Here is a 119,200-nt window from a genome sequence, read left to right on the forward strand (position 1 = left end):
ATGCATAAAATCATACAAAAAAACAAGAAACAATAAATAAATGGAATAAATGAATAAATATATGGAATAAATGAAATAAATTAACATTGAACGAAAAAGTTAAGGAACAATGTTTTGCGGGTCTGCACTGGGTGAGAGCTACGCATTAACTGAGCCTCTCACACAGTAAAACCTTTGTCTGGGCAAGCGTCATGCACGCTGGCCATACGCGTCTCAGCCGTACAGGCTCTTTCAAGTCGCGATTGCCCGTTCGACCTCCTAATTTCGTTCGGTTTCTGGGGCAAAAAATGTTCGTGAATATCGTTCGAACACCGATTTGTTCGAGTTCTGAGGTTTTACTGTACAAATGATCATGGCAACATCCACAATCTAAGCACTGGAACTTGGTCGATTACGTCATTGTTCGTGCCCGGGATCGTAGAGATGTATGCATCGCCCAGGCTGTGATAGAAGCTGATGATTGCTGGACTGATCATCCACTCATTTGCTCAATAATGTTCATAAATTGGCGACCAAGCGACGGCTGCAGCGGAAGAGATGCCGATGGAAGGTCAACTTCGAAGGTCTCAAGGACTCGATTAAGCAAGACCTCTTCCGCAAATGCCTCAATGCAGAACTGTCAAACTTCAATCAACTACAGTGGGCGAGTGTGGACAGTGCTTGGGGTGTCCTTAAGAACACCATCATGAACACCTGTAAAGAAACTTTGGGAGTTCCTACCAAAAAACATCAAGACTGGTTTTATGAGAATGATCAGGAGATCCAAAAGTACGTGGCAAAATTATACTAAATCCAACCAAGAGATGTCGAATTGCCAACAAGCTAAAAAGATGGTGGGAAGATAAGGTGACAGAGATCCAGCATCTTGCCGACATCCATAATATGCACGGCTTTTTCAGTGCCACCAGAACCGGCTATGGTCCGAGCACTCGGGGACCAGTTCCCCGAAGGCCTAAAAATGGAGGAGATCTGATCAAGGAGAGGGAAGCTGTCAACACTCGTTGGAAGGAGCATTACGAAGATCTTCTCAATCGTGACTCGTTCGTCGATGACAGTGGTTCCGCTCCATCCCACAGCACCCAATAAAAAATTAGCTTGGAAACCCCCCAACCCTTGATGAAGTGAGGAAAGCCATCAAGCAGATGAAAAACAATACGGCATCTGCAGCCGATGGAATCCCTGCTGAAATCTTCAAACAAGGGGGAGAGGATTCCACACCATGGCTCCCAACAGCTAATCTTGAAGATTTGGAAACACGAGGAAATCTGAAAGCTATCTCAGGGATGCCATGATTGTGAGAATTTATTAGAAAGGAGATAAATACAATTGTGGAAATTACAGGTGGGACGCTTTGCTGTCCACTGGAGGAAAGATCATCGCACTAACCCTCCTGAACCGTCTTCTACCACTTCCTGATAAACTCCTCTGAGAATCCCCAGTGTGGGTTCAGGCTATCGAGAGGCACAACTGACACGATCTTTACTGCCCGTCAACTGCAGGAAAAATGTCAGGAACAACACAGACCTCTCTACATGGCCTTCTTTGACCTCACGAATGCCTGTGATTCTGTCAACCGAGAAGCACTGTGGAGGATCCTTCAAAAGTATGCATGTCCACCGAAATTTGTCACCATTCTTTGCCTGCTGCATGATGGTATGCAAGCAGTGATTCTTAGTAATGGATCCATCTCGGACCACTTTGAAGTTAAGACTGGAGTCAAACGAGGCTGTGTCATCGCCCCAACATTCTTTTCAATATTCCTTGCCGCGATCCTACAGCTAAGTACTGGCCAGCTTTGAACAGGAATGGAGCTAAAGTACCTAATGGATGGTAAGCTGTTCAACATCAACCAACTTCGATCTAAAACTAAGACCATCTCGTCAGCAGTTGTTGAGCCCCAGTATGTTGAAAATGCTGTAATGTGTGCCCATTCAGAAGCGGATCTTCAGGCAATCGTCAAAACTTTTCCTGAGGCATATGAGAAAATGTGACTGACGCTTATTATTTTAAAGACTAAGGTCCTCCATTAACCGGTTATCAATCAGCAGTCCTCAGCTCCAACAATCTAAATCCATGGTGAGACTCCGGAAAATATTTATATTTTCCATACCTCGGAAGAATGCTAATATCGACAAAGACATCCAAAATCTCCTGAAATGTGCAAGTGCAGCTTTCGGTCGGCCAAGAAAAAGGGTATTTGAGGAACCTGACATAAGGTCCAAAACCAAGGTAATGGTTTATCAAGCAGTCGTAATCTCTACCCTACAGTACGGAACTGAGACGTGGATAACATTATAGGAGCCATGTCAAAGCGCTAGAGAAGTACCATAAACGCTGCCTGCGGAAGATCCTTAAAAATCAGGTGGGAAAACACACTAACGTCAGCGTCCTCTCGCAAACAAACACCACGAGCATTGAGGCCATGGTCATTCTACATCAGCTTGGCTGAGCCGGCCACAATGTCCGTATGCCCAACTCCAGACCCCCAAAGCAAGTATTCTACTCCCAGGTTAGTCAGGGTGTCCGTTCAAGAGGAGGGCAGTGAAAGCTCTTCAAGGATGTGCTCAAGGCCAACAAGAAGAAGTGCACCATCGACACCAACTCATAGGAGATTATTGTCCGGGATATCCTCCCATAGAGATGGAGTCTATTTCAAGGATCCAACCATTTTAAAACTAAATGGTGGAAACATGAAGAAGAAAACGGGAATGGTGGAAACGGCAACGCTGCAGCCCCACTTACTAACCCAGTTCCAACCACCACTATTTCCGGACACATGTGCCCGAGCTGCAGCAGAATTTGTCAATCCCAGATCAGTCTCTTCATTCATCTTCGGACCCACAGATAATACAACTTTTCTATGGAAGACAATCATCCTCGATTGCGAGGGATAGCCTATAATATGTTGATGATGATTCTAATGGTGCTGTAGGTGATGGTGGTGGCGATGATCATGATGTCGATGATGGTGTTGATGATAATGATGGTGGTGTTGATAATGATGACGTTCATGGTGCTACAGGTGGGTTCTTTGCTGGGCAAGATCCTGGGGCTGGTTCGTGACTTCACTGTGGGGCTCACCGTGGCCAGGCTCCTCAAGCTCATCACCACGCTCTGCAGCCTGATCATCATGGTGACTCGCTCATTCACTTGCTTACCCACTCGCTCACCCACTTACCCACTCACACACTCACTCAGCCACTCACTCAGCCACTCACTCAGCCACTCGCCTACTCACTTACCCACTCACTCCACCACTCACTAACTCAGCCACTCGTCCACTCACATACTCACCCACTCAATCAATAACTTACCCACTCGCTTACCCACTCATTCACTCACTCACCCGCTCCCTCAACCACTCACTCGCTCACCCACTCACTCAACTACTTACCCACTCAGCCACTCACTCATTCACCCAATCTCACTCACCCGATAACTCACCCAATCGCTCATCCACTCACTCACCCACTCGTTCACCCACTCGTTCACCCACTCGCTCACTCAATCACTCACCCACTCACCCAGCCACTCACTCAGCCACTCATTCAGCCACTCACTCAGCCACTCACTCGCTCACCCACTCACTCAGCCACTCACTCAGCCACTCACTCAGCCACTCAGCCACTCACTCAGCCACTCACTCACCCACCCACCCACTAACCCCTCTTTTCTTCCACAAAGGCGGTGGGTGGCTCCTTGCTGGCTCTGGGCCTGTGGAAGGGCCACGCCATGCTGGCTCGCTCGCTCTTCCCCTCGCTTTCCGCTGTCTCGACCACGGCGCTGCCCACCGCCTGCGTGGCCGTAGGTGCTGCGGCTCTGCTGCTGGGCGCACTGGGGCTGCTCGGCGTCTACCGGGAGGGCAAGTGGCTGCTGGCCGTGGTGAGCGGGACGGAGAAGCGGGAGAGAGATTGTGAGAGTTTTAAATCAACTTCATTTGCTGCCAGCAGCAAAAGCGTTTAGCACGGCGTCAGGTGCGCTGCACGTCACAAACGCTACCCGTGGCACGCACGACAAATAAAGCGCGCATCAAACACAATCGCCACTCCATCGAGGCTGTCCTCAGCATGGCTGAAGAAGGCCTGGCCACTTAGAAGGTTCTGGCGTGGGGCCTTCAGAGTGGTATCAAGGTGGGTTTCCTGGAGGAGAGTCACGTCTGCCTTCTGTTCTTTAAGAAAGCGACAGATCTGGCCCCACCTTTTGTCGCTACGAGCACCGTTGCAGTTCAGGCTGGTTACCTTAATACCTGAAGTCATGAGAGTGAACAGTAGCTTTAGCTGAGGCAGCGGTCGCAACCAGGTACCCGATACTCATACCCTACCCGATACCCGGCTACCCACCCGGCCGGGTACGGGTAGCCGTTTGCGACCCTGGTGCGGCCGGGTACGGGTAAGGAATCAAAACCCGTTTGCGACCTCTGAGCTGAGGGGAATCATTTCTGAATTGAAGGATTCCTCCTCTTCACATTTTGCACGAAAGATTTCAGGTGGTAGCATTCCTGCTAGCTGAACCCAAAAGTGTGTGGATGCCGATAAATTATCTGGGAGGTCTTAAGGAAGCCCATCACATCGGTGGCGAGTGAGAGAGTGAGAGCAAGTGAGAGAGAGTGACACGGTGGATGGTCAACGGTGAACGATCACCGCCACATTGACTCCTCCCCTCTCTCCGTGTGTCTCTCTCTCCCCATGTCTCTCCTCGTGTCTCTCTCTCCCCATGTCTCTCTCTCCTTGTCTCTCACTCCCCGTGTCTCTCCCCGTGTCTCTCTTTCTCACTCCCCGTGTCTTTCCCTGTGTTTCTCTTTTTCACTCCCCGTGTCTCTCCCTGTGTCTCTCTTTCTCACTCCCCGTGTCTCTCGCTGTGTCTCTCTTTCTCACACCCCGTGTCTCTCCCCGTGTCTCTCACTCCCCGTGTCTCTCCTCGTGTCTCTCTCCCCTCATTTCTCTCTCTCCTTGTCTCTCACTCCCCGTGCCTCTCCCCGTGTGTTTCTTTCTCACTCCCCGTGTCTTTCCCCGTGTCTCTTTCACTCCCCGTGTCTCTCCCCGTGTCTCTCTTTCCCAGTGTGTCTCCCTGTTTCTCTCGCTCACTCCCTGTGTCTCACCATCTCTCTCTCCCTCTGTCTTTCTCCCTCTGTCTCTCTCCCTCTCCCCTGTGTGTCACTCTCTCACGCCCCGTGTCTCTCTGCGTCTCTCTCTAGTACTGTGTGCTCGTCCCTATGACCGGGCTCATCGCGTACAGCATGGGAGGAATGCTCGCTCTCCAGATCTCAGACAAGGTGAGTTGGCTCCCACCACCGCCACTGAAGGTCAAGAGACGGGTCCACGTCTCCGACACTCACGCGTAAACCAATAACAAAAACTAAACCATTTGTATTAGTGTAGTGTATAGTAGTGTAGTGTATAGTAGTGTAGTATAGTGTAAAATAGTGTAGTGTATAGTAGTGTAGTGTATAGTGTATAGTAGTGTAGTGTATAGTAGTGTAGTGTATAATAGCGTAGTGTATAGTAGCGTAGTGTACAGTGTAGTGTATAGTAGTGTAGTGTATAGTAGCGTAGTGTATAGTAGTGTAGTGTATCGTGTAGTGTATAGTAGTGTAGTTTATAGTGTAGTGTATAGTGTAGTGTATAGTAGTGTAGTGTATAGTAGTGTAGTGGATAATAGTGTAGTGCATAGTGTAGTGTATTGCAGTATAAATGTTTCTACGGAAAGGCAGTCGTACAAACATTTGAAACAAATTCAACGTGGCGCTCTGCATGCGTGTGTGATGTAATTTACTTGCGCTCGCCGGCTAGTCCAGGGAAACACATTGTTTACGATCGATGAGTTTAGAAAAGTCTTGAAAACGAAACTGTAGACTAACTTTAATTTTATTTTACCAGGTAGTAAGGCCCCCACTAAGCTATGTCATGACTCTTTTGTTAGAAGCGACCTGGCCATCACAAATGATAGCAGCTCCACCAAGTGGCAGATATCATCATCACGTGGAAATTCATAGCAGCACCCGTCTACTCTTAAACACGTGGTGGCGTCAATCCGAAATGTCGACAGGAAAACACCAGAGGACCCGGAGAAAAATCTACGCAGTGACCACCACAGGGATAGAAACTCAGAGTACGATTATACATTGTCAGGGTCTGGAATTTAAACCATGACCTCCTGTATACCCAGTGAGAGAGAGAAAACATCTCCTAGCCACCGCGACACCCCCAAATCAACTGAACATTCTCTCTCCCTGTGTCTCTCTCTCCCCATGTCTCTTTCTCTCTGTGTCTCTCTCCCCGTGTGTCTTGCCCATGTGTCTCCCTCTCCCCGTGTCTCTCTCTCTCTCTCCCCGTGTCTCTCTTTCCCCGTGTCTCTCTCCCCATGTCTCTCCGTGTCTCTCGCTTTTCCTGTCTCTCTCCTCGTGTCTCTCTCCCCATGTCTCTCTCTCCCCATGTCTCTCTTTCCCCGTGTCTCTCTGCAGGTGGAGCAGGTGGCTAGAGCGGAGGGAGTACACGTTCTGCAGACCGAATATGGAGTGGACTCCAAAGTCACTGAGGAGTGGAACTCAGCCATGAGCATCGTGAGCCACTCAGCATTCACTAACCCACTCACTCACCCACCACTCACTCACTCAACCAATCACCGACTCATCCACCCACTCACTCTTGCACCCACCCACTCATTCACCCTCTCACCGACCGACCAACCGACCGACCCACTCACTCACCACCCACGCACCCACTCACTCACCCACCCACTCACTCACCCACCCACTCACCCAAACACTAAACCACTCACTAACCCACTCACTCACCCACTCACTAATCCACTCACCCACTCACTCACCCAACCACTAACACATTCACTCACCCACTCACTCACCCACTCACTCACCCACTCACTCACCCACCACCCACTCACTCACCCACTCACTCACCCACGAACTCACCCACCCACTCACTCACACACGAACTCACCCACCACCCACTCACTCACCCACCACCCACTCACTCACCCATGAACTCACCCATGAACTCACCCACCCACTCACTCACCCACGAACTCACCCACCCACCACCCACTCACTCACCCACCACCCACTCACTCACCCACTCACCCACCCATCCACCCACTCACTAACCCACCCATCCACCGACCAACCAACCCACCCACCTACCGACCCACCCAACTACCCATCCACCCACTCACTCACCCGCCCACTAACCTACTCACTCACCCACCCACTCACTCACTCACCCACCCACACACCCACTAACCCACCCATAAATCACCCACTCGCTCACCAACCCACTCACTCACCTACTCACTCACCCAATCACTAACCCACCCACTACCCCACCCACTCACTCACCCACCCACACACCCACTAACCCACGCATTAACTCACCCACTCGCTCACCAACCCACTCACTCACCTACTCACTCACTAACCCACTCACTCACCCAATCACTAACCCAACCACTCACCCAACCACCCACCCTCTCTGTCTCTCTCCCAGCTCTCCTGTTGTGGTATGAACAATGCAAGCGACTTCTTGGGCGGTCCACCCCAAGCCTGCTGCTCTGATGGTGAAGCTGCCCCATCCTGCTCCGTCTACCCACAGGTGCCCACAAATATGACAAAGATAAATATCTCCCATGTAGCCTCTATCAGGGCTGTCGGGGGCAAGTGCTGTTAGTAGTAGCGTGGAGAATTCACACACCCACTTAAGTGGGTGAGAGGGTGAGTGAGTTAGTGACTGGATGAGTGGGTGAGGTGAGTGACTGAGTGAGTGTGTGGGTGGGTGAGTGAGTGGGTGAGTTAGTGGATTAGTGAGTTAGTGGGTGAGTGAGTGAGTGGGTGAGTTAGTGGATTAGTGGGTGAGTGGGTGAGTGAGTTGGTGAGTAGGTGGGTGGGTGAGTGGGTGGGTGGGTGGGTGGGTGAGTGAGTGCGTGAGTGAGTGAGTGGGGGAGTTAGGGACTGGATGAGTGGATGAGGTGAGTGACTGAGTGAGTGTGTGGGTGGGTGAGTTTGTGGGTAAGTAAGTTGGTGCCGGGCGGCAATGCTGTGGTTGGCAGTGCCGTGGGGAGAGGGCCATTTAAATTGGCCTTTCCCCTCATGGCGTTTTTAACCACCACAGCGGCCAAATGGGGGCTCTGGACAGGTGCGAGAGGCTGCTAACCCCTCCACCTTCAATTAATTACCACTAAACCACGACGGAAATTTTTTATAAATAAGCTTGTGCCGGAGGCTCCAGGGGGACAGGCGTCTATGACGTTTCCTGGCCAAACCCCATTTGGCAGAGCCAGAAGACTGAATCCTTACCCTCGGGGCTCCTCCAGAAACAACAAAAAACCACTACGTGTGGCCACGTGGAATGTTCGAACGTTCAGTGCGGAGGAGAGGCTGCCAATCCTCTGTCGGGAGCTGGACCGGTACCGCCTGGATCTCTGTGGTATTCAGGAGGTCCGGTGGACCAGCTCTGGCTCCTGCCACCATGAGGGGTGGACAGTCTTCTTCTCGGGGCAGGAGACTACCAAACAACAGGGAGTGGCTCTTATTCTGAACAAAATAATGAAGGGGGCGTGGGAGCGTGGCGGTGAGGTGTGGGAAGCTGTAAGCCCAGGCTACTTTGGGCTCGCCTTCTTATCAACCAGAGGCGAGGAATGGTGGTAATGGTTACTTATTCCCCCACTGAAGAAGAAAATCTGTGGAGGGATGCAGGCAAGGCTGATGAGTCAGATGCCTTCTCTGACCTCCTGTCACAAGTCATCTTGTTGGGTGACTTCAATGCCCGAGTTGGTCATGATGCTGGCACCTGGTCTGGAGTGATTGGAAGGCATGGGCCAGATCAGCTCAATAACAATGGCAGGAGGCAGCTAGGTTTTTGTGCAGCCCATGGGCTTGTAATTACCAACACGCTGTTCCGGTATCGGCGCATCCACACCACATCATGGATGCATGCCGGGTCCAAGCAAGAACATCTGCTGGACTACATAGTGACAGAACAGCGGATGCGGGCCCATGTCCTTGACACCAGGACCTACCGTGATGCTGATCTGCCAACTCACCATCGACTTGTCATCTGTAAGATGCGCCTGCCATTCTTTCACTCCGGTGGTGGGTGTACACCCAGGACCCCATTCAAACCCTTAGTGGCCTGGTCTCAGCTAGCTGATGAAAGTTTCAAGCGAGAATTTCATCATCGCTTGCGGCTGGGTTTGGCATCGTCCCATGGGCGAGGTTTAGGACTGTGGCTCATGCAGCTGCAATGGCTGCTTTGGGTACACGGTCCAGACGTCTCCAGAGACCCTGGCTGATAGAGGAGGTGTTCAAGCTGGCTGGGAAAAAGTGACAGGCCCACTCATCGGCTACAGCATCCCACGTCGGAGAATGAGGAGGCTTACCGCAGCCTTCGCTGGGAGGTTCGGCGAGCTGTGAGGCGCTGCAAGGATGGGTGGTGGTCGCGGGTTGCTGAGGAGATGGTCTGCCTCATTGGCCTGTGATCACAAATGCCTCTTTAATTCCATCAAAAAAGTAACCTGCAGTGCTATACCAATTACCATGAGCATTTCTGTGAGCCTGAAAAACATGGGACAAAGTGGGGATGACCCTGCCGAGGCTGCGGTGTCTCAAATATTGGAAGAAGTAGTCACCCCCTGTGAGTGGTTGGCTGAGGTGCCATCTGTTGAAGAAGTACTGAAGGCGATCCAGAACCTGAGACCAGGAAAGGCACCAAGCAGAGATGATCTCCCAAGCGAAATGCTGACGAAGGGTGGTATTTGTGCACAGACTGCCCTACATGACATCATAACAACAGTCTGGACCACTGGAGGGGTTCCGCAGGATTGGAAGGATGCCCTGGTGGTCCCCCTCTTTAAGAAGGGGGACCGCACACACTGTAACAACTACAGGTGCATCTCACTCATCAGTGTGCCGGGAAAGGTCATGGCAAGGATTATTCAACATCGCGTTGATAGGCACGCTGAAGAGAGGCTTGCGGAGCCCCAATGCGGTTTTAGGAAAGGGCGGTCCTGCACAGATGCAATATTTTCTGTCCGTCTGCTACAGCAGAGGTGTAGGGAATTCCAACAAGACCTACACCTCTGCTTTATTGACCTGGTCAAAGCCTATTATACCATCAGTAGGCCTGGGCTCTGGATTGTTCTTCGTGCTTTCGGAGTCCCTGATCCTCTGCTCACGATCATTAAGGACCTTCATGATGGCGAGCAGGCCCGGATAAAACTACGTGGCCGGGAGTCGGAGCCATTCCCTGTACACCTTGGGGTGCGACAGAGATGTCCTCTGGCTCCCACATTATTTAACATCTATTTCGACCACGTAGTTTGTGAAGCTTTCAATAGCTGTACCGGAGGAATTTCCATCTGGTACAGATACAATGGGAGGATGATCGATGCGCGGGTGCGGTCAAGGGATGGCTCCCTATTGCTCAACCATGTTATATATGCCTGTTAATTGCTCCTCACTCAGAAGAGGAGTTGGAGGCGCTGTTGCAGTTGGAGGCAGTCGCCCTCCAACAACAACGGAGGGCGGAGGAGCGATGCTCACAACAATGAGCGGAGTGCCAGGTGGCTAAAACACAGCAAGTTGGCACAATAGGGAGCACAGGTGGTACATCAGCCAGTCGTCTCAGTCAGTCGACCTGTGGCATCTGGGTCTGCCACGTGACCTCCTGCCAGCGGGGCGTTCGACACTTCACGTGGCCTCAAGGTGCACATAGACTGGCACAAGCGTCGTGGTGATGTCACCGCCACTTAGTGGTGAATGGCGGTTGTTGTTGTTGAGTGAGTTGGTGAGTGAGTGGGTGAGTGAGTGGGGAAGTGTGTGACTGGGTGAGGTGAGTGACTGGGTGACTGGGTGAGTGGGTAAGTAGGTGAGTGGGTGGGTGAGTGAGTGGGTGAGTTAGTGGATGAGTGAGTTAGTGGGTGAGTGATTTAGTGGGTGAGCAAGTGGGTGGGTGGGTGGGTGTAGTGGGTGAGTAGGTGGGTGGATGAATAGGTGGATGAATGGGTGGGTGTGTGAGTGAGTAGGTGGATGGGTGATTGGGTGAGTGAGTGGATGAGTGATTGAATGGTGAGTGAGTGGGTGAGTGAGTGGGTGGGTGTAGTGGGTGAGTGGGTAGGTGAGTGAGTAGATGGGTGGATGAATGGGTCAGTGAGTGAGTAAGTAGGTGGATGGGTGATTGGGTGAGTGAGTGGATGAGTGATTGAGTGGTGAGTGAGTGGGTGAGTGAGTAGGTGGATGGGTGATTGGGTGAGTGAGTGGATGAGTGATTGAGTGGTGAGTGAGTGGGTGAGTGAGTAGGTGGATGGGTGATTGGGTGAGTGAGTGGGTGAGTGATTGAGTGGTGAGTGAGTGGGTGAGTGAGTAGGTGGATGGGTGATTGGGTGAGTGATTGAGTGGTGAGTGAGTGGGTGAGTGAGTGGGTGAGTGACTCTCTCCGTCTCTCAGGGCTGTATGGATGCTCTCATCGTGCTGGTTGAATCTCACCGCTCCCTCGTGCTGGGACTCCTCATTGCGGTGCTCGTCGCCCTGGTAACCGCACTCACTCACTCAACCACTCACCCACTCTCCCACCCATCCATTCACCCACCCACTCACTCACCTACCCACTCATTCACCCACTCACTCACCTACTAACTTACTCACTACCCACTCACTCGCCCACCCACCCACTCACCCACCCACTCACCCACCCACTCATCCACCCACTCACCCCACCCACTCACCCACCCACTTACCCACCCACCCACTCACCCACCCACTCACCCCACCCACTCACCCACCCACTCATTCACCCACTTTCCCACCCATCCATTCACCCACTCACTCACCTAATGATTCATTCACTCACTCACCCACTAACTTACTACCCACTCACTCGCCCACCCACTTATTTACTCACTCACCCACGCATTCACCCACTCATTTATCCACCCACTCACTCAACGGCTCACTGACCCAGCGGGGTGGGTCATGTCAGCCTTCTCGTGGCCCACCCTGTTATGTGAACAAAGCCTACAACGAAATTCGTAATGAACAACATCGCCACGGAAGCCGTATGTCGCCAGTCAACCTCTGGGTTACAGCAGTTCGTCCATGCCAGGTAAATGTTGAGGGCCTATCCCGAGCGAAGATGAGTGTCCTCGCGAATATTTTTCAGCAAGAAAACATCGCCATCCTTACTATCCAAGAGACACGCGTGGAGGAAAGCAGCTCTCTACTGTTGAACATTCCAGGGTACATCCTCGCTGCTTCTAAGGACCACGCTAATCACGATCTGGCTACTTCTGTCGCGCATCGCATCAAAGATGCAGCGGAAGTTATTCAGATGGACAAAGACTTCACAATTGGGATAATAATCGCCGGTCTCATCGTGTACAATGTCTACAAGCCGCCAGCAACAACCTGGCACCTATCACCATTGCCAGCGGTGCAACATCCCCTGATCTACATAGGCGACTTCAACAGCCATCAGACGGGTAACTCCAGAAGCTCAGTGGAGCGGCACCCTCAGAATACCGGACTGCTAAGGCAACTGCTGATGGGATAGCGGTGCAGCTTCTTTGCAATACAGAAACAAGAAAAAGTTGAAAACAAAAATGCACAGCAAAACAAGCCACAAAAGATACATTCTCCACCTGTGACAAAAAATCACCTATGTCTGCAGCTGTTCTTCCAGAAGAAATAGATGCCGCACTGGCGGTAACAAAGGCAGGTAAAGCCGCAGGAATAGATGGGATTTACCTGGAATTCCAAAAACACATTGACAGCAAAGGAGGAATCTGGCTGGAGAAACTTTTTTTCAAATATCATCGCCACCAGCAAGCTACCAACACTTTGGAGAAAGTTGAAAACATTGCTCTCCGCAAGCCAGAAAACCCTGCTGATAACCCACACAGCTACAGACCAATCTCTCTTCTTTGTACAATGTACAGTCTACAAGCTACTGGATCGAGTAATGGTAGCTCTCCTCTCTTGGAAGCCACCATACCACCTGATCAGGCAGGTTTTCGGCCACAACGAAGCTGTTGTGACCAGGTCCTCGCCTTTACATCACACATCGAAGCCAGCTTTGAGCATAAACAGAAAACAGCGGCTACTTTTATAGACTTGTCATCTGCATACGACATGGTCTGGCGCCAAGGACTCCTCTTTAAACTACCCAACACCATAAAGTGTGAAAAAAACGGTTTACCTCATCGCCAGTATGCGAAGCAGCTGACAATTTCGCGTCCATCTCGGTAACCAGGTCAGCCACCCACGAACTCTACAAAATGGCCTACCGCAGGGGTCAGTATTAGCACCAGCCCTGTTTAATCTGTACATCAGCAACATGCGGGTCACATTAATCAGCAAGTTAATCTACGCAGACGATCTAGCGCTGGTCAGCCTCGCAGCGACACTCAGCACAGCTCAAGACATCTTGAACACCGACCTAAAAGAAATTGGAAGATTATTTTTCATTCCTGGCGACTTAAGTCAAATCCAACCAAGACTGTGTCCTCAGCATTCCATCTCAACAACGCGGAAGTAAAAAGAACCCTGAATGTCGAGTTTTGTGGTAAAACCATAACCCACGACCCACTCCCAAAATACATTGGAGTACTGCTCATAAGACAGTCTCACTCTCAGGCAACAAGATACAAACCCGCGTGAACATCATCCATAAACTGGCGGGAACTAGTTGGGGCTGTGATGCTCGAACACTACGGACTGAAACGCTCGACCTCGTGTATTCGACGGGAGAGTATTGCTCACCTGTTATGGTACGCAGCGCTCACACTCGAGTTATGGACACACAGCTGAACATTGCAATTCGTGCCATCAAAGGTAAACTGAAGTTGACACTGACCCGGTGGCTCCCAGTGCTCACCCACATCGTTCCGCCGCAAATCCGTCGTAAAACGGCGGCCGTCGGGGAGTACCAAAAAATAGTCGTCAACCCGCACCTTCCGATACATCGGGGCATAAACCCAGTGCCGCCTGTTTGCCTAAATCATACCACCACTTCTGGATCACAGCAGCCTCACGCCACGCCACAAATATCAATGAAGGCGAGAGATGGAAGAAAGTCTGGACTGCGGCCGACGTCAAAACTAAGCATCTCTTTATCCTACCATCGAACCTCCCGGTTTCAACCTTCCACGCCGCCAATGGTCGACCATCAACTGAATTAGGACCGGGCATGGCTGATGCGGCTACCTGATGTACAAATGGCGCATCAAAGATTCGGCGTCCTGCGAGTGTGGCCACCAATTCCAAATCATCGACCACATTGTAAACATTTTGCCGCTGCTGCTGCTACTGTCTTCACTCGTTTAAAGTGGGAATGGACGAGATCCACTCCGTGTCTGAACAGACAATTGAGTGGATCTTAATTCTAGATTTGAAGCTTTCGTGACTGCAAGGATTCATACTCTTAGGTATTTTTCGGTAAAGTCACATAGGCAAAAATAATTAATTAATAAATCATATACATCGCATGATAAAGTACATTTTATCTGTGACTCTCCCACCTGATGACGGAGACTTGTGTTGCCTCCGAAACGTCGTGATTTATTTTATTTCTATTGTTATTTCTTTTATTTTATTATTTATTTTCCCCTACATGGCTTTACCGAAAAAACCTAAGAGTATGAGTAGATCTTGACTTAAAGCTTTCATGACAGCAGGAATTAATATTGTTTGGATCTTTCGGTAAAGTTACGTAGATAGGTTCAAAGAAAATAACAAAAAACTACGACGTTTCGATCGCAACACAAGCAATCGTCATCAGGATAGGGAAAACAAATTGAAGTTTTCTGTTATTTTCTTAGAACCTATCTACGTGACTTTGCCGAAAGACCCAAAGAATAATAATTGAGTGGATAACAACATTCTAAAAGTACGTATTTAATTTGCTGCTATTCATCCATACAAAAGAAGAAGACTCACCCACCCACTCACTCACCCGCTTACTCACTACCCACCCATCCAGCCACTCACCCACCGACTCACACACCGACTCGCCCACCGACTCGCCCACCGACTCGCCCACCGACTCGCCCACCCACTCACCCACCCACTCACCCACCCACTCACCCACCCACCCTATTTGAGAAGAGCTGGTTTTCTGGAAGGCTTAAGTGCCATGTGACCTGATTCTGCCCCGCCATCGGAATGTGGAATTTCTCCCGCAGCCTCTGTCGGCCCTCACCTCTGGCCTCCTGGCCCGCCACCTCCACGTGCGGGATAAGAAGATCCGCGCCCTGGACGGAGACGGCTTCCCAGCTCCACGCACGGCTCCCATCTAGAGAGAGAGACAGGGGCCATGTGACTCCCTTTGCACTCTCTACACTCTCTACACTCTCCTGACACTCTCCCCACACTCCTCATTCTCCCCACACCAGAGGTCGCAAAAGGGTTTTGATTCCTTACCCGTACCCGTACCCGGCCGCACCAGGGTCGCAAATGGGTACCCGTACCCGTACCCGGCCGGGTACCCGTACCCTACCCGAAATGAGTGACAAACGGGTACTCACCAGTGACTCACGGACTACCCGTACCCGTACCCGGCCGCACCAGGGTCGCAAACGGGTACCCGTACCTGGCCGGGTACGGGTAGCCGGGTATTGGGTAGGGTACGGGTATCGGGTACCCGGTTGCGACCTCTGCCCCACACTCTCCCTTGCTCCATTTTCTCCCTCTCCCGACGCCAGCTTATCTACAGTGCACTTACCAACCACTAGAGGCCGCTGATACACCCCCGGTGTCTATCACCCACCGACCACTAGAGGCCGCTGATACACACTCGGTTTCTTTGACCCACCAACCACTCGAAGCCGCGATAACGCTGCAGTGCACTGTGGGCTCAAGCTCGTTAGCACGAGAAGAGGTTTCTTATTTTTAACCGCTTTTGTGATTTGGTTGCATTTTAAATCGGGTTTATTTTTTGGTTTGCTTAAAAAAATGTAATTTACCGTATAATCATGTGACTATCTGGTGACTTTCCTGGTGACCTCGGGGGTGGAGCTGGGCCAAAGGGGAACGCAGAAGCAGAATCTGTATTTATACTGCAAAAGGAATCCGATGAGCTATACAGCTCTTTGTAACGTTCAGAAGGGGCACGAGGTAAATTGTTGATTCACTCTTCAACACACCGGTGGGCTAAAGTAGTGAATTATTTGTCTTTTGTAAACGTGACACATTTTTACTGTTTGGCCGTGTCGGGTGGTGGAGGGTTGGTTACGACACATTTATAAATTACGCGATCTAACCCAAAAACTTTTATTATGATTAATATTGGTCGCGAAAGCCTACATGTTAAACTGAGGTAAGAACGTTACAACAACAAACAGTACAAAAACATGATAGTCGTGAAAGTCCCTGGAAAGTCCTTGGAAAGTCCCTTTTTAAGTAATAGTTGTTTTCTTCTCTGGGGCTGTGTAAATCTTAATGCAATATCGAGGCCTTCACGGGAACCACAGCAGGGCAGCCTTCTTCAACCATGGATCGAGATCTGTTGCCAAAGCTTTGTGGTTAAGGGCCGCCACCACCACCCGGCGCAGGATGAGAGAGACAGGAAGACGCACAGGGAGAGACAGAGCGAGAAATACAAGACAGAGATACAAATAAAGAGAGGCACATTGGGAGAGATAGAGCGAGAGATGGAGACACACAGGGAAAGAGTGACAGAGAGAGAGAGAGAGATACAGAGAGACAGAAAGTAAGACAGATATACAGACAGAGAGAGAGTGTGACAGAGGAAAGATTTATTTTTAAATCCGGAAGTGGTGGTTGAATTGAGGATATGAATCATCGGCTCAGCAGTAAATCCTCGGCAAACAAAAATGTTTGAAATATATTGTTTTTTCTGTCAAGATGTCTCGTTGAACTCTCCCAAAGTTTGCCAGACGTCTGCCCCGTGCATGTGGTCTGTCTGCCTGTGTCTATAACCCAAAACAAACTTTTAAAAAATATGATTGATGTGATGAGTCCGTGTGCTATGTTTTATAATCGAGATACTAGCATGCAATCGACGTGTACGTATCATGGGATACATTTCGCCAGTGTAGTGTTGTGGATTCGTGAGACGTCGGATACGAGTCTTGGAGGCAACACTTTATTCAACACAATGTTCGGCAGTACAACCCGGCACCCTCAGGGCAACGGCCCTACTATAACTCTTGCCTAGGAAGGTACTGCCTTGGGGCTAACATGCCCTATACGGGACTGCTACTCTAGGTCATCCGGCTATGGATGCCTAGGGGAGGCTAATCGAACCCGATCTAGCCAGGGGTGCGGGTTCCAACCACTGGCCCACTCAGACCCGGCCCTTACAAGGACATCGGGCCGGGGGTTCCCAGGGTCTCACCACCGAGCCACACAGAGTCCCGGCCCTGACAAGGGCAGTGGGGCTGGGGGTCCCAGGGTCCTATCTGTCCAGTCTTCCTGATTCTGTCTTCAACTGGCCCCGAGCCTGTAGAGAGGTCCCGCTTATATACACACCTCCCAACTCAGGGGTGGGGTCCTGAGGGAGGGGCCCCGGGGGATCCCAGGACACCCCACAGGCCCCTCCTGCTCCGGGGCTAGGGATATGTGACCGCCCCTGCTGGACTGTGTCATCCTCTACAGGTGAATGTACACAGTCCGTATGTGTCGCTACGCGTAGCCCATACACGCCCCTACACCAGTATCACAGTATAAAGGAGCTCCGACGAGTTACATGGGTCTTCTTGGTTATTTCGGTAAAGTCACGTAGAAGGGAAATAATAAATAATAAAACATAACGCAAGCAGCAGGTCGGCTGCTTGCGTTGTGGCCAAAACGTCGTGAGAATTGTATTTTATTATGTTTTTATTTTATTATTTCCCTTCTACGTGACGTTACCGAAAGAACCAAGAAGATGAATCCCTGCAGTCACGAAAGCTTTAAATCGAGAGTTACATGGGGTTTTCACAACTCGTAACGGGTAACAGCTTCAGCGGCGCTATACAACTCTTGGTCTTCGTCCCGGCTAAGTGTGCCTCCTGCCCGCGACGCTTCCCTTTTATTATATCTCCCTCTCGGTCCTTAATTCATAACCACCTGTGTTATCTAGCTACGCCATCCTCTCACTAATTATCCCTTCACCACGTGTCTACTCTAGCTACACCACCCTCTCATTATCCCTTCATCACCTGTTTCTATATTTTAAAAATCTTTAGTAGCTAGCTCTATGTAACGTTTCTAAATTTAGTATGAAAACGTATTTTCATCTTTCTGGCAATAAAACAGGTGTTAAAATGTTCACACACGAACTAGATTACTTTACCTATTTCAAGGAATCAAGTGACTGCATTAATCACCCACGGTACTTGTGGTGAACATGAAAACTAAACATGCTCTGATAATATATCCGCATTATCTTTGGTATCTATGTTGGTGTTTTAACATTTTAACACCTGTTTTATTGCCAGAAAGAGTAAAACATTTTTTTTCAGACTTATACGTTTCAAACTTGATTTGGAGCTTTCGTGATTGCAGGAATTGCTCTTTGGTTCTTTCGGTAAAGTCACGTAGAAAGAAAATAAATTAAATAATAGCATACGACGTTTCGATTGCAACACAAGCAATCATCATCAGGTACAAATGAAAGAGAAAACAAACCTAGTAAACTTAGAAATGTAATGCAATACAACACAGAGAGTCGGCTAACATAACAGTCAAAACCCTACCAGGTTGATTATGTTCTTCCAAAGATTGCAAAATTTGAGAGAGAGACAAAACACAGTCACGGAGAGGCTGCTGGTTGTAATCACCCACTCACCCAAACACTCAATCGCCCACTCACCCGCCTACTCACCCACCCACCTACTCAACCACCCACCTACTCAACCACCCATCTATTCACCAGTATTGGCAGAGTAGCCTCTGATGCTGGGTGCCAGTCTCTCTACACCGCCGCATAATATTGGTCGCGAAAGCCTCCTCCTGCTACGACTGACACTACTATCACTAACCACCTATTGAAGTGGATCACGATGTGTGAGGAGCTCACACATCCTCGATGGATCTGGACACAAGGTGCGCTCCAGCCTGAAAGGGTTAAAGGCTGCTGTGGGTATGGCCTGCCTTCTGGAGCCTGTGTCTTGTCATTGCTAAGGGCCCCCAGTGAGGCCACTGGCGGTCCCCTGTTGGGCCTTAGGGCAGTCACAAACCCGACAATACACAAATCCCATTGCCAACCACGGTTTGTTTGACCGACCGTGGTTTCCAGTATGCCCGCTGAAATAAATAAGTCCCATCATTTGACGAATCTAAAACCTTGGTTGTTGAAAAGGTGTGAGAAGATTGTATTATTCATAATAAAGGTGTTTTGGTTAGATCGCGTTATTTATAAATGTGGCGTAACCCTCCACCACCCGACACGACCAAACAGTAAATGTAATGATGTTGATTCACTCTTCAACACACCGGTGGGCTAAAGTAGTGAACGATTTGTCCTTTGTAAACGTGACACATTTTTTTTACTTTCATCTTCTTGGTTCTTTCGGTAAAGTCACGTAGAAGGGAAATAATAAAATAATAAAAATAAAACAAAATACAATTCTCACAAATACAGAATTGTATTTTATTATGTTTTATTTTTATTCTTTTATTATTTCCCTTCTACGTGACTTTACCGAAAGAACCAAGAAGATGAATCCCTGCAGTCACGAAAGCTTTAAATCGAAACTTGTTTTATTGACTGGCCGTGTTGGGTGGTGGAGGGTTACGACACATTTATAAATAACGCGATCTAACCCAAAAACCTTTATTTTGAATAATCTTGGTCGTGAAAGCCTACATGTTAAACAGATTGTATTATCTTCTGCAGCGTGCGTTTGTGTCAACTTCCACCCAGTGCCGGATTAAGCTAGCGTGGGGCCTGTAGCCAATCTTATAAAGGGACTCTAAATTAATGTCAAAAACACTTACATATTAAAACACTCATTTTTAACTTGCCTAGTAAAGTAATTGTCTATTTTCATTTGCTATACAGCCAGATAATACGACAAATCGCTAACCTTAAACACCCAGTCCTTCGTAAAAGTCGAATGTGGTATAGTACTATAGTAATAGGGGGCTGTCCATAAATGACATCACGCACCTAGGGGGGAGGGGGGGTCAGACATTTGTGACGATGTGTGACAAGGGGGGGGGGGGTTGAGAACTGTGACGTCACATCAAAATGCACAACTTTGAATAAATATAAACAACACGTTCTACTGAATTAAATAGACTTTTTAATAAATGTTTTCTCCTATAACATCAGAGTGCAGCGCCACATTAAATACGCACTACAATGACAATAGTTTAAAGCGATTTGAAAGCATGTTTCAATTTCAAAATGGAAGTATGATTTGGGGGGGGGGGGGGTGGGGCAGAGCTTTGTGACGTCATATTTGAGGGGGGGGGGGGGGAGTCTGACTTTTTGTGACGTCGTGTGACGAAGGGGCGGGGGGGGGGTCAAAAATCGTCCAAAATCGCATAGATGTCATTTATGGACAGCCCCAAGAGCAAGTGCAGAATCACTGATTCGGAATTGATAGCTTGAAAGCATTTAGCGTGGGGGCCCTTGAAAGTGTGGCGCCCGTAGCATTAGTAGCTACTTTTGCTCCTGAGATCATCTGCTTCCACCACCATGAAAAGTCCCCGGATCCTCCCACAATCCTCTCCTCCCTCTCTCTTTCCCGCTCTTTTTCTCTCCATCCAATCGCTTCTCTCCTCCCGTCCCTCGTCACGCCCCCTTATGACGTCACTCGTCTCCCTTCCACCAATGGCGTGGGAGCTTATTCGTAGGTGCGCTCGTTTCGGCCAATAGGGAGCCACGTTGCTCGTCGGCGCCGGTGGTCCACACAATGCGACGTATCCGTGTGCGCAGGTAGGTGCCGGATGGAGCTAAGTGCGGGGCCTGTAGGGAATGTTATGAAGGGGCCCTAAATTAATTATTAAACATAAATATTAAAACACACATTTTTTACTTGCATAGCAAAGTAATTGTATTTTTTCATTTCTGTACAGCCAGATAATACGACAAATCGCTAACCTTAAATACCCAGTCCTTCATAAAAGTTGAAGGCGGTATAGTACTATAGTAATAGAGCAAGTGCAGAATCGCTGAAGCAGAATTGATAGCTTGAAAGCACCATGGGAACCTCATTTGCCAGTAAAAATATGATAATAGTTTTTTTACCCTTCTATCTGGCAATAAAACTGACACCTTTTAACAAGGAGTTATGTTTGCATAGACCGCAATACCTGCAGTCATAATGCAAACAAAAAACATAACTGATAATGTATGCACTGTCCTTGAAGTTGATTGGTCCACACCCGAGACAGCTTTCCTTAGAGCCTAGTCTCACATGGGTTGGACCAGATGGCGCCTTTTGGCGCCTTTTGGCGTCATCTGGTCCAACACCATGTGAGACTGGGCTCTAAGGAAAGCTGTCTCGGGTGTGGACCAATCAACTTCAAGGACAGTGCATACATTATCAGAGTTATGTTTTTTGTTTGCATTATGACTGCAGGTATTGTGGTCTATGCAAACATGACTCCTTGTAAAAAGGTGTCAGTTTTGTTGCCAGATAGAAGGGTAAAAAACCAATTATCAGCTTGAAAGCATTTAGCGTGGGGCCCTTGAAAGTGCGGGGCCCGTAGTATATGTCGCTACTTTTGCTGCTAGGGGCCGTCCATTTTGGACGATTTTTGACCCCCCCCCCCCCTCGTCACACGGCGTCACAAAAGTCAGACCCCCCCCCTCAAATATGACGTCACAAAGCTCTGCCCCCCCCCCCCAAAAAAAAAACATTTCCATTTTGAAAATAAACATACTTCAAATCACTTTAAACTATTGTCATTGTAGTGCGTATTTAATGTGGCGCTGCACTCTGATGTTGTAGGAGAAAACACGCATTAAAAAGGCGTTGGAAAGCTGAAATTTAGCATTAAATTCACTTGAAAATATTCAACGTCTAACTAAAACTGCAGATGTTCAGAATATTATTTAGAAATTCTCTTAAAATTATAAAATATTGAAAGTAATTATAACTATAAAAAAATACTTGAAACTTTGTAGTAGAACGAAGCAAAATGGAGAGTAGAATTATAACAATCACATTCATTTTTCGATTTAAAGCTTTCCTGACTGCAGGGATTCATCTTCTTGGTTCTTTTGGTAAAGTCACATCGAAGGGAAGTAATAAAATAATAAAAATAAAACATAATAAAACAATTCTCACGACGTTTCGGCCACAACGCAAGCAGCCGTCCTCATGTGAAACCAGGTCTGTCGAGGCGGCAGCGTCTGAATGAAACAGCACACGTGCTTGGAGCATATATATAAGCTGGGTTGGAAGGGGGGAAAAGAGCGCCTTGACAAAAGAATATGCATATCTAGAGGCATTTAGCATATTTATGGGAAATGCAGGTATGTGATTAATACTACTTCCCTTCTACGTGACTTTACCGAAAGAACCAAGAAGATGAATCACATTCATTCCACAGAATGAAAAGCCCTGGTAGAATCATTAGAATCAAAATGTTTAATAACAGTCATTCAAAAATTTTACAAAATGTATGCTTCTCCATTCTCCCAAGAAGAAGCAAAATGCTCCTTCATGGAATAAATCAAAGGTGAACTTAGTAAATTTAAATAATCAAATAGTTAATAATGAAAATTAATCAAAATTAGTGTTGTTATAACAACTCTATTTAATTCATATTTATTTAAAGTTAAGTCACGGAGGTACCTATGTGACTTAACCGAAAAAAAACAGTCACGAAAACTTCAAATCTAGAATTAAAGTTGCGCATTTTGATGTGACGTCACATTTCTCAAACCCCCCTCGTCACACATCGTCACAAATGCATGACCCCCCTCCCCCCCCCCCCTTTGGTGCGTGACGTCATTTATGGACGGCTCCTGGGCGTCACAAACATGTTATTGGAATCATGAGTTTTGCCTGCATGGTATATGTATGTGCATGTACGTTGAACTTCTTTCGTACCGTAAGTAGCCAACCGTGCGAATCGTATCTTTTGTATAGTATAGTGTATAGTAGTTTGTATTGTACAGTGAAGTGTTTAATAGTGTGTATTGTATAGTTTAGTGTACAGTAGTGTGTATTGTACAGTGTAGTGTATAGTGTGTATTGTACAGTGTAGTGTATTGTGTAGTGTAGTATATAGTAGTCTGTATAGTAGTGTATTGTACAGTGTATAGTGGTGTGTATTGTACAGTGTAGTGTTTAATAGTGTGTATTGTATAGTTTAGTGTACAGTAGTGTGTATTGTACAGTGTAGTGTTAGTAATTTTTGTATTGTGTCGTGTAGTATATAGTAGTCTGTAGTGTAGTGTATTGTACAGTGTAGTGTATAGTGTGTATTGTACGGTGTAGTGTATTGTGTAGTGCAGTATATAGTAGTCTGTATTGTAGTGTATTGTACAGTGTATCTATGTATGTTGAATCTCCGGCACCGTACATAGCCAACCATGCTAATCAAGAGGTGCATATCCATGCCGCAGGCTGCTAAGAATCTCAAGAGAGCTAAGAGAGATGCACACACATATATAAAGATAAAGATCCCCCGTATAGCCTGAACAGACTGTAGGGGCAAGTGCTGTTAGCGAGCACCTATGAAGGCCGGAACGGTACACGAGGGGGTGGGTGGCCAGCACCACGCCCGACCGCCTTTGTCTCCCTAGTGGCGATGTTTACACACTGCACCAGGTACTCATTTAAGGCTGAGTCGACCTAGGGGAGGCCCAGGACCGGTTCAGATAATCGACACTGGTGTTAGCCGTGAGCGGGAATCGAACCCGGGTCGCCAGGTTCATAGCGCAGCGCGCTAACCGCTACACTACCGCTCCCCACACACATATATGCACACGCACGCACACGCACGTGGGATATATTATCAAACACGGGGCCTCTTAATTCACGGGGAATATAAACAAGCTAAGATGGAACAGATGGTGTGTGTGTGTGCATCTCTCATACACGCACAGACAGGAACAAATACATTAGACTCGATTATCTGCGTGCGGTTTTTCCGATTTGCGGATTAACCATGCACCTGAGATTTTGACATGTATATAATTCATGGATGTTCCCTTAAGCCATAATTAATAGTATAAAAACAGTTACACATTGTTGTTCTTGGAAATGTTTATTACAAGTCACATGCTTAAACCGAACAAATGTGTGTCTCTGGTTAATCAGAAATCCACGTGATCGTCTCTACAATTCAGTCATTGCAATATCTTTACAACAGTGGGCGAAGTTTCATTGATTTTGATTGGCATGTCTCTGCTGTCCACTGAGTGGGCAGGATTCTTCACTGAGAATGCACCTCATCGATTGGTCGATCGTTAGTATTCGTTCTAAATCAAAAGAGTATCACTCGAAATCGTTAGTTGTGCTTAATTTTTCGTGATTTATCCTTCATCTTTATTTAGTTAGATTTTTCATTTACGACACTGTGCGATGGCAGAGAAACGGAAGTGCTGTTGTTTTAACTTGAAATCAGATGGCAGTTCTGTGAAACAAAATCAATACATTCTTTACCACAAATACGTCTTTTGTTAATGAACAAACAAAATTTTCCTCACTTAAACATAATTCATACCTATTTTAGTGGTTTTTGGCATAGAGAGACCTGCGGAAAATGGTTATATTCTTGGATTATCCCTGACGTTTGAATTGTCCGCGGCCATCCGACACCGTCATTAGCGCGGATAATCGAGAGTCCGACTGTATATGAGAACGTTTCTAGACAACTCATTGACCACACACAGGCTGAATACCTGCTACATAAGCAGCAACATTGGTTCAGCACAAGCAACAACACTGTGGACCGGGTTTCGACATTCAGTCTCTCGTCATCAGCAGCAGCAGCAGCAGAGTCAGCCTTTGCTTGAACAAATGTTGGTGAACTGCCCAGATGTTTATAGGCAAGGGCCGGTTTCAACATTCAGTGTCTCATCAGCAGCAGACTCATGATTTAGCTTGAACAAATGCTAGTGAACTGCCCAGATGTTGTATAGGCAAGATGTGTTTGGTGGGTGAGTCCACAATGGCCGTGTCAGTGGGTGGGTTCACGATGGCCATATTGGTGGGTGGGTTTTACGATGGCCGTGTTGGTAGATGGGGTTCACGATGGCCATGTCGGTGGGTGGGTTTTTCCATGGCTGTGTCGTTGGGCGGGTTCACGATGGTTGTATCGATGGGTGGGGTTCACGATGGCCGTGTTGGTGGGTGGGGTTCACGATGGTTGTATCGATGGGTGGGGTTCACGATGGCCATGTCACTGGGTGGGGTTCACGATGGCCGTGTTGGTGGGTGGGGTTCACAATGGCCGTGTCACTGAGTGAGGTTCACGATGGCCGTGTTGGTGGGTGGGTTCACGATGGCCGTGTCACTGGGTGGGGTTCACAATGGCCGTGTCGGTGGGTGGGTTCACGATGGCCATGTCGGCTGGTGGGATCGCAATGGCTGAAAATGTAATTTTCTGACAGAGTTCCCACGACGTAGAGAAAAACGTCAGACATCAGAGAGAGGCAGCCAAGGCAACTACATCGCCAGGTGTGCAGAATGTCATGGGTTCGATCCCCATCCTGACGCCTACTGTATATTTGGAGTTTGTATGTTCGCCCCATGGTCACAGGGATTTTTCTCCGGGTCCTTCGGTACTTCTGTAATTAAGGACTTCGCCACGCACTGCTTGGTCTCCGTCACTCTTTATTCGGGTCAACACCCGCACCCCGCTGGTCCCGACACCAGACCAGCTGCTCCTCGCGACGCGCTCTGCACGTGTTCTTCCGTCAGTCTTTCGCGCTCCCGCCCGCTCCGCACACCGCTGGCCGACGGTGTGCCGAAGCTCCTGCAGCCACGTGGCTGATGGCGCGGATCCCCTCCGGCCACCCAACGTGGTCCCGCTTCTTCACTCCAACAACTGACCCGGAGCCCTTCCGGGCTCCCACCTATATCCCCTTCACCACGTGACCCTGTCTCCTCCCTCACACCACGCCCTTCCGAACCTTCCAGATCTGGCCTCCCCATCGTGCCCTGCTGGCTCCGCCCCTAGGTTCCGCCCCCACTCACCTCGCTTCCGATTGGACCCGAGGTGAGCGGGGACCTTCACATACACCCCCATACTGGCTCCGCCCCCCAATACCCTGGGCCGTATGATTGGCCCAAAGGCTATCCGCGAACCCCGCTTACGCTCGCATTACACTTCCTTCGACGTTTATAATCAACATCACGCGTTTAGAATTTCCACACCATGATGACGATAAGCCACTTTGTTGAGCTATCATTTATGATGGCTAAGTCGCTTCTGAACAAGAGCTACATAGCCTGGTAAAATACAAAGTTAAGTTTAGTTTGGGTGTGACTCGATACACCCCCAGTGCCCTGGGGTGCACACTCATAAAGCTATGTAGCCGAGTGTGGGCCTTACTACCTGGTAAAATAAAAATAAATTAGCCAGAAAGTGGCTCCCCTCCCCTCCCCCCACCATCTCAGCACAGTTACTTGAGGTTGGAGCCGCCATTCCATCCTCCTGCTCCCCCTCCTCCCTCCATCTCCTCTTCCTACTTCCATTCTCCTCCCCCACCCCCTCCCCCATCCCCCACCTTCCCCAACCACATCTCAGCACAGGTACTCGAGGTTGGAACTGTCACTCCTCGCGCTGAGCCCCGAGGTGACGCTCGTGCAGGTGCTCAGCAGCCGGCTCCTCTCCCCCGCCCCTCCGCTGCCTTCCCTCCCATCCCTCCTCCCCCCCCGCCGCCCACCCCCGACGGCCCTGTGCTCCCGTCTGGCAGGCCGCAGGGACTCAAAGCGCACGTACGACTCCTTGGTAAGCTCCTCCTGGCGGCCACAGGACGCCGACGGGCCACCGCGCTCCCAGCACAGCCGGAATGACGAGGGACGGCCTCCTCCGGCTCCTCCAGCTCCTCCACCTACTCCACCACCTCCTCCTTGGCGTGAGGAGGAGGAGGACAATGACGAGGAGGAGGAAGAGGAGGAGAAGAAGAGGAAGGAGGAGGAGCGGCGGTTGAGGCGAGCACAGGCCACGGCCGCGGCCGCCAGGAGGGCGGCGGCGACCAGGAGGGTGGCGCACGCGGCCAACGTGGCCCACGCCGACTCGTCGCCACCACCGCCGCGAGGGCCCTCCTCAGGGAGGTTATCGTCACCACCACTGGGGCCCTCCGGCTGCTGCTGTCCGGGGTCTCCTTTGGGTGGCCTCCGTTGATCGTCGCCACCGCCGCCTCCACCCTGGCTCCTCCCCTCCGTCATCGCTGGCTTCCCATCGTTTAATTCTTCTTCGTTGTTGTCACTATTGTTATTGGGAGGAGTGCTGATACCACCACCGCTACCAACAGTGCTACCACCACGACCACCGCCACCACCGGGCACCTCCTCCTGCCCCCGACTTGCATCTGCCTCCCCGCGATTTCCCACCGTTTCCTCCGGACTCCTCTCTCCTCGCTCGTCCCGCTCCATTCCAGTCCTTCCTCCTTCCTTCTCTCCATCCCCAACTCCCGGTCTTACACCCTTGGTACCATTCCCCTTGCTACCAATCCCCATGCTACTGATCTCCTTGCTACCAATCCCCGTGCTATTGATCCCCTTGTTGCCACCGATGATCCCCGTCTCCTCTCCTGCCAGAAAGGCGACGCACGAAGAATCTCCTCCACGCACCCTCTCGGTCCCCTCGTTCTCCCCACCCGGGGGGCTCCAGGGCCTGACGCAGGCCTCGTAGGCCTCGCCCGGGGCCAGGCCTCGGAGGAGCAGGCGGGAAACCTCCTCAGGGTCACCGCCAGAGGAGGAAGGGCCGGGGAGCCAGGCGACATCCCGGGGTGCCGAGTCGCCCCAGCTCAGCGACACTGCCCAACCAAGGCGGTTGGACCAGGAGCGGGCCGATGGAGCGGCTTGGCGGGAGCCCGCCGTCAGGAAGTCGCCGACGTTCACTTCCTGCGTGGTGACAGCAGAGCGGGGCAGGGGGGGGTCATGGAGTTGGTGGTAGTGGTAGAGATGGTGGAGGTAGGGATGGTGGTATGGTGAGGGAGGTAGTCATGGAGGTGGTGGTGCAGGAGGTGGTGGAGGTGGTGGTAGTGATGGTAGTGGTAGTGAGGGTGGTGGAGGTAGTGATGGTGGTGGTAGAGGTAGTGATGGTGATGGTGGAGTTAGTGATCGAGGTGGTCGTGATGGTGATGGTGATAGTGGTGGAGGTGGTAGAGGTGGTGGTGGTGTCCGGAAAATAGAACCCCCTACCTCCTCGGTAGTGCTGCACAGTAACGCTGTGGTGGATGCGAGTAATGCCATGGGAGGAACGGCCATTTCCAATCTGCTTTTCGCCTCATGGTGCTCGTAGCCACCACAGCGGCCAATGGGGGCTCTGGATGGGTGCAAGGGGCTATTAACCCCTCCACCTTCAACCTAAGTACCACTAAACTATGTCTAACATATCTAACCAAGCTTGTACTAAAGGCACCAGGGGGACAGGCGTTTGTGAGGTCTCCTGGCCAAACCCCATTAAGCGCAGCCAGGAGACTGAACCCGCACCCCCGGGGTTCCTCCAGAAACGGAAAAAGCAACTCCGAATGTTCACTGTGGAGGGGAGGCTGCCAATCCTCTGTCGCCTGGATCTCTGAGGCATTCAGGAGGTCCGGTGGACTGGCTCTGGCTCCAGCCACCATGAGGCGTGGACAGTCCTCTACTCGGGGAAGGCAACTGCCACACAACAGGAAGTGACTCTTCTTCTGAACAAAATAATGAAGGGGACGTGGGAGCGTGGTGGTGAGGTGTGGGAAGCTGTAAGCCCCGGGCTACTGTGGGCTCACCTCCCCATCAAAAAGAGGTGAGGAATGGTGGTGGTTGCTTATGTTCCCACTGAAGATCAACATCAGTGCATGGGAGCATATAAGGCCGATGAGTCAGACACCTATAACCTCCTGTCACAGGTGCTAGTTAATGTGGCCCCTCGGGATCGAGTCATCCTGTTAGGTGACTTTAATGTCTGAGTAGGTCATGACGCAGGCACCTGGGCTGAAATGATTGGAAGACATGGCCAGATCAGCTAGACTTCTGTGCAGTGCATGGGCTTGTAATGATCAAGATGCTATTCCAGCATCGACACATCTACACAACATCATGGATACATTCCGGGTCCAAGCAAGAACATCTACTCGACTATATAGTGGCGGAACAGCGGATGCAGGCCCATGTATTTGAAAACAGGACCTACCGTGTAGCTGATCTGCTGCCCACTGACCATTGCCTTGTCATCTGTAAGATGCGCCTGCCATTATTTCACTCCGGTGGTGGGTGTCCCTCTAGGACCCCAATCAAACCCACAGTGGCCTCCTCTCAGCTAGCTGAGGATAGTTGCAAGCAGGAATTTCAACATTGCTTGCGGCTGGGGTTGGCATCGTCCACCCCCCCTTTTGATGCCGAGTGGAAATGAGTGAGGTTCAGGACTGTGGATCGTGCAGCTGTAATGGCTGCATTTGGGTATGCGATCAAGACCTCCCCATAGACCCTGGTTGAGGGAGCAGATTTTCTGGTGGGTCGTCTACAAATCCAACATAGGAGAATGAGGAGGCTTACCCAAGCATTTGCTCAGAGATTCGGAGAGCCGTGCGGAACTGGAAGGATGAGTAGTGGGCACGGGTTGCTGAGGAGATTGAATCTGTCTCAGTAGCCCGCAATCACAAATCACGATTTTATTCCATCTAAAGTAGCTTGGATCTCCTCACCTTTCACCATCCTTAAGGGAAAGAATGGCAATACGATCTCCAACCCCCAGGAGCATTTCCATGAGTTCTTGGGAGGAGGATAAATCCCTCAACCAAAATAACATCATCAGGCAAGATGGGAATAACCCTGCTGGGGCTGCCGTGCCTCAAATATTGGAAGAAGTAGTCACCCCCTGTGAGTGGTGACGTCACGGCAAACGGCGGATGTTGTTGGTGGTGGTGATGATAATGGTGGTGATGGTGATGGTGGTAGAGCAGAGGAGGCACTGAAGCATGTGGAGGGGAGTAGAGTGAGATGAAAGGGGAGAGTGTGAAGAGAGTAGAGTGAGATGAGAAGGTAGGAGAGTGTGTGGAGTGGAGTGAGAGGCGAGAGAGAGAGAGAGGGGAGTAGAGTCAGATGAGAGTAGAGAGTTAGAAGGGAAGTTCAGTGAGATGAGAGGAGAGAGGGAGGAGAGAGCGTGGAGGGGAGTGAGTGTGGAGAAGCCACTTGCCTCCTCTCTCCGTCTCCCCACGCCCCCCACATCTGCCCTGCCCCCTACTCCCCGCTCGTCCCCGTCGGTCGCCCAGTCCAGGAGCACGCTGAAGGGGTCCCCCCTGGGCACCCCCCCGGCGTCCATCCCCTCGGACTCCCTGAGCAGACGCAGCAGCGGTGGCCGGCTGAACCGCCCGGGGCTTCCCTCACCCCGAGAGGCATCCCCACGAGTCCCTTCTCTGGACCCAGCTCCCTCTGACATCCCAACGGTCCCCGTGTCTGTGGAGGGGATGCAGTTGGGGGGTTCAGTCAGGGAGTCTGGGATACTGGGGATCTAGCGGCCTCCGAAGAGGGACCACGTCCTGGAAAAGGGAGACCCCACTAGCTGAGCTATCCCCTTCCTTTTGGGGGTCCCTTCTCACCCAATTAATCACCGACTTATTTCACTCACCTAGCCACGCATGCACTGACTCATCTACTCACCTAGCCAATCACCCAGCAACTCACTCACTGACTCATCTACTCAACTAGTCACTCACCCACCTACTCATCCACTCACCTAGCTACTCACCCACCTACTCATCCACTCACCTAGCTACTCACCCACTGACTCATCCACTCACCGACACCTACCACCCCTCCTCACTACCACCCCTCCACACTACCACTCCTCCCCACTACCCACTACCACCCCTCCCCACTACCACCCACTACCACCCTTCCCCACTGCCACCCCTCTCCACTACCACCCCGTTCCACTACCACCCCTCCCCACTACCACCCCTCCCCACTACCACCCAATACCACCCCTCCCCACTACCATTCACTACCACCCCTCCTAACTACCGCCCATTACCTCGCCACTACCACCCCTCCCCACTCCCCACACCCACCCCTCCCCACTACCATCCACTACCACCCCTCCTCACTACCATTACCCACCCTCCCCACTACCACTACCCACCCTCCCAACTACTACCCCTCCCCACTACCATCCACTACCACCGCTTCCCAATACCATCCACTACCACCCATCCCCACTACCACACCTCCCCCCACCATAGCTGCGAGGAGGAGGAGGAGGTGGAGGAGGTGAGGCAGTGGTGGTGAGGACTCCGACCACGCGGAGTGAGATCATGGCGTCTTCCGTCCCGGCCATGTTGCGCGCACGGCACAGGTAGACGCCCGCATCGCCGTAGGAGACCACGGGCAGAGAGAGCACAGACCAGCGGGAGCCGCTATCCGGAGACTCCTGGATCACTGAGAGAGCCAGAGTGAGAGAGTTGGTTTAGAGAGAGAGATGGTTCAGAGAGAGAGAGAGAGACTTTGGACTTTTAAACCACTTTTCTTGCTGCCAGCAGCAATAGCTCTGGAGCCGCTTTCGATACGGGATCACCAACATCGAGTACAGCACATCACAATTGCAACCCGCGGCACATGCGCCACACCGCCACGTGCAATGCAAGCACTGCATCATCACGCACGTAGCCTGCGAAAGTTAACTAGTTAAAACGTAAAAATCAGTGAACCGTTTGTGTTGGTTCAGAGGGCTTGACCAGGCCCCCACCATACAAGGAATACACGCGCTTCCCGGCATAGGAATGGTACGTGCGCTCTAGCCTGAGCCGTGCCTTGAGCAGACCCCTCAACATCTCCACCAACGAGCAGCCATCGTCCGTGTCACCTCGCAGTTTTTTTTTGTCAGGTCTTGTAAACTGCCATCTTTGCTTGGGTGCAGACGAAGTTTACGATATTGTGGCGCTTATTTGCCAGGTAAGGCACCCCATATGTGAACCAGCTCTTGTTAAAAGGCACCTCTAGCTTTCTAAAGATGGATCCCAAACTCCAGAACATTGGGTTGAACCGTGGATACCCCAAGTACTGGTGGGCCAGATCCTCCTTCGCACCACAGAACGCACAAAAATCTAATGACCCTGGGCCTATTCTGCTGAGCCACACTGCCGAAGGCAGCGTCCCAGTGTGCCAACCTCTACTGGAGGTCCCCGCAGCATTTGGCTATGGGGCTTGTACAGGTTCTTTCACTGGGGGGCGGCCTCGATCAGGGGAGAGAAATTGCCTCTCCATTTCATGTCTGGTAGGATGGCCAGGTTCTTGAAAATGTAGTGTCTTGACACAGCACATATAGAGCGCTTTCTTTGGGGCGCTCTTGAGGGCCACGTCCTTGCAGTCTTCAAGCTTGAGCAGCTTTCCTGAGTCACAGCGCCCGGGAGGCTAGGTGCTGGAAAAGTACAACTCCGAGCGCCTCCAGCTTAAGCCTCAGCTCCCACATTGCTGCAAGCACTTCCCGCAACAGCTTCTCTCCAGCGAGCATGGAGCGGAGCCCCGCAGTGCTACTGATCTCGGCCATGGTCTTCCACTTGCAATGGTGGTTGTGGCTCTTCCCGAGGTCGCTGACCATCCGCACCCCTGGCGAGGTGAAACGGAGGGCTAGAGTTCTCTCCCCTCTGATTCCTTTGAAGAGGCAATTGCAAAACAAGTGTTTGTGCAGGAAATGTCGGAGGGCACAGTGCGGACACGCCCTGCTCCATTCAAGGCTCCGCCATTAATTAAAAAGGCTCTGGTAATACCCTTGCAGCCTCGTGTAGTCGACCAGGGCCACGTCCAACAGGAAGAGCTCCCTCCCGTACCCCAGGCACCCCCCCGCTCCCCGCGTCTCTCAGCAGGCTGAGGGCCGGGGACTTCCAGGGTAGCTCCTCCCGTTCATAGAGCAGCCACCTCACAGTCTGAAGCTCATCACTCTGGCAGAGACATCCACCAGGCCCTGTCCGCCCTTGCCCACACAAAGTGGGTGAGTGACCGGTTTGCTCTCGTGAATAGCCAGTCCGGGGGCTGGAGGGCTTTGGCCTTATGCCACAGCACAGAAGCTGCCAGCTTATTCGGTATGAGCACTCGCCCGCTTAAGGATATCAGTGGAGCGAGGCATGCCCAAGACAGCAATTTAGCCTCAATTGTGTTTACCAATTCGGTCCAATTATTTTGGGAGACGTGGTTTCCCCTGTTAAATTCCTAGGTATTTGATCCCTTTGGCCTGCCAATTGACTCCTCCTGGGAAGAGCACATAATGCACGGCACACTGTGACCCTAAACACAGAGAGCCTCACACTTCGGCCAGTTAACCTTGGCACTAGAAGCCTTCTCGTAGACTGTCACTGCCCGGCAGAATGCGGTGACGTCCTGCGAGTCCTTTCATAGTGGCGTGGAGCTCCTTGGGGGTGACAAGGCTTTCCAGACGCTCACTCTCAGGGTCCCCTTGGTTAGGGCCTCGTCTAGCAGTTCCTGGACAGCCTCGTCATGTATGCCTTCGGTAGTGAATAAAAAAATATAATTCTCTCGCAATCTTAGCGATGTTCCCCTCAGCTGCGGCTGTTTCTCCCTTTGGGGTTTGTAAGCTTAAAATGTTGTTGTGCACAGGTTTGTTTTGTAATCGAAAGAAATATTTGGAAGGAGAGGTCATGTATGACAAGTTTGTGTTCTGGGATGAGCTCAGCTCCACCCCGAGCAGAGGCAAGCTCGCTCTGTAGGTGCTGTACCACCTCCTTCTTGGTGGTGGCGTGCTGGCTCAGAGAGCCCCTGACCTGTGCCTTTTTGTTTTACCACCATTGCTGGCTAGAGCTGAAGCTGCTTTTGTTGGACACCCAGTGAGCCCAACAGGAAAGTTACGTCTGCCCTCTGCTCGTCGAGAAAGCGACAGACCCAGTGCCACCTTTTGTCGCTGCGAGCACTGTTGCAGTTCAGACTGGCTATCTTGACACCCGAAGCCATGGCAGTAGGTGTTGGCAGTGGCTGCGGGCGATCATTTCGGTAGGGAAGAGCTCTTCCTCTTCTTTTTTTGCACCAACGCACGTCGCCGGCATTGGAGTGGCGCAGCGTGCTCCAGTCGAAGCCGCCCCTTGCCCAGGCCACTGAAATATCGGCACCACAGAGCAGCCGTCAGTGTCGCCTCGCGGCATCTTTTTTCCTGGTCTTGTAAACCGCCATCTTTGGCTTGGGAAACAGATGAAGTTTGCAACATCGTGGTGCTTATTAGCCAGGTAAGGCACTCCCAACCCCACGTATATGAAACTGCTCTTGTAAAAATGCACCTTCAGCCTCCTCAAAAATGGACCCCAAAAGACGGAACATTGGGGTTGAGCCGCGCGCAAGTACTGGCTGGGCTAGACCTTCCCTGGCACCGCAGAACGCACGCACAGAGTCTGGTGCCCCTCGGGAGATTCGGCTGAGCCACACGGCCGATGGCACCGTCCGAGACAGCGAGAGGTGGGTTAGAGAGAAAGAGACAGTGAGGGAAGGGTTAGAGAGATATACAGTGAGCGAGAGAGATGGGTTACAGAGAGAACCAACCAGCGGTGTATAGCATAGTGTGTAACGTAGTGTATAGTGTATTGTAGTGCATAGTGTAGTGTATTGTAGTGTACAGCGTAGTGTATAATGTATTGTAGTATATAGCGTAGTGTATAATATATTGTAGTGTATAGCGTAGTGTAAAATGTAATGTATAGCGTATATATTATATTGTTTATAGCATAGTGTATTGCCTAGTGTATAATGTAATGTAGTGCATAGTGTAGAGTCTTGTGTAGTGTATAGTGTAATGTATAGCGTAGTGTATAATATATTGTAGTGGTGTTGGCGCTCCGCTGGCAGTGATTACTGGTCGTGAGTAGTGAGTGACAGCGAGTGGTGATAGTGAAAGTGAGTAGTAGTGATAGCGAGTGGTGCAGTGAGTGGTAGTGAGTGGTGATAGTGATAGTGAGTGGCAATGAGTATTGCTAGTAAGTGGTGTAGTGAGCAGTGATAGTAAGCATTAGTAAGTGGTGTGTAGTAGGGTACTGGTCACTACGTGCTCACTGCAGCATCGGCATTGGCACTCCACTGGTAGTGAGTGGCAGTAGTAGTAGTACTGATTGTGAGTGGTGATAGTGAGTGATGGTGAGTGGTAATGAGTATTGCTAGTAAGTGGTGTAGTGAGCAGTGATAGTAAGCAGTCGTAAGTGGTGTGTAGTAGAGTACTGGTCACTACGTGCCCACTGCAGCATCGGCATTGGCACTCCACTGGTAGTGAGCAGTGATAGTAAGCAGTAGTAAATGGTGTGTAGTAGAGTACTGGTCACTACGTGCCCACTGCAGCATCGGCATTGGCACTCCACTAGTAGTGAGTGGCAGTAGTAGTAGTGATAGTGGTCGCGAGTAGTAGTGATAGTGCAGGGGTCGGGAACCTTTTTGACTGGGAGAGCCATACAAGCCAAATATTTCTAAATATATTTCATTGAGAGCCATATAGTATTTTTAACGTATAATAAATTAAATACGTCTTACTTTTAATGCGACTTCTGGTGCTGCATGGTTTTGCTGATGGCCTTGTAGTCTGGTTCATACGTGGTGAGGTTGAGCTTCATGCAGGCGTGACCCGTGAAATTTATCTTCAAAACTAATTTCTGTTTACTTTAAAATGACACAGTATTATTAAGCAATATCACAAGTATTTTAAAATCAGTTCCAAACTGATTTTTTTATTATTATTTTTTCAACTCAAAATTGTCTGGGAGCCATATGCCGTCACTGGAAGAGCCATATATGGCTCGTGAGCCATAGGTTCCCGACCGCTGTGCTAGTGAGTAGTAGTAGTGGGTGTACCGGTAGCGTTGAGTGACCGCCCGTCACCCCGCGCCCACTCCAGCGTAGGCGTTGGAGTTCCACTGGCGTCACAGCGCAGCAGGAGGCTGGAGCCCAGCGCAGAGGTGAGGCGCGAGGCAGAGACCTGCACACGAGGGGGGCGGCACCCGCCAGGGGGAGACGGGGTCTAGGGGGGGAGGGAGATTACGGGGCAGGGGCATTGGGAGAGTGAAACAAGTAAACCCGTAAAAACAAAGTTTTTCACTATAAATCCTTTATATGCGTGGCGGCTAGAGTCCTCTCGTCCTCTGGCTTTAGATGGCTGTCACCTATGGGTCAGATGATTGCATTGCACCATTAAGCAATTGGTAATTAAATATAATATTTTTGTCCTAAAAAGTGTAACATTTTGGAAAAAAAATTATCACGAACATTAATTGTTACGCACAACGAGTCTGTGTGGAAAATGTCAGCTCGATTGGATCACGGGAAGTGGGTTAAAAAACGACCGAAAGATTTGCACGGTCGTAAGCAAGCAAGCAAGTGAACTTAATATAAAGGATTTTAAAAGCAGAGGAGGGTGGGGGGAGAGGTGGAAGAGAAGGAGGCGGGGGGCGAGATTTAGGGACGGGGGGGGGGGATTTAGGGACAAACAGGAGGAGGAGGAGCAGGAGGAGGATGGAGAGGGAGAAGGGAAAGGGGGCGAGTGGAAAGAGGAGGGGGAGGAGATGGGGAGGGGTTGGAGGAAGAGGGGAGGGATGGAGAGGAGGGGAAGGTGGAGGAGGAGAGAGGGGGGAGATTGAGAGAAGAGAAAGGGAGAGGCGTGAGGCGGTTGATGAGAGACGTATGCCTGGATCCGGCGCACAAACACCGCCACCGACTTTGCGCATTCAGTGTCTCATCAGCAAGCAGCTGGCTCAAGGTCACAGTGGGGCTGGGGGTTCCTACCGCGATGCCGGCCAGTCTCATGGGAACTCCCGCGAGGTCCCCGGGGCCCCCGCAGGCCGTGTCAGGGTCCATCAGGATGACCCTAGGGGGAGCCGGGCACGCTTGACCCTGACCTTGACCCTGACCTCCGGTGCCCCCAATAGCGCTCCGAGCCAGGAGGAGAAGGCGGGAGAGGGAGCAGTCACAGAGCCACGGGTTCTCCTGCAGGGCTGTAGGAGAGAGAGACAGATGGAGATACACGGGGAGAGAGACGAGGAGAAAGAGAAACGGGGACAGAGAGATGTGATCCGCACCCACTGTGCCTCGGTTCTTCCTGGCAGTGATCGTCCTCTTGGGCACACAATAATGAACAATATAACAACCGATGGTTCTCCGGCGTGATCTTCTTGCTCTCACGCTTGGACACAAGGAATCCAGAGTCCTTATGTGCTGTGCAGTACATCAATGCACGTGTGCACACCAGCATGCGATAACTGAGTTGGGCCTGTGGATGGCTGGCAGGGTTATTGATTAACCGGACTTGTACACCAGTCACGTGGTTAATGGCGACTCGTGGAGGTTTGCTGTGTGACGCACGTGCTTTTGTGTACTGCACAGCACATAAGGACTTTCACAAACACCATTGGAACCTCATTTGCCAGTAAAAAAATATGATAATTGTTTTTTTACCCTGTTATCTGGCAACAAAACTGACACCTTTTTTTACAAGGAGTCATATTTGCATAGACCACAATACCTGCAGTCATAATGCAAACAAAAAACATAACTCTGATAATGCATGCACTGTCCTTGAAGTTGATTGGTCCACACCCGAGACAGCTTTCCTTAGAGCCTAGTCTCAAATGGGTTGGACCAGATGTGGTCTATGCAAACATGACTCCTTGTAAAAAAAGGTGTCAGTTTTGTTGCCAGATAAAAGACTTTCACAAAACCACACTTTAATCCTCCCTTGCTGCACAAGGAAATAATTAAAATAGTGGTCCATTCCTAATGTGCCACACTTGGCTCCCCGTCGGGGAATTGAACTCCGGTCTCCCACGTGACAGGCAGGGATCAAGGATGCCACTGGGCATTGATGGATTCATAGCTCAGTGCACTGAAAAAGTCAGCCCAGATGTGATTAGTGCCACAATGCAGGGAGTCACCATTCAGCATGAGGAATCAGCAGCCTGGTCCAGATTGATAACACTCCATGCTATTTAAATACAGGAGGATTGTGACTCACTAGCTTTCTCGGTGCAACTGATCCCAAGGGGTAAACTCAGATAAGCCAAGCAAAGAGACCCAGTAATTGACAAAGTATTGGAGTACAAAGGCAAAAATCAAAGGCCCACAGTAAAAGCAAGCCAGACAGAAAACCGAGACGTGGGGGCATTATTAAAAGAATGGGCAAAGCTTCACATAAGGGATCAGAATACACTGAGACCGTTTTGGATATAAATAATTGGGGGAGCAGTTGAGTCCAGCAAGTGAATCTGCAAAGGACTTGGAACAGAGTAATGAAGAGGATGAGAGTAGTCATCACAACAGGAGACGCCACCCTCAAAAAGAGAGGAGAGGAGACAGCCAAAGACACTCACTTAGGACAATTTGGGCGAACCTACCATCGTGAGAAGGAGCCCGATAGCACAAGGGATAGCTGGTGGTTGCTACTGGAGACCATGGTGAAATAAGTGACTTTTGACTACAAAATGGGTGATCAAGACAAACTATAAGCTGTGGTCATATGGTTGTTAAGTTGTTTAAGATGTTTTTTTTTAAGTGTTGTGTTTAAAATGTTAAGAATGGGTTATTGCTTAAGATGAAAAAAATGGTGTGGAAAAGTTTTCCAGTATGTTGGTAGGCCGATAAGTAAATACCTAAGAGCTAAATTCCACAGGGCCTTAACAACCTGCAAAGGATTTAATCTTGACAGGTATTGGGAAAATAATCCTAACCATTTCTGGTCAGTAAAATGTGAAGCATGGTTTAATAATACCAGAGTGTCTGGTAATTCCAAAAGCATAATACAATGTTTGGGCTCCTGTCTCTCCGTGCACAAAGAGTTGGAGCACACCCAAAATAGAGCGCTTATGGAGTGGCTCTATCTTGGAAGGGATATCATCCCTAGAGAAATTGTTATCACGATTTAATAAACTCCTTTCATGACCAGTTTAAGGAAAAAGACTGCAAAAGGTTTGCAAGGGGAAAAATGGAGTGTCGAGACGACACTCATTCTGTGGGGGAGAGTGTAGGAATAGACCACTCTTTTAATTATTTCCTCGTGCAGCAAGGGAGTAAAGTGTGGTTTTGTGAAAGTCATTATGTGATGTGCAGTACATCAATGCACGTGTGTACACCAGCTTGCGATAACTGAGTTGGGCCTGTGGGTGGCTGGCAGGGTTCTTGATTAACCGGACTTGTACACCAGTCACGTGGTTAATGGCGACTCGGTTGAGGATTGCTGTGTGTGACACACGTGCTGTTGCATTTTACAGGTAAAGCACCCAAAGGTTGTTTTTGATCATTATAGAAATGTTCTAGACTTGTTCTAGACTTCAAGCTTGGCTTTGAATTGTTATACTCTTAGTTCTTTCGGTAAAGCCACGTAGGTAAAAAATGAAATTAAACTTAATACAAATAAAATAATAAAATCACGACGTTTCGGAGGCAATACAAGTCTCCGTCATCAGGTGGGACCGTCACAGCCAGATTTGCTGCATCAAGTGAGGCAGGGATTCAAGATGCAAGCTCTTAAATACAAGTTGAGGGGGAGGAGAGGGGGGGAGGAGCTTATCAGAATGTGGTAGCCAATGAATGTAACGTATCGGGAGGGGGGCGGGGCTAAAAGAGAGCACGAGGTGCTCGTAGGTGTCGATGTGGACGTGTTTGTGCGCATGTCCCTGTTGGTGCACTGATAACGTATTGGAAGGGGGGGGGCTAAAGAACTAAGAGTATGAATCCTTGCAGTCACGAAAGCTTCAAATCTAGAATTTGAATTGTTAGTTTGTGATATATTCACTAGGAGGGGGTTTAGCACTGTGCACTGTAAAGGATGACGTTCTCTCGTTAATACTTGTAATTATCTAACCCTAACACTGTTTATTCTATAACCATGCCCATGCACCCAGAGTATGACTACTTGCAATGCTTTTGAGAATAGAACACATGTATAGGAATAAGTTGTAAAATGGTGTGAAGTACAGTACTACACTGTACACATACAGTACAGATAATGGTGTAAGATACCGATATAAGTCGATGGTATCGATAGACATACAGCTTAGGATTAAAGTTATATTCGAATAGTGAAGTGCAAAGGTTACTGTCAAAGACAAAGATGGTTTTTCAATAGTAGAATTGGGTTTAAGAGAAAATGGAAACTCGGTTGAGGTTTGCTGTGTGTGACACATATTCTTAGGTGTTTTCGGTAAAGTCACGTAGGTAAAACATCAAAATTAATAAAATAATAAAATAAAATAAAGATCACGACGTTTCGGAGGCAACACAAGTCTCCGTCATCAGGTGGGACAGTCACAGCCGGATTAGCTGCATCAAGTGAGGCAATGATTCAAGATGTAATCCCTTAAAAGCGAGTTGAGGGGGGAGGAGAGGGGGGGGGCTCATCAGAATGTGGTAGCCAATGAATGGAAAGTATCGGGAGAGAGGGGCCAAAAAAGGGTGGGCGACGGCGTGGAAGCTATTGTGCGCAAGCGACACACTGCTGCCCACGCCAACGCATTGGACAGAGAGGGGGGGAGGGGGAGGTCTGATACACATGATAGAAAAGAAAAGAAAATGCGTATGTTTATACCAATGCTGGCTGAACAATGAAGAGATTACTGTTAAACACTGGGGATGTTAACACTCGGTAAAGTAAAGTAAACTAGTGCCTGTCAGATAAGATGGTCAAAAAAGTGTAATTAAGTCTTTTTTGCGTGGTTAATAACATCTTTCCAATGATTACTAAGTTTGTACCCATCATCACGGTTGAAATTATGTCTGTGTTTGTATATTTGTATGGCTTCGTGTACAAACCTTTGATGGGAGCCAGGAGGTTTGCAGAGAACCTTGGTCTAGGAAAAGACAATTTCATGAGAGCCCACTGAGTTGTAGCAATGATCGGCAACGGCCGAAGAATCAGTTCTGCCGTGTTTCAGATCTGACTTGTGCTCGCGGACACGATCAGCAACATGACGTTTCGTTTCTCCAATGTAGCAATCACCACAAATGCAACTCAATTTGTAGACTCCAGGATACTGTAAGTCAGGAACGACATCCTTCACAGATGGAATCAGATCACGGATTTTATGCACTGTACTGAATCGGACTTGGATCTTATGTTTGTTTAGAATTTTGGAGATCTTTTTGGTCACGCCTGCTATGTATGGTAACGTGATAGTTTTGGTCGGAGTTTCATGTGGCTGTTCCTGTGTGGTGGGAGAGACAGCTTGGCGGATAGTACGGTCAGAGTATCCGTTCATCCTGAGGGTCCGATGTACATGTCTTAATTCACCGGTCAGGTGGTGTTGGTCAGAAATGCCATGGGCTCTGTGGTATAGCGTTTTGATGAGAGAATTCTTTTGAGATGGGTGGTGGTGGGAATCCGGTTTCAAGTAGGAATCTGTGTGGGTGGCTTTCCTGTAAACAGAATGTCCCAAGGATCCGTCAGGCCTCCTCTCAAACAGAATATCCAAGAATGGTAGTTTACCGTCTTTCTCCACTTCCATGGTGAATCTGATGGATGGGTGTCTAGAATTGATGTGGTCCAAGAAGTGGTTCAGTGCTGGGAGGCCATGTGGCCAGATGACGAAAGTGTGTGTGACACGTTTTACATATTTTTTACAGATTTACGACAATAAATATCTTCTTGGTTCTTTCGGTAAAGTCACGTAGAATGGAAATAATAAAACAATAAAAATAAAACATATTAAAATAATATAATATAATTCTTTTTTATTGTTTTATTATTTCCATTCTACGTGACTTTACCGAAAAAACCAAGAAGATGAATCCCTGCAGTCACGAAAGCTTTAAATCGAGACAATAAATATGTTTGCACTCGATTTGGAGCACCGGTCCAGGTCCTTCATTTCGAGTGTGCAACACGGGAGGAGACTCCGCTCACACACGGTGGGTTTATTGAACCAACCTCTCCAGCACACGAGCATGTCGGACCATCTGAAACGACCAAATGTGCTGTCAACTTCACGCCACCCGCGCCTCACTGATCAAATCCCTGCGCCACGCCGAGCGGATTCTAAAATCCACAACTACATGCGAATCTGTACGTTTTAACTCGGAAGCCGCCGAGTGTCCATTTTGAGCCCTCCGCTTGACCACTTAATAATATAATTGAAAGATACAAACTTAATGCAACTTAAATTTCGACTTAAAGCTTTCGTGACTGCAGGGATTCATCTTGGTTTTTTCGGTAAAGTCACGTAGAAGGGAAGTAATAAAATAATAAAAATAAAACATAATAAAATAATATAATATTTTATTTTTATTATTTTATTTCTTCCCTTCTACGTGACTTTACCGAAAAAACCAAGAAGATTAATGCAACTTATCACAATAATAGGGTTTTTCCCATTTTTTCTGGCAACAAAACTGAAACCCTTTACAAGGATTCATGTCTGCATTAACCACAATACTTGCAGTCAAAATGCAAACAAAAAACATACTATGATAATATAAGCATTGTCCTTGAAACTGATTGGTCCACACCAAGGGACGGCTTTCTTTTGAGCCTCGACCCAATTGGTGCTCAACCAGAGGACGCCAAAAGGCGTACAGCTCAAAAAAGGTTTCAGTTTTGTTGCCAGAAAAAAGGGGAAAAACACAACTTATCACAAAATAACAATTTTTGTTTCATCACCAGTATTCCAGTCATCCATCGATTGTTACAATAGATGACTCCCCTGCGCATTCAAACATGCTACATTTACTCGTAAAAATAATATAATATGCCTCATGCGAGTAACGCCCTCCCATCAGGTTTCCCGTGCGCCCGTTAACACATTATTCAAAAGAAAGTAATCTTATACCTGAAACGACCAAATGTGCTGTCAACTTCACGCCCTACACCTCACTGATCAATCCCTGCGCATATGGGATTAATTGCAGGTTTAGAATTATTCGTACTTTACTAATATTTACTTTTTTAAACTCTCACAACAAAATTTAATCTCCAAAACCTTCATTGTAAAGGTTTCCAGGTAGTACGCACTTAGTACTTATTCTTAGGTTTTTTCGGTAAAGTCACATAGGTAAAAAATTAAAATTAAAATTAATTAAAGTAAAATAAAAACAAAATAAAAATAACGACGTTTCGGAGGCAACACAGGCTTCCATCTTCAGGTGGAACCGTCACAGCACGACAGCTGTATTAATTTTAAATTTTTACCTACGTGACTTTACCGAAAAAACCCAAGAATATGAATCCTTGCAGTCACGAAAGCTTCAAATCTAGAAGTACAAATTATTACTTTATCCTCATCAATTACTTTAGATTCAAGTGTTAATTTTGCGGTTACAAGTGAAATGTTTACGGAGCTCCCTCATTCAGCGTCTCACCTGAGCCACGCCGAGCCGATTCTAAAATCGGTGACGTAACATGCCTACTCAATCACACCGAATCGATCACACCGAATGGAATCGATCAGTGATCGTGTTCACGTGAAGTCTCTCCATCACACTGGTCATCACCTCAGCACTTTATAAAAAAATATGTTCAAAGAAAATAAAGAGGTTCTAATAATACTGAAGTGCGAAAATATGCACAATTTAACAAGTACATAACCACCCAGGTTACAGAGACAGTGAGAGAGAGACACGGGGAGAGAGATACACGGGGAGAGAGGGGCCGTCCATAAATGAAGTTACGCAATTTTGGACGATTTTTGACCCCCCCCCCCCCATCGTCACACGGCGTCACAAAAAGTCAGACCCCCCCCTCAAATATGACGTCACTCTCTCAAAAAAAACATGCTTCAAATCGCTTTAAACGATTGTCATTGTAGTGCGTATTTAATGTGGCGCTGCACTCTGATGTTGTAAGAGAAAACATTAAAAGTCTATTTAATTAAGTAGAACGTGTTGTCTATATTTATTTAAATTTGCGCATTTTGACGTGACGTCACATTTCTCAACCCTCTCCCCCCCTCGTCACACATCGTCACAAATTTCTGACCCCCCCCCCCCCCCCCCCAGGTGCGTGAGAGAGAAGGATAGAGATACGGGGAGGAGATCAGGTTAAGACCCTAATCTTCGGTCGCCGCTGGGTGTTCACCCAAATGGCCATCGTGAACTCACCCACACGGCCATCGTGAACCCACCCACCCATATGGCCATTGTGAACTCACCGACCCACACGGCCATTGTGAACCCACCCACCCACATGGCCATCGTGAACTCACCCACCCACATGGCCATTGTGAACCCACCCACCCACATGGCCATTGTGAACTCACCAACCCACACGGCCATTGTGAACCCACCCACCCATATGGCCATCGTGAACTCACCCACCCACATGGCCATTGTGAACCCACCCACCCACATGGCCATTGTGAACTCACCGACCCACACGGCCATTGTGAACTCACCAACCCATATGGCCATTGTGAACCCACCCACCCATATGGCCATTGTGAACTCACCGACCCACATGGCCATCGTGAACTCACCCACCCACATGGCCATTGTGAACTCACCCACCCACACGGCCATCGTGAACTCACCCACCCACACGGCCATCGTGAACTCACCCACCCACACGGCCATTGTGAACTCACCCACCCACATGGCCGTCGTGAACCCACCCACCTACATGGCCGTCGTGAACCCACCCACCCACACGGCCATTGTGAACTCACCCACCCACCTACATGGCCATCGTGAACCCACCCACCCATATGGCCATTGTGAACCCACCCACCCACATGGCCATCGTGAACCCACCCACCCACATGGCCATCGTGAACCCACCCACCCACACGGCCATCGTGAACTCACCCACCCACACGGCCATCGTGAACTCACCCACCCACACGGCCATCGTGAACCCACCCACCCACACGGCCATCGTGAACTCACCCACCCACATGGCCATTGTGAACTCACCCACCTACATGGCCATCGTGAACTCACCCACCTACATGGCCATCGTGAACTCACCCACCCACATGGCCATCGTGAACTCACCCACCCACATGGCCATCGTGAACCCACCCACCCACACGGCCATCGTGAACCCACCCACCCACACGGCCATCGTGAACCCACCCACCCACATGGCCATTGTGAACCCACCCACCCACACGGCCATCGTGAACCCACCCACCCACATGGCCATTGTGAACCCACCCACCCACACGGCCATCGTGAACCCACCCACCCACATGGCCATTGTGAACCCACCCACCCACACGGCCATCGTGAACCCACCCACCCACATGGCCATTGTGAACCCACCCACCCACACGACCATCATGAACCCACCCACCCACATGGCCATCGTGAACCCACCCACCCACATGGCCATCGTGAACCCACCCACCCACATGGCCATTGTGAACCCACCCACCCACATGGCCATCGTGAACCCACTCACCCACATGGCCATCGTGAACCCACCCACCCACATGGCCATCGTGAACTCACCCACCCACATGGCCATCGTGAACCCACTCACCCACATGGCCATCGTGAACTCACCCACCCACATGGCCATCGTGAACCCACTCACCCACACGGCCATCGTGAACTCACCCACCTACATGGCCATTGTGAACTCACCCACCTACATGGCCATCGTGAACTCACCCACCTACATGGCCATCGTGAACTCACCCACCCACATGGCCATCGGTAACTTACCCACTGACATGGCCATTATGAACCCCATTGACATGGCCATCGTGACCCCCCCCGCCCCACCGACACGGCCATCGTACCTAGGATGAGCCGCACAGGTGTCCGAGAAATGGGGGTCACGGGTCCTCGGTCCGGGTCCCCGTCTCCCTCCAGCCCCTCGCCTACTACGGGGGTCACAGGGGTAGAGGGTGGGGTTAGTGTGTCTCACTCTCTCCCTGTTTCTCACTCTGCCCGTGTCTCTCTCTGACCTCGTGAAGGCAAGTCCCCGTGTTCCGATGATCCGGTAACTCTCTGACCCGGTGGCACTGCGACCTGTCCCTCATTGCGCACATGACTGTGTGACCTCGTAAGCCTGTGAATCTCTGACCCCGTGACCCCGTGTATATCTGACCCCATGTGACCCTGTGTGACCCTTACCCTGTGCCTGTGTAGGCGCTGACAATGTCCACAGCTCGAGGAGGTCAGAGGGCAGCGTCACAAGGCGGTTACCAGACAGGTCAAAGGTCGAGAGGTCAGACACGAACCTGCAACATCATCATTAACATCATCATCATCAACAACATCAATATCAGCAACATAATCATCATCAACATCATCAACAACATCAATATCAGCAACATCATCATTAACAACATCAACATCACACCCTGTGTGTCTATTTCTCTCGCCATGTCTCTCTCTGCCTCCCCGTATCTCTCTCCACGTCTCTCTCTCCCTGTGTCTCTTCCTCCCCCTGTGTCGCTCTCTCCCACCATGTCTGTCTCCCTTTCCATGTGTCTCTCTCTTTCCTTCCCTCCTCGTGTCTCTCCCTCGTATATATATTGTATGTATGTTGAACTTCTTTCGCACCGTACGCAGCCAACCGTGCTAATTGGAGGTGTGGGGGAAAGACAAAAATGTACACACAACAATCAATTCTAAAGAAATACATTTTCAATGTAGTATATTGGTGTAGTGTAGGGCATAGTAGTGTAGGGTAGAGTTGTGTAGCGTATACTAATGTAGTGTATAGTAGTGGTGTATAGTAGTGTATACTGGTGTAGTATATAGTAGTGAATGCATGTATGTATGTTGAACATCTTTCGCACCGTACGTCGAACAACAAACTAAACACAACAACAAGAAGCAGCAGCAGTTGTAAATAAATTAGTTTGTTTTCCCCAATAATCAATCCGTGATTATGTCAGTCACCGAGCTGACTCGGCAGGCAGGGAGCTGATTCGGTTCCCGTTGAGGTCGAGGAGACGCAGAGACGGAGTCTCCTGGAGACTCTCCCACGGGAAAGACGTGAGGACATTCCCTGAGAGAGAGGCGAGGGGGGGAGAGACACGGGGAGACAGATCGACAGAGACAGGGAGAGAGAGAGAGAGACAGGGAGAAAGATATACATATGGGGGGAGAAAGACACGGGGAGAGAGAGACGGGGAGAGAGACACAGGGAGAGAGAGAGACACGGGGAGAGAGAGTAACGGGGAAAAGAGTGAAATCTTTCATTTCAAAAGGGGGGAGGGGGTTAACATAAAGCAAAATATTAAAAAAACGAAATGATGAACGAAGCAAAGTGCCGACTACACCGATCATCTTCTTGTTTCCTCTGATCGTAAAAAAGAGAGAAATGGGGGTGGGGGGGGGGGGAGAAAGACAGAGAGATAGAGAGAGACATTAGAAAGAGAGAGACAAACGGGGGGAGAGAGACACGGAGAGAGACACGGGCAGAGAGAGATCGAAAGAGAGACACGGGGAGCGAGAGACACAAGGAGAAAAGACACGGGGAGAGAGATAAACGGGAAGAGAGATACACGAGGAGAGCGACACGGGGAGAGAGACACGGAGAGAGAGAGACACGGGGAGAGACAGGGTATGTGACATGTGTCTCTCTCCTCGAGCGCTCCGTGTCTTCGCGTCTCCATGTCTCCGTGTCTCCGTGTATCTACATCTCCGTGTCTCTGCATCTCCACGTCTGCGTGTCTCCGTGTCTTGTCTCCATGTCTCCGTGTATCTACATCTCCGTGTCTCCGCATCTCCACGTCTGCGTGTCTCCGTGTCTTGTCTCTGTGTCTCCGTGTATCTGCATCTCCGTGTTTTCGCGTCTCCATGTCTCAGTGTCTCCGTGTCTCGCATATCTGCGTCTCGTCTCCATCTCATCCCCCTGTCTCCGTCTCATCTCCATATCGTCCCCGTGTGTCCGTCTCTCCATGTCTCAACTCCATCTCGTCTCGGTGTCTCTGCGTCTCGCGTCTCTGTGTCTCGTCTCTGTGTCTCGTCTCCATCTCGTCTCCGTGTCTCCGTCTCTCTGTGTCTCAACACCGTCTCAACTCCGTCTCGTCTCGGTGTCTTGTCTCCGTTTCGTCTCTGTGTCTCCGTCTCTCCATGTCTCAACTCCATCTCGTCTCTATGTCTCGTCTCCGTGTCTCGTCTCCGTGTCTCGTCTCCGTATCGTCTCTGTGTCTCCATCTCTCCATGTCTCCGTCTCGTCTCCGTGTCTCCATCTTGTCTCTGCATCTCGTCTTCATCTCGTCTCATCTCCATGCCTTTCCATGTCATCGTACCCGGCAGGCGAAGCTCCCGGAGCAGCTTGAGGTTGAAGAAGGCGCCGTGGGAGATGCTTGACAGGCGGTTGCATGACAGCGTGAGCGAGCGCAGCTCCGGCAGGTAGTAGAACGACTCGGATGGCACCCGGCGGACAAGCGTACGGGACACCAGCAGGCGGACAGAGTCGCCCGGCACGTCCCAAGGTAGGGTGGACATGTCCGGGTCCGTGCACAGCACAGAGCTAGAGAGACACAGAGACAGGGAGTAAGGGATGGACAGGGGGAGAGACAGGGATAGAGAGATGAGGACAGAAAGAGAGAGAAAAGGAGAGACATGGGGAGAGAAAGAGAGGGGGAGAGAAAAAGAGACAGGGAGAGAGGGACAGGGAGACAGAGACAGATAGACAGAGAGATGAATCTCCATCTGTTCCATCTCACAGAGCTAGAGAGGCCAGGGGAGAGAGAGAGAAAGAAAGGGAGAGAGATAGGGTGAGAGAAAGACACGGGGAGAGAGGCAGGTAGGAGAACAACCCGGACGTAACCCGGCAGACAAGTGTGTGGGACATCAGCAGGCGGACAGAGTCGCCCGGCACAACCCACGGCTAGGTGGACATGTCCGGGTCTGTGCATAGGACATAGCTAGAGAGACGGGGAGAGAGATTGGGAGATGGGGAGAGAGAGATGAATGTGGGCGACAGAGGACATCCCTGTCGCATGCCAAGGTGAACAGGGAATGGCTCTGACTCCCAGCCACGTATCTTTACCCGCGCCTGCCCACCATCATGAAGGTCCTTAATGAATGTGAGCAGAGAGTCAGGAAGCACTAAGAACAAACCAGAGCCCTGGCCTATTGATGGTATCATAGGACTTGACCAGCTCAATAAAGCAGAGATGTAGGTCCTGTTAGAATTCCATACACGTGTAGTGAGTCGCAGACGTTATTCTTTAGAGGCAACACATTTATTTAACATCAACACGTTAACACGAACGGGTAACTGCCCCTTTACCAGATACAGCCTAGGGTGTTGACCACCCAGCTAACTACACTATACGTAGGAGTTACATCTATGAAGGTACGGACCTTCACTCGTGTCCCCGACCACGTGTTGATGCCTCATAGGACGTAGAACTTTCAGCTTGTAGACGTGGAGCTTCCAGCTTGTAGAACGAAGCGACCCCGGTCCCTCTCAGGGACCCACCTTATATCCTCCCGGGTCGGGGCTGGCTCCGCCCTCGGCCCCGCCCGCTTTCTCGAGCGTTCTAGCTTCCTTCTCGATCCCCCTCGAGAGCTCTTCCTGGACAGGTGATCACCCCCTAGCCCCCCCCCCCAACCTGGGGTCTTCTCTGTGGATACTCCGCATCACGTGTCTACAGGGTCAACCAGAGTGCCATGGTCCTGGGCAACCCTGCTCCTGGGCTGACACTCTCCCACTCCCCCTTGTGCACTACACGCTATGCGTGGTGCCGGCGCTATTCCAGCGCTAACCAAGCCCTGCTAGGGGTGGTACTACACCCACCTACAGGGTGTACGCGATGACGGTGCATCACACGCCTTGCTATGCTAGAACCGGCATCACACGGCAACCCACCCGGCGCTGTCGGTGATGTAAGGACATCGCACGCCACGTCCCTCCCGGGCCAGGCACCATGCAGTGACATCCTCGATGTCACTACACACCTTTGCTGTAGCAGATGGAGAGAAAATCTGGCATCTGTGCAGGACCACCCTGGCCTGGAATCACATTGGGGCTCTGCAAACCTCTCCTCAGCTTGCCTGGAAAGGCGATGTTGAATAATTATTGCCAGGACCTTTCCTGCCGCACTGAGGATGGAGATTCCTCGGTAGTTGTTACAGTCTGTGCAGGTCCCCTTCTTAAAAAGGGGGGCCACCAGGGCATCCTTCTAATCCTACGGAATCCGTCCAGTGGTCCAGACTTATAATGATGTCATGTAGGGCAGTCTGCACAGAAACACCATCCTCCCTTAGCAGTTTGCTTGGGAGATCATCTCTGTCCGGCGCTTTTCCTGGTTTCAGACACTGGATTGCCAGTGTCTGATGGACGCTTCCCAATTCTCACTGGCAACTTTCATCAGCTATCTGAGACCAGGCCACTGTGGGATTGAATTGGGTCTTAGATGGACACCCATTACCAGAGTGGAATAATGGTAGGCGCATCTTACAGATGACAAGCCGATGGTGAGTGGGCAGATCAGCTCCACGGTATGTCCTGGCGCCAAGGAAATGGGCCCACGTCCACTGTTCCATCACTAAATAGTCCAGCAGATATTCTTGCTTGGACCTGGCATGCATCCATGATGTTGTGTGCTGGTAATGACAAGCCCATAGGCTGCACAGAAGTCTAGTAGTCTCCTACCGTCGTTATTGAGCTGATTTGGCCCATGCCTTCCAATCACTCCAGCCCAGATGCCAGTGTCATGACCTACTTGGGCATTAAAGTCACCCAACAGGATGACTTTAGCTAACACTTGTGACAGGAGGTCATAGAAGGCATATAAATCATCAGTCTTGCCTGCATCCTTCTACTCATGTTCATCTTTTGTCGGGGCATAAGCAACCACCACCACCACCATTCCTTGATTCACGTTGATGGGGAGGCAAGCCCACAGTACCCTGGGGCTTACAGATTCCTACACCTCACTGTCACTCTCCCACACTCCCTTCATTCTTTTGTTCAAAAGAAGAGCCACTCCCTATTGTTTGGCAGTTTTTGCCCCAAGTAGAGGACTGTCCACTCCTCATGGTGCCTGGAGCTAAAGCCAGTCCACCGGACCTCCTGAATACCACAGAGATCCAGGCAATACTGGTCCAGCTCACGACAGAGGAGTGGCAGCCTCTCCTCTGGAGTGAGCATTCAAACATTCCCATTTAGCCACTCGCAGTGGCTTTTTTGCCATTTCCCGAGGAACCCCGAGGGTGCAGTTTTGGTCTCCTGGCTCCGCCAAATGGGGTTTGGCCAGGAGACGTCATAGACGCCTATCCCCCTGGTGCCTTCAGTACAAGCTTAGTTACATTTGTTCCACATAGTTTAGTGATGCTTAGGTTGAACGTGGGCCAGCCCCTGACGCCTTTCCAGATCCCCCATTGGCCACTGTGTTGGCTACAAACGCCACTAGGAGAATAGCCAATTGAATTTGGCTTCCCCCGCCCCCGACCTCCCATGGTATTGTTCATCACAGAGTTACCGTCCGGCACCACCAAGGAGGTCGGGGGTTGTTTTGCCGGACTGCTTTCTATACGCACCAAAACTACCTCCACCAGCACGGAACCCCCACTCATTCACCAAGTCTTCCATCCTCTCATCACCACCACAAAGGCCCCCCCCCCAATCTTACCGGGTCCCCCTCTCGCCCCCGCGACCCGTGTAGACGCAGCTGCACTGGGCTGGGCACGCCGCTCCCGCACCACCCACCACCACCAGCAGCAACAGCAGGGGCAGGATCAAGAGGAAGAGCAGCAGAGAGGTCTGGGGGGACCGCCCGGGGGCCCAGAGAAGCCGTGGGGGGCTCCTGCCCGAGGTCGAGGAGAAGATGGTGGAGGTGGTGGTGGTGGTGGTGGAGGATGAGGTGGAGGGAGGGGAAGAGGTGGAGGTGGTGGAGGATGAGGTGGAGGGGGTGGAAGTGTGGGAGGAAGGGGAGGAAAAAGTGGAGATGGGGGAGGTGTTGGAGGAGGAGGTGTGGGAAGGGGGAGAGGTGGAGGGGGTGGTGGAGGAAGAGGTGGAGGAAGGGGTAGAGGTGGAGGTGAGGGAGAAAGGGGAGGAAGAGGTGGCGAAGGTGGAGGTGGTGGAGGAGGAGGTCGAGGAAGGTGAAGAGGTGGAGGAAGAGGTGGAAGTGTGGGAGAAAGGGGAGGAAGAGGTGGCGAAGGTGGAGGTGGTGGAGGAGGAGGTCGAGGAAGGTGAAGAGGTGGAGGAAGAGGTGGAAGTGTGGGAGAAAGGGGAGGAAGAGGTGGCGAAGGTGGAGGTGGTGGAGGATGAGGTGGAGGGAGGGGAAGAGGTGGAGGGGGTGGAGGATGAGGTGGAGGGGGTGGAAGTGTGGGAGGAAGGGGAGGAAAAAGTGGAGATGGAGGAGGTGTTGGAGGAGGAGGTGTGGGAAGGGGGAGAGGTGGAGAGGGTGGTGGAGGAAGAGGTGGAGGAAGGGGTAGAGGTGGAGGTGAGGGAGAAAGGGGAGGAAGAGGTGGAGGTGAGGGAGGTGGTGGAGGAGGAGGTGGATGGGGTGGGGAAGGAGCAGATGGGGGTGAAGGAGGTGGAGGTCACCATCCCTGCACGAAACAACCAGAAATGGAGGTTGATCAGTCAACTGTGGTGGTGGTGGTGATGGTGCCGATAATGGGCGCTCGCTAACTACACCGCACGGATGTCGCGTCTCTCTGTCTCAGTCTATCTGTGTTTCTGTCTGTCTGTGTTCCTCTCTCTGTGTCTCCGTGTTTCACTGTCTTGTCTCTCTGTTTCGCTATCTGTGCCTCTTTGTCTCTCTGTTTCTTTGTCGCAGTCTGTCTCAGTCTGTCTGTCTCTCTACGTCTCTGTGGCTCACCTTCTCTATCTGTGTGTCTCTGTGTTTCACTGTGTCTTGTCTCTCTCTGTCTCTCTATGTATGTCTCTCTCTGTCTGTGTGTCCCTGTGTGTCCCTCTCTGTCTCTATGTCACTCTCTGTCACCTTGTATCTCTCTCCCTGTATGCCGCTCTATCTCTCACTTACCTTGTCTCTCTATATATCGTTCTTTCTCACACCTTGTGTGTGTCTCTCTCTCCCCGTGTCTCCCCCCACCCCGTCTCTCCGTCTCGCTTTGTCTCTCTGTGTGTATTTCCCTCGCCGTGTCTCTCTGTTCCTCTATGCCTCTCCCAGTGTCCCTCTCTCTCCGTGTCTCTCTCACGCTCACCTTGTCTTTCTCCCCGGATCTCTCACTCGCACTCACCTTTCTCTCTCTATCTGCGTCTCTCTTCCCGTGTCTATCTCCCTGTATCGCTCACCTCGTCTCTCTCTCTCTAACACTCATATTGTCTGTGTTTCACTCACATTGTCTCTCTCTCTCTGTGTGTCTCACACTCACCTTCTCTCTGTGCGTCTCTCTTCCCGTGTCTCTCTTTGTATTGCTCACATTGTCTCTCTCTCTCCGTCTCTCTAACACTCACCTTGTCTCTCTGTGTGTTTCTCTCCCCGTGTATTCCTCTCTAATCGGATGATGATGGTGATGGTGGTGGCGACACAGAGAGAGGGCGAGAGAGATTAACCAGTCTCATCCTCTCTATAAATAGACTCGTAGCTTCGAGCCACCGTGCATACGCTAGTTTGGGGCTACTCTGCCTCCTCGTGGAGTCTGGAGTGCCCCATCTGTTGTACTGCACCTCCTATGCCCCCCCCCCACCTCCACCAAACTCACCACAATCACCTGGCGTGGAGAAGGTCGCTTAAGGCATTAGACCTTCCTCCCCACCAACTCCGCCATTCAGCAGCGAATCGAGCGTGACTCTGACTCCTCTGTGTAGTCGTAACAGAATGTTGGGGGCAAGTGCTCCAATATTTGAGGCACCGCAGCCTCACCTTGCCCTATGCTATTATCTGGGCCGAGGGGTTTCCCCTCCACAAAGACCTCGCAGAAATGCTCAGAAAATCTGCAGAAGTTGTTCCTGGTGGTCGGAGGTCACCGTTCTTTCCCTTAACGGTGGTTTTAGGTATGGTGGTGCAAGTTACTTTTTTGATGGTGATTAAAGAGTGATTTGTTAATACTGGTAGGAACCACCTGGTTCCACCAGCCCACAGGGGATTATTGTGTCCGTCCGTCCGTCGTGCATCCAAAAATGGGAGGGGTTGGGCTGGGTGGAGAGGGGAGGGTGGGGAGGGGCTGGGTGGGGAGGGTGGGGAGGGTGGGGAGGGGCTGGGTGGGGAGGGGAGGGGCTGGGTGGGGAGAGTGGGGCTGGGTGGGGGGTGGGAGGGGTGGGGCTGGGTGGGGAGGGGCTGGGTGGGGAGGGGCTGGTCACCCCGTGGTGCCCTTATAAAACTCAACGTTTAACCTACTCACGCCGGTTTGTGCCCGCCCTCACAGTCGGCCATATTTGCGGAATACACCACGCCGCCGTTGACCCTGGCCATTGAACGAGCAACCCAACGTTCCTACCAGCTCCCTCCGCAGGAATGTGTTGCGAGCAATTGAGGCAGATTTTATTTCCTCAGCAACCCGCGACCACCACCCATCCTTGCAGCGCTGCACGGCTCTCTGAACCTCCGAGCGAAGGCTGCGGTAAGCCTCCGAATTCTCCAACTTGGGATGCTGTAGACGGTGGGAGAGAGCCTGTCGCTTTCTCTCAGTCAGCCGGAACACCACCTCCGTCAGCCAGGGTTTCAGGGGAGGTTTGGACTGCGTACCCAACGCAGCCATAGCAGCTCTGCATGAGCCACAGTCCTGACACTCGCCCATTGTCAGGAGGAGGGGGAGGGACGACGGGACGATGCCAACCCCAGCTGCAAACAATAATGAAATTCCCGCTTGCAACTTTCATCGGCAGTGAGCCGAGACCAGGACACTGTGGGTTTGAATGGTGTCTTAGATGGACGCTTCCCACCACCACAGTCAGTGCCGGATTATCGTCGTAGCAAAAGTAGCTACATAATGCTACGGGCACCGCACTTTCAAGGGCTCCGGGCTAAATACTTTAAAGCTATCAATTCCGGTTCAGTGATTCTGCACTTGCTCTATTACTATAGTACTATACCGCCTTCCACTTTTATGAAAGACTGGGTGTTTAAGGTTAGCGATTTGTCGTAGTATCTGGCTGTTTAGCAAATGAAAAAATACAATAACTTTACTATGCAAGTGTGTTTTAATATTTACGATTTTTTTTATTTAGGGCCCGTTTATAACATATGCTACAGGCCCTGCTATTGCTTAATCCGGCACTGATCACAGTGAAAGTACGAGCCGGCCTTGACTTGCGGGTACAATTAGTTGCTGAGACCCCGTTCGTAAATCGGACGGTTCATAACTCACACACTCATGTATTTAAACGCCCATTCGGGTCAGTGTTATAAATTGCGCTATGATTGAACAAACAGGGAAGCATTGTTAAACTCATGAATAAGAAGTCATATTGTATACTAGCATTACTACCCGGCTTCGCCCGGGACTTGGATTCACCACGCCCGTCCGCCTTTGTCTCCCCAGTGGCGATGTTCACACACCACACCAGTTAGTCGTTTGAGGCTGAGTCGACCTAGGGGAGGCCCAGGACCGGCCGTGAGCGGGAATCGAACTCGGGTCGCCGGGTTCGTAGCGCAGCACGCGAAACGCTACGCAGTCGCCGCCCCCCCACACACACACGGAATAAAGACAAAGATCCCCCGTGTAGCCTGTGAGACTGTAGGGGGCAAGTGCTGTTAGCGAGCACCTATGAAGGCCGGCACGGCACACGAGGGGCTGGGTGGCCAGCACCACGCCCGGCCGCCTTTGTCTCCCCAGTGGCGATGTTCACACACCACACCACTTACTCGTTTGAGGCTGAGTCGACCTAGGGGAGGCCCAGGACCGGTTCAAATAATCGTCACCAAAAAAATACAAAAGTTATTTTTTCTAATTTTTGCATGGTGTACATTCTGGAAAGTACCCACATGGCAAATTTCAAGTTTGTTGCATGCCGAGAATTACGCTAAACATTTTGAACAGACACACATTCACAAATTTCCCTTTTATATATAGAGATATTCGCATGTGACACTGTGCAAAAAATACTATCGTTAATAAAAAGTAAAGTAACATAAATACGAAAAAATCCGTTTAATTTCCACGTACCTTGAGTTCTGATGCTGGCTTGCATGTCGGAAGGGGCGGAACGAGTCACAACAATTGCACACACACACAGACACACAGGGCACACGCACACACACGGGGCACGCACACACAACAACAACCGCCATTCACTAAGTGGCGGTGACGTCACCACGACGCTTGTGCCAGGCCATGTGCACCTTGAGGCCACGTGAAGTGTCGAACGCCCGCTGGCAGGAGGTCACGGGGCACACCGAGGTGCCACGGGTCAACTGACAGATGACCGAGATGACTGGCTGATGCACCACCTGTGCCCCCTACTGTGCCAACTTGCTGTGCTTTAGCCACCCGGCGCTCTGCTCGTTGTTGTGAGCGTCGCTCCTCCGCCCTCCGTTGTTGTTGGAGGGCAACTGCCTCCAACTGCCCAGTAGCGTCCATCACGAGCCTCCTCCACTGAGGCCGATCTTGACACCGCTGGTACCAGTCATCGGCAAGTCCACTCAGCTCCATGTCCTCCTGTACCACATCACTCTCTTCTCTAGCCCGTGCTGCGTCCCTTTTAGCTCCCTCGATCCGGCCGAACAAAAGCTGTTTAGGTATGCGGTGGCTGGGTATGCGGGCTACAAGACCCAGCCAACGCAGCCTTGCCTGTTGGAGGAGCTCACTGATGGGACTTTGCCCAGATCATTCAAGGATTTGTGAGCTCCTCACACAATCCAGCCTACTAAAACCCAGGATGGATCGTAGGCAGGCCAGCCTAAATGTTTCTAACCGGCGAAGATGTTCCATTTGGGGGGGTCCACATTTCGCAAGCATAGAGAAGGGAGGGAATGACTGTGGCCGAGAAGACCTGAAGCTTTGTGTGGAGCGACAGACCAGGTGTGATGCCGCCGCCGCGAAGCCGTTCGGCAGGCGCCAAATCCCCGACCTCGCCACCACCAAGCAACGGAGCCGACCCCGCGTCCCCCTCACCTCACCTCACACGAACACACCCGCACGCATTTCCCCCCCCCCCCCCCATAGAGCTCCGAGGGGAGGTCACCTGGCCGACCGGTTTTTATCCGAGAAACCCTTATCGGGGTTAACTCTCACGGTTTCCGGCGATCAGGGAATTGGACGACCTCCCCCATGCTACGTTGCGCCGCGGCGCTGCGACCAGCCTTAATATGGTGTGGTCGCGGCATGGGGCATTCGGCCACCGCGGTTGAGGCGCATTTCCCCCCACACACACCCCCACGGGTCGACGGGGCAAGCAGGGGAGGGACGGGACAGCATGAATAGCGGGACCGCAGGAGCTGTTGCGCATAGTCATGGAGGGTTGGGATAATTACGCTTGAGCGCGCAGGCCCCATTGTTAGGAAGGGTAAGGGAGTAATTAGGATGTACGCCGCCAACGCAGCTCACTGATTAGCAGATCAAAAGCGCCCGGAACCGCCGTGCGGGGGCTCGAGGTGCACGAGCCCATTGTTCAGCGCAGCATCCCCTTTGAGGTAGGGAGGATAAATAGAGGGGCGCAGAGGGGAAATCGCTCTCTTCTCTCCAGGCCAGCGGACCCGCCGCAACTCCAGCCAGCGACCCGGACGTCCGTGCGACGCATCGAGGTGCGCTGTTAGCACAGGGAGCAGCGAACCACCGCGGGCACCAAACAGTGAGTGGGGAGGTGAAGTAGGGTATCGTAAGCCGATAAACAGGGAATAGGTACAGGTTTAGTGGAATAGGCCAGCCTCGTCGACTCATTGATTCAACATCAATTCGCAGGTAGCATATAATAAATCATTAATAGCGAAGCGTGGTCTTGCGTGATCTTGTCGTGCAGAGTGTCCCGTGGGGAGCTGCGTGTGTGTGCGTGCGTCCACCCCGGGTGCGATACAGGTGCGCGGTCATAACGCGAGTAGTCAGGGGTGAGTGTAGTGCTGCGGCTCGCCTCGGGGGAGCGCTGCGCAGAGCGGCGCGAGAGTGGGTGTCGCGTGTGTTCACTCCGTGTGTGATACAGGTGCGCGATCATAACGTGAGTGGAGTTGGAGTGCGTGGAGCGGCGTGTGTGTGGGAGTGCGCATACGTTCGCTACGTGTCGGATACGGATGCGCATTGGTAACGTGCCGCACAGGGCTATAGGCGGGCACACGCTCGCAGTATACGAGAGCTGTACGTAGCGGTGTAAAGAGGGGAAGTGTGGCGTTTGATTGATGATGATGTGCGCACGTATGCTCGCAGCGTGGGAGCGCGGCGCGAGGCTGTAACAGTAGGGGCGTCGCGTTCGAATGCCGGCGAAACCGTAGCGGGTAATAAGGAGATGGGGTAACGTAAACGGAATAGGGGATGCAGGCGGGAGGGACCCCGGGGGCCAACGGCCCCCACAAATTGGTGTCAGAAGCGGTACGGACCCCCGCGTTACCTCACGCTAAAATAAGACTAATATTTACCGGCCGGGGGGCCCCTTCGTGGAAGGCATTCGCCCACAATCTCTTAGGGGCCAAGGAAATTAATGGATGGACGGACGCGCAGGCAGTACGTCAACTTAATATGAATCTTGATGGGCGGGCAGCCGATTTTGTAGAAGCGTTACCCGCGAGCGCACAGACACAGCTAGAGGAGCTGATGCGCCGACTCGATCAGCGTTTTGGCACGCGTGACGAGGAGGAAGCAAAATCGGCCTTAGAGGCGCGCCGTCGCCAACCTGGCGAAGATCTACATGAATACGCCGAGGATGTGCGCGAGTTAACAAACATCGCACGCCTGGGGTACGCAACTGATGTTATTGAGGAACTGGCCGCCGAGAAAATCCAGCGGTACCTGTCTCGCACGGCGTGGTGGCAGCCAGACATGAGCTGCCCACGTCTTCCCTTTAACGCCCTTGTCGAGCGCGCACGTAAGTGTGAAAGAATTCACAGCGAACGTGCGCAGCTCCGGGGGCTGGGACGAGAGCGCGCCATTGCGAGCCTGCTCTCGGAAGACGAGGAGGAGGAACAGGAGCTCGCGAGGACGGTAAGGGGCCGGGAAAGAGAGCCTCCAGTGTCCCGCGAGACAACCCCGGGATGGGTTGCCGGTATACAAACGGGTATAAATGATGTCTCCGGCAAGGTAACCCAGATAGACAACAAGGTAACCCAGGTAGGCGACAGGATAACCCAGGTAGGTGACAGGGTAACCCAAGTAGACAACAAGGTAACCCAAGTACGGGCACACATGACTGCGCTGGAGACAATGGTAGAGACGGTCCAGGCCGAGGTAGGAGGATTAACTGGGAGAGTGGCTCGACTAGAGGCAGAGTCAGGGCAGCGGCGTGCCGGAGGGGGGATAGGGAACGGACGGGGGGGCTCCTACGGGACGGCCCCCCATGCGTGTTACCTGTGTGACCGGCGAGGGCATCTCGTGAGAGACTGTCCGCAGATCGCCCGCGCTAGAAACGCGCTGAGGGCAAACACTAAGGCCCCCCTAGAGAGGGGACCACCGGGGGGTGAAATCGACGTGGCCCCGACACAAACAAGCTGTGAGAATAATGGCGAGCGAGTGATCTCCACACAGGTTCTAGCAACAACGCCCACAGAAACGGTGACTCCTGGCGACTGGCTACGGGAGCTGGTGGCGGGGATCACAGGGGCCACGTCGCTGGTGGAAGGAGAGGTAAACGGAGTTATGTATCCTGCTGGACACGGGGGCGGTGGCCTCGCTCGTGAGCGCAGCGCACTGCAGCGCGATCGGGGTCGACGTGCGTCACCTGCAGGCACCGGACCGCGCGCTGCACACGGCGAGCGGAGCCGGAATGGGGCTGCTGGGGAGAGCCACCCTAGAGGTCCGCATAGGCAGTCAGGTGTGCACCCAGGAGTTCTACGTGTCGAGTGCGTTGTGTCACGATTGTATCGCAGGTACCGACCTCTTAGAACGGCTGGGACTCAACGTGCAACCCCGCCAGCGATGCGCCACCATGGAGAGCAACGGCGAGCGGATTCCGTTCTTGGGACGAGAACCGACGCGCCCCCGCTTCGCACCTGTGGCCGCTATCCTGGCGACGGCAGTCACCATCGGCCCGCTCACCGAGATGCTGGTGCCGGTGGCAACATCCCCGACCGACCCCGCGCTCCGACCATCAGGAGAGGTAATGCTAACTCCTCACCCGGAGTTGGCAAAACGGTATGGGATAGTGGGATCCGCCACGTTGGTAAACGCAGATGGGGACCGATTGTTTATGCGGATGTTTAACCCCCACAATACCCCAGCGACACTGCGACGGCGCACCCCGATAGCCACCGTACACCCCCTGCACGCACGCCACTCTAACGACTCGGTGTTCGCACTCTGGGCTGAAGACCCCGGTTGTCCTGAGGGTGACCAGGACCTGGCCTGGCGAGTCGGCCCGACTCCCCGAGCCGAGGTCGTTCCCCTGCTCGACGCGTTACATGTACCATGGGCGGATTTACCTAAGGGAGAGGGCGATCGGCTGCGCGAGTTACTGCGGGAGTATGCCGACGTATTCAGTGAACACGACTCGGACGTGGGTCGGACCGATCTTGTTAAGCACCAAATTGACACCGGTGCAGCCCGACCCATCAAACTCCCTGCGTACCGAGTGGGCGCACCCGAACGCGCCCAAATCAAAGAGGCAGTTGGGGACATGCTTCGCGATAACATAATTCAGCCCTCGGCGAGCCCCTGGTCAGCCCCAGTGGTACTAGTAACGAAAAAGGATGGGTCAACCCGGTTCTGCGTCGATTACCGTAAACTAAATGCAGTCACGCTCGGCGATGCCTTCCCCATACCCCGCATCGACGACACCTTCGACAGCCTCGCCGGAGCGCGATATTTTTCCACCCTCGATCTCGCGTCCGGGTACTGGCAGGTGAAGATGGCGGAGGAGGATCGGCCGAAAACTGCATTCACCACCCCGATGGGGCTATTCGAGTTTCGAGTACTCCCGTTCGGACTCACCAATGCGCCTGCGACGTTCCAGCGGCTGATGGAGTTGGTGATGCGGGGCTTGCAATGGGAACAGTGCCTGATTTACTTGGACGATGTGATAGTGTTCAGTAGATCTTTGTCTGAGCATTGGTCCAGGCTTCGAGAGGTGTTCCAGCGACTGCGAGCGGCTCATCTCAAGCTCAAGCCACGTAAGTGTTACATCGCACAACGCGAGGTGGGGTACCTCGGGCATCACGTCAGCGAGGCAGGCGTGCACACCGATCCGGAGAAGGTACGCGCCGTAGTGGAGTGGCCACGGCCAAGGAATCTGACGGAGATCAGATCATTTTTGGGGCTCGCCACCTATTATCGTCGATTTGTAAAGGGATTCAGCGAGATTGCACGCCCTCTCACCCAACTCACCTCCCCTAAGCACCCCTACCAGTGGACGGGGGCCTGCCAGACGGCCTTCACCACTCTCAAAGATCACCTCACCCACGCCCCCACCCTCGCTTTCCACGATTTTACCACCGATTTTTTTTTGGACACCGACGCCTGCAGCAGCGGGCTGGGCGCGGTGTTGTCACAGGTACAGGATGGGACGGAACGAGTCATCGCGTACGCCAGCCGGACCTTGAGTGGGGCCGAGCTGAACTATTGCGTGACCCGCCAAGAGTTGTACGCCGTGATTTTCGCATGCAAACAGTTCCGGCCGTATTTGTACGGCAGGAGATGTCGCGTACGCACTGACCATTATGCTCTGCAGTTTCTTCTTACATTCAAAGAGCCGCGGGGGCAGATGGCCCGGTGGTTGGCGCAGTTGCAGGAGTACAACCTGCAAATCGATTATCGGGCTGGCCGGACGCATGCAAACGCGGACGCCTTGTCGAGGCGACCCACGGTGTACGCCGAGACGAGGGCGGAGGAGGCCTGCCCGTGTTTCACGGGGGGACGCTGCCGGCAGGCAACGAACCCCCGAGAGGCCGCGGCCACTGACCCCCCCCCAGCGAGAGAGAGTGCAGTGTGCGCCACAGAGACCCTCACAGGTGGCACTGAGGATCCCGTCGACCGCCCGGCAAGCGCGGGACCCGCGGCTCGGGACCCGATCGGACGGATCCAGGAGGACGTCGGCTGCGCCTTCCCGCGCCTAAACGACGAGCAGCTGAGACAGACCCAGCAGCGAGATCCGGATCTGGCGGCAGTGGAGGCGGCACTGCGGGAGGAAAAGAGCGCCCTACCAGGACCCTGGAGCGGTTTGTATGCCCGGTTGTGTGTGCAGAACGGAGTGGTACGGGAGTTAACCGAGGCCGGCCAGCCGGGGTGCATCTGTGTTCCTGCCCAGGTGCGACCCCAGCTGCTACGGCTGGTGCATGACCACCCACTCGGGGGCCACGATGGGGAACGACGTACTCGAGAGACCCTGCGTCGCCAGTATCTCTGGCCCAAATTGGCACAAGACGTGGCGGCCTGGGTACAGGGCTGCCGCGCCTGTCAGCAGTGCGGGCCGAAACCGGCACGATACCAGGTACCCCTAAGGCCGTTCCGCGTCAGCCGCACGAATCAGCTGGTCGGGATCAACCTACAGGGGCCATTCCCGCGATCCCATCGAGGCAACCAATATATCCTAGTCGCAGTAGAGTATTTCACCCGCTACCCCGTGGCAGTGGCCATCCCTGATAAAACGGCCTTGGTGGTGGCCCGGGCATTTGTGGAACACTACGTACTTAAGCACGGGATCCCAGAACGAGTCCTCACTGACCAGGGTAGCGAGTTCGAGGCCGAGTTGTTCCAGGCACTGTGCCGAGAGTTCGGAATCCAGAAGGACCGAACCACAGCGTACCACCCCCAGGCGAACGGTATGGTGAAGCGCATGAATCAGACCTTAGCGGGGAAACTCAAACGTATGGCGGCCGCAAATCAACGGGATTGGGATGAACACCTCCCCTACGCCCTTTTCGCCTATGCCACCACCGTACACACGTCGACGGGACAAACCCCGTTTTTAATGATGTTCGGCCGCGAGTCTCGTTTACCCGCAGATCTGCTATTCGGCGTCCCTTCCCCCCAGCCGGAGGAGGGAAGCCGCCCCGTGGAACACCTGTTGGAGACCCTGCGAGAAGCCCGAGGCCGAGCATACCCGCAAGGGGAAGCCGCGCATCGGCGGCAGGAACAGGGAACCCGACCCCGCATGGAACCCCCCTTATTCCTGACAGGTGCTAAGGTGTGGCTACACACCCCTCGCGTTGGGGCCGGGCAGGTGGGGAAACTGACGACCTACTGGCGGGGACCCTGGACCGTGGTGCGGCAGATATCCCCCTGGACGGTACTAATTTATGGCGGGGAGGGGGGTCGAGAGACGGTGGTCAATGTCCGCCGCTTAAAACCATGGAAAGCGGCCCCGGCGAGAGAGAACCCCGTCACCCGAAGGCCCCGAAATCCCGGAGTACCCGCACCCCTCGTGTTGGGGGGCCTCGCACACTACATGGGCCCCGCCGGGCCCCCGAGACGCCCCGATCCAGTCCGGAGACGGCGCGGACGACGGCCGCTAAACCCTTCCGCTGCTGAGTTTGTGCCCCAGCCCACAGGTGCCGGAGGACGGGGAGAGCCGCTGGAGTGGAGGAGGAGACCGCCGCAGGAGCCACAGAGGACGGAACCACCCGCCCCGAGGCCAGCCACCAGGTCCGGACGGATCCCCCGGACCCCGCAACGTTTCCTCGTGGGTGCGGCCCAAGCGAGGTGCTCCAGTCAACCCGGGACGGGGACTGGCACCTCGGGGGGCTATGTGATGCCGCCGCCGCCGCGAAGCCGTTCGGTAGGCGCCAAATCCCCGACCTCGCCACCACCAAGCAACGGAGCCGACCCCGCGTCCCCCTCACCTCACCTCACACGAACACACCCGCACGCATCCCCCCCCCCCCCCATAGAGCTCCGAGGGGAGGTCACCTGGCCAACCGGTTTTTATCCGAGAAACCCTTATCGGGGTTAACTCTCACGGTTTCCGGCGATCAGGGAATTGGACGACCTCCCCCGTGCTACGTTGCGCCGCGGCGCTGCGACCAGCCTTAATATGGTGTGGTCGCGGCATGGGGCATTCGGCCACCGCGGTTGAGGCGCATTTCCCCCCACACACACCCCCACGGGTCGACGGGGCAAGCAGGGGAGGGACGGGACAGCATGAATAGCGGGACCGCAGGAGCTGTTGCGCATAGTCATGGAGGGTTGGGATAATTACGCTTGAGCGCGCAGGCCCCATTGTTAGGAAGGGTAAGGGAGTAATTAGGATGTACGCCGCCAACGCAGCTCACTGATTAGCAGATCAAAAGCGCCCGGAACCGCCGTGCGGGGGCTCGAGGTGCACGAGCCCATTGTTCAGCGCAGCATCCCCTTTGAGGTAGGGAGGATAAATAGAGGGGCGCAGAGGGGAAATCGCTCTCTTCTCTCCAGGCCAGCGGACCCGCCGCAACTCCAGCCAGCGACCCGGACGTCCGTGCGACGCATCGAGGTGCGCTGTTAGCACAGGGAGCAGCGAACCACCGCGGGCACCAAACAGTGAGTGGGGAGGTGAAGTAGGGTATCGTAAGCCGATAAACAGGGAATAGGTACAGGTTTAGTGGAATAGGCCAGCCTCGTCGACTCATTGATTCAACATCAATTCGCAGGTAGCATATAATAAATCATTAATAGCGAAGCGTGGTCCCGCGTGATCTTGTCGTGCAGAGTGTCCCGTGGGGAGCTGCGTGTGTGTGCGTGCGTCCACCCCGGGTGCGATACAGGTGCGCGGTCATAACGCGAGTAGCCAGGGGTGAGTGTAGTGCTGCGGCTCGCCTCGGGGGAGCGCTGCGCAGAGCGGCGCGAGAGTGGGTGTCGCGTGTGTTCACTCCGTGTGTGATACAGGTGCGCGATCATAACGTGAGTGGAGTTGGAGTGCGTGGAGCGGCGTGTGTGTGGGAGTGCGCATACGTTCGTTACGTGTCGGATACGGATGCGCATTGGTAACGTGCCGCACAGGGCTATAGGCGGGCACATGCTTGCAGTATACGAGAGCTGTACGTAGCGGTGTAAAGAGGGGGAGTGTGGCGTTTGATTGATGATGAGGTGCGCACGTATGCTCGCAGCGTGGGAGCGCGGCGCGAGGCTGTAACAGTAGGGGCGTCGCGTTCGAATGCCGGCGAAACCGTAGCGGGTAAGAAGGAGGTGGGGTAACGTAAACGGAATAGGGGATGCAGGCGGGAGGGACCCCGGGGGCCAACGGCCCCCACACAGGCAGCTTCCACACAGCGTTACGCAACCGATGAAAATATATTGCCGCTCAATTAATTCGGAATGAGACCTCCGCTGCCAAACCAGAGCCGGTTATGAGCACACTGCCCAGGTATGGGAAACTCTCCACTCTCTACACAACTGCCCCATCACCGATTGGCAGTTGGGGGGGTGGAGTGTCCGATGGTACGAAATACCCAGGCAGGTGCTTAGTTTTGGTGGGGCTGATGGTTAGGCCCCACCTCTTAGTGGCACACTCCAGTTTCAGCAGAAGCGTCTCTAACTCCTCCTCTGAATGAGCAGCAATTACCAAATCATCGGCATACATAACGTGGTTGACCAAGAGGGAGCCATCCCTTGACCGCACCCGGGCATCGATCAGCCTCCCATTATATCTGTACCAAATGGAAATTCCCCCGGTACAGCTATTGAAGGCTTCACGAACTACGTGGTCAAAATAGATGTTAAATAATGTGGGAGCCAGAGGACATCCCTGTCGCACCCCAAGGTGTACAGGGAATGGCTCTGACTCCCGGCCACGTAGTTTTACCCGGGCCCGCTCACCATCATGAAGGTCCTTAATGATCGTGAGCAGAGGGTCAGGGACTCAGAAAGCACGAAGAACAACCCAGAGCCCAGGCCTACTGATGGTATCATAGGCCTTGACCAGGTCAATAAAGCAGAGATGTAGGTCTGGTTGGAATTGCCTACACCTCTGCTGTAGCAGACGGACAGAAAATATGGCATCTGTGCAAGACCGCCCTTTCCTGAAACCGCATTGGAGCTCCGCAAGCCTCTCCTCAGCATGCCTAGCAAGGCGATGTTGAATAATCCTTGCCAGGACCTTTCCCCGCACACTGGGGAGTGAGATGCCCCTGTAGTTGTTACAGTCTGTGCGTTCCCACTTCTTAAAGAGGGGGACCACCAGGGCATCCTTCCAATCCTGCGGAACCCGTCCAGTGGTCCAGACTGTTGTTATGATGTCATGTAGGGCGGCCTGTGCACGAACGCCACCTTCCCTCAGCATTTCGCTTGGGAAATCAAGTTTCAAGTTTCATTTATTAGGTATAGCCCTGTGATCCATTCGGCTCTTGAATCGGGTGCAACCGCAACAAACAAAAAACAAAAAACATGAACATCTCTGCCCAGTGCCTTTCCTGGTCTCAGACTCTGGATCGCCTTCAGTACTTCCTGAACAGATGGCACCTCAGCCTTCCACTCACAGGGGGTGACTTCTTTTTCCAATATTTTAGGCACCGCAGCTTCAACAGGGTCATCCCCACTGTGTGCAATGATGTTTTCCTGGCTGAGGGATTTCTTCTACTACATGACCTCACAGAAATGATCAGCAAATATGCAAACCTGTTCCTGGGGGTCGGAGATTGGATCACCGTGTTTTCCCCTAATGATGGTAATAGGTGTGGCGCTGCAGGTAACTTTTTTGATGGAGTTAAATAGGGATTTGTGATCGTGGGCCACTGAGGCAGACTCCATCTCCTCAGCAACCCGCGATTACCACCCATCCTTGCAGCGCCTCATGGCTCTCCAAACCTCCGAGCAAAGGCTGCGATAAGCCTCCTCATTCTCTGCCGTGGGATGCTGTAGACGATTAGAGTGGGCCTGTCGCTTTTTCTCAACCATCCTGAACACCTCCTCTGTCAGCCAGGGTCTCTGGGGAAGTCTGGACCGCGTACCCAAAGCAGCCATTGCAGCTGCATGAGTCACAGTCCTAATCCTCGCCCATTTACCCTCGATATCAGGAGGAGTGGGGGACGATGCCAACCCCAGCCGCAAGCGATGAGGATATTCTCGCTTGCAAATTTCATCAGCTAACTGAGACCAGGCCACCTTAGGCTGGAAATGGGGTCTTGGGTGTGTACCCACCACCGGAGTGGAAGAATGGCAGGCGCATCTTACAGATGACTAGTCAATGGTCAGAGGGCAGATCAGCTCCACGGTAGGTCCTGGTGTCAAGGACATGGGCTCGCATCCACTGATCCGTCACTATGTAGTCCAGCAGATGTTCTTTCTTGGACCCGGCATGCATCCATGATGTTCTGTGGATGCACTGATGCCGGAACAGCGTGTTGGTAATTACAAGCCCATGGGCTGCACAAAAATCTAGCAGCCTCCTACCGTTGTTATTGAGCTGATCTGGCCCATGCTTCCCAATCACGCCAGACCAGGTGCCCGCATCATGACCAACTCGGGCATTAAAGTCACCCAACACGATGACTTTATCCCGAGGGGCCACTTTAGCCAGCACTTGTGACAGGGGGTCATAGAAGGCATCTGACTCATCGGCCTTGCCTGCATCCCTCCACAGATGTTCGTCTTCGGTGGGGGCATAAGTAACCACGACCCACGACAGCGTTGCCCGTCCGGCACTGCGAGGAGGTAGGGGGTTGTTTTTGCCACACACACACATACACACACACAGACACACACGTGGGGCACACACAGACAGACACGGGGCACGCACACACACAGACACACACACATGGGGAACGTGCACACACACACATACACACAGTCACTCCCAGCGCGAGGCTGACTCGTAACATCTCGCGGGGGATCGCTCCGCTGTACAAAATAATTATCCGCAGTAAGTGCGAGTTCGCGTTTTAAGATGATATTAGAAAACATCGACATTTCATGGAAGCTGGTTCGTAAGTGCAGGAGTTCGTAAGTCGAGTGTTCGTAAGTCGATGACTGCCTGTATGTCAGGCGCATCTTACAGATGACACGTCGATGGTCAATGGGCAGATCAGCTCCACGGTAGGTCCTCGTGTCTAAGACATAGGCCCGCTTCCGCTGTTTCGTCGCTCTATAGTCCCACTCATTCACCCACTCGCCCACCCACCCATTCAGCCACTCGTCCACTCACTCGCTCGCTCACTCACCCACCAAACCACTCATTAACTCACTCAACCGCCGACTCATTCACCTACTCACTTACCCACCTACTCACTCACCCACCCACTCACCCACTCATCCACCCACTCATCCACCCACTCACTCATTCACCCATTCACGCACTCATCCACCCACTCACTCACCCACTCACCCATCCACCAACTCATTCATCCACTCACTCATTCACCCACTCACGCACTCACCCATCCACTCACCCACTCACCCACCCACTCACCCGTCCACCCACCCACTCACCCACTCACCCATCCACTCACTCATTCACCCACTCACGCACTCACCCACCCACTCACCCATCCACTCACTCATTCACCCACTTACGCACTCACCCACCCACCCACTCACCCACCCACTCACCCATCCACTCACTCATTCACCCACTCACGCACTCACCCACCCACCCACTCACCCACCCACTCACCCATCCACTCACTCATTCACCCACTCACGCACTCACCCATCCATTCACCCACTCACCCACTCACCCACCCACCCACTCACCCATCCACTCACTCATTCACCCACTCACGCACTCACCCATCCATTCACCCACTCACCCACTCACACACTCACCCACCCACCCACGCACTCTCCCCTCTCCCCTCACCATCTAGCTCCCTCTCTCCCTCCCCCTCTCTCTCCCCCTCTCTCTGCAGAGATTATCTCTTTCACGCGGGACAGATTTTCTGGACTCTGAGTCCCGCGTGACAGCAGCATCAGCAACATCATCACCAGCAGCAACATAAACATAATCATTAGCAACAACAGCATCATAAGCATTAAACTCATCATCAGCAACATCATCAGCAGCAGCAGAAACATAATCATCTGCAACAACAGCATCATGAGCGTGAAACTCATCAGCAACATCACCATCACCATAATCAATATCAGTAACATCAACATCATCATCAGCGACATCATCATCAGCAACAGCATTGAGCCGTGCCGACTTTCATATGAGCTCGCTGACAACACTGTGTAGGCTACACGGAATATTTTTTTAATTTGTGTCAGTTAGAGACTAAGTGTATGATTTCGTGGGTGAGTGGGTAAGTGAATGGGTGAGTAAGTGAGTGAGTGAGCAATGAGTGGGTGAGTGGGTGGGTGCATGAATGGGTGAGTGGGGGAGTGAGTGAGGGAGTGAATGACTGCATAAGTGAGTGAGTTGGTTGATAAGTAGATGGGTGAGTGGATTAGTGGATGGGTGAGTGAATAGGTTAGTGTGTGGGTGGTTGACTGAGTGAATAAGTGGGTGAGTGAGTGAGTGGATGAGTGAGTGATTTAATTGGTGAGTGAGTGGGCGAGTGAGTGAGTGTATGAGTGCGTGGGTGAGTGAGTGGATGATTGATTGATTGGCTGAGTGTAGTGGCTGAGTGAGTGGCTGAGTGAGTGGCTGAGTGAGAGGATGAGTGAGTGAGTGGCTGAGTGAGTGAGTGGCTGAGTGAGTGGGGGGCTGAGTGAGTGATGGGCTGAGTGAGTGGATGGATGATTGAGTGGCTGAGTGAGTGGATGAGTGAGTGGATGAGTGAGTGGTTGAGTTAGTGGCTGAGTGAGTGGATGAGTGAGTGGCTGAGTGAGTGAGTGGCTGAGTGAGTGAGTGGCTGAGTGAGTGCGTAGCTGAGTGAGTGCGTAGCTGAGTGAATAATTGGGCGAGCGTTGCGCCTCTAACCCGCCAGGGACCCGAGTTCTATTCCCCACTCACGGCCACCAACACCCAGCGAACATCTGCACCCAGTCCTGGTGACCCGTCCCCCTAGGGCGACTCAGCTTTATATCGCCATTTCCTCGGATCCAATTTCGTCGGACACACTGGCAGGGGAGGGGGGGGGTCGAGCCCACGGCCTTCCTGTATACCAGGCGAGGTAGTTAACATCTCGCAAGGTCCGGGATGGAACCCACGACCTTCCTGTATACCAGGCGAGGTAGTTAACATCTCGCAAGGATCCAGGATGGAACCCACGTCCTCCTGTATACCAGGCGAGGTAGTTAACATTTCGCAAGGTCCGGGATGGAACCCACGTCTTCTGTATACCAGGCGAGGTAGTTAACATCTTGCAAGGTCCTGGATGGAACCCACGGCCTTCCTGTATACCAGGCGAGGTAGTAAACATTTCACAGGATCCATGATGGAACCCACGGCCTCCTGTATACCAGGCGAGGTAGTTAACATCTCACAAGGTCCGGGATGGAACCCACGGCCTTCCTGTATACCAGGCGAGGTAGTTAACATCTCGCAGGGTTCGGGATGGAACCCACGGCCTTCCTGTATACCAGGCGAGGTAGCTAACATCTCGCAGGATCCGGGATGGAACTCACGTCCTCCTGTATACCAGGCAAGGTAGTTAACATCTCGCAAGGTCCGGGATGGGACCTACAGCCTTCTGTATACCAGGCGAGGTAGTTTCAGTTTTCAGTTGCATTTATTTGGTGTAGCCCTGTGAGCCATTCGGCTCTTGAATCGGGTGCAACCGCAACAAACTAAAAACAAAAACATGAACAAGAAAACATCTTCAAGTGACTATGTGCAAACAGAAAACCCACGTCCTTCTGTATACCAGGTAGTTAACAAAGGCGGCCGGGGATGAAAAAAAACAAGACTGTGTTCGCTATCCACAAACCCCTGGGAGCATTTGGCTAATCAGGGATCGAGCGGGGGGGGGGGGGGTGCTTCGTCTTTAACTTTGTCCACTTCGCTGCCCATTAAATATTTGGTGCCAATTAGTTTCGCGAGACACAGAGGGGGCAGTGTTAGTGGGAGTAAGGGGGGGGGGGGTAGTGGGGAGAATGGGGAGAATGGGGAGAGAGAATCAATAGGATTAGATTAGAGCTCTTTCTTTCTCTCGCTCGCTCTCTCTCTCTGAACTCTCCCTTGGGTCTGTCTAAACTCTCACTCTCTCCCACGGGCGCTCTCTCTCTCTTTAAATTATTTCTAAACTCTGTCTAACTCTCTCTAACTCTCTCTAAAATCTCTAAACTCTCTCTCTAAACTCTCTCTAAACTCTCTATAACTCCCTCTAACTCTCTCTAAACTTTATGAGACCTCCTTTACCAGTGGCGAAATATAGTAATAGGTTTTTACCCTTTCAACTGGTACAAAAACTGACACCTTTATACAAGGCATCATGTTTGCAATAACCACAACACAAGCAGTCAAAATGCAAACAAAAATAAACAACTCTGATGATGATAATGATATGCACTGTCCTTGAAGTTGATTGGTCCACACTCCTTTTCTCTCTAAAATCTCTCTAACTCTCTCTAAACTCTCTATAAACTCTCTCTAACTCGCTATGATGATGCTGATGATGTTATGATCACCTGCTGCTGATGATGAGGCAAATGATGATCATTTAGAATCTCTATTTCGACTGGATCAATCCCATAAACTATAAAGCTCCTTTTCTCATATTCTGCTGATAATAATGATGATGCTGATGATAATGATTCTACTGATGATGCTGTTGATGATTCTGCTGATGATGCTGCTGATTATTTTGATTCACCTGCTGCTGATGATGCTGATTCTGCTAACGATAATGATGATGCTGACGATCACGATGCTGATATTGATTCTCCTGCTGCTGCAGATGATGTTGCTGCTGATGATATTACTGATGAAAATGCTGCTGATATTGATTCCTTTGCTGCTGCAAATTATTCTGTTGATGATGATGCCGATGATACTGCTGATGATCACGATGTTGATGATGTCGCCGCTGATGATATTGATTCTCCGGCTGCTGCTGCTGCTAATGTTGCTACTAATATTGCTGCTGATGATGATGCTGCTGATTATATTGATATTGCATACCGGTCAACTCCTTATCAGTGTCCTACCTTATTACAGACCAATTCAGACCTTATTGGCCACCCCGTGTCCTTATAAATCTCAAAGTTCATCCTACAAAGTCCCATCACAAGGGAGAAACACAAACAAATAGACAATCACCACTCGTACACTCACCACTACAATCACCACTAGTACACTCACCACTCGTACACTCACCACTCGTACACTCATCACTAGTACACTCACCACTACACTCACCACTAGTACACTCATCACTACAATCACCACTAGTACACTCATCATTAGTATACTCATCACTACAATCACCACTCGTACACTCACCACTCGTACACTCACCACTAGTACACTCACCACTACACTCACCACTAGTACACTCACCACTAGTACACTCACCACTACACTCACCACTAGTACACTCACCACTAGTACAATCACCACTCGTACACTCACCACTCGTACACTCACCACTAGTACACTCATCACTACAATCACCACTAGTACACTCACCACTAGTACACTCACCACTACACTCACCACTAGTACACTCACCTCTCGTACACTCACCACTCGTACACTCACCACTAGTACACTCACCACTACACTCATCACTAGTACACTCACCACTACACTCAACACTCGTACACTCACCACTAGTACACTCATCACTACACTCACCACTAGTACACTCACCACTACACTCACCACTAGTACACTCATCACTACAATCACCACTCGTACACTCACCACTAGTACACTCACCACTCGTACAATCACCACTACACTCAACACTCGTACACTCACCACTCGTACAATCACCACTAGTACACTCACCACTACACTCAACACTCGTACACTCACCACTAGTACACTCATCACTACAATCACCACTAGTACACTCACCACTAGTACACTCATCACTACACTCACCACTAGTACACTCACCTCTCGTACACTCACCACTCGTACACTCAGCACTAGTACACTCACTAGTACACTCACCACTAGTACACTCACCACTAGTACACTCAATCACTACAATCACCACCAGTACACGCACCACTAGTACACTCACCACTAGTACACTCACCACTAGTACACTCACCACTCGTACACTCACAACTAGTACACTCCCTATACACTCACCACTAGTACACTCACCACTAGTACACTCATCACTACAATCACCACTAGTCCACTCATCACTAGTACACTCACCACTAGTACACTCACCACTACACTCACCACTCGTACACTCACCACTCGTACACTCACAACTAGTACACTCCCTATACACTCACCACTAGTACACTCACCACTAGTACACTCACCACTAGTACACTCACCGCTACATACCTGTCAACCCCTGATCAGTATGGACCTGAAAACTGACTTTCCCTGTTCAAGAATACGGGGTAAACCGTATGGGTTGACAGCTATGATATTGATTCGCTTCCCGCTGATGATATTACCAATCAAGATGTCATTGCATCAAACTCGGAGGAATTAGAGGGGGCGGGGCTAGGAGGGCGAGGAGGGGGGGCGGAGCTTACCCGGGGGAATGGGCGGAACCTCAGAGGCTGAATCCCCCTCCGTCGACTTGAATGGGGGTGGGCCGGCTCCTATGCAGATGCATCGGGGCCATAGCCTTCGCTGATTGGTCACCGTAACGGTGGTGGGTGGGTGGGTGGGGGGTGGTGCCCACGTGACCGCGGTCTTTATAAGAGCGCGCGCCACGACGGTTGTGGTTTTTTTTCTTCTCCTCCACTTGAAGTCACGTGACGGCGGTGTCTCGCCTGGGGTTGTCATTTGTATCGTTAATAATTTTCATTTTTTTATAGATTTTTCCGTTACAAATCCATTGATTTCGTCTCTAAAAAAATTCTATTAACGACGTGGCGGGAAGGTTTTAAATCGCGCTTCGTTGTGATCGCGTTCTTTGTTTTTTTTACAAAAACAATTCATTCCTTACCGATGTTGTTGGTGGTTACTGGGGCGCTATAAATGGCATAACAGGCAGCTCGGAAACTGCTGACGGATTTTTTTCGTAACTTAACCCTTTGGAAGGATACTCTCCTCCAGTTTACAAAAACTTTTAATTTTTTCCTCGAAGTAAAAATCCTAAAATTAATCATCTCTGGCCATTGTATTGTTTTTGCCCGTTCCTGATTGGTTGTCTCTTCTCACCAACGCTGATGCTTGCGCTCTGATTGGCTGTGGCTGATTCACTCATCACTTGCTTTTGATTGGCTGCCTCTGATCTTCTCTCTGATTGGCTCTTTCTATGTCGAACTGATCTCTGCTGTTTGGTTGGCTAATTACTCGTCAACGATTGGCTGTTCTCTCTGAATCCTCACCTCCCATTGGCTGTGGCTACCTAATTGACTCCTCTTTCATTGGCCCTACCTCATTTCCCCACTTCTTATCGCAAAACTAATTTCTGATCTCTAATTAGCTCTACACTGATCGCTGATCTCTCATTCGCCTTACAGCCGATCTCTGATTAGCTCTACACTGATCGCTAATCTCTCATTCGCCGTATAGCCGATCTCTGATTAGCTCTACATTGATCGCTGATCCCTGATTAGCCCTATAACCGATAACTGATTTCCTCTAAACTGATTGCCGATTTCCGATTGGCCGAATCAGCCGACCCCTGATTGGTTCAACGCCTACTTGCCGGTCCCTGACACCGCCGGTCTCCGATTGGCCGTGTCCGCTGATCGCCGGTCCCTGATTGGCTGTCGTCGTCGCAGAGACGGCGGCAGCAGCAGCAGCAGCAGGAGAAATCATGATGAGTCTGTCCCACCCGCTGCCCGAGGGCTTCACGGAGCTGGAGGTGTTCGCCTTCGGCACGGCGCTCCTCATCGAGGGTTCGACTCCCCCCCCCCCCCCCAGATCCCCCCCCAAACCCTCAGCCCCCCCCCAAACCCTCAGCCCCCCCCCAAACCCTCAGCCCCTCCCCAGACCCCCTCTTCTCCAGGACTACCTTTGGAGCACGACGGTGGCTCGGAGATGTTAACTACTTCGCCTGGTATGCAGAAGATTGTAGGTTTGATCCCGGAGCCTGCGATATGTTAACTACCTCGCCTGGTACACAGGAGGTCGTGGAGTCGACCCCCTCATCCCCCACACAGCCCCCCCCCCCCACCCAGCCCCCTCCTCCCCTCTCTACTCCCTGTCTATGTTCTATAGGGGTCGATACGTGCACTCGTCAATGGTACCCCCCTTAATAATATACCGTTCAGGACCGCCTTTGTATCCCTTTAGTAACACCTTTATATCCCCTTTGGAAACCTCTTGGGGACACCCTGTGCATTTATCTTAATTCTTGCTGTTTTGCATTAACCTCCACATTCTATAGACATCTTAATGCGATTATAGCCGTGTCTTCCTGTGTCTCTCTCTCCCAGTGTGTCTCTCTCCCCGTGTCTCTCTTTCCCAGTTCGTGTCTGTCCCCATCTATCTCTCCCCATCTCTCTCTCCGTGTCTCTCTCTCCGTGTCTCTCTCCCCATATTTCTCTCTCTCTCCGTGTATGTCTCTCTCCCGTCTCTCCGTGTGTAGCTCTGCTGGGTTTCGTCCTCTGCGGCCTCACCCTCCTCACGTTCCTCTGCGTGAGCGACGCCCGCACCCCCAGCCACCTACTGCTGCTCAACCTGAGCCTGGCCGATCTGGGGGTCTGCTCCAATGCGTTCATCGCAGCCATGTCCTCCTTCCTGCGGTGAGAGACCGAGAGAGGCACACGGAGAGAGAGAGAAGGACAGCGAGAGAGTGAGCGAGCGAGAGAGAGCGAGAGAGAGAGCGACATGGAGTAGGAAGAGAGGGGGTACAGAGAGAGGGGGGGCAGAGAGGGGGGTCGAGAGAGAGGGAAGGGGTAAGGAGAGCAGAGCGAAAAATATTTTGTTAAATCTTTCATTTAAAAAAGGGGGGGGGTTACGTAAAGCAAAGCATAAAAAAACTGAAATGATGAACGAAGCAAAGTGCCGAATACACCGAGCATCTTCTTGTTTCCTCTGATCGTAAAAAAAGAGAGAGACACGGGGAGAGTTAGAGAGGGGGGATAGAGAGACATGGGGAGAGAGACTTTTAACCAGCTTTTATTGCCGCCAGCAGCAACAGCACTGGAGGCGATTCCAATACGAAATAGTCACCAGCAAACAAATAACAAACACTATCAATCCATGCGCTGTGTCGCTAAATGCGCCGCGCACAACACTAAATAAAAGTCACGTGGTAGTGGTGGTGGTGGTCATTGCGCGCGCCACGGTGACGAACGAGCATTTCAGAAGGTGAACACGAGGGTGCCGTCCACGCTGGTACAAAGGGCTTTTCTGCCCCCCCCAGCATTCGAAGAAGACGCGCACATCACCGGCATGTGTGCGTTATTCGTACTCCAGCCGGAGTCGCGCCTTGAGCAGGCCACTGAGAGGGAGAGACACTGAGAGAGTTAGAGAGGGGAAAGAGACACGGGGAGAGTTCGAGAGAGACACGGAGAGACACGAGGAGAGAGACACGGGGATAGAGATTCACGGGGAGAGAGATTCACGGGGAGAAAGATTCATGGGGAGAGAGAAACACGGGGAGAGTTAGAGAGACATGGGGAGAGTTAGAGAGGGAAGAGAGACACGGAGAGACACGAGGAGAGAGATACGGGGATCGAGATCCACAGGTAGAGAGACACGGGGTGATATAGACAGGGAGAGAGATACACGGGGAAGTACAGAGACATGGCAGAGAGAGGCGATTTGCCATTCTGACACATTGCCTGATGAAGCTGGTTGTAGTAATCACCAGCAAAATGTTCAGTGACTCAAATTATAAATGCTGTGGGTTTAGTCTCCAACACACAACCTGTTAGTACTGAAGTAGCCACTAACTGGCATGTTTTGTTTAAGTGACAAACATTACGAATTGGCTGTGTTGGGTGGTGGTGGGTTAATGACACATTTATATTTATGCAATCTAACAAACAAACAAAATCTATAATCACTACCCCAACCCCTATCATAACCCCAACCCTTATGACTACCATAACCCTATCACTACCCCAACCCCTATCACTATCTCTAACCCTATCACTACCCCAACCCCTATCACTACCCCAACCCCTATCACTATCCCAACCCCTATCACTACCCTATCACTACCCTAAACCCTATCACAACCCCAACCCCTATCAATATCCCAATCCCTATCACTACCCCAACCCCTATCACTATCCCAACCCCTATCACTACCCTATCACTACCCCAACCCCTATCACTACCCCAACCCCTATCACTACCCCAACCCCTGTCACTACCCCATGGCAGCCATCACTCAGCCCACTCTTTTGTTAAGTGAGAAAGCAAGATGAATGCCATCAACGCACCAACCGAACATCAATCGTCATCGATCTCCCGGTTTCCACAACAACAATAACAATGCTAAGCCATGCCAGTGAGCTCCTCTTCCGGGCCAAACAATGACAACGCCAGATAGGCCATGGGACCTACAACTGAATATTGAGGGACCCTCTCAGGCGAAGTGCCCACATAATGTTGATGTTCTGAAGCTCCAAGAAAACCCATGTCTCGGATGCCAGTCGCAATACCACATCCACGGATATACAACCTAACGACTGTAGGCACCGCATATACATGAAGAACACCAGCGCAGAGTTCTACACCTTCCCACCAACTGAAAAAGAAGCCACCTACACCACCAGCATCGAGATAGGGGGAAGCTGCACACCGCCAACGTGGACAAAGACTCTAATTAAAAATAGCCAAAGCCAGCGCTCCCAAGTGCACTAATCCCAGGCCTATACGTCAGTAACTTTAACAGCCATCGTACTATGTGGGGGCTATCCAGGAGATCAGGCTGATGGTGAAGACCTCACCGACTGGATGCCCGCCGAAGATCTGCAACATGGTTTTCGATCCCAAGCAACGCGACTGCAACCCAGACCTCGCCTTTGTTTCCAAAGATCAAAGTGGGAGCACACTTCACGTATCCCACAAAATACTTCCAAGCTTAACCTAAAGTCAGCATGGGGCCCATCATCACGCACATTGCCATCAAAATCCCCGTGATTGTGTCAAAACTACTATCAAGGTGGAACCCGGTCAAAGATAACTGGGACCATTATAAGGAAACTGTAGAGAAAGCAGTGAGTCGAATGCCCACGAGATCGGAATGCTATCACCATTTTGTTGGCCTCCTTACTGCAGCTGCCAAGAAGAGTATCCTCCAAGGCTTCTGGAAATATAATCCACTCCCTTGCTGGACAAAATAGACCCAGGACCTGCTCCCACAGTACAACCAGTCGGGCAGCCCACAGGTTGGAAGGGCCCTGCTAGAGTCTTTAGACTCGGCCAGGCAGATGCCAGTGGTAGATTGAGTGCATTGAAGGCCCTCAATTTCCCACACTCCAGCCGCTGTACCTGGGCGTGAGTGCTGCTAACCCAGCAGAGAATACCGGACAGCAAGACTCCAACTCTGTAGCCCCCAAACTAGTGGAGAACACAAAAGGAACGCTCGGTAAAAAACATCAAGCGAGAGATCCATCATCAATTATGTATGAATGTACTATGTTGGAATTTCTTTAGTACCATACGTAGCCAACCGTGCTCATTGGAGGTGAGGGGTGTTAATCGGCACTGAGGATGTGAGGGAGGGGTCTGGCTGCAATGAAGAAAGGCAAGGCTTGCCGGCAGAGATGGTATCCACCCCCCAGAATTTCTCCATCACTTAGGCCCTAGAGGACTCCAATGGCTGGCAAAACTGTACACCAGAAACATGTAAAACCGGATGCATCTGAAAAGCATGGCAGGAGGCAATGGTCATTGGTATACCCAAACCGGGCAAGCCAACCAACGACCCGGGAAGCAATAGACTGATAGCACTACTGTGCATGATCTAGAACCTCCTGGAACACATCATCCTCTGGGAAATCGGTCCCCTCGTGGAGCAGGATTATGGCCTGGACACAGATGCAGCTGCTGTGACCAAGTTTTGGCTCCTTGTAGCCTTCGTGGACTTTTCATCAGCCTCTGACACGTTTCTGGATTAAGGGGCTTGATGTTGACGCTCACATGGGCCATTTCCTGCCTCGAAACAATACGCCCTGATATCGACGATGCTGAGCAGCTTAGGCGACTGTGCGTCTATACGGGGCGACAAATCCAGCTCAACCTGGTTCATCAACAATGGATTGCCAGAAGGTTTAATACTCACACCAATGCTTTTCAATGTCTACACAAGCGACATTCCACCAACCAGATCACACAAATGTGTGTATATGCGGATGACCTTGCCCAGGCAACGCAAGCAGCCATTTTCTACGACATCGAATCCACTCTGAACCAACAAGACCTAAACACCATGGGGGAATATTTCTGTAAATGTTTGGCTGAAGCCAAATCCACAGAAAACAACAATCCCTGCATTTCATCTTGATAATAGGAGCACCAAGCACACTCGAAAAATGACCTTCTGCGGCAAAAACTCTATGTAACACGACCCCACTCCATCCTCTCTTGGAGAGTGAAGCTGGACCGACCATACGCTAACCTTCGACAGCCACCTGAAAAAGGTAGACGCCAAGACCAAAACTAGGGTCGAACCTGGTCCAGAAACTGGCAAGTACAAGCTCGGGAGCATCGATGGCCCTTGTGTATTCTGTAGCCGAGTACTCTGCACCAGCATAGATAAGAAGTAGTCCCACTCGACTTGATGTCAAACCGAGCACTGCAATGTAGTGGTGTATCACTGGAACCCTCAAGTCAACCCCAACACCCTGGCTGCCCGTGCTGTCATAAATCTCTCCTCCCCACCCATCCGCCACGACGCTGCAACCCTCTGGAAAGTTCCATGAATGGAGGAAAATGGCCGCCTTCCCATTCACTAGGACCTCAATAACGTCTCTCTTTATCGCTTGAAGTAATGCCGCAAGCCCTTTTGGACCCTATGTGCTTAAGCTTCAATAATGCGAGTTCAACCCCCATGAGGAGAGCTGAATGGATTTGAAAATAACTCGCAAACATCTTCTTGGTTTTTTCGGTAAAGTCGGTAAAGTCACGTAGAAGGGAAATAATAAAATAATAAAAATAAAACATTATATTTTATTTTTTTATTTGAAATCATCACTGGCGATGATTGCTTGTGTTGCAGTCGAAACGTCGTGATAATTTAATTGTTTTATATATTTTTTATTTTATTATTTCCCTTCTACGTGACTTTACCGAAAGAACCAAGAAGATGAATCCCTGCAGTCACGAAAGCTTTAAATCGAAATTTAACTCGCAAACAAACATGACGTTGTTCTGAAAGACCCAACGCAGAATATCCTTGGATTTGATCTTCCACGAAGCACATGATCCACCCCTAAACCGCATCCACTGCAAAACCATGGTTGCAGATGCGGACATCTGATGCACAAATGGAAAATTTTCAAAACATCAGTAGTGTGCGACTGTGGTCATCCAGAGCAGACCGTACAACATATAACGACGCAATGCCCTGATCCACACATACAAATGAGACATCACAGCGATACACTCCGCTGGCTCCTGACATGGTTATCTAGCTTGACCACCTGAATGTGAAATTGTAGTTGTAGCTCTGTATTTAAATCAGCCATACGGAAAAAGATCTCACCATTTTATTCCTCTCGATTAAATAGTCGTTTCGAGTTCTGGATGCCCACAATCGCTCACTGAAGAGTTTTACATTTTCCAAAGTGATCAAAAATAGTGTTTGAGGGAAAATATGACACAAGAAGTGATGCAGATAAATTGATCAAGTGGTGCGATATTATTCTAATAACATTCATGCATTTAATAGCTCCCCGTGTCTTTCACCCTCTTCCTCATGTTCAAATCTCTCTCCCCGTGTCCTCCTCTCTCCCCATCTCCCTGCATCCCCGTGTCTCCCCAGCCACTGGCCGTGTCTCTCACCCCATATCTCTCTCCCCGTGTCTCTTATTCTTTCTCTCTGTCTCTCATCTCCCTCTCCCGTCCCTCTCTCCCAGTGTATTTCTCTCCCTGTGTTTCCCTCTCTCCGCATCCCCGTGTATATTTCTCCCTGTGTGTCCCCCTCTCCCCCCACGTCTCTCTCTCCTCGTGTCTCTCTCCCCATGTCTCTTTCCCCATGTCTCTATCTCCGTATGTCCCCCTCTCCCCCTGTGACTCTGTGTCCCCTGCGTGCCTCTCTCCCCATGTCTCCATGTCTCTCTTCCTGTGCGTCTCTCCCCAGCTACTGGCCATACGGGCCCGAGGGCTGCCAACTGCACGGCTTCCATGGCTTCGTGACAGCACTCTCCAGCATCAGCACCATGGCCGCAATCGCCTGGGACCGTCATAGCACCCACTGCTGCCGTAATGCTCACCCACCCGATCACCCGCTCAGTCGCTCACTCATTCAGCCATCCGCTCACTCACTCAGTCACTCACCCGCTTACTCACTCAGCCAGTCACTTGATCGCCCACTCAGCCACTCACCCACTCACTCACCCACTTACTTACCCACTCGCTCACCTACTCACTCGCCTACTCATCCATTCACTCACATACCCACTCGCTCACTTATCGACTCGCTCACTCACTCAGTCACTCACCCGCTTACTCACTCAGCCAGTCACTTGATCGCCCACTCAGCCACTCACCCACTCACTCACCCACTTACTTACCCACTCGCTCACCTACTCACTCACTCGCCTACTCAACCATTCACTCACATACCCACTCGCTCACTTATCCACTCGCTCACTCACTCAATCACCCACCCACCCACTTGCTCACCCGCCCACTCACGCACTCGCAAACTTGCTTACTCATTTAATCTCGCCAAGTCTCTCCCGGAGTCTTTCTCACTCTGAGTCTCTCAATGTTTGAGACTCTCTTTCAGTTTCTCTGTCTTAGACTATCTCTATGTCTCTCTGTATCCATCCCTCTCTCTGACTCTCTCTGAGTCTCTCTCTCGAGCCTCTCTCTCTCTCAGTCTCTCTGACTATATTTCTGACTCTCTCTGTGTGAAGGTGCCCAGACCCGCTGGTCCACCGCCGTGTGCCTCTGTTCCTGGGCATGCCTTAGCTCTCAGAGTCTCTCTGAGTCTCCCTCTGAGTCTATCTGAGTCTCTCTCTCAGTATATACAAGTTTCTCTCTCTCTCGGAGTCTTTTTGAGTCTCTCTCTCTGAGTTTCGGTCAGTCCCTCTCTCTGTGTCTGAGTCTGTCTTTGCCCTTACTCTATCTGACTTTCTATCTATATCTCTCACGCTGGGAAGTGGGCGTGTCCTCGTGCTGCTCCCTGCTATCTGCCCAAATGGCCTGGTTGTTCCTCCATCCTAACCTCATCTCAGAGTTAACACACCTTTGGTGGACACATTTATTTTCATCTAGGAGTCGAATTGTGTCCGCAAATCTTCCCTCCTTCACTGTAAGTCGTGGTGTTATTTATTTCAGTTTTTCTGGTGATTTTATGTCCACACGGCGCTCGCCACGCTGCAGGCCTGCTCATGTTAACAGGCCGATCTCTCTCTCTCTCTTCCCCTCCTCTCGTCTTACAACTCTCATTGTTTAGTATCCTATTGTTCGAATCACCTTTGTTTTACTGGTGCCGTTCCTATATCGTAAAGGCACAATATGATAAGTACAAGGCTCTCACTCGGAAGAATGTCCTCATTTGCATTCCTCTAGTGGAGGTCAGTGTGGAGGACGGGCCTATCCTCCTGCTGGGGACTCTGTGAGTCTGGCGAGTATTCTCGCTGCCTCACGCATGAACCGTGGTGTGGTCCTGTTTCTGGCCAAGAAGATTTGGTGGCGCACGTCGTGGAGACGGAGCTTGAACGTCAAGGGGGGAGCTGTTTGTGCAGTGCACTCCTCTGGCTTCCCCCGCCGTTAAAGTCCTCATCTCAAACGCCCCACCCTTCCCCAAAAAATTCTGATCCGCAACGAGATCTCCAGCAGTTTGGGAAAATCGTCTCCCGCATCATCATGGTGCCCTTGAAGGGACGGCAGCAGAAGCTGGTGCACATCGTGTCCTTCCAGCGCCGAACGTTCATGATTTTGAACGACCTCAACGCTGAACTGGGATGTGACCCTCAACTGTACGGTGGACAGGCACATCTACACCATGTACATGTTGACTGAGGTGCAGCGGTGCTTCGGGTGCAGCGGTGTCGGCCACGCAGCAGGCCGGTGACTCGGTGGACATCCGCACCAAGCCGTCAACTGAAAGTGAGGACGGCCTCACCAGTCGAGTCACGAAAGTGTAGTGCAAATGGCAGCCCTACCGGAGGAGGGTGCGCTGCCACTAGGCCCAAGTGTGCAGTCAGTGTGCAGTCACCGCTGATGATGAGCCCGATGCACCTGAAGCAGTGAAGGCCGAGGAACGACCTCCAGCGGACGGTGTCTTAGACGTTTCTGGGGGGGGGGGGGGGGGGGAGCGATGCCAGCAAGTGTCGTCGATGACAGCCTAGGGGGAGTAGGCATGGTGGAAGAGGCCCGACCAGCGGATGCTGCCTCGGCTGCCTCTGAGCAAGAGGGGCTGCTGGCCAACGCAGCATCTGATGGTGCCACGGTGCTGGAGGGTGCCAGCCAGTTCACCTCACTCGAGGAGGTAGCTCTAGAGCCTCAGGGCCACCCCGATTCGGTTGAGGCCCTAATGTTTGTGTCGGCAGAAGAGGAGTCTGCTGAGCCACAAGCGATAGTGCACATGGACTCTGATGACGAATTGGCAGAATTCGATGTAGGCGACAACGTGAGTGAGTTGAGCTTCTCACAAATCAATGGCGATCGTGAATATGCGCCATAGAAGATCCAAGATTTTCTGCAGTCCACCTTCAGGAGTGTGGGGTTAAGGTCGAGGTCTTCTTCCCAGATGTGATGGGCTTCCCAAAGACCTTCCAGACCAGCATGCACATCGGCCTTTTGTGAGCAAAAACATGCAGCACTTCTCACAAATGGATTCTCCCTCAAAATGTTTTGCTTACAAAATAAACCAGTGAGCAATAACAACATTTTAAAGTTACAACCCCCAGATGGAGAAACAGTCACATCTGAGAGGCAATTTGCTAAGATCGTGAGGGAGTTATATTCTGACTTATTTACTGCTGAAGGCATACAAGACAGGGCTGTCCAGGAGTTGCTTGACAGAGGCCCTACCCCCTAGGACACTGAAAGGGAGCGTCTTGACAGCCCGGTCACCCTGAAGGAGCTGCACGCCGCTGTGAAAGGGCTCACATCCGGTAAAGCCCCAGGGATTGATGGCCTGCCAGTAGAGTTTTATGCAGCCTTTTGAGATGAGCTCAGCCCCTGCCTACTGGAGTTGTTGATGGATAGTCTGCTGAAGGGTGAACTCCCACAGTTGCAGGAGAGCGGTGGTCACCCTGCTGCCTAAGAGGGGGGATCTGCACCTCATTGAAAACTGGTGACCCGTGCCGCTATTGTGGGCCAATTATAAAATATTCTCCGAGGTGCTGGCAAACCGTCTCAAGATTATATTGGGTCAGCTGATCTAGCCTGAACAGTCATATTGTATCCCCGGCCGGTGCATACATGATTGCATCAGTACGGTCAGATATATAATTTCCCTTGCAGAAAGGCCTCCTCTTCTTATATCAGAAGAAGGCTTTTAATAGTGAGTCCTGAGTACCTGGGTAAACTGCTAGCGTCGTTCGGCTTTGGCCAGGTATTTATTTATTACATGAGGCTCCTGTACACGGCACTTGCAGTCTCCTGAATATCAACCAGCCGCTCGGTAGCCCTTTTCCTGTGATGAGGGGAGTCAGACAGGGATGCCTTCTCTCGGGGCACCTGTATGCCCTGTCTATTGAGCCACACCTACGCCACCTGAGACAAACTCCGTCTGGCTTCAAGGCTCCAGGACCTGAAAATGCAGTTATCAGGGTCTCTGCATACACAGACGACATGCATCGTGGTCAATGCGCAGGGTATGTATGCACTCTGCCAGGTAGTGGTAGTGTACGAGAAGGCCTCTTGTGCCAGGGTCAACTGGACCAAGTGTGAGGCTCTATGTTTGGGGTCACAGTGCGGCGTGCATTGTGTTTCCTCCCAGGAAGAGTCAGTTGGCAGGCTGATGGTATGAAGTACCTGGGAGTGTACCTGGGGAAACCACACGTGGCAATTGGACCAAGCTGCCCAGCGTAATTGAGGGTAAATTGCTGGCATGGGCACACCTCGCTCAACAGATGTCCTTTAGGGGATGAGTGCTCATCGCCAATCACCTCACAGCATCTGTGCTGTGGCACAAGACCAAAACTCTCCAGCCTCCGGGCTGGATACTCATGAGAGTGAACCGGTCACCCGCGCAATTTGTATGGCATGGGAAGCACTGGCTCAGGTCAGGGGTTCTCTACTTGCCAGTGGGTGATGGTGGCCAGGACCTGGTGGATGTCTCTGGCAGGGTGATGAGCTTGAGGCTTCTGGTGGTGAGGCGGCTGCTCTACAAACTGGAGGAGCTACCCTAGAAGTCGCCAGCCCTCAGCCTGCTAAGAAAGATGCAGGGGGGCGCCTGGGGTACGGAAGGGATCTCTTCCTGTTAGATCTGGGCCTGGGTCGACTATAAGACACTGCCAGGTTATTACCAGAGCCTTTTGGACGCATGGCGGAGCTTTTAGTGTAGCAGGGCATGCACGCACTATGACCTCAAACATTTATTGAATGAGTCCTTGTTCTGCAATGGCCGCTTCAAAGGGATCAGAGGAGAGAGGACTCTGGCTCTACATTTCACCTCAATAGGGGTGGGGACAGTCATCAACCTCGTGAAGGGCCACAAGTAGACATGGATCGCCAGCACTGCGGGACTCCGCTCCATGCGTGCCGGGGAGAAGCTGTTGTGGGACATGCTTGGAGCCATGCAGGAGCTGTGTTTGAAGCTGGAGGCACTGGAGGACAGGTGCGGTCACCCCTCCTCCTTCCTGGAGTTGCACTTCTCCTGCACACAGCCTCCCGGGCACAATTCACTGGGAAGCTACTGAAAGCCCGGAGGCTGCAGGGACGTGTCTCTGAAGAGCGCCCCAAGGAAAGCGCTCTACACGTGCTGGGTGAAGGTGCTGCATTTTCAGGACCTGGTGAATCCAACAGACATAAAATTGAGAAATAATTTCTCTGCCTTAATTCAGGCCGCCCCCCAGATGTACAAGCCTCCCATATCCAAACACTGTGATGACCTCCAGGGGAGGTTATCGCACTGGATGGTGCCCTCAACCATGAGGCTCAGCCGAATCTCCCTTGGGACACCAGACTTTTCTGTGTTCTGCGGAGCCAAGGAAGATCTGGCCCACCAATACTTGGGGTGGCTGTGGCTCAACCTATTGTTCCGGCTTTTGGGGTCTATTTTCACGAGACTGGAGGTGGCTTTTTTACAAAAGCAGCTTCATATATGGGGCAGTGCCTTACCTGGCAAGTAAGCGCCATGATCTTGCAAACTTTGTGCCCAAGCAAAGATGGCGGTTTACAAGACTAGGAAAAAGTTGCTGCAAGGCGACACTAACGGCTGCACTGAGGTGGCAATGTTGAGGGGCCTGGTCAAGACACGACTCCAGCTAGAGCACGCCGTACCACTTCAATGCCGGGGACACGCACATGTTTGTTGAACCGTTGGGGGCCGGTCAAGCCGTCTGCACCAACGCAAACAGCATTCTTTATTTGACTTTTTTAACGAGGTTAGTTGTTGCGCGTGTCGTGGGTAACGACGTAGTGTTGTGATGTGCGTGCCATGTGCAGTGCATGTGCCTTGGGTAGTGTTTGTTATGTGCACACGTGATGCTGTATTCGATGTGACTTGTATCGAAATTGGAACCAGTACTTTTGCTACTGACAGCAATAAAATTGGTTTAAAAATCTATATCTCTCTCTCTATTTCTCTCTGTGTGTGAAGGAGCCCGGACCCGCTGGTCCACCGCCGTGTTCCTCTGTGCCTGGACGTGGCTCAGTTCTGCGTTCTGGGCAGCGATGCCGCTGCTGGGTTGGGGCCGCTACGACTATGAACCCCTCCATTCGTGCTGTACCCTGGACTACACGCAGGCGGATGGGTGAGTGAGAGAGAGAGGGGGGAAAGGGGAGAGGGGGAGATCCATAGACGTGGGGGGAGAGAACCCCTCCACTCATGCTGCACACTGGACTACACGCAGGGTGACTGTTAAGAGGGAGGAGAGGGGGAGACGGGGAGATGGTGGGAGGGGAGATGGAGAGACATGTGGAGAGAACCCCTATACTCATGTTGCATACTGGACTACATGCAGGGGGATGAGTGAGTGAGAGGGGGCGGGGAGAGGTGGAGAGCGTGAGGGAGATGGTGGGGGGGGGAGAAGGGGGGGGGGGAGAGGGTGGGGAGAGGGGGGAGGTATGGAGAAGAGGGGGAGGAACAGGGAAGAGAAGGAAGAGAGAGAGAGTGATGGTGTCTCCATGTCTCTCTCCCCCCATTTATTTCTCTCTGTCTATCTCTCTCTATCTGTGTGTGTGTCTCTCTTTCTCTCTAGGAACTTCATCTCGTTTGTACTGCCTATGGCGTTCTTTAACTTCGTGGTGCCCGTGTTCATCATGGTCACCTCGTACAACGCCGTGGAGCGCAAGTTCAAGAGGACTGGCCACAAGGTGAGACCAGCAGCATCTCTCTCCCCATATGTATCTCTCTCTCCACGTGTCTCTCCCCGTGTTCCTCTCATGGTGTGTCTCTCTCCCCATATCTCTCTCTCTCTCTCTTTCCCCATATCTCTCTCCCCGTATCTCTCCTGCCCCGTGTCTCTCTAGCTTGCAACTTTCATCAGCTAGCTGAGACCGGGCCACTATGTTTGAATGGGATCCTAGATTTACACTCAACACTGGAGTGGAAGAATGGCAGGTGCTTCATCTTACAGATGACAAGCCGATGGTCAGTGGGCAGATCAGCGCCACGGTAGGTCCTGGTGTCACAGACATGGGCCCGCATCCGCTGTTCTGTCACAATATAGTCCAGCAGATGTTCTTGCTTGGACCTGGAATGTATCCATGATGCTTTGTGCATGCGCTGATGCCGGAACAGCGAGTTGGTAATTAAAAGCCCATGGGCTGCACAGAAGTTTGGCAGCCTCCTACCATCGTTATTGAGCTGATCTGGCCCATGCCTTCCAATCACTCCAGCCCAGGTGCCAGTTTCATGACTCACTCTGACATTAAAGTCACCCAACAGGATGAGTATCCCGAGGGGCCACTTTAGCCATCACCTGTGACAAGTGGTCATATATGTCATCTGACTCATCGGCCTTGCCTGCATCCCTCCACTGATGTTCATCTTCGGTGGGGGCATAAGCAACTACCACCATTCCTCACCACTTGTTGATGGGGAGACGAGCCCACAGTAGCCTGGGACTTGCAGCTTCACTGCCAAGCACCCACACCCCCTTCATTCTTTTGTTCAGAAAAAGAACCACTCCCTCTTTTTTGGCAGTCTCCTGCCCTGAGTAGAGGACTTTCCACCCCTCCAGGTGACTGAAGCCAGAGCCGGTCCACCAAAATCTCCTGAATACCACAGAGATCCAGGTGGTACCAGTCCAGCTCCCAAGAGAGGAGTAGCAGCCTCTTCTTTACAGTGAGCATTTGACCATCCACGTGGTTACTCACAGTGGTGTTTGCCATTTCGAGAGGAACCCCGAGGGTGCGGGTTCAGTCTGCTGGCTCTGCCGAATGGGGTTTGACCAGCAGAGGTCATAGACGCCTGTCCCCCCCGGGGCCTCTGGCTCAAGCTTAGTTAGACATTTGGTGCACGTTTCCATGGTGACTGAATTTCAGGTTGAGGGGTTACCAGCCCCTCGTGCACATCCAGAACTCCCGTTGGCCGCTGTGGTGGCTAAGAGCGCTATGTGGGGAACAGCTGATTGGAATCGGCCTTCCCCCCATGGCATTGCTCACAGACACGACAGCATTACCCCATATCTCCTCACGTCTCTCTCTCTCTCTCCGCGCATCTCTCCCTGTACCTCACTGCATGTCTCTTTCTCCCCGTGTCTCTCTTTTTTTTTACGATCAGAGAAAACAAGAAGATGCTTTGTGTATTCGGCACTTTGCTTCGTTCATCATTTCTTTTTTTTAATGCTTTGCTTTACGTAACCCCCCCCACCCCCCCTTCTTAAATGAAACATTTAACAAAATATGTTTCGCTCCGCTCTTCTTACCCCTTCCTTCTCTCTCTACCCCCCTCTCTGCCCCTTCCTCTCTCTATACCCCCTCTCTTCCTACTCCCTATCGCTCTCTCTCGCTCACTCTCGCTCACTCTCTCGCTTTCTTTTTTTTTAACTACAAGTGCTGCATCTGCACACAGCCCTTCTCGCAGTCCGACGGCCTCCGACGGGTAGCTCATAACTGCATGCAGAGCTCCCTGTCATCTGCCACCGATCACACGGCCTCCTCCATCGCCCACTGCTCCTTGAAGGCCGGCACGGCGTGGGTCAGCCGCGCATGGCGGAACTCCAGCCACACCCTGGCTCCGACCAGAGCGCGGAAGACTCTTCCCTTGTATCTTTCTCTCTTCCCGTATCTCCCCGTGTCTCTGTCACAGTGTCTTGCTCTGTCCCCGTATCTCCCAACGTGTCTCTCTCTCTGCGTATCCCTCTTGTGGGGGCCGTTGGCCCCCGGGGTCCCTCCCGCCTGCATCCCCTATTCCGTTTACGTTACCCCACCTCCCTATTACCCGCTATGGTTTCGCCGGCATTCGAACGCGACGCCCCTACTATTACAGCCTCGCGCCGCGCTCCCACGCTGCGAGCATACGTGCGCGCATCATCATCAATCAAACGCCGTGCTCGCAGTATAGCCCTGTGCGGCACGTTACCAATGCGCATCCGTATCCGACACGTAACGAACGTATGCGCACTCCCACACACAGCTCTGCGCGGCACTCACTCAACACTGACCACCCACGTTAGGATCGCGCACCTGTATTATACACGTCGTGAACGTGCGCGCACACACATACAGCTCCACACGCGATACCCACTCTTGCGCCGCTCTGCGCCGCGCTGGCCGCTCATGTTACGATCGCGCACCTGGGGTACGCCGATTACGCACGCCTAGAGCTTACGCAAGTAACGAGCACACGCAAGCGGGGCACACGCCGACACAACGACTCAAGTTGCCGCCGCCGTGCACGCGAGACAAACCATACAACAATGCGCAGCCGATTACGCGCTCGAGCCGCGGGGTTGGGGGTCAGGGGCCCACCACTGCGCCGCACTTTACGCAAGTAACGAGCACACGCAAGCTCGCACAAAGCTAACAGCTTCACTGCGCACCGCGGTTTCGCACACGCGAGCGGGGTGCACGCCGACACGACGACTCGTCCCCTCCCGCACTCGTGCGTGCACGTCAACACAAGTATCGTACAAGGACGATTCTCCTCTCACACGGCTGCGTAGGCACGCCAACACACAAAAGTGCTCTCCCCGGGCGTTAACACACACACCTCCGTACCCGCACAATCGTACAGAGACCACGGCCTTTACGCATACAACGACCACACACCCGCGAATGCAGTGCACGCTAATACCACGTTCAAAAACACCCAACAACACGGTTTTGTTACTACGCTCGAGATTTTATTAGCCCTTGTTAACCCACCGAGCCACCCGTGTGTGTGTGCGGGCCAGCAAGGCGCTTCTAACCCACTCTCTGGTGGCGTGCAGCCCTATTCTATGCTGCGCTCTCTGTTAAACCGCTTTCCTACTCGTCCTTACCCCGAACTAACCCTCTCCTACGGATCCTACTCTCCGCTCTGAGGTGTTGTAAGGCGCGTAATACGATACCGTCTGTAGTCCTTGGTGACCTTGCGGCGCTCAGATCGTCCTGCAGACAATCTAGCGGCTCGCCCGATGACTCCCTCGTCGCTGACTCCGTGTCAAAACTCCAGAAGAAGAGAGTTCCCTACTGCCCCTGCGTTTTCTTTTAAACTATCCACATCAAAGGCTAGGCGCCCCCGTCCCGACCGCCTTGGTCTCTCGACCAATCCTGAGCCTAGGATTTCTCGCCCTTTTGCGATCCCGCCGGCCTTTGACCTTTTGACCAATCAGTAGCCCCGGGTCCTGATCCCAGCTATCCGCCTTGCTGGCCCGTGTTTGTGTTTGTATGCGTTTCTAACTGCGGGGCTCTCTGAGCTCACCGTGGTCGTGCGATCTCAAATCCGCCCACGGCGCCGCAGTGTTACTTGGCCTGGGAAGGGTCCTGTCCAATTCCCTGGCCCTGAGAAACCGTGGGGTAACCCCCCGAGGGGGCCCTCGGGTGAAAACTCAGGGTAGGTGACCCGACCACGAGGCCCTACGTGGGTGCGGGTGCGTGCTTATGTGGGGGGGGGTGATGGGGGGCAGTGCGGTGGTGGAAGCCGGGCGGCTCCCTGGCTCGGCAGAGCGGCCCCGTCGCTGTGGCACCACACTCTCCCCATGTGTGGACAGCACCCTCATGTTCACCTTCTGAAGCACTCGCTCGTCACCGTGGCGTGCGAGATGACACCACAACCACGTGACTTTTCTTTTGTATTGTGCGCGGTGCTTTTAGCGCCACAGCGCGTCGATTTGTAGCGTTTATTTTAATTTGTTTGCTGGTGACTTTGTGTATTTCATATTGAAATCGCCTCCAGTGCTTTTTGCTGCTGGCGGCAATAAAAGTTGTTTAAAAGTCAAAAGTCTCCCCGTGTGTGTGTATCTCTCTCTGTCTCAATGTGACTTTTAAACAACTAAAGTCAAGTTCTTCTTGGTTCTTTCGGTAAAGTCGTCACGTAGAATGGAAATAATAAAATAATAAAAATTAAACATAATAAAATAATTCTCACGACATTTCGGCCACAACGCAAGCAGCCGTCCTCAGGTGGAGAACAGGTCTGTCGGAAAGACAGCGTCTGAATGTCTTCTCGACAGACCTGTTCTCCACCTGAGGACGGCTGCTTGCGTTGTGGCCGAAACGTCGTGAGAATTATTTTATTATGTTTAATTTTTGTTACTTTATTATTTCCATTCTACGTGATGACCTTACCGAAAGAACCAAGAAGATGAATCCCTGCAGTCACGAAAGCTTCAAATCGAAATTTAAAGTCAAGTCTGTCTCAATGCGTCTCTCTGTCTCTCTGTTTCCCAGTTCAGGACGTCTCTCCCCGTGCTCTCCCTGGTGCTCTGCTGGGCTCCCTACGCTGCCCTCTGCCTCTTCGCTTGCGTCCACAACCCCCTCGTCATTCCTGCCAAGTTCCGCATGGTGAGCATCGCTCACCACTCGCTCCTCACCCACTCACTCAGCTCTCTACACTCATCTCTCTACACTCACTCACCACTCACTCACTTATTCAACACCCATATCTCCACGCTCACCACTCACTCACCCATCTCTCTACACTCACCACTCACTCACCCACCTCTCTACACTCACCACTCACTCACCCATCTCTCTACACTCACCACTCACTCACCCATCTCTCTACACTCACCACTCACTCACCCATCTCTCTACACTCACCACTCACTCACCATCTCTCTACACTCACCACTCACTCACCCATCTCTCTACACTCACCACTCACTCATCTCTCTGCACTCACTCGGCTCTCTACAGTCACTCACTCATCACTGACTCACCACTCACTCACTTATTCAACGCCCATATTTCTCCACACTCACCACTCACTCACCCATCTCTCTACACTCACCACTCACTCACCCATCTCTCTACACTCACCACTCACTCACCCATCTCTCTACACTCACCACTCACTCACCATCTCTCTACACTCACCACTCACTCACCCATCTCTCTACACTCACCACTCACTCATCTCTCTGCACTCACTCGGCTCTCTACAGTCACTCACTCATCACTGACTCACCACTCACTCACTTATTCAACGCCCATATTTCTCCACACTCACCACTCACTCACCCATCTCTCTACACTCACCACTCACTCACCCATCTCTATACACTCACCACTCACTCACCCATCTCTTTACACTCACCACTCACTCACCCATCTCTCTACACTCACCACTCACTCACCCATCTCTCTACACTCACCACTCACTCACTCACCATCTCTCTACACTCACCACTCACTCACCCATCTCTCTACACTCACCACTCACTCACCATCTCTCTACACTCACCACTCACTCACCATCTCTCTACACTCACCACTCACTCACCATCTCTCTACACTCACTCACCAATCACTCTACACTCACCACTCACTCACTCATCTCTCTACACTCACCACTCACCCATCTGTCTACACTCACCCATATCTCTACACTCAACACTCACTCACCCACACATTCACTCTCCGTGCCTACCTCTGTCTGTCTCACGCTCCCTTCCTCTCTCTCCCTCTCTATCTCCTCCAACTGCATCTCCCCATCTCCCTCCTCTCCCCCCATCTGCCTCCTCTCCACCCCCCAATCTCCCTCCTCCCCTCCCTCTCCCCAATCTCCCCCCATCTTCCCCCCCTCTCCCCCATCTCCCCCCCATCTCCCTCCTCCCCCCCCCTCTCCCCCCATCTTCCTCCTCCCCAATCTCCCCCCTCTCCCTCCTCTCTCCCCCCATATCCCCCCCATCTCCCTCCTCCCCCCCTCTCCTCCCATCTTCCTCCTCTCCCCCCATCTCCCCCCCCCCAATCTCCCTCCTCTCCCCTCCCTCTCCCCGCTCTCCCCCCCGCCATCTCCCTCCTCTCCCCCCCCCTCTCCCCAATCTCCCCCCCATCTCCCTCCTCTTTCCCCCCCCCATCTCCCTCCTCCCCCCCTCTCCCCCCATCTCCCTCCCTCTCCCCCCCATCTTCCTCCTCTCCCCCCCCATCTTCCCCATCTCCCCCCCCTCTCCCCCTCTCCCCCCGCCCCCCACCTCCCCTCCCCCCCCAGATCCCCGCGGTGCTGGCTAAGACGTCTCCCACCGTCAATGCGCTGCTCTACTCTCTGGGCGGAGGCGGGCAGGGATTCCGTGGCTCAGCCTGGACTCTGCTCACGGGCGGCGCCAAGCAGCCGCAGACCCCAGAGCAGCACAGCAAGGACAAGTAGTGACCCTTTAACAACAACACACAGGGGGCGTGTCCCTTTAACATCAACAACACACAGTGATGTCCCTTTAATAACAACGACCAGAGAGGGGTGTGCATTTAGTAACAGCCAGGAGGAGTGTCTATTTAAGAACAGGGGTCCATTTAAGACCGATCATCAAAACATCGCGTGTCCCTTTAACACCAAACAGGGCGGAGGGGGTCCTTTATCACAATGGGTCCCTTTAATACGCAGGCGTCCCTTTAAGAACAGGGGGCCCCTTTAAGGCAGGTCACCAAAATAGGCACCCTTTAAGAACACGGTTTCCTTTAAGGCTGGAGGGGGTCCATTAAAGACGGGTTACAAAACAGGGACCCTTGACGAGAAGAACAGTTCCCTTTAAGACCAGGGGACACTTTAAGACCGGTCACCAAAATAGGTACCGTTTAAGAGCATGGTTCCCTTTAAGACCAGAGGGTCTGTTAGAGATTGAGGTCGTCAGCCGACATGGAGGCGCTGACACAGCGCTCTGAAAAAAGGGTCATCGCCCGAAACGTCGCCTGTTATTTTATATCTATTACCGTAGCCGAACCGTGTCCAATTTAACACCACGGGTCGATCCCAATTATAGCGGTTTCTCCCGTAACCCCGCTCTCCCTGTATCCTAACTCTCCTCCCCTAACCCATTAATTTAATTGAAGAGACGGGGTAGGTCCTTAATTAGCCCCCCACCATCCCCCCTCCCCCTATTAATTAGCTAGGGCCCCCCAATCCAAATCTGTCGATCAGCGACTGCTGCTGGTTGGAATAAAGTCTCAGTGTAAATCTCTCGAGGCTCGTCTCACTCTGAGTGGGTGAGTGGGTGGGTGAGTGGGTGAGTGAGTGGGTGAGTGGGTGAGTGAGTGAGTGGGTGGGTGAGTGGGTGGGTGGGTGAGTGAGTGAGTGGGTGGGTGGGTGGGTGAGTGGGTGGGTGGGTGGGTGAGTGAGTGGGTGGGTGGGTGGGTGAGTGAGTGAGTGGTTGGGTGGGTGGGTGAGTGGGTGAGTGAGTGAGTGGGTGGGTGGGTGGGTGGGTGAGTGAGTGAGTGAGTGGGTGGGTGGGTGAGTGGGTGGTGGGTGAGTGAGTGAGTGAGTGGGTGGGTGAGTGGTGAGTGAGTGAGTGGGTGGGTGGGTGAGTGGGTGGGTGGGTGAGTGAGTGAGTGGGTGGGTGGGTGAGTGGGTGGGTGGGTGAGTGAGTGGGTGGGTGGGTGAGTGAGTGAGTGGTTGGGTGGGTGGGTGAGTGGGTGAGTGAGTGAGTGAGTGAGTGGGTGGGTGGGTGGGTGAGTGGGTGAGTGAGTGAGTGAGTGGGTGGGTGGGTGAGTGGGTGGGTGGGTGGGTGAGTGAGTGAGTGGGGGGTGGGTGGGTGAGTGGGTGAGTGAGTGAGTGAGTGGGTGGGTGGGTGAGTGGGTGGGTGAGTGAATGAGTGAGTGGGTGGTGGGTGAGTGGGTGGGTGGGTGAGTGAGTGGGTGGGTGGGTGGGTGGGTGGGTGAGTGAGTGAGTGGGTGGGTGGGTGGGTGAGTGGGTGAGTGAGTGAGTGGGTGGGTGGGTGGGTGAGTGAGTGGGTGGGTGGGTGGGTGAGTGGGTGGTGGGTGGGTGAGTGGGTGGGTGGGTGAGTGAGTGGGTGAGTGGGTGGGTGGGTGGGTGAGTGAGTGGGTAAGTGGGTGGGTGAGTGGGTGAGTTGGTGAGTGGGTGAGTTGGTAGGTGGGTGAGTGGGTGGGTGGGTGAGTGAGTGGGTGGGTGAGTGGGTGGGTGAGTGAGTGAGTGGGTGGGTGAGTGAGTGGGTAGGTAAGTGGGTGGGTGAGTGAGGGAATGGGTGAGTGAGTGAGTGAGTAGGTGAGTGAGTGAGTGGGTGAATAGGTCAGTGAGTGGGTGGATGAGTGAGCACGTGAATGGATGTGTAGTGTCAGTGAGACGGAGGCAAGATTTGTAGGAGGCACCTTCTTTATTAAACAACTTCCATGGTCTCGTCCTCACACTCTCCACAGTTACTTCGCCTCGCCGGTACACAAAACTAACCGTCAAACACTGACGGTGCCGACTGAGATAGCCAACAACTTCGAGCAGCATTATCTAGTCAAGACGACAGCAACAACTCCTTTTATCTTACCAGCGCGGCCTCCCCTCGTAAACCCGCCAGCAGGTTCCAGGGGCCTCCAGACGAGTTCCTCAGTGACCTTTGCCCTCGTTCCTCCGCTCTGCCAATGCACCCGGCGTGCTTAGTCTGTCCCAGAGGTCGCAATCGGGTACCCGATACCCGTACCCTACCCGATACCCGGCTACCCGTACCTGGCCGGGTACGGGTACAGGTAGCCGTTTGCGACCCTGGTGCGGCCGGGTACGGGTAGGCCGTGAGTCACTGGTGAGTAACCGTTTGTCACTCATTTCGGGTAGGGTACGGGTACGGGTAGGGAACGGGTACGGGTACCCGTACCCGGGTACCGGTACCCATTTGCGACCCTGGTGCGGCCGGGTACGGGTAAGGAATCAAAACCCGTTTGCGACCTCTAGTCTGTCCACCACAGTTGCCGCTGCTGTCCACCAGCCGGCGCTATTACACTACAGATGGCTGGGTGGGTGGCAGGGACGTGCGGGCAGGGGAGGCAGGGGAGGCAGAGCCTGACCTGTCATACTCCAATGAAAATAGCTGTTACGAAAAGTAAAAAAAAAGAATAATCAAATAAAATAAATAATAAGATTTTTCCACTGATCTGTGGTATAAATGTCAATTCTGTACGATTCCAATCATTTTTATAGTCAAAATCGCAAAATTTTCGGAGCTCCGCTGCAAATACAGGAAGAGACGAGGGGTGAGGCAGCGGCGATTGCGCAACCCCTCAGTAACTCGATTGAGTGTGGGCAATAAGCGCGTGCCTGTTACTATCTCAGTATGTCACCAATGTAATGTTTGTAGACCCCTTCATTTCATGTCCTCGTCTTCCATACTCCAGGTAACTTATTTTACGTATGGGTATAAAGATATTTAGGTTCGCTGGTCTCGTCATGCAACCGCAATGAAAAAGTACCAGGGGAGGCAGCTATCACATCTGCCTCACCGAGGGGGGACGTGTCTAACACGCCCTCCTCCATGAGGCCACACCCCCCCGTGAGGCCACGCCCCCCTCTGTGTGTGAATCTGGCTCTGACACGAGCCAGTGCCTCCCCAGTCATTGACCTCACCGCACGTCACGTCTCGATCAGTAGACATGTGGCACCTGGGTCTGCCCCGTGACCTCCTGCCAGCGGGCGTTCGACACTTCACGTGGCCTCAAGGTGCACATGGCCTGGCACAAGCGTCGTGGTGACGTCACCGCCACTTAGGGGCGAATGGCGGTTGTTGTTGTTGAGTGGGTCGGTGAGTGTCTGCTATGAACTTCCACGCGACGATGAAGCCACACTTCGCTGAGCTATCGTTTGTGATAGTCTGGGCACTTCTGACAAAGAAGCTATATAGTTCAGTGGGCCTCACCTGCTCAAATAAACACATTCCTGCGGAGGGAGCTGGTAGGAATGTTGGATTGCTCGGTCAATGGCCAGGGTCAACGGCGGCGTGGTGTATTCCGCAAATATGCCCGACTGTGAGGGTGGGCACAAGCCGGCGTGAGTAGGTTAAACGTTGAGTTTTATAAGGGCACCACGGGGTGACCAGCCCCTCCCCACCCAGCCCCTCCCCACCCAGCCCCTCCCCACCCTCCCTAACCAGCCCCTCCCCACCCTCCCCACCCAGCCCCTCCCCACCCTCCCCTCCCCACCCAGCCACTCCCTCCCCACCCAGCCCCTCCCCACCCTATCCCTCTCAACCCAGCCCCACCCCGCCCATTTTTGGATGCACGACGGACGGACACAATAATCCCCTGTGGGCTGGTGTAACCAGGAGGTTCCTACCAGTAGAACATAGTTTAGTTGCGTAGTTTGTCTTCCCAGGGGGTTGCGAAACAATACAATAAAACATGCGGCCGTAATACTGGTAGGAACCTCCTGGTTACACCAGCCCACAGGGGATTATTGTGTCTGTCGTGCAGGGAGGGGATGGGTGGGGAGGGAGGGGCTGGGTGGGGAGGGGAGGGGCTGGGTGGGGAGGGTGGGGAGGGGCTGGGTGGGGAGGTTGGGGCTGGGTGGGGAGGGTGGGGAGGGGCTGGGTGGGGAGGGGAGGAGGGGCTGGGTGGGGAGGGTGGGGAGGGGCTGGGTGGGGAGGGAGGGGCTGGGTGGGGAGGGGCTGGTCACTCCGTGGTGCCCTTATAAAACTCAACGTTTCACCTACTCACGCCGGCTTGTGCCCGCCCTCACAGTCGGGCATATTTGTGGAATACACCACGCCGCCGTTGACCCTGGCCATTGACCGAGCAACCCAACGTTCCTGCCAGCTCTCTCCCCAGGAATGTGTTTTGTACAGGGGGGGGGGGTGGAGGTTGAAAAACGAGGATATTAAATTGAATATGTATTCATACTGGAGGAATACGATGAGCTCTAAAGCTCAGAGAAACGTTACAACAACAAACGACACACAAAACACGATAGGAGTGCAAAGTATAGAAAAAGATAAGCAAATTACTTTTTAAAAAATACAGAGACCCATATAGAACCATAGAAACCCACAGAGACCCATACTCATCGAGACCGATACTAAAACTAAACTATCTAACCAGGTAAGGTCCCACCGAGCAATATAGCTTCTTTTTTACTCTTTGGTTCTTTAATAATAAAAGTTGCCTCTGGTTGCGGTGGTCCCACCTGATGACGAGCGCTTGTGTTGCGCCCGAAACGTCGTGATTTAATTTATTTTATATTTTAATTTTTTTACTTTTATTCTTTTTTACCTACGTGACTTTACCGAAAGAACCAAAGAGTATGGATCCTTGAAGTCACGAAAACTTCAAATCTCGATTCTAAATTGATATTAATATCTTTAAACAATATTAATATCCTCTAGTGGGCATTAATATCCTATATTCCTATGATACTATCCTATATAAATATCCTATTTTATTAATATCCGATAGTAGTAATTATATATTATTATTATTATTCATTTCTTATGTTAAGAATAACGCTTCTTTTTTCAGAAGCGACCTGGCTATGACGAATGATAGCAGCTCAAGAAGTTGGTTGCTTGCCATCGTCGCGTGGAAATGTATAGCAGCAAAAAGAAGTAATATTTAAAAATACTTTTTTTTTAAAACACGCTGTAATGAAATGTACCCTACGAGTAATGGCAGAACTCCACGACTCCAGGAAGTGGCCCCGAAGTTTGCCACAACGTAAGGGACCGTGGTCAGTTACAGCCAACGTGAGTTGAGCGTGGACAATTAGACCCAAGCCGAAACATAACATGTGAAAAAGATGGTTTAATAATATTTATTCTATTTTTAATGATAGAATATAGTATTATCATCAATATGATATACGTATACGAAGTTTGCAGTCGATACCACACTGGGAAGTGGGTTAAAATTGAGTTGCAAGATTTGAGGATACAACAACAGACATAGTGAGTTAATAGAAAACGTGTAATAAAAAGATGGTTTAAAATATTTATTTTATTTTTTATGATAGAATATAGCAGGGGTCGGGAACCTTTTTGACTGGGAGAGCCATAAAAGCCAAATATTTCTAAATATATTGCATTGAGAGCCATATAGTATTTTGAACGTATAAATACATTAAATATGTCTTACTTTTAATGCGACTTCTGGTGCTGCGTGGTTTTGCTGATGGCCTTGTAGTCTGGTTCGTACGTGGTGAGGTTGAGCTTCATGCAGGCGTTGAGGCCCCGTGACCCGTGAAATTTATCTTCAAAACTAATTTCTGTTTACTTTAAAATGACACGGTATTATTAAGCAATATCACAAGTATTTTAAAATCAGTTCCAAACTGATTTTTTTATTTTTTTTTCAACTCAAAATTGTCTGGGAGCCATATGCCGTCACCATAAGAGCCATATATGGCTCGCGAGCCATAGGTTCCCGACCGCTGGAATATAGTATTGTCATCAGTATGACGTAACTATACCAAGGTTGCAGTCGACACCACATTGGGAAATGGCTTAAAATTGAGTTACAAGATTTGAGGATACAACAACAACAACAATAGAGTTCAATAAAAGCGTGTAGTAAGCGAAATCACTCTACACGCGTGACGGTCATTATAAATGTGGAGGGGGAAACCACCATGCAGCAGGCATCGTCAGGGTCAGGATCGAACCCACGACCTCCTGCACACCAGGCGAGGTAGTTAACATCTCCTAGCCACTGTGGTGATGATGAGAGAGAGACGCAGACTCCAAATATACAGCAGCAGGCATCGTCAGGATCAGGATCGAACCCACGACCTCCTGCACACCAGGCGAGGTAGTTAACATCTCCTAGCCACTGTGGTGATGATGAGAGAGAGACGCAGACTGAAAATGTACAGCAGCAGACAAGGTCAGGGTCGGGATCGAACCCACGACCTCCTGTACACCAGGCGAGGTAGTTAACATCTCCTAGCCACCGTGATGATGATGAGAGAGAGATGCAGACTGAAAATGTACAGCAGCAGACAAGGTCAGGGTCGAGAAATGTGACGTCACATCAAAATGTGCAACTTTAAATAAATATAGACAACACGTTCTACTTAATTAAATAGACTTTTTAATAAATGTTTGCTCCTACAACATCAGAGTGCAGCGCCACATTCAATACGCACCACAATGACAATAGTTTAAAGCGATTTGAAGCATGTTTTATTTGGGGGGGGGGGGGGCAGAGCTTTGTGACGTCATATTTGAGGGGGAGGGGGTCTGACTTTTTGTGACGTCGCGTGACGAGGGGGGAGGGGGTCAAAAATCGTACAAAATCGCGTGACGTCATTTATGGACGGCCCCTAAAAAAGAGCCACATAGATCAGTGAGCCTTACCTCGTAAAAAAAATTAACCTGTAAAAACAAAGTTTTTCACTATAAATCCTTTATATGCGTGGCATCGGTTTCATTTTATTATTCATTTCTGTTTTTCTTGAGTAAGCAAGCAAGCAAGTGAACTTAATATAAAGGATTTTAATAAAATGTGTTCATTGTTTAGTTTATATTTGTAGGAGGGGTACCAGAGGTATAAAAAAAGAACAGGCGGCCATCTTCGTACGGGAGGGCAGTAGAAACTGGCAACCATCTTGATACGGGAGGTTACAAGCGTAGGCGGCCATTTTCGTACGGGGTGCTATGAACAAAACAAGAGGCGGCCATCTTGCTACGGGAGGTTAATAAAACAAAGGGCGGGTCTCTTGGTAAGGGAGTTTTATGAAATCAGGCGGCCATCTTGTTATAGTACGTGAATAAAATTAGGCGGCCATCTTGGTCACAGTACGTGAATAAAATTAGGCGGCCATTTTGGTACGGGATGTTATATGATAACACGGGCGGCCATCTTGGTACGGTGAGCTCATAGCAACGTGCGGCCATCTTTGTACGGGGTTGGGTTTTCCCTTTGCGAATGTCATCTCAGCGGCGTGGTCAACGCTTCGTCATTAATAATTATTTCCTCCTCTATATAAGTGCGTGTGTGGGTGAGTCTGAGTGTTAGTGAGTCTCTGTGTGTGTGCTCCTCTGTGAGGTTGTCTGTGTGTGTCTGTGTGTCTCGCGCTTGCGTAAGAGTTGCGTCAGACAGCAGTTGGTTCTAGAGCTTTCCGCCTCCTCCGTCATCACCATCATCATCACCACAGTGTGAGTAACACCATCATCATCACAGTGTGAGTAACACCACCACCATCACCACAGTGTGAGTAACACCACCACCATCACCACCACCATCATCACAGTGTGAGTAACACCATCATCATCATCACAGTGTGAGTAACACCATCATCATCATCACAGTGTGAGTAACACCATCACCATCACCACCATCATCATCATCACAGTGTGAGTATCACCACCATCACACACAGTGTAACACCATCATCATAATACACAGTGTAACACCATCATACACAGTAACACCATCACCACCATCACACACACTGAGTATTACCATCATCACCACACAGTGTATCACCATCACCATTACACGTAGTCAGTATCACCACCATCACACACACAGTGTAACACCATCATCATATACACAGTGTAACACCATCACCACCATCACACACACAGTGTGAGTAACACCATCATCATAATACACAGTGTAACAACATCATCACCATCACACACACAGTGTGATTATCACCATCACCACCATCACACACACAGTGTGAGTAACACCATCATCATAATACACAGTGTAACACCATCACCACCTTCACACACACAGTGTGATTATCATCATCACCATCACCACCATTACACACACAGTGTGAGTAACACCATCATCATAATACACAGTGTAACAACATCATCACCATCACACACACAGTGTGATTATCATCATCACCATCACCACCATCACACACACAGTGTGAGTAACACCATCATCATAATACACAGTGTAACACCATCACCACCTTCACACACACAGTGTGATTATCATCATCACCATCACCACCATCACACACACAGTGTGAGTAACACCATCATCATAATACACAGTGTAACAACATCATCACCATCACACACACAGTGTGATTATCATCATCACCATCACCACCATCACACACACAGTGTGAGTAACACCATCATCATAATACACAGTGTAACAACATCATCACCATCACACACACAGTGTGATTATCATCATCACCATCACCACCATCACACACACAGTGTGAGTAACACCATCATCATAATACACAGTGTAACACCATCACCACAATCACCATACAGTGTGGCTATCATCATCACCACCATCACACACAGTGTGAGTAACACCATCATCATAATACACAGTGTAACACCATCACCACCATCACACACACAGTGTGATTATCATCATCACCATCACCACAGTGTGATTATCATCATCACCATCACCACAATCACCACAGTGTGATTATCATCATCACCATCACCACCATCGCACACACAGTGTGATTATCATCATCACCATCACCACAGTGTGATTATCATCATCACCATCACCACCATCACCACAGTGTGATTATCATCATCACCATCACCACCATCACACACACAGTGTGAGTAACACCATCATCATAATACACAGTGTAACAACATCATCACCATCACACACACAGTGTGATTATCATCATCACCATCACCACCATCACACACACAGTGTGAGTAACACCATCATCGTAATACACAGTGTAACACCATCACCGCCTTCACACACACAGTGTGATTATCATCATCACCATCACCACCATCACACACACAGTGTGAGTAACACCATCATCATAATACACAGTGTAACAACATCATCACCATCACACACAAAGTGTGATTATCATCATCACCATCACCACCATCACACACACAGTATGAGTAACACCATCATCGTAATACACAGTGTAACACCATCACCACCTTCACACACACAGTGTGATTATCATCATCACCATCACCACCATCACACACACAGTGTGAGTAACACCATCATCATAATACACAGTGTAACACCATCACCACCTTCACACACACAGTGTGATTATCATCATCACCATCACCACCATCACACACACAGTGTGAGTAACACCATCATCATAATACACAGTGTAACACCATCACCACCTTCACACACACAGTGTGATTATCATCATCACCATCATCACCATCACACACACAGTGTGAGTAACACCATCATCATAATACACAGTGTAACAACATCATCACCATCACACACACAGTGTGATTATCACCATCACCATCACCACCATCACACACACAGTGTGAGTAACACCATCATCATAACACACAGTGTAACAACATCACCACAATCACCACAGTGTGGCTATCACCACCACCAGATCTCGTTGCGTTGAGCGGCTTTGCTCAATGTGAGTGTAGAGAGGTGAGGCTCGCTCAAGGTGAGCGACTCACTCACATACTCACCAGGTGAGTAGGTGAGTGAGTCTCGGTGAGTGAGTAGGTGAGTAGGTGAGTGAGTAGGTGAGTGAGTAGGTGAGTGAGTCTATGTGAGTAGGTGAGTGAGTCTATGTGAGTAGGTGAGTGAGTAGGTGAGTAGGTGAGTGAGTTTAGGTGAGTAGGTGAGTGAGTCTCACCAGGTGAGTTGGTGAGTGAGTCAGGTTAGTAGGTGAGTGAGTTTAGGTGAGTAGGTGAGTGAGTCTCACCAGGTGAGTTGGTGAGTGAGTCAGGTTAGTAGGTGAGTGAGTTTAGGTGAGTAGGTGAGTGAGTCTCACCAGGTGAGTTGGTAAGTGAGTCAGGTTAGTAGGTGAGTGAGTTTAGGTGAGTAGGTGAGTGAGTCTCACCAGGTGAGTTGGTGAGTGAGTCAGGTTAGTAGGTGAGTGAGTTTAGGTGAGTAGGTGAGTGAGTCTCACCAGGTGAGTTGGTGAGTGAGTCTCAGTGAGTAGGTGAGTCAGGTGAGTGAGTCAGGTGAGTGAGTCTCACCAGGTGAGTAGGTGAGTGACCCTCGGTGAGTATGTGAGTAGGTGAGTCTAGGTGAGTGAGTCCAGGTGATTCGGTGACCGACTCGTTCACCTACCCATGTAGTGAGCTGGTGAGTGACTCAAGGCCATAGCCATGGAGTCTATATTGGGGGGGGGACCAAATCTTTGAGGGGGTCTGGGGGTCACCCCCAGAAAAAAAAATCTAAATTTGAAAACGAATTTCCTGCCTAAAATATTAAAAAATTCACTAACATATGGATGGCATGGCCTTTAAATTTTGACAATAATGTCTAACAGTGTATTGTATTACATTGCTCTGTTTTCTTTTGTTATCTTTTCTTGTTTCATTGTATGTAATGGCAGAGATTAGGGATTAATAAAGTACTGTACAACCATAACCACAATCGTATAAACAGAACTCTATTTTATAGCAATATAATGGGGGGGGGAGCAGTGATTGGGTGAGGTGGTGAATGGGTGAGTGACTGAGTGAGTGCTACTCGCTACTAACAGCACTTGCCCCAACAGTCTGTTGCAAGCTACACGGTGGATCTGTCTTTATAGTGAGTGGGTGCTTGGGTGAGGTGGTGAATGGGTGAGTGAGTGAGTGAGTGCTACTAGCTACTAACAGCACTTGCCCCAACAGTCTGTTGCAAGCTACACGGTGGATCTGTCTATAGTGAGTGGGTGATTGGGTGAGGTGGTGAATGGGTGAGTGACTGAGTGAGTGCTACTAGCTACTAACTGCACTTGCCCCCGACAGAACTGTTTGAGGCCATATTCTTGGTTCTCTCGGTAAAGTCACGTAGAAGGGAGGGGGTGAGAAAGTGAGTGAGTGAGAGAGAGGATGAGTAGGGGTTTGACTAATCTCATCGCCGCCTCCGTTACTTGTGCCAACAGCTGCTGCTTCTACCGAGAGAGCGGAGAGGAGGAGGAGGAGGAGCGGAGCGAGAGATCAGAAGAAGAGAGGGCAGCAGTAGAAGAAGAAGAAAGAGAGGAAGAGAGCAGCGATGATGCTGTTTCTTCGTGCAGCTCTCCCCTGTTCCAGGGGAGCGTCGCTCCTCCTCCGGCCGGTTCGCATCGCCCACCACCCCGGCGCCTCCCCCTCCTCCCCATCCTCCTTCTGTTACCCACCTCCCCCCCTGGTGAAGAATCTGGCAACACGCGCCAGGAGCGCTGCGCGGCGAGTGGAGGTGAAGCCGGAGGCATGGAGAGGGGCAGAGGCGGCGATGAAGGGTGAGTGTGAGGGTGAGAGGGTGAGTGTGAGAGGGTGAGTGTGAGAGGTTGAGGGTGAGAGGGTGAGGGTGAGAGGGTGAGGGTGAGAGAGAGGGGGTGAGAGGGTGAGAGGGTGAGGGTGAGAGGGTGAGGGTGAGAGGGTGAGGGTGAGAGGGTGAGGGTGAGAGGGTGAGAGGGTGAGGGTGAGAGGGTGAGGGTGAGAGGGTGAGGGTGAGAGGGTGAGGGTGAGAGGGTGAGAGGGTGAGTGTGAGGGTGAGTGAGAGGGTGAGAGGGTGAGTGAGAGGGGGTGAGGGAGAAGGGTGAGAGGGTGAGTGAGAGGGGGTGAGGGAGAAGGGTGAGTGGGTGGGTGAGAGGGTGAGAGAGGGTGAGAGGGTGAGAGGGTGAGAGGGTGAGTGAGAGGGTGAGTGAGAGGGTGAGGGTGAGAGAGAGGGTGAGTGTGAGGGTGAGAGGGTGAGTGTGAGGGTGAGTGTGAGGGTGAGTGTGAGGGTGAGTGTGAGGGTGAGTGTGAGGGTGAGTGTGAGGGTGAGAGGGTGAGTGAGAGGGTGAGTGAGAGGGTGAGAGGGTGAGTGAGAGGGTGAGTGAGAGGGTGAGAGAGGGTGAGTGGGTGGGTGAGAGAGGGGGTGAGGGAGAAGGGTGAGAGAGGGTGAGTGGGTGGATGAGAGGGTGAGAGAGAGGGGGTGAGGGGAAAGGGTGAGTGGGTGGGTGAGAGAGAGAGGGTGAGAGAGGGTGAGTCTGAGGGTGAGAGGGTGAGGGGGTGAGGGAGAAGGGTGAGTGGTGACCCTCCCAAATGGGTACCTGGTGCGGTGTGTTAACATCGCCACGGGGGAGACAAAGGCGGCTGGGTGTGGTCCTGACCACCCACCCCCTAGTGTGCCGTATCGGTCTTCATAGGTGCTCGCTAACAACACTTGCCCCGACAGCCTGTTCAGGCTATACGGGGGCCATCTTTGGCGGTGGGTGAGTGAGTGAGTGACGCCTTCTGGCCAAACTCCCATCTGGCAGAGCCAGGAGACTGAACCTCCTCCCTTCATCTCGGGGTTCCTCCAGGAACAGGAGACCACTGCGATTGGCCAAGTGGAAATGTTTCGCCTCTCGTTGTTGCCGAGGACAGGCTGCCACTCCTCTGTCGGGAGATAGAACGGTTACCGCTGGGACCTCCCGTGAACCGGTTCTGGCTCCAGTCACCATGAGGGGGGGGGGGGGACAATTCTCCACTTGGGGCAGGAAAACAGCCAAACAACAGGGAGTGGCACTCCTCTTTGAATAAAAGAACGAAGGTTTGTCATGGGGCCAAGGTAGGGATGACCCTGCTGGGGCTGCCGTGCCTCGAACATTGGCAGAAGTGGCCACCCCTTCCGAGTGGTTGGCTGAGGGTGCCACTTGTGGATCCGGAAGTCTGAGACCATGAAAAGCGCCGGGTAGTGACGATCTCCCGAGTGAAATAACTGAGGGAGGGTGGCGTTTGTGTGCAGACTGCCCTATATGAGAAGTTGGGAGGCGCTGCTGCTGCACCTGGAGTGTGCCACTCGGAGGTGTGGGGTGTTACCATCAGCCCCATCCACTAAAACTAAGCACTTTGCTGGGTATTTTGTGCCATGGAGAGAGTGGAGCGTTCCATACCTGGGCAGTGTGCTTATGACCAGCTCTAGTTTGACAGCAGAGGTCTAACTCCGAATCAGTCGGGCGGCATTATCTTTTCATCCGCTACCTAACGCCATGTGGAAGCTACCTGGTCTATCGCTAGACATGAAGCTTCGGGTCCTCCCGGCCACAGTCATGCCCTCCCTTCTCCGTGCTTGTAAAACGTGGACCCCTCTAATGGAACATCTGCGCCGGTTAGAAAATTCAGGCTCACAAATCCTTAAAAGACCTGGACACATTCCCATCAGCGAGCTGTTCCGGCAGGCAAGGCTGCTTTGGCTGGGTCATGTAGCCCACATTACCAGCCATCGCGTGCCCAAACAGCTTTTGTTTGACCGGATAGAGGGGGCTAATCGGGCATGGCACCGGCTGGAGAAGAGATTGACTTGTGTGGTACAGGAGGATGTGGAGCTGCGTGGACTTGCCGAAGACTGGTACCAGCGGTGTCAAGATTAGCCTCTATGGAGGAGGCTTGTAAAGGACGCTACTGGGCAGTTGGAGGGAGTCGCCCTCGAGCAACAACGGAGGATGGAGGAGCGACGCTCACAACAATGAGCGGAGCGCAGGGTGGCTAAATCGCTGCGAGTTGACACAGTAGGGGACACAGGTGGTGCATCGGCCAGTCATTTGCTGGTCAACCCATGGCGCCTGGGTTTGTCCCGTGACCTCCCATCGGCAGCGAGCCTTCAACACTTCACTTGGCCTCAAAGTGCACCTAGCCTGGCACAAGTGCCTTGGTGATGTCACCATCACTTATTGGCGAATGGCGGTTATTGGTATTGGGTGAGAGACAGGAAGAGAGGGAGACAATTAAGCTGCATCTCATTTAATCTCGTGTCGTGTCTCCCCCCCCCCCCCCCCCCCCCCCCCCCCCCCCCCGTCTCTCTCCCCGTGTCTCTTTCTGCCCGTGTCTCTCGCTCTCCCCATGTCTCATTCTCCCCGTGTCTCTCGCTCTCCCCGTGTCTCTTTCTCTCCGTGTCTCTTTCTCCCCATGTCTCTTTCTCCCCGTGTCTCTCGCTCTCTCCCCGTGTCTCTCTATCGCTCTCCCCGTGTCTCTCGCTCTCCCCGTGTCTCTCTCTCGCTCTCCCCGTGTCTCTCTCGCTCTCCCCGTGTTTCTCTCCCCGTGTCTCTCCCCGTGTCTCTCTCTCCCCGTGTCTCTCTCTGCGTAGTGGAGTCTCTGGGCCGTCTGGCCGTGGCCGGTGGAGGGGTCATCTCCATCGGTGCCCTCTGCTACTACGGCCTGGGACTCTCCAACGAGCCTGGTGCCATCGAGAGGGCAAGGTCAGGGCCTTGCTGCTGAGCACACCACCATCATTACCACCACCACCACCATCATTATCTCTCTCTGCCTGTGTCTGTCTCCCCGTGTCTCTGTGTGTGTGTGTGTGTATAGTCTGTGGCCAAACTACGTACGAGAGAGGGTCAGAGACACGTACGTGTACCTCTCCCCGTGTCTCTTTCTCCCTCACTGTGTCTCTCTGTGTCTCTGTGTCTCTAGTCTGTGGCCAAACTACGTACGAGAGAGGGTCCGAGACACCTACACCTACCTGGGTGCCACCATCTCCCTCACCGCGGCCTCAGCGGCGCTCGCCGCACGATCACCGACCATAATGAACCTGGCCGCTCGCAGCTCTTGGCTGGTAATGCACGCACACACACACAGACACACACGCACAGACACACACGCACAGACACACACGCACAGACACACACGCACAGACACACACGCACAGACACACACGCACAGACACACACGCACAGACACACACGCACAGACACACGCACAGACACACACGCACAGACACACACGCACAGACACACACGCACAGACACACACGCACAGATCACACACACACACAGACACACACACAGACACACGCATGCACAGACACACACACACAGACACACGCACAGACACACGCACAGACACACGCACAGACACACGCACAGACACACGCACAGACACACGCACAGACACACGCACAGACACACGCACAGACACACGCACAGACACACGCACAGACACACGCACAGACACACGCACAGACACACGCACAGACACACGCACAGACACACGCACAGACACACGCACAGACACACGCACAGACACACGCACAGACACACGCACAGACACAAGCACAGATACAGACACACGCACACACACACACAGACACACACACAGACACACAGACACACACAGACACACACACAGACACACACACACAGACACACACGCACAGACACACGCACAGACACACACGCACGTAAACAACAACAACCACCATTCACCACGAAGCGGCGGTGACATCACCACTGCGCTTGTGCCAGGCTAAGTGCACGTTGACCGAAAGACCCAAGAGTGTGAATTCCTGCAGTCACGAGAGCTTTAAATGAAGATTCATTATACCATCGTCCTCCCGACTTGATGACGTGTTATCAGATGGACGCAGATTGACTATAATACAACTGGGTGACTCTGTGTAGCTGCTGCAACGATGTTCACTACATAGCTGACTGACTATATAGGAGCCGTCGATGTAGTAGCCACTGCGTAGATATACAACTTCCTTCGCTAGCCTTCCAAGGCGCTGCCTTTTATCTCCCCTCAGCTCCGCCACGCCCATTTTCCTCTCTCTCGCCGTGTCACTCTCTCTCCCCCGGTGTCTCTCTCTCTTACCTCGTTCCCCGTGTCTTTCTTTCCCCATGTCTCTCTCTCTCCCCCTGTGTGTGTCTCGCTCTCCCCATGTCTCTCTCTCCCCATGTGTGTGTGTCTCGCTCTCCCCATGCCTCTCTCTCTCCCCCTGTGTGTGTGTCTCGCTCTCCCCATGTCTCTCTCTCTCCCCCTGTGTGTGTGTCTTTTTCTCCTTGCAGGCTATCGGAGTCTCGTTTGTCGCCGTGATTGGCTCTGGGATGCTCGTCAGGTCCATTCCCTATGAGGGGAAACTCGGAGTGAAGCATGCGGCCTGGGCCCTGCACGCAGGTACACGGGGAGAGAGAGACACGGGGGGAGAGAGAGAGAGACACGGGGAGAGAAAGAGACACGGGGAGAGAGAGAGAGACACGGGGAGAGAGAGAGACACGGGGAGAGGGAGAGAGACACGGGGAAAGAGAGGGAGACACGGGGAGAGAGAGAGACACAGGCAGAGAGAGAGACACGGGGAGAGGGAGAGAGACACGGGGAGAGAGAGAGAGACACGGGGAGAGAGAGAGACGAAGGCAGAGAGAGAGAGACGGGGAGAGAAAGGGAGACAAGTTCAAGTTCATGTATTAGGTACAGAGCCCTGTGAACCATTCGGCTCTTGAATCTGGTGCAACTGCAACAAACAAAAAACAAAACATGAACAAGAAAACATCTTAAAGTGACTGTGACTGAGTGCAAACAGAAAATCCAAGAAAAGACAGCAAAATATTGCAGAAAAAATCACCGTACACCAACGCTGTGTGCAAAAATCCCAGTGGGATGCAAGCCAAACAACAACAACCACAAGACAACTTAGATTAAGGCCATCAGTCTAACTCTGTACTACAACAAACAAACATGGCTAAACCAATATACTTTTCGAAATCACCAAAATAAAGCCATGAAACCAATGAAACAGTGATCATAGGAACTGTGACGGAATTTTCACAATAAATGGCATAAACAACATGTACTACCAAAACCCTGCAGCCATAGCTGGCTGCATGAGTCACTCCACAACAGCAGGAGCATCAGTCGGAGTATTATAATTTTTCAATGCACCTTTAAGATCAGCACACTAAATCAAAACACAGGTCATACTTTGTAGCGATCATCCGGAGCGAAACATTTTATTTTAGGCCACTGAATAGCAGTGGCAGCTAGGGGTGTACAACTCCTCTAGAGCAGTTTTGAGTGAAGATCTCATAGGTAGTGACTCAAGTTTCAATTTATTGGCAACAGCATTCCAGACCCTGGGGTCTGGAATGGGGGCATCAATATCAAACACACTCCCCCCCCCCCCCCACGGGGAGAGAAAGAGAAACACGGAGAGAAAGAGAGAGACACTCGGGGAGAGAGAGAGGGGAAATGAAATTCGCTGGGTGAATCGTCGTGAGGCAGGGCAACAACTCCGTTTTGTAATTGATCACAGATTGGACACCCAAATGGGAGATTTGAGCAGCTTTTTCACCGCAGGATTTATTCGACACCAAAGCAGTTTATTGCAACTCGACACTCTAAGGGACGTCTCGGCAAAAAAACATCAAACTTAATTTGGAGCTTTCGTGACTGCAGGAATTATTCTTTGGTTCTTTCGGTAAAGTCACGTATAAAGATAAAATAATAAATTAAATTAAATACTAGCATACGACGTTTCGATTGCAACACAAGCAATCATCATCAGGTATAAATTAATTAATTTATAAATTAATTAATTTATACCTGATAATGATGATGATTGCTTGTGTTGCAATCGAAACGTCGTATGCTAGTATTTAATTAAATTTATTATTTTATCTTTATATATGTGACTTTACCGAAAGAACCAAAGAGCAATAAACCATCGGCAAGCTGCAGCTTGCGTGCGACCTCCTCTGGCACGTTGTCGTGACGGGTGGCACCTACCGCAAGATCCGACCGTAGTCCGTCTGGCGCTCGCCAAGCCGCGTTTGCTTTCGGTTTCCGAACGAATACACAGCGGCCATAATCAGGAGGTCATCACGCTCTGCCATCGCGCACATGCAGCACAACGAAGCGCTCGTCGGCAAACGAACCACGACACCACCTTGCTGGTGACCTCGTGAAGGAACAGACGTCACGGGGACTTGATCAAGATGGAGCTTGTGACCGGTTTGAAGTTAGGGGCTGAACGTAGAAGTGCAATTTTTGTTCAGACAGTGATCAGATCTCTAACACTGGTCAACACACTTTTTCTGGCATAAGGTATTCCAACGGTCATGGGACCTCCTTTGTCAGTACCAAAATATACTAATAAGGTTTTATTTTCCCCTTTTTTCTGGCAACAAAACTGATACCTTTTGCAAGGATTCATGCTTACATTGACCACAATACTTGCAGTCAAATGCATTTGACTGCAAGTATTGTGGTCAATGTAAGCATGAATCCTTGCAAAAGGTATCAGTTTTGTTGCCAGACATAAAGGGGAAAAAAACCCTATTAGTATTCCAATGGTTTTAAGGTAATTTTGGGGGGGTGCTGATTCCAAATCTGGCATCGGTTTTTGTCTATCACATCAGGTTTTTGAGATATCAAATATTGCATTTTCAATAAAAACTGCAGAAGAAAGATATTAAACAAATGTGGATATCTACATAAAATGATATTATAAACACACTTTCCTAAAAATACAGCACCATATTTTAACACTAAAGCAGTCACTGACTCGCAACAACTTGCAATCATAAGTAACAGCGTTAATTTTGGGTAAAATCAATGAAAACGGGGTATGCCGATAGCATAAAAGTGAGATGTGATAGAGCAAATCTGAGATCAGATTTGGAATCGGCACCCTGAAATTAGTCTAGAACAGCTGCAAAAGTCCAGGCCAGAAATTTTTTTGTTGTTGTTGTTGACCAGTGTAATCTCCTCCCCCTTCTCCCCCCTGCCTCCCTTCCCCCATCTCTCCCCCCTTTTCCCCCTATCTCCCCCATCCCACGGCTAGGGTTGATGGGGCTGCTGCTGTGTCCAATGGTGGTCCTGGGAGGGCCGCTACTGCTCCGTGCCGCCTGCTACAGCGGGGGACTGGTGGGGGCCCTGTCGGCCGTGGCCGTCTGCGCCCCCAGCGACCGATTCCTGTACATGGGCGGGCCCCTGGCGGCCGGGCTGGGGGTGGTGGTGGCAGCCTCACTCGGTGAGAGAGGAGTGGTGGGGTGAGAGTGGGGAGAGAGAGTGGTGGGGTGAGAGTGGGGAGAGAGAGTGGTGGGGTGAGAGTGGGGAGAGAGAGTGGTGGGGTGAGAGTGGGGAGAGAGAGTGGTGGGGTGAGAGAGAGTGGTGGGGTGAGAGAGAGTGGTGGGGTGAGAGAGAGTGGTGGGGTGAGAGAGAGTGGTGGGGGGAGAGACCTGGGGAGAGAGACGTGGGGGGAGAGACGTGGGATGAGAGAGTGGGGGGAGAGTGGGGGGCTCGCACAGGGGGAGAGAGTGGGGGGCTTGCACAGGGGGAGAGAGACATGGGGAGAGAGTGGGGGGAAAAAATGTGGAGAAACAGGAAAATAGTGGGAGGCACGGGGAGAGTGGGGGGAGGGTTGGGGCTGCATCTGGTCTCTCTCTCTTCTCTCACCATGTGTCTCTCTCCGTGCGAGTCTCCAGGCTCCGTGTTCCTCCCGGCCGGCTCTGCGTTCGGCTCCGCGCTCTATTCCCTCTCACTCTACGGGGGTCTGCTGCTGTTCGGCGCCCTGCTGCTGTACGACACGCAGCGCGTGGTGCGCAGAGCTGAGACTTACCCACCTCCTGGGGGGATGCGCCCAGCCTACGACCCCATCAACGGGTGAGACGGAGAGACACACAGACACGGGGAGAGAGCGACACAGGGGGAGAGCGACACGGGGAGAGAGAGACACTGGGAGAGAGAGAGACACGGGGAGTGTGAGAGAGAGAGAGAGACACGGGGAGTGAGAGAGAGAGAGACACGGGTGGTGAGAGAGAGACACGGGTGGTGAGAGAGACACGGGGAGTGCGAGAGAGAGAAAGACACGGGGAGTGAGCGAGAGACACGGGGAGTGCGAGAGAGAGAGAGACACGGGGAGTGAGAGAGAGACACGGGGAGTGCGAGAGAGACACGGGGCGTGAGAGAGAGACACGAGTAGAGAGAGAGACACGGGTAGAGAGAGTTCAATAATGCCTCCCACGATGGCTCGGAGTTGTTAACTACCTCGCCTGGTATATCGGAGATCGTGGCTTTGATTCCGATCCTTACGCCTGCTGCTGTATATTTGAAGTTTGTGTGTGTGTCTCTCTCCCTGTGTCTCTCCTTCATCTCCTGTCTCTCTCTGTTCGTCTGTAGGTGTCTCAGTATCTACATGGACATCATGAACATCTTCATCAGGATTGCCACCATCATGGCTGGAGGCGGCTCGCGGAGGAAGTGAAGCGGCTGAGATCTGTCTCTCTCTCTCGTGTCTCTCTCCACTATTGGTTAGCGAGCGCCTATTATGAGCGGGTCTCTGCGTGTGGCGTGCTGGGGAGTTAGGGCTAAGTAGACCTTAGGGGAGGACACACACCCCGGTGAGCGAAGGAGGGGGGCGGGAGATGAGTAGGCAAAATAGATGTACAGAGAGAGACGCATATTCCTACACAGACATACAAATATATAAATGTACAGATGCAGAGAGAGAGACGTAGACACATAGACACACACATACAGACAGACACGCATATACAGAGAGAGAGAGAGACGCATATTCGTACACAGACACATACAAATATATAAATGTACAGATATAGAGGGACACACATACAGACAGACGGAGACACATATACAGAGACAAGATAAATATCCCCTTTGTAGCCTTTAAACAACTGTCAGGGCAAGTGCTGCGAGCGAGTTGCAGCGCCTATGAAGGTCGGTAATGTGGCACATGAGGTGGTGGGTGGCCAGCACCACGCCCGCCCGCCTTTGTCTCCCCAGTGGCGATGTTTTACTACGCACCGCTACACCAAGTTACGGATTTCAGGCTGAGTCGACCTAGGGGGAGGCCCAGGACCGGTTCAAATATTCACCACTTATTGGACCAGTGAGTGGGAATGGAACCCGGGCCGCCGGGTTTTGTATCACGGTGCGCTAACCACTACACCACCGCTCCCCACACAGACACACGTGCTCACATACACACACACACACTCCCCTCCCCCTCTGTAACATGTACAGTGTGCAACACGTGGTGAAGTAATACAGTCTGGTGTCACGTGGTCGATGTTGGTTTCGGTTTCACTTTATTCAAATAAAAATCCCTTTAACCACGAGAGAGAGAGAGCCTCAGTGATTAACACTGAACCTTATAGGAGCCTTTGTCTGGCTCTGAGCCTCGGTGGGTAACACTGAACCCTATGGGAGCCCAAGTGATTAACACTGAACTCTATGGGAGCCTTCGTCTGGCTCTGTGAGCCCCAGTGATTAACACTGAACCCTATGGGAGCCCAAGTGAGTAACACTGAACCCTATGGGAGCCCCAGTGATTAACACTGAACTCTATGGGAGCCTTCGTCTGGCTCTGTGAGCCCCAGTGAGTAACACTGAACCCGATGCGAGCCTTGGTCTGGCTCTGTGAGCCTCGGTGATTAACACTGAACCCTATGGGAGCCCAAGTGAGTAACACTGAACCCTATGGGAGCCTTGGTCTGGCTCTGTGAGCCCCAGTGATCAACACTGAACCCGATAAGAGCCTTGGTCTGGCTCTGTGAGCCCCAGTGAGTAACACTGAGCCCTATGGGAGCCCAAGTGATTAACATTGAACCCTATCGGAGCCCTGGTCTGGCTCTGTGAGCCTAGGTGATTAACACTGAGTCCGAAAGGAGCCCAAGTAATTAACACTTAAGCCAAGGTGGGTGTCACTGAAGCCCCAATTAGAAACAGGAGTGACTCACCCCCTCGTAATAAAGAGACCGACGAACCAATGGCAAGGGCTGCTTCTTTTGTACGGCTGATGTCCGATCAGATGATCAGAATATTGATTATGTTTCTATTTCTGTGACTTTACCGAAAGAAAACAAGGAATATTAAATGTATATGTCCAGAGGAATCCAATGAGCTATAAAGAAATGTATTTTATCAGATGTCCAGTAGGAGGCGCACTGGGGTCAGAACGGCACAACAACTAAACAATACACTAACGACAGGAGATATAAACTCTTGGTTTTTTCGGTAAAGTCACGTAGGTAAAGAAGATAAAGATAAACATAAATTAAATCACGACGGTTTCGATTGCAACACAAGCAATCATCAACAGTTGTTCATAATCAACGTTTTTGGGTTTAGATCGCGTTATTTATAAATGTGTCGTAACCCTCCACCACCCGACACGGCCAATCAGCAAAACAGTGTCACGTTGACAAAAGACAAATAGTTCACTGCTTTAGCCCACCGGTGTGTTGAAAGTCACGTAGGTAAAAAACCTACGTGACTTTACCGAAAAACCTAAGAATATGAAACGTCGTGATTTTTTAAAATCTTTTTTTTTCTTTACCTACGTGACTTTACCGAAAGAACCAAGAGTATGGCTCCTTGCAGTCACGAAAACTTCAAATCTAGAAATAACGACAGGAGAGTTGTGCAAAGTACAGAAAATGCAAAAAATTGCCCAAAAAGACATGCAAATAAAACTAGACCCTCCCCATCCTTAACAGCTTCAATTTCACATTCGGGTCGTCAAGCCCAGATGTTAACTGCCTCGCCTGGTGTACAGGAGGTCGTGGGTTCGATCCCGACCCAGACGCCTGCTGCTGCTGCTGTATCTTTGGAGTTTGCGTGTCTCTCTCTGTGGTCGCGTGGACTTTTCTCTGGCTTCTCCGGGTTTTCCCTCCACATTTAGAATCGACGGCATTCAGAGTATTTGGCGCCTGCTATGAATTCCCGCGTGATGATATCAGTCCCTTCGTTGAGCTGCCATCATTTCTGATGGCTAGGTCGCTCCTGAAAGAAGAGCTTACACAGCTCAGTGAGGCCGTACCTGGTGAAATATAACACATTCCTGCGGAGGGAGCTGGTAGGAACGTTGGGTTGCTCGGTCAATGGCCTGCAGGGTCAACGGCGGCGTGGTGTTTCCGCAAATATGGCCGACTGTGAGGGCGGGCACAAGCCGGCGTGAGTAGGTTAAACGTTGAGTTTTATAAGGGCACCACGGGGTGACCAGCCCCCCCCACCCAGCCCCACCCCTCCCACCCCCCACCCAGCCCCACCCAGCCCCACCCCCCACCCAGCCCTTCCACACCCAGCCCCTCCCCACCCTCCCCACCCAGCCCCACCCAGCCCCTCCCAGCCCCACCCTCCCCACCCAGCCCCTCACAGCCCCTCCCCACCCTCCCCTCTCCACCCAGCCTCACCCCTCCCATTTTTGGATGCACGACGGACGGACGGACACAATAATCCCCTGTGGGCTGGTGGAACCAGGAGGATCCTACCAGTAAAATAGAAGTTGTATATCTTTTTCTTACCTAACCTATACTTTCCACTCGTATCGTGGTCGTGTACTTGCGTTGTAACGTTGTGACGCCGTGCCTCCCTATCGGTAGCGGTTCGTGACATTTCCACCAGGTTGAGGCTGATGTGAGTGATGAGTGGGGTGGGGGGACGTTGGGAGGAAAATACAAGCTGGAAGACGGTCACGAAGCCTGGGGTCCCTCATGGTGTAACTAATAAAAGTGGAAATAATACAATAATAAAAATAAAATAAAATAATTCTCGCCCCCCCCCCCCCCCCCCCGTTTAATCACATACCAAAATGTAATTACATAACATGTAGGCTGTGTGTGGCGGGATATATAAACTTTTAGGTTGAGGTGTAGATTTGTGCAGTAGTTTCAGGCTGCCGCGCCCGCCGCAATGAGTTATAATGTGACGTTGTAAGCCTCATTTTGGCGCCCGGGGACATATGTACCCCCCTGCCCCCCCCCCCTAGCTATGCCTCTGCATCTCAAGCCTACATAAGACCTTGTTTCAGTAGCTTTCTCTCACCTGAAGACGGCTGCTTGTGTTGCGATCGAAACGTCGTGATCTATTAATAGTTTTCTATCTACGTGACTTTACCGGAAGAACCAAAAAGTAAGGGATTATAACATTGAAATTAAATGGGTCTGTGTCACCGCGCCCTTACAGATTGCACACGAATGGATGCAATGAATATCATGTCACGCTCTGCTTTTCGCTGGCCAATTTAAGATTTACTGCAATACACCCGTCCTTGGACGGGCAAAAGGCTCGTCTTCACTAATAGAGGTGTTTATTTTTCGATTTAAAGCTTTCGTGACTGCTGCAGGGATTCATCTTCTTGGTTCTTTCGGTAAAGTCACGTAGAAGAGAAATAATAAAATAATAAAAATAAAACAATAAAATAATTCTCACGACGTTTCGGCCACAACGCAAGCAGCCGTCCTCAGGTGAAGACCAGGTCTGTCGGAAAGAGCAGCCGTCCTGTTCTTCATCTGAGGACGGCTGCTTGCGTTGTGGCCGAAACGTCGTGAGAATTGTGTTTTATGTTTGATTTTTACTATTTTATTATTTCTCTTCTACGTGACTTTACCGAAAGAACCAAGAAGATGAAAGTGATCATCCCTTGTTCATCGTGACTGCAGGGATTCATCTTCTTGGTTATTTCGGTAAAGTCATCACGTAGAAGGGAAATAATAAAATAATAAAATAAAACATAATAAAGAGGTGTTTATAATAGGGTTAGATCGCGTAAATTTAGGCGATCTAACCCAAAAAAAACTTTTATGGATGATAACCCAAAAAAACCTCCTATGGATGATATTGGTCGCGAAAGTCACCCACGTGGAGGAAAATCTCTCGCTCGGACGACGCCTTCACAGCCGCCACCTTCCCCGAGGCACACATTTAGACTGCGGTGTTGCGGTGGTTACTAATACGAACAACTTGAAATGTTAACTTCATTAGGCAATTCACGTCGAAAGAATAAATATATTTTAAAAAACAATGAAATGTAACACAAAAAAGCTTTTTATAGAACAGTCTTTTTTTTCGATTTTAAGCTTTCGTGACTGCAGGGATTCATCTTCTTGGTTCTTTCGGTTAAGTAACGTAGAAGGGAAATAATAAAATAAAAACATAATAAAATAATTCTCACGACGTTTCGGCCACAACGCAAGCAGCCGTCCTCATATCTGCATTTCCCATAAATATGCAAAATTCCTCTTCATATGCAAATTCCTTTGTCAAGGCGCCCTTCCCCCCTCCAACGCAGCTTAAATATACGCTGCCA

General features: G+C 51.5%; 4 protein-coding genes across 4 annotated transcripts in view; 3 read left to right on the forward strand and 1 right to left on the reverse strand.

The window, feature by feature from the left end:
* The window catches only part of LOC133359509 (tetraspanin-1-like), a 23,599-nt gene extending 6,629 nt beyond the window's left edge, over window positions 1–16,970 (forward strand). The window contains exons 4-10 of the mRNA XM_061577926.1: window positions 3,023–3,133; window positions 3,685–3,882; window positions 5,195–5,272; window positions 6,461–6,559; window positions 7,500–7,604; window positions 11,453–11,536; window positions 15,184–16,970. Of these exons, the coding sequence (XP_061433910.1) occupies window positions 3,023–3,133; window positions 3,685–3,882; window positions 5,195–5,272; window positions 6,461–6,559; window positions 7,500–7,604; window positions 11,453–11,536; window positions 15,184–15,297 (789 nt within the window). The 3' untranslated portion in view covers window positions 15,298–16,970. The remainder of the gene's footprint in view (window positions 1–3,022; window positions 3,134–3,684; window positions 3,883–5,194; window positions 5,273–6,460; window positions 6,560–7,499; window positions 7,605–11,452; window positions 11,537–15,183) is intronic.
* A 10,481-nt stretch (window positions 16,971–27,451) lies between these two features.
* LOC133359448 (leucine-rich repeat, immunoglobulin-like domain and transmembrane domain-containing protein 3) lies at window positions 27,452–56,035 on the reverse strand. The gene is made up of 10 exons (XM_061577857.1): window positions 56,011–56,035; window positions 52,484–52,488; window positions 51,567–51,697; window positions 48,231–48,454; window positions 46,873–46,981; window positions 46,099–46,205; window positions 45,762–45,845; window positions 36,823–37,031; window positions 35,896–36,061; window positions 27,452–27,984 (listed from the first exon to the last, which is right to left on the reverse strand). The coding sequence occupies exons 1-10, from the start codon at window positions 56,033–56,035 to the stop codon at window positions 27,824–27,826; spliced, it is 1,221 nt and encodes a 406-aa protein (XP_061433841.1). The 3' UTR covers window positions 27,452–27,823.
* A 17,620-nt stretch (window positions 56,036–73,655) lies between these two features.
* On the forward strand, window positions 73,656–94,715 carry RGR (retinal G protein coupled receptor). The gene is made up of 7 exons (XM_061578104.1): window positions 73,656–74,760; window positions 75,453–75,609; window positions 81,126–81,247; window positions 86,769–86,922; window positions 87,370–87,484; window positions 91,988–92,101; window positions 93,750–94,715. The coding sequence occupies exons 1-7, from the start codon at window positions 74,679–74,681 to the stop codon at window positions 93,903–93,905; spliced, it is 900 nt and encodes a 299-aa protein (XP_061434088.1). The 5' UTR covers window positions 73,656–74,678; the 3' UTR covers window positions 93,906–94,715.
* Window positions 94,716–101,347: 6,632 nt separating this feature from the next.
* On the forward strand, window positions 101,348–115,229 carry GHITM (growth hormone inducible transmembrane protein). Its single transcript, XM_061577929.1, has 8 exons — window positions 101,348–101,613; window positions 105,315–105,650; window positions 108,461–108,572; window positions 108,790–108,931; window positions 110,163–110,271; window positions 112,934–113,122; window positions 113,577–113,754; window positions 114,271–115,229. Exons 2-8 carry the CDS (start codon window positions 105,425–105,427, stop codon window positions 114,353–114,355), a joined length of 1,041 nt encoding a protein of 346 aa, XP_061433913.1. The 5' UTR covers window positions 101,348–101,613; window positions 105,315–105,424; the 3' UTR covers window positions 114,356–115,229.
* The last annotated feature ends 3,971 nt before the right edge of the window (window positions 115,230–119,200 follow it).

This window comes from Lethenteron reissneri, chromosome 65 (assembly GCF_015708825.2).
Source record: "Lethenteron reissneri isolate LAM-NWPU_2019-01 chromosome 65, ASM1570882v1, whole genome shotgun sequence".
Classification (NCBI taxonomy): Eukaryota; Metazoa; Chordata; class Hyperoartia; order Petromyzontiformes; family Petromyzontidae; genus Lethenteron; species Lethenteron reissneri.

What these genes read in the sequence shown, in the direction of transcription:
- RGR (XM_061578104.1), top strand. Translation starts at nt 74,679, where the DNA reads ATGATGAGTCTGTCCCACCCGCTGCCCGAGGGCTTCACGGAGCTGGAG. An exon ending in GCCATGTCCTCCTTCCTGCG is followed by an intron (nt 75,610 to 81,125) that starts GTGAGAGACCGA and finishes GTCTCTCCCCAG; the next exon opens with CTACTGGCCATACGGGCCCG. An exon ending in TCAAGAGGACTGGCCACAAG is followed by an intron (nt 87,485 to 91,987) that starts GTGAGACCAGCA and finishes TCTGTTTCCCAG; the next exon opens with TTCAGGACGTCTCTCCCCGT.
- GHITM (XM_061577929.1), top strand. Translation starts at nt 105,425, where the DNA reads ATGATGCTGTTTCTTCGTGCAGCTCTCCCCTGTTCCAGGGGAGCGTCG. An exon ending in GGTGGTGGCAGCCTCACTCG is followed by an intron (nt 113,123 to 113,576) that starts GTGAGAGAGGAG and finishes GCGAGTCTCCAG; the next exon opens with GCTCCGTGTTCCTCCCGGCC. An exon ending in GCCTACGACCCCATCAACGG is followed by an intron (nt 113,755 to 114,270) that starts GTGAGACGGAGA and finishes GTTCGTCTGTAG; the next exon opens with GTGTCTCAGTATCTACATGG.
- LOC133359448 (XM_061577857.1), bottom strand. Translation starts at nt 56,035, where the DNA reads ATGCAAGCCAGCATCAGAACTCAAG. An exon ending in AGCGCCTACACAGGCACAGG is followed by an intron (nt 45,846 to 46,098) that starts GTAAGGGTCACA and finishes TGACCCCCGTAG; the next exon opens with TAGGCGAGGGGCTGGAGGGA. An exon ending in ACCTGTGCGGCTCATCCTAG is followed by an intron (nt 37,032 to 45,761) that starts GTACGATGGCCG and finishes TCTCTCCTACAG; the next exon opens with CCCTGCAGGAGAACCCGTGG.